Source organism: Malania oleifera, chromosome 4 (genome assembly GCF_029873635.1).
Source record: "Malania oleifera isolate guangnan ecotype guangnan chromosome 4, ASM2987363v1, whole genome shotgun sequence".
In the NCBI taxonomy this organism is placed as follows: Eukaryota; Viridiplantae; Streptophyta; class Magnoliopsida; order Santalales; family Ximeniaceae; genus Malania; species Malania oleifera.
In genome coordinates, this window is record NC_080420.1 from 45,598,984 (window position 1) to 45,743,162 (window position 144,179).

Genomic DNA, 144,179 nt, shown 5'->3' on the forward strand with positions numbered 1-144,179 from the left:
TAAAAATTTCATCCTCGAAATTGCTATTCATCTGCTTCCCATCCTTAGAGAAAACACTTTCAATTTTATTAATTTCCCTCATTTATGGCAGAAGAATACCATGACTACAAATAGGGTTTTGAGAGATATTTCCTCAGCATGGAAACGTGGAATATGTCATGGATCCTAGATAAGACCGATGACAATGCCAACCTATAGGCAATTGGACCCACTCGTTCAAGAATCTCGAATGGTCCAATATACCTAGGGCTCAGCTTTCCCTTCCTCCCGAACCTCTTAACTCCCTTAAACGGTGCCACCTTTAGGAATACGTGATCTCCTGCGTCAAACTCCAATTCTCATCGACGAGTATTTGCATAACTCTTTTGCCGAATCTGTGCTGTTCTGATCCTGTCTCTGATGAGTGTGACTTTATCCTGAGTCACTGTATCAGCTTTGGCCCCAAGGTATGTCTCTCACTAATCTCTTCCCAATATAACGGGGATCGACACCTCTTGCCATATAATGCCTCAAACGGTGTCATCCCAATGCTGGCCTGACAGCTGTTGTTATACGCAAACTCAACTAGTGGCAAATACTGCATCCAATGACCTCCAAAGTCCAGCATACATGCTCGCAGATAGAATCTGTATCATCCTTTCCGTCTGCCCAACTGTATAAGGATGAAAAGTTGTGCTGAATAACAACTGAGAACCCATGGCCCCTTGCAGACTTCTCAAAAAATGAGATGTGAACCATTGGTCTCTACCTGAAACTATGGACACTGGGACGCCATGGAGCCTAACTATCTCCTAGATATATAACTCAGCCATTCTGTCTATGGAGTAGTTAACTCTGATTGAAAAAATGTGGGCAATCTTCGTCAGTCGATCCACCACTACCTAAATAGCAACTTTTCCACACAACGCCTGCGGTAATCCTATGATGAAATCCATTGCTATATGCTCCCACTTCCACTCAGGAATGTGGAGTGTCTGCAATGATCTCGCTGGTATCTAATGCTAAGCTTTCACCTACTGACACGTCAAACACTGATCCACATATTGGGCTATCTCCCTATTCATGTTGCTCCACCAAAAGGACTCTCAAAAATCCCTGTACATTTTAGTGCTCCCTGGACGTACAGTATACATGGACCGATGTGCTTCCTCCAGAATAACCTTCTTGATCTCAGGGTTGGTAGGAATGCATAACCTGGTACGGAATCTCAAGGCTCCATCATTTGAGATGTTGAACTCTGTCTCTTGACCAACCTATACTTTCTCCATAGGCTCTGCTAGTTCTGCATCATTCCTCTGAGCTACTTTAATTCTCTCTTATAGAGTTGGCTACAAAACCAAGTTAGCAATAAATGCCTCGTGATCGCCCTCTACTAGAGCCACACTGAGCCTTTCTAAATCCATCTAGATTGGATGTTGAATCTCCACTGTAGATACAGATGAATCTACTAATTTTCGACTCAAAGCATCAACGACCACATTAACCTTTCCTGGGTGGTAGCTGACAGTGCAGTCATAATCCTTTATCAGCTTTAGCCATCTCTACTGCCTCATGTTTAACTCCTTTTGCGTGAAGAAGTACTTTAAGCTCTTATGGTCAATAAAAATTTCACACCTACCCCCATATAGATAATGCCTCCAAATTTTCAGCACATAAACAACCGTTGCCAACTCTAGATCACGGGTAGGGTAGTTTTTCTCATGTTCTTTCAGCTATCATAAGGCATAGTCTATCATTCTCCCTCGTTGCATTAACATGCATCCGAGCCCTTTATGGGACACATCACTGTAAATTACGAATCCCTCTTCTCTTAAAGGAATAATCAACACAGGCGCAGTGATGAGTCGCTGCTTCAACTCCTAAAAGTTCTGTTCACATTCGTCAGACCACTCAAACTTCACTCCCTTCTTGGTCAATCTGGTCAATGGGCCAGACAGTTTAGAGAAGCCCTCAACAAATCTGCGGTAGTACCTAGCCAATCATAAAAAGCTCCTGATCTCGTGCACATTCTTTGATTGCACAGTCTACTATCGCCTCAATCTTACCAGGATCAAGAGAAATACCACCCCTAGATATGTAATGACCCGAAAAATAATGGTAATTAAATAATAAAGAGGGAGAGAAATGAAAATAGAAACAGAAGGAGGCAGTAGACGTTCGTTGATGACATCGCACTTTGGAGGTAATAATAATAATTTTAAGAAATTGCCAGGACTTGTCGACGAATACAGGGGTTCGTCAACGAGGGTTCTTTAGGACCTCATTGACGAGGTTCCATCTCATCGACGAGAAGATACCGAGAAGGGTTTTTGGGATAGACTGAAATTCATCGATGAGGGAGGAAGTTCGTCAATGAAATTATTGAAGGACTTATCGATGAGATGACGTGACTCGTCGATGAATCCTGCAGTATAAATAGTGCTTAAACTCATTTTAATCACAAAAATTAGCGCCGCTCTCTTCTCTCTCTCTCTCTCTCTCTCTCTCTCTCTCCTACGGCCTCTTTCTCTTCTCTCTTTGATTTTGGCCCTGTCAGTCGCTGGATTGACGATCTGAGGCCACCACGACGCTCCTGGCGAAGTTCTCTTCAAGTTTGCTGGAGCGGATCGTTGGTAAAGCGAAGTTGAAATTCATCCCAAATTCAAGGTAAGGTCTTTTAGTCAATTTTCGGCCTTCTAACAGTTGTAGGAAACAATGTAGGTAAAGAAATATTGATATTCTATTCTAAAAAATGTTGTTTTCAGGGTGTTGTGTGGGAAGCCCTGCCGGTGTTAGGCCAGTATACCACAGGGGCTTTCTAGTAGTCAGGTAAGAGAAATATGCTATGCTAGGTTATTTAAGTATGATTTCAGTATAAGTTATAAATGTTCTACTAGAGTAATATTCACAGTGGAGATTTATACAATTTATTCAAGTATGATTAATATGTTTTAAAATTACTGTGTGGCTTGAGAATATAGACATAGTACAGAAATATGTTTTACAGTATTTTTCTATGCTATGTTTTGAAGAATATATATATATATATACAGTGGCTATGCTTCATAGTACTTACAAAGTATTATGATTATACAGCTTTACTCATATCAGTATATTACACCTTTATTCAGAACAGTATATACAATGTTTATAGTATGCCATGTTTCCTATTACCATAGCAGACAGAGTATACAGACAGAGTATATAGACAGATATATAGAGATAGCATCGAGATGCTACAGATACAGTATACAGAGATTACAGTATCTACAGTATAGAAAGATAGCGTTATGGTAATTTTGGAAATAAGATGAAAACAGTAAAAGAATATATATGTATATATATAGTATCAGACCCTATTGGACCATACAGTTACAGAGCACGGTACCATAGCTACATACAGTTTACAGAGTGCAACCACTTATTCAGATAATATGTCGTAGTAGGTCGATCATATAGTGTCCTGACGTGGACAGACTCCCCATCAAATATGGGTGGAGGAGGGCAGATTAGACCAAGGGAGTATAGTGGTTTGCCTTGGTTGGCCAGTCAGAGTAGACCCCGCCTACAGGCCACACAATCCTATCATGAGGGGTAAATCATGACACACAGTTATCCACAGGGGAAGTTTTCAGTTATTATTATGTATGTACAGATTTACAGAGACAGAGAATATACTTATGTACATTAGAAGTATTTTGAATTGTAACCTAAGATACAAATGTGTTAAACAACATGGAAATGGTGATGGTTATTATTATTTGTACAATATTTATAGATCCAATTATACATGATTATATGGAAACAGATTTTTATAATATTGTAACTCATTTTCCACACACTAGTAATAGCATATTTCGTCTTACTGAGCGTTGGCTCATCCCAATTACTTTAAAATTTTTCAAGTGATCCAGGTAGGCGAGCAAATCAGGCTCGCAGATAAAGGGGCCTCGGTATTGCCCTGACAGTAGTGTGAGTATTTTTGGGAGTATTTTTGTATAACCTTAGATAGTTGAGGGTATTTTGGAAAACAGACATACATGTATATTTTGGGAAACACTTTAGCACTAGGGTATTGTATATAATTATATATGGTTATGTTTATTTGATTTCCACTTCTTACTGCTTAGGTTGATGGTTGAGTTTAATTCAACTTAGTATCAGAGCATTTTTAAATATTATGGTATAAAAAAATAATATATGGAAATTAAACAGGTCGTTACAGGATATAACGTGAAGGTGACCTGTTCTAGCCAAAGCTCGCACTTCCTGAGCTTTGCATATAGGTTCTTTTCTTTCAACACCTAAAGCACTATCCTCAAATGCTCCTCATGCTTCACTGGGCCCTTCGAATACACCAGTATATCATCAATAAATACTATCACAAACTGGTTCAAATACTCGTGGAAGACCTTGTTTATCAAGTCCATTAACATTGCAAGAGCATTTTTTAAACCAAACGGCATAACCAGAAATTCATAGTGGTCATACCGTGTTCTAAATGTCGTCTTCGGAATATCTTCTGCCCTGACTTTCACCTGATGGTACCCAGAGTATAAGTCTATCTTTGAGAATATCTGTGTCCCTTGTAACTAATCAAACAAATCATCGATACGAGGGAGCGAGTATTTATTCTTGATAGTTACTTTATTTATTTCCCTATAGTCAATGCACAACCTCATTGACCCATCCTTCTTCTTCATAAATAAACCGATGCTCCACAAGGCGACACACTAGGCCGAATAAACCCCTTATCTAACAACTCCTACAACTATTCTTTCAATTCTTTCAGCTCTGCCGGTGTCTTTATGTACGGCGCCTTCAAAATCGGTGTTGTCCTCGAAACTAGATCAATAATAAACTCTACCTTACACTCGGGAGGTAGTCATCAGGAAAATCCCTCACTAATGGGATATCCTCTATCCTCAACTCTTCTTCTGATACCCCCTTTACACAGACTAAATATCTCTGACAGTCTTCTAATAACAATCTACGTGCCTGAATAGCGGATAGTAACTGAGGTGGGGTGTGCACACATGATCCCACGAATCTATACTCCTGTCCTTCTAGAGGTCTGAACACTACCTCTCTCTGATGACAGTTAATGCTGGCATAGTGGGCAGCTAGCTAGTCCATTCCCAAGATTACCTCAAACTCATGCATCTCTAAAACCATCAAATTAGCTAACAAATACCTCCCTTGAATACTCATTAGATAGTCACTGAGTACCTTTCTGCATATCCCTACAACCCCAGACGACATAGTAACACAAAGGCTAATATCTAACTGCTGAGGTTCAAACCCACACAACTTAACATATTCTCGGGCGATAAAAGAATGAGTCGCCCCTGAATCAAACAAGGTAGTAGCTTTAAATGACAGTATTGAAACAGTACCTGTCATCACTTCTCCTGCCACCTCAGCATCTCTCCCAGCGCTAGTGTATAAGCTCGCGCTGGAGCAATATTCCTCTACTGTCTACCTCGAGGTGCCTGATAGCCTCCTCTATATGGTCAAGGAGCAGCTGCTATCGCTGGCAATGCCTGATAGTTTCTTGCGATATGTCCAGGTCAGTGGCACTGATAACAGACAACCTCTCTCACTTGGTACTCTCCTGGGTGCCTCCAGAAACATCTGGGACAAGGAGGGGGCATCTATCTGCCCTGTACTGCTCGTTCTCCTCCTCCCTGTCGTCGTCCCCCTCTGCTATCATGTCTCCTCCACGGCCCTCGACTGAACCCTGCCTGAAAATCGGGAGGCACGGGCCTTTTTCCTTGCCTCTGTCCTCCACTGCCACCTTGTCTTCTCCAAGTCCCCTGACTGGTACCTGCCTGAAATTCAGGAGGCCTAGATCTCTTCCTTTAGTTCAGGTTCATAAACTCTTCCGCCCGGGCATCTCTAATTGAAGAGTGAATGTATTGATCATAGAAAATTTCTTTAAAACGTGTTAGCCTTGGTGTATTCCCAAAAGGGGGGTGAATTGGGTATTTAAAATTTATTCCTAGGTTTAGCTAATCCAATAGCAGTATTTCACAACCTATGGTCTTTCTATATACACATAAACCCAAACGCGCAGATAATATGCGAAAATTAAATCATGCGCGACATTCATAAAATAACATACACATGCAAAAAATAAATTATGAAAAAGTAAAGTGCACACACAATATGTTATTAGGGTTCGACCAACTGTGCCTATGTCCCCGCCTTGGCTACACTAGCACAAAGATTCCACTACGGCTCACTTAACGAGTGGAGCGATACCATTTACAACCAGGTCAAATTCACAGGGCTGACCTTAACCTTTATAAACTCTCCTTGCAGGGTAGAGAAGGCCCTAGGTCAAATTCATAGGGCTGAGCCCAATGTGATCCTTCCGGGTTAGATCAAACCCCCTCAGGCCATGCCTGGAATACAATCAAATTACAATACAAACCGTGTACAATATAATGCTTCTCCGATAAGCAGATATGCACCAATACAAATCAATCAATGCACATCAATAATATAGGTAAATGTAAGCTCAGTGATGTGTATCTCTATGCAAGAAACACTCAACAAAATGTGATAACAAGTATGCTCAAGAGTGTTCTAATCAAGCTATATCATTGAAAAAGTTATATCAAGTCTCAATAACAAATCCGAGTTTCAAAAATGTTAATCAAATATTCAAACTAACTCAAAAGATTTTCCTTCAATGAAATAAGCACAAGAGTAGTTTGAAAATATTATAGCTTGGAAAAATATTTTCACAACAAAATCAAAGCCATAGGAATCTTGCAATGACAATACAAAAATCCCCAAGCTACTAGGTTTTTCCCAACACTAGATTTATCAAATAAAATCTGTGGGAAAATCCTTTGCTCAACCCTCTAATAAAAATCATAAGGAAGAAAGCAAGTGAGGGTTCTTAGCAAATTAGAATGATGAATAAAACACTCACAAAGTAAGATTTCTCAAAGGAATGAAGTATTATGAGTGTATGGGGTTTGAATGAACAAAAAGGGTTTAGGAAATTTGAGAGATTTTTTGGCTAATCCTATTTGCTAATCACCACTAATCTTAACAAATGAACCCCTATATATAGAGAAAGGGTAAATTATGACCATTGTGGGACATATAGGGTATTCTTAAATTTGTTTAAAAATGTTTAGCAAAATTAACCCTGTTTAAATATTTTTAACTCCGGTAAATAATTTGCAACCCGAAAGATTTCGAGTGGTTGAACTTTAGTTCAGTCGGCCGAATAGACTCACCTCAAAAAACCATTTTTAATGGTTTGGGTGCCCGAGTTCAAGTTCGGTTGACTGAACAAAAGTCAGAATGTTTCTGTCCATAGTTCGGGTGCTCGAAGCTAAGTTTGATTAATTGAACTGACAAGTTCGGTCGCCTAAGGCCATTTTGAACATGAAGGTTCAGCAGCCCGAGTTGGTGAAAAGTGCATTGGCACTTGTTCGGTTGCCCATGGACAGTAGGTTCACTTCTGGTTCGGTCGCCCGAAGTCAGGTCAAACCACTGACTTCCCAGCGGTTCGAGCGCTCGAGGTGTTTTGAACTCTTGGGGTTCGATCGCCTAACCTCTCATAAATATGCCAATTATGTTTAATTTTATTTTAAGTTGATCCCCTTATTAAGCAAGTTATTATAGGGACTATTTGTGCATATGTGTAAGGACCTAAGGTCTTTTCTAAGGCCATTTTGAGATAGTCCTAAAAATCTGACGTGGGTCGACTAAATGGTGCCCTAAGGTCCTTTGGCTCCCTATGGTCAGACTACGATCTTGTTGAGCTTACAATTACCTACATGCATGACATGCTGAGATTATTACAGACCAAATTTAAAATATAAATGCATTTACAATAAGAATCTTCTTCTTCTTTCTTCTGCTCTTCAGATTCTCCATGGAGCATGCCAGGAGTATAAAAGTCTTTCGGGCTTCCAACAATCCTTTCTCATATGTGTGTACTGAATTAATGATTTGTTCAAGTACTAGACACACACATTAGTAATATGCAGTTTGTCATAATCAAAACCAAAGATCGGACTCAAAAAGTCAACAAAACGGTTCCATGTCGGGCTTGCTGGTTCTAGCCTTTGTTCTTTAAGTAGTTTTATCGACATCCACCAATACTTGCCCTCCCTAGTTATTTTCAAAACAACATACAAAACTTTCTGCTCATTAGCACAACAAATACTTGCTAATATATCTTCCATCTCTTGGATCCATTCCTTTGCAATGATTTGATCGGCTCTCCCCGTAAAAGTCGGGGGATTCATGTGGATAAATTGCTTGATAGTGCAAACTGGGTCAGCTGGTAGGCAGTCCTGTCCCCTATAGTTCCACACAATCCTAGCCATAATCTGCTAGCCTGCATTACATAGCACCTATTCAAGGTCACTGCCACTTGTGTTGGAAGCCCTCTCGTTACCACTACTTTCAGTATTTACGTTGTTATTCTCGAGGTCTATCCTGAAAAGGGAACAACTAGTCTCAGTATACAATTACTATCACATAACCAATACACTACTATATCTTATAAATTACTCTTCCATGACCCTTTATCTCCACATCCTCAATCCCCATTTAAGATCTAGCCCTATCACTTAGAAACAAGAACCGGTGATATTATCCATGGTTTTCCTGAAATCGTCACCCTAGGAAAAACACAGAAACAACCATGGAACTCCTGCTTCCAGGCCGTAAGATAGAACCCCAAATTCCCAATCTCATCCTCTAAAAATAACTTACTTATATTTCAATCTACCCATCTCCTACTCTTATCAAAATCCTTTCATATACTCTAGTATTGTATTCCGCTGTTTACTAGAGTCTGCAAAACCTAGTAATCTAAGCTCTGATACCAAACTGTAACGACCTGCCTATTTTACCATATTTTTTTTCACATAATAACATAACATCATTCTTAATTACCCTTTTTCCTTGTTATACTAAAATAAACATGGTCCACCCAGACCCATGGGTATCGGGGACAAACCTGCCAAATAACTTTGACACCTAAACAGAAGGAAACGTAATTTGCATACAACCTTCCAATAAATCACAATACTAGAGTTCTATTAAATCCGCTAATTATATATATACAATCATCCACCAAAAGATTGAAAGTATCCTAGGGCCAATTCCCAAAATAAATCTGACCCTAACACGACAATTTACCCTTCTAACAGGGTAGCACAATCCAACTCTACTGTCATAGAGCTCTATCTACTCCTCTACCCGAATTTCCTGAAATGTTTTAATGCTGGGGGTGAGACACCTCTCAGTAAGGGAAATAAACTAGTATTAGTGTGTGGCAATATGAGTATTTTCGTGTTGTACATATAAATAATACATAAAACATAACTGGAAAAGTTTGACTGTACTAAACTAAGTAAAACATGATTTGTCAATTCATAATATAACGTACTGCATACTATACATGAAAGACATCTTATATAACTGTATTATACTAAAATAACACTCAGGATGGATAGTTAGTCGATGTCATGTCTTACGCCCATATGACTGGGTTATGCGGCCCGAAGGCGGGACCTAGCAATGGCTGGCTGACCATGCTAAATCAAACATAAGTTTGAAAGTACGATGGGCTTGCCCCACCTAGTCCCGTTGCCCCACCTAGTCCCGTATTGCCAAGGGAACATCATCACTCTACACTGAAGCCATATCGATTGCCATCTCCCACACTACTGGTTGTGTGGTAGCACTATTATAATTCTGAACATATAGCTACGATACCGTGCTCCTGAAAACTGAACTATACCATACCATCCGTGTTTTGATCACATATAATATGTTTCATATATTGAACATAACTATTTTATGTTTCATAATAATATCTGACATGATAATATTTCATGAATCCTGTAATATCATTCATGAATATGGCATCTGCGCCAACATGAATCACGACATCTGCGCCGGTATAACATAGCATGTAATATCGGCATTTGCACTGGCATATCGTAACATACTGAACATGAATTTCTTGCACTATTTTATGTAGTATACATAAGTTCATGGTTCCTGCATTAATTAGTAATTTTCCTGAAAACTGAAAATGCATAATAATTCTGGGAAAACGTGATATTCCATTAACATAATTTTCACGATAAATAATACTCATGCCACACAAAAATGGGTAATATCCAGAACATAAAACCTGTTCTAAAAGCATATTTTCTGGTAACCCATTAAAATCATATCTCTATTCAACTACGGTATTTTGTAAACATAATTATACAATATACATATTTGCCTGAAATTAAATGCTATGAAACAATGATTAATTTTATGAAAAACAATACAGAATTAGTTTATCCCATTACCTGACTTATTGAGATTCCCACACAGTTCAATCGTGACATTTCCAGCACAAAGTCTACAATTTCCATTTCCCTAGAACATTCAACAGAATTCCAACATAATTTCCATAAAACATTTCTTAGGCTCCCAAAAACCTAAATAAATTATTAAACTCAAAAAATCAAATTACCTTGGTTTTCCTGAACTATGCTCGTAGGGTTTCGAAATTACACCCATGGCGCTTACCCGAGCCCTTAATTCAATGACTCTAATTCAACCTCAGAATGCCTAATATTTAATATTTCTAAATATATACTAGTTAAATAATAATTAGTCCCTTAATAACCCCTTAGCCTAATTTTGAGGTTATGCCTACGACGACTCCATAAGAAATCTGCTCCGCTAGACTAGTAGAGAATCATCTTTAGATTCTCGTGGCGGTGTCCGATCGTCAATTGAGCTTAAGATTTATGAGAAATTGAGGTAAAAGTGAGAATTAAGCTTACCCTAGGAGATATGCCTATGTCGTTCCTATGACAAATCTACTTCGATAGAAATGTCGGTGGCAGAGAATGGAATCTAACGATATTTTTTGATTTTCGATCGGACAAAAATCAGTCGAAAAATTGAAAAAAGTGGGAGAGAGAACAAGGAGAGACGTACCCAGGGGGCGCTGCCCCTGCCTCCTTTTCAATTCATTTGAGTTCCTTCCCGAAGAATCAAGAAGGAATGCATTTTATATATATATATATATTATAATATTATTATATTATATTAAAATATTATTATATTATATTTATTAATTAATAATAATTTAATAAATAAATAAATAAATTTTAATTATTTATTTATTTATTTATTTATTTTTATTTATTTTTTATTTTTTGAAATCACTCCACTAATCTCATATATCCATTTTCAGGGTTATTACAAGTATCCTGCAAGACCCAAAAAACTTCTAACTTCCTAAACATTCCTCGGTCTTGCCCGGTCCACTACCACTTCTATTTTACTCGAATCTACTCATACGGGACACTACATGCCCTAGAAATACAATCTGTTCCAACCAGAACTCGCATTTCTTCAATTTGGCGTATTACCTCTTCTCCCTGAGTATTTGTAGTACTAGTCTCAAATGAACTTCAAGTTCTGCAGCACTCCTAGAATACATTGTGATGTCATCTATAAATACCACGATGAACTGGTCTAAGTATTCGTGAAATACCCTATTCATCAAATCCATAAATGTCACAGGTGCATCTGTCATACTGAATGGCATAACCATAAATTCGTAATGGCCATACCGAGTTCAAAAAGTTGTCTTTGGTACGTCCTCCACTTTCACCTTTAGCTAGTGATACTCAAATCATAGATCTATCTTAAAGAAGATTTGTGTGCCCTGTAGTTGGTCACACAGATCATCAATCCTGGGTAACAAGTATTTGTTCTTTGCCGTCACCTTGTTAAGCTCTCTATAGTCGATGCACATTCTCATTGACCCATCCTTCTTCTTTACAAATAGAACTAGTGCTCCCCAAGGCAAAACATGTTGACCTTATAGGTCAAGCCCGGTTTTGATAATGACAAATACTCCTATATTTAATAAATATCTAGTTCATGTGCAGATCTACATTAGCAGATACATTGACGGCACAAAGAGAAAGAGAAATAGAAGACCAAATCTCTTTTTGTAATGCATTTCATATCTATTTGGTCTGTAATAGTAATTAGGACATTTGATTTGTAATAAGCACACACAACACATGCATGTTTTGTTTTGTGAGCTAAAACCAATCACAATGCAAAATGACCTTAAAGTGACCTTAGGCGTCGACCGATACCGGACTGTTTTGGTGTCTTCAAATTGGGCCCCAAGTGACCCTAAGACACACACATTTACACATATGTTTATTAGGCACTTGAATAAGGCTTGTATGTCTCAAAACGGGACCGAAATGCACACTTGGTGCACTTTCGGTCGACCGAACTAGGCAGTTCATTCTGCCTAAGTCAACCGAACCAGGCCTGGGTCAACAGTTAACCAAGGCCCTAGTCGATCAAAACCCCTTGGGGTCAAAAGTTTGACTATCTGGTCGACCGAGAGAAAAATGAACTACAACTACCTGGTCGACTGAGGGTCCTTCGGAGAAATCCCAGCTGTCTGGTCGACCGAATCAGCCAGTTCAAAATGGCCTGGTCGACCGAACCTCAAAAAATTGAGAAATCGCCCTCTCTTGGTTGACCGAACCCTTAGTTCAAAAGTCCCCTGGTCGACCGAACCATATGAGACTTGGTCAACCGAAACATTTCTGGTCAACCGGACCTCTCGGGTTGCCCTGATTTTTATCGCGGTTAAATATTTTTTAAACAGGGTTAAATTGGTTTAAATGTCATTAAACTTTTCCAATAATTACTAATAAGTCCCCAACAGTCAAAAATCAAAGGGTGTCTATATATACCCCTTCATTTGGGAAAATTAGAATAAGATTAGCACTTAAAATTACAAATATTCTCTCTCAAGCAAAACTCTCACTTCTACTCCTACTATCTCAAAAATCACCTATACTTACTCTCTTCCATTGCCAAAAGCCTTTGTAAGTTGATTGAGTGATTGTGTTGATAAGTTTGCTCTCATTCTTTGAATATTTGAATCTATTTTCTCGAGAGCATTACTTAAGTACTCTTAGGGGGCTTTTCTTATAAGTCTATCCTAAGAAGACTTTGCCAAGCTTCTGAGTATTGCATTTTCGTTGCAATATCTTAAGAAGCTTTGTATTTGCTTTTGGTTTGTAAAAACATTTTTAAACTCACTCAAATATCTTGTGAAATCTTTATTGAACTATTTGTGAAAAGATATTTGTATTTGTTACATTAATCTCTGTGGCAATATTTATTCAAGTATATATTATTTGCTGAAAACAAAGATTATCTTCTTTGCAATCCAAGCATATACATATTCATGTGATTGAGATATTCTACTGATTGATATTCTTGAGACTTGTTTGGTATTCTGTGTGAACACAGTTGATTGAAACATTTTGAAATACACAGACTATTATTGATACTCTCACGTACTCACTACACTGATAGAAAATATCTTTGAGAATTGAACTATCTAGACCACACTGAGCTTACATTTTAAATAATCTGTGGTGCTTGTGATTGTGCACATTTGTGGTACAAATTTACTTTACGTGAAAGCACCCATACATTGTACCTTTTGATTGTATATCTGAGAGATTTCAAGCGTGGCCTAAGGGGGCGGTAATCCAGCCTGGTAAGGATTGGTGTAAAGGTTATAAGTCAGCCTGTGCTAATTGACCTAGTTTGTATAGGTGCCACTCCACTCGTTTAAGTGAGCAGGTTATTGTGATAATCCTTGTGCTGGTTAGCCAAGGCGGGGACGTAGGCAGTTGGTCAAACCTCGATAACATATTTGTGTGTCACCCTTCTATTTACTGCTTTCTAGTGCTTGTGTAATTGATTAAACTGCCTTATTTAATTTCTGATATTACTTGCACTAGATTGACGATAGGATTGTGAACATACTGCTGTTAGGAGAAATATCTAGGGGATAAATTTTAAAAATACCAATTCACTCCCCTCTTGGGATCACAGTAAAGCTAACAAAACACTCGATCGAATATATCATTTATCTAATAGCTCCTGAAGCTACTCCTTCAACTCTCTCAATTTTGTCGGAACAATACGATATGGAGCTTTTGATATTGGTGTTGTACCTGGAATCAACTCTATAACAAACTTCACCTCACGATTTGGAGGTAATCCTGGCAAGTTCTCTAGAAACACATCTGTGAACTCATACACTATAGGAATCTCATCCAGTTTATGTTCTTCTTCCGACGTGTCTTTCACAAACGCTAGGTACCCTTGGCACCCCTCCAGGAGTAACTTCCTAGCCTGCATAGCTGAAAGGATCCGTGGTGCTGAACGCACACATGATCCTAAGAACTTGACTTCCTGTTCCCCTATAGGTCTAAACACCACCTCTCTCTTGTGGCAATCGATACTGGCATAATTAGTAGGTAACCAGTCCATCCCAAGGATGATATTGAAGCTATGCATGTCAAATACAATAAGAATGACTAGTAGTATCCTCTCCTGAATTTCTATTGGAAAGTCACAAATTACTTTACTACATATGACTACCGACCTTGATGGCGTAGCCACTACCAGTTCATAATCTAACTGTTGAATCTCTAATCCATGCAGTTTAACGAATCCCTAAAAGATAAAGGAATGTGTTGTCCCTGAATCGAATAGTATAACAACTTTATTGGAAAGCATGTAAATGATACCTGTGACTACATCTCCAGCGTTCTCTGCGTCGCCCGGAGTTAGGGAATACACCCTTGCCTGGGCTGTACCCCCTTGTTGACCACCACGCTGCCCCTAGGCACCTCCTTTATATGGCAGTTGTGGGGCTCCACTATTCCTCAATAGGCTACAATATTTAATCTGATGCCCCTGCTTACCGAACCGAAAGCAAGCCCCTGTACTCTGCCTACAATCCCCAAAGTGCTTCTTACCACATGTAGGGCAATTAAAAGTGGCTGAGGTACTCTGAAATGCACCACTATTGCTTTTCTTGTTCCAGTTGCCCTGCCTAGCACCCGAAGAAGAGCTGGGAGGCACTGACCTCTTATTCGAGATTTGGACCTTATACTCCTCCAGCAAACTCTCCTTTGCTACAGTGGCTTTGTCTACTAGAGTAGCAAAATTATGCAGCTGCAAAAATCGTTGTCTGCTTACGAATCTCCTTTTTGAAACCTCTTTGAAACTTCCAGGCCTTCATTGCCTCATCTAGAATCATGAATGGAGCAAATCGGGATAGCTCCTAGAATCTAGCAGTGTACTACTGAACTGTCATCTGCCCCTGCGTCAGACTTATAAATTCCTCCATCTTCGTGTTTCTGACCGTGGTTGGAAAGTACCGTTCGAAGAATATATCTCTGAAACGGGCCCACGTCATCACTACTAGAATAGGTCGATGTTCCTCTAGCATCTTTATTGATTCCCACCATCTGTATGCCTCGCCTATCAACTTGAATGTTGCAAAGGCTACTTTTTGTTTTTAAGTGCAGTTCATAACATCCAGGATTTTCTCGATCTCTCAAATCCAATTTTTAGCTCAAATCAAATATGCACTTCCTACAAAAATAGGAGGCTTTTAGTCAGGTGAACTGATCTATAGAACAACCCAACTCAGCCATGGGGCGGTCCTGCCCCCTATTTGTTCGCACCACCTCAACCATAAGCTGTTGTGCGAAATCCTGTAGTACCATTGTAGAGTCACTGCCAGCCTCATGACTGGCACCCTCGCTACTACTGTCTCCTACGTTGGAAGTATTATCCCTGTACTCCATCTTGAAGAAGCAATTGTGAAAATCAATTTGAAGCTTAATAGCCTACTTATCAGTTAATACCACAATACTATAAACTCATTTCCCTAAATCCACATTCCTACTACTGATGTACTCTGATAGTTCAACATTCTCATTCTAACTTAAGTTCCACCCCTCTACTTGGAAACGAAATCGTCAATAGATTGCCATGATTTTTTGAACCCTCGATTGATCTAGAAAAACACAGAAGTTTGTTAATGGATTTCTATCTCCAGGTATACAAAGCTAAACTCAAAATCTTATTCCCATCCTAAACTCTAGTATAGTCTAATCTACAAGACTTAGTAACTTAAGTTCTAAATATTTCCCCTAACCAGCCAGTGAGAATCACGTCACACTTCCAACTGGTTAAGGCTCTGATGCCAACTTGTAATGCCCCGATCCTTTATACGGCCCCGGAGTGCTACTACACTTGTATAATACACATGACTTTGATAAACATACATATATAACCCGCCCTAAAAGGGGCATACGAGTGTTTCATATTGATCTATATTCTCATGCACAACAGAAAACATAAACATTCGTACGGAATCTAATAAACATACCAAAGTTCTAATTGTATCCTTATATACATTCATACGTACTTAAAACATAATCTATTCTCACAATCCCCAAAAATACATTCTGAACTAAGTCTATTACATATACAAAACACTTACGTAAACTACACACAATGCGATGCTCCAAGTCCCTCTAGCAACTAAGACTGACAACCTGCAAAGCCTGAAACAAAGGTTATATGTTAGGGTGAGACACTTCTTAGTAAGGTGGAAAATATTATATCAGTGCGTGACAACATGTGTTTAAACCAATAAGAACCAGTTACATACTTAAAGCATTCTCAATCCTGTAATATAGGAGATATGTATAGATATAATTCCTACAATAGATAGTTTAGCATCATAACAAGCGAGAGTTCCTGAGGTTAGGGTAGGGTACAGGCCCATACACTATACAATCCCTCCGCCTGGTACTCAAACCTGTGACTTTGCCCATTTTAGTTTTTAAATCATGTATATGCATATTTAGAACACCGTCCAGCTTTGAAACAATCAGACTAATGCCAGTACTACCCCGTGGTGCGCGTTGTGCAATCAGAAAGCCCTGAACCAACACTACCTTGCGCAGGCATTATCAGGCATTATACATATTATAGTTCGACTGAATCTAATCCACCTGGTCCATTAATCCACCAGTGGCCACACTTATCCAGCCGACTATCTTGATACCCACACTAAAAAACAGATGTGTGGTTGCACTATATCCAAATTATAACAACAGTACCATGCTTAAGCTTTTTAAGGCCTTCATATAACATTGAGCTTTTTAAGGCTCTCGTAGTAACAAGCTGCGGTCCCAATATCATGTATACAATTTATAATAAGACAAATTAGCTTGTTTTCAATTCATAAATCACCCGTACAGTTCCAGTATTTTCACAAACTCATTCGTTCATACTGTGGTATCAATCGGCACACGCACTCTCAATTTAACATTTTTTCACATATAGAGCTCGGTATCTAATCGACACCTATTTTTCACATTTTCTAATAACAATTTGAAACTTCAGTTCTCATAATTCACATATGTACTAGTCAGTTTATCACACTTCATTTCATATCATATGTCACACTCATTTGATCAAAATATGTTATACACAGTATAAGACTCGAAAATATCATTTAAACGGAAAAACCAGGGTTCCAAGCATCTCCTATGTTAAGTTTAATACAAATAAAATAGTTTTGGAAAGTTTGGAGATCATATGCCAAAACCCGAATTTTTGCCAAAATTGTAAAATCGACATTTTTAACTAGTGAAACTTTGCACATATGCAGTCATATCGTACATATAAACATAAGCTAACTTTTTAGTGGTTTAGTTTTTCAAAAAGACTGATGTAAACAAATTCCATTACCTTTCTCCGAACATTGAAACACGAACTATACGGCTCCAAAATAGCGAACCGAGTTCCCAAAACCTAAAAACCAAAGAACAATACTTCAACACAATCCTATTTACTACAAATCTACCAAACCAAAAAGGAACTTAGACCCTTATCTCTCTTTCAGGTTAAATCCCAAAAATCCTCAAGACGAAGATCTGATCCGCTACAATCGTAGAAGTTTTCCCCCAAATCTACATAGTAATGTCAGATCGTTGATTCGGGTAACAGACAACCTGAGATCCTAGAGAGATAAAGTCTCCTTCGAGTTCTAGAGAGAGCAAGTTTTGAGTTTCTTAACCATGAAGTAATGAATAAGATATTTATAATTTAGTTGACCCAGCTAGACTCGTTGATGAAGTGGAGCGCTTGTCGATGAGCCACATAAGGTTCTTCGTTGACGTACCTCTTCCTTTGTTGGCGAACCCTAATATGATATTCTTTCCTATCAGTCGGGATCTCTTCGTCGACAAGGCTCTGAATTTCGGCAATGAAGCATAGGAGGACCTTCGTTGATAAGAACCTAGACATCATTGACGAAGCCTGCAAAAATTTGCCTTTTTACCTTTTTTTAATTTTTTTTTTATTTTACAGCTTTGGGTCTCTGCAGTAGCCATACTATTGTGAAAGTGTAGGCGGTTTATAGTTGATTTGGCCAGAGAAGAGTAGTGTACCCTCCTGGTATATCGGCTAGCATGGGGTTATACCCTCCCGGTATGCAGGCCAACATGGGGTTGTACCCTCCCGATATACGGGCCTGCATGGGGTAGGTAAATTGTACTTATAGACATATATTACGTTGACTTAATCTGGTGGTAGGCCAGCCATGGTTAAGTCCAGTTTTCAGACCACACAACCTGAACATGTGGGGTTAATATATGATGTTATATGATTGTCCATTTAGGGAGGTTCTTTTATGCATATATGTGAATTTACGTACACAGGGAAATTTATTAAGTTAGAGCATGTTTTTGAGAAGAAAGTAAGTATTTTCAAATATACAGGTGTGAGTACAATTTTACATGATTTCTCAGTTAAATTTAATTTAATTAATGGATGTGTTTTTGTTACACTAAAACTCATGTGGCCACACACTGATAATAATCTATTCCGTCTTACTGAAAAGAGTTTCGCCCCATGATTACATAACATTTTTCTTATGTCATGAGAAGATTAGTCGAAATCAAAGTAGCGCAGCAGAAAGGTGGGTGAGATAGAATGTTTTATTTAGAATAGATATTAAATAAATTATGTTTTGATGAGTCTAGAATTTTAGGGATATTAATTGTGCTACTGGAAAATATTATTGTCATGCTGAGGTAAATTAGTACTCTGGCTACGACTTAAATTGGTGGTGAATCCTACTTCCTATAAGAGCAATAGATAATTGAATTCAATTTTTCTTTTTCTCATTTTTTGCACTATTATAGATACGAAAATAAGGTTCAACTCCAAACTATTCAAGAATAGTGGTGTTGAGTTTCTGATCCCTTTGACTTAGGATTAGTCAATTCTATTTTCTCGACATTTTCATCATTACTAATAAAAGAAAAATACTAAAATAATAAACTAAAATTCACTTTTGCTCCAAGATAATCCCCTAAAAGGGAGAATTTATAGCATAAATCGCTTCTAATGAAATAAAGTCATATAATGTCTATTTATCTTTAATAAATGGGTATTTCCATGAGTTTATTTTGTATCGTGTTCAAGCAATTATATTGATTGATCTTGGGAGAAATAGAAATCCATAGCATAACCATTTCTAAAGAAAAAAAGTCAAACAATGTCTATTTATCCTTAATAATGGGTATTTCCGCGAGTTTACTTTGTTATTGCATTCATACAATCGTATTGAATGATCCTAGTCGGTTACTTTTTGTCCAATAATGCAGACAACTCTACTTCTCAATTGGCCAATTCAATGGCTCGATCACTTAGGGGCTCCTCAACCCTTCCTCCTACATTACGCAGCTACTCCACAATGACTCCTAATTTTTTTATAAAATATTATGCTTGTTGAACTAATGAAACTACCATGAAGCGTGCCATTATAATTGCCAATGCTAAAGTAAGTTCCAACATAATTAGTCTTCTCATTTTCATGTAATTCAATTAATTTCTTCTCATTACTATGTAATTATTGTTTATAAATAGTGAAAATCTTCATTAATTTCCTATTCAAGGTAATGAATTATGGGTTAATACTTTTTTTTTTTCTGGATTACGCATTGAGTTTTCATGTGTCCATTTTACGGTCCACGTGACTAATCCTGCGCCCCTTGAAGTCGATCCCACAACTCCAAAGGGAGGTAAATTTTAGGAATTCAGGGACAAAAATAAACCCGAGAGGTTAAACACCTGATCTTGTGAGAGGTACTCCTACAATGGGTTAATACTTTTTGTTATCTCTTATATTTGAGTGAAGTGTTTGTTAAAATGTTCAATCAAATCTTTGTCTTATTATCTATATTGTTGTTTCTCTATTATTATTTATTTTTCATATGATAAATTATTATTTAATTAAATGATTAATTCTATCCATATAATTTAATTAATTTTTAAATTCTAATAACTAATTTTCTTAAGGACAAAAGACATTGATCTCCCATGAGATTTGACAAAAAGACATGATTTCTCCTAAGGTTTCAAAAATCTCAGGGATCTTTCCTAAGGTTTCAAGAATTTCAGGACCTCCTTCATTTAGGTTTGTAAAAAAAAAAAACACAAATCTCTCATTACATTTTATAAAAAGATAAGTCTTTTGAGGGGATGTTTGTATCATTTTAACAAATTTTAAGAGATGTTTGTGACATTTTTGAAGTTTTAGGGTAAGTTAATGAAATTTTTGAAACTTTAGGGAGGTCCCTGTCTTTTTGCCAAACCTCAACGGAGGTGAAAGTCTTTTGCCCTTTTCTTAATCAATTGATAGTTTTTGACATATGCGGAGGAACTTTCCAAAAGAGTTTTATTCAAAATTTTCATGAGAAAAACTCCAAGCCCATGATTCCACATGCTAAATATGTCTCTGTCAGTTTTTGTTTCTATTTTTAATATCACGAGTTAAACAAACTAAGTTTTGTAATAGAAAATTAACTTGAACTTTGAATCTGAAATTAAAATATGAAATTCATACTTTTAAAAATAACTTTATATAGTGTTTGGAAGCATGAATTTGAAAGTTTGGAATGTTTGAAAGCATACATTTTAGAATTTATATTTGAATTTTTGTGGATTTGAAAGAAATTCATATAATCGTGTACTATATTTTATTAAATTTAAATCTAAGGTTTAAATTCCATGCTCATAAGTAAAGTAAGAATTTGATCTTGAAATTTTATTTGTGTAAGATCAAATGTAATACAAAATTCTAAATTTTGTTGATATTTACCAAAATCTAAAATTCACAATCTCAAACATAATTGCATAAAATTTATAAAGTGAGCCAAATCCAAGTAAAAATTCTCAACTCACCCTTAAAAAAATTCTCTCAAATATATAACAGCCACATTTTATACTATTTTATGCATCAATTGTGTAGTAGAATTAATTGGGATGACCTCTTTAATTCTTTGACATTTTACTTAACTAGAAACTCACTTTCAATTTTTTTGTTTGGAAAATTTTTCCCACATTTCCACGTGGACGCGGACTTGGGGGCGTTGCTGCCCACCAACGCGCCCAAACTTACCAAGGTCCACACCCCAAGTCGCGCCTCCTCTCTGCAGCTTCCTTAGCAAAGAAGAAAATAAAAATAAAAAAATAAAAAAAATAAACTCCATTGAGTTCTGGTTCCCGATCTCATTTCCAGTCGTCACCGCAGGTCCTCTACCCCATCCTCCGCCGCAGCATCAATGGCGGCTTCGGCCTCCTCTCCGGCCACCACCAACATCATGCTCGCCATTTACGAGAAGAAGACCGTGCCGGTCGATCTCTACCGTCCTCTCCGCCAGTACATCTACTTCACCTACTCCGAGCGCGAGGCCCAGTCCCTCGAAGACGACCTCCAATTGGTCAAGCAAATGCGATCCGATCTCGAGCGCCCCGCCGATTCTCCTGCCGCCCGCCGCGACCTCCTTCAGAACTACGACAAAGCCCTCTGCGTCATGGAGACTCGGTTCCCGATCTCCCCTGACAAGGACCACATCAACGGCATTACTTTCTAGTGGCACGACGCCTTCAAGCAGAAGCAGAAGGCGTCGCAGCAGAACATCAACCTGGAGAAGGCCGCCGTGCTGTTCAATCTTGCGGCTGTGCACAGCCAGATTGCGCTCACGTATGATCGGTCCTCCATCGAAGGCCGGTGACAGGCGTCCCACGACTTTATTGCCGCTGCGGGGGCTTTTGCGTTCTTGAGGGATAATGCCGCCATGAAGGCGTCGATCGAAATCTCGACGACGGTGGACTTGTCGGTGGAGTGCGCGGGGATGTTGGAGAGGCTTATGCTTGCGCAGGCGCAGGAGTGTGTGTTTGAGAATATGATTGCTAAGGGGAGCACGCCTGGTGTTTGTGCTAAGATATCCAAGCAGGTTAGTGTTTATCGTTGTTGCCCTTTTATTTATTTTTTAATTGCTGATAAATTTCCAGTTATGCACTGAGATTTCACCAACGATTTAGGTCTAGGCTTTGCAAGTTGTAAATTTTATTGAATTGCTAAAAACGCGTCGTGCCTTTTATGCTAACAATTGTTTAAACAGTGTAAATTTAGCTTAGCTGAGCTGAGCTGAATTGATTAAAGTTTGTTTATAGTGGAGCTTCCAATTATATATTTTGAACTGTTTCTGTTCGCTCACATCAAATGTGCTTGGTTTTATTGATCCTTATTCCTAAGTTATCAATTTCGTGTTGAATTCTGACAGATATTTAGTGGGTAGGGTAATCATGCCGTAGGTATCTTGAAAATGACTTCCTTGTTGGTCTTTGCCTTCTTTGGTAATCCAAATTTGTTCCAAAATGCTTTGGATGTTGCAGGTTGGGCTCTACTATGAAGAAGCTTTTGCAGCGCTTGTTGTTGCACCTCTCAACCAGCATTTTGATAAAACCTGGATGTCTCATGTGCAATTGAAGGCAGCCTTGTTTCATGCAGAAGCTGGCTACAGATATAGTTTAGAACTTCATGAGAAAGAAGATATTGCGGAGGAAATAGCTAGGTTGAAGAGTGGAATTAGTGCTTTATCTGAAGTGAAAAAAGCTTCAAAGGGCGCTGCAGCACAGATTCTAGATGCAATTAATAAGTTGGAGGCAAATCTAAATCGTAACCTGGAGAGGGCTGTAAAAGAGAATGATAGAGTTTATCTCATGAGGGTTCCTTCCCCAAATTCTTTGCCGCCTCTTCCAGCAATTTCCTTGGTGAAATCGATGCCAATGAATGAAGTCTTGGATGCAAGCAAGGAGAAGATGTTTTCGACTCTTGTTCCTGACAGCAGTGCTAAAGCTCTTTCTAGGTACACTGAAATGGTTGATGACATCATCAGAACACAAGCTGAGAAACTGCAAGAAGGGAGTGAGCTAGCCCGAGTAAGGCTCAAGGAAATGGACCTTCCTGATTCTATTCTTGCTTTGGAAGGGAATTTTACTCTTCCCGCAGATCTTAAAGAAGACGTGGAGGCAGTTCAGATCAGTGGGGGACCAGCTGGTTTGGAAGCTGAGTTACAGCAACTTCGGGACCTAAGGAGGGTGAACCCAGGAGTCAGTTTGGAACACGGTGGACGAGGCCCCAGTCCAGTACTCTGACAAAGAACTGGCAGGATAGGTTGAATAGATTTGCAGCAAACTTGAAGCAAGCTGCAGAGAGTGATGCACGAATTGAGCGATCAGTTAGAGATCATTCAGCCCTTATGTCAATTCTTGATCGTCGTCCAGTATGTTCTAATTTTTTGCTTGTCTCCTGTCTGTTTTGATGTTTTAGAAGTTCGTGGTGCAAGGTCCCTAGAGCCACAGTCATGTTGTGTCATGTAGGAATAGTATGCATGTGTCATGTGAACTTGTAAATTTAACCTGCATGTATCAATGCCGGTTATCTGTGTGCAAGTGATTATTTTTATGTGATCTGTGAAGACAACCCTAAGAATGTATATGGCATGTGTAGCCGGTGGACTTTCAAAATAACTTTGTCAATTATTTCTTTATTTTTCTGTTTCAATGGAGCTTCTGTACTCTGGAACTCCCTTGCCAATCCTCTCAGGGATGTTTGTTTTATAAATCATTTTCTATAATAAATGTTTACCTATTGACATGCCGATGGATTTGGTTGGTTTATTTTATTTTCCTCCATGAATCTAAGTGAATTTTTCTTGTATCAGATAGAGTCTGCTCTTCCAACTCTGGCAAGGCCAATAATGTCCTTGGATGCCAATGAAGATGCTATAGTGGGAGCCCTCAAGCAGAGCTTGGTAATTTCTTATCCTAGGACACTACTTTTTTACCTGTCCAAGCTATTTACCTCTTAGTTATTTACGCTTGTTTGCATCTTTTTTTTGGGGTATTGAAATTGTGTGGGCTCTTCTCAATTTCAACATTCGAAAGTAATAAATTATTATTTTGGTTAGTTTTACTATTCTACCAGTTGTTTTCTTATTTTTTAAAATAAAAAAATAGTTGGAGGAGCATTGGCAGAGAAGGGACATATGTGATGCCTGTGCCTAACTTGTTACTTAGTAAATAGTCTACTACTTTTACTCTCAGCATTTTTCTGTTTTTAAAACCAAGGATTTAAAACCTGGACAAGACCGTCCGATTCAACCTGGTTTGACTGGAGCTGGATACGCAGCCACCGGTCACCATTCGAAACCCAGACTTGTGCTAGATGAGTATTAACTTGGTTGACCTGGTCAGCACCAGTGTGAACCAGCCTGGACTGGAGGCACTTGCACCTCCCTCCCATGATCTGCCTGATCACCTCCACCAAAATAAAATACATATAAATAGAATGGCGGCAGGTGGGGCAAAAACCTGGGACACTGCCCCTTCCCACTAGACACAGGGTCAGATGCCAACAACTATCACCTTTGACCAAATATCATTGCTGTCAATAGTTACATAAGAATTACGTATAAAGTATAACCAACCAATAAGGCACATGGATTAAGTATGCTTTTACCTATTTGTTAATTTAATAATAAATAATTAAATCATACTCTGCCTTCTAATATTTGTGTTACCTAATAACATAAAGATAGTAAATTTCAAGAATATTTTAGAAAAATAAAAAGTAATAAATTTTATCTATTTTTTTAATAATTGTTTTCTTGTAATTAACTAATCCACTGGTTCGATCGGTTGGACCAACCCAGTGCCCTTACCGGGTCAATCATTGGTCTAGTTTTTAAAACTATGTTTTGAAACATTCTTTTCTCTAACAAAATATTATCTGTGAAATAGGAAAAACAGGTTAACTCATAGAAGAAAGAATTTTATACATCCTAATTATATTTAACTTCAAATTGTTGTATATTCAAATGCATAATCAAAACAAACACCAAGGGTGTGTGTGTGTGTTCTTTTTTTTTTTTTAAAATTATTATTTATTGCTTTACAATGGATACAAACTACAGAGATCGGGAATACCTGAAAGTAGCCGGTTACTATTTTTGTGCAGCTTCATGAACTCATTTTGCCCTTTTGCCTTACTTCTTGACCTTGCAATTTGTCCAGGAGGTATCCGTTAGGTCCCTTATTGTTGATTAATAAGCAGGTAAGTGGGCTTTGAATGGAAAAAGAGTTCACAGGAAAAAGGATGATACAAGCCTTCTGGTCATTGAGGTTAATTGTATGAGACAATGAACCACAGCTAGACCTCCTTAGTGTCTGCAAGACAAGAATTGCTTGGTTTTGGGCACCGAAAAAAATCACCCAACAGGTTCAACAATGTACAGGTCCATAAAGAATCAGGAGAAATTGTCATCAAGCGAAGAGAGATGACACCATAAAGACTCCGCTTGTCTGCTCAATCAATTCAACAATATTTCCCTTCTAGATGACCAGGACCTGTCAACCTTCCTAGAGTACTGCCATCCACCCTTAGGTGAATCCAGCTGCTGCTATTTTGTCCTCAGACACTGGTAATGAAATTCCTGTCAATAGAATCCAACTTAGTTTCCTGCAGACATCTCACGTCTCCTTTCCAGTCTTTCAAAGAACATTTCACAACAGACCTTTTGGCTTTATCATCAAGGGCCCTGAGATTCCAGTTAATGGGTTTTTTTCCAACAAATGTACCCTGCTGCAGCCAGCTACTTCAGGATCTGGAAAACTCCCATTTCTATCATAGTTAACAGAAAACTCCCGTCATGCCAAACCCCTACTCTTTTCTTTCTTTCTTTACTTTTTTTTTTCCTGCTATAAACATTCCTCCTAAGGTTTTTGTCTGCTTTCCTCTCTTTCTTCTCAGTATCCTCAAATAAGCTCATAGCTTTGTCCTCAAAACCATCAAAAGAGACTCTAAGTCTCCAATGGCCTTTTCACCATATTAACCTTCCGGAGAACCCATTAGACATATGGTCCATAAACGCATCAATCTCACTGTTTGTGCTTCTGAAATCCTCAAAATTTGGTGGTTCTGAGTCTTTTGAGTTTAAGTCCAAGAGTGTTCTTCATTCACTGGGATCAAGGCTAGGTTTGGATTGATTTGCTGCAAGTTGGGGGATGTGAAGCAGTTCTGAACCTCCTGACTGTGGGCTGGACTCTTTGGAGTTGGAGAGGCATCTGAGTTTGTCCCTTCCTTCTCAGAATGTGTTGCTATTTATGAGTTACAGAGGAGTGTTAGGGGAAGAGATTCCAAACTCCTTTGGAGGATCAGTGAGTAGGATGGGCCCTGGGTTAAGAGTGGGGATAGTAGGGAATTCTGGGCCTTTGTTCTTGAAGAAAAAGGCAGAAGGCCTAGGTTTTGGGCTGGAAGGGGGAGGTGAAGCTATTGAGCATGTAGAGTTTCTCACCAGAGCCTTTAAAACAACTGAATACATTGAGTTGTATTGAGTGGAAAGGGAATGGGTGGGATTTATTGAGTAGAAAGGGAGATTTATTGAGTGGAAGATTTCCCTAGTCAATTGAAATGTTAGATGCCAATTTATAACAAAGTCCATATGGGTCTTGGCAAGTCGGTGTCTAAAAACATGGCTCTTCTAGCTAATTGGCTATGGAGTTTCCCTCTAGAAGAATTGCCCCTTTGGCATAGAATAATAAGAAGTAAGATTGGGTTGGATGAGGTCAGGTGGGATGTCAATGCTAGTTTAAGATGCTCTTTGGGGAGTCCATGGAGATCCATTTCTCAGATTTATCTTTCTTTCATCCCTCACACTAAACTTGAGGTGGGAAGGGGTTCTCATAGTCGTTTTTGGAAAGGCCCTTGGCTGGGAAATGCACCATTTTCTACTTCTTTCCCTCATCTATTCATTTTAGTTCTTACCAAAATGAAGCCATTTTTTTTTCTTTGTTGGCAAATTGAGTTGTCGTTTGGTGTCTTGGAATCTTCATTTAAGGAGACCTGTAAATGATATTGAGACGGTGTAATTGTCATCTTTGTTATCTTTATTGAGTGGGAGTAATCTGTCTTTGGGGAGGGACGTTTGTTCTTGGTCTTTGGACTAGTCAGGTGTGTTTTCTTGCAAATCTTTTTTTTTTTTTGAATTTTTTATTTGTTCCAACTCTTCTTTCTTGCTTTACTCCTCTACTTGGAAGGCTAAGGTTCCCCCTAAAATAAAGACTTTTTCTTGGTTGATTGTGCTTAATTAGATAAATACCAATAACTTGTTGCAAATTAGGAGACCTATGAAGTCTGTCTCGCCCGATGTATGTGTACTTTGTTACAAGAACTTTGAGACAGCTTCTCAACTTCTTTTGCAATGTGAATTTGCTTAGAGTATTTGGAATATGCTTTTTGGCGTTTTGTGAGAAAGCTGGGTTTGTCGTTCCTTGGTGGAAGACCTTTTAGAAATATCCTTCTCAGGTTTTGGTAGAAGAAAGGACAAGACAACTTTTTGGAAGTGTAGCTTATTCTCAGTACCATGGGGTGTATGGATGGAATGTAATACCTGGATATTTTCTGGGGAAAAAATTAAATTGGATGTTGGTTTGGGAAAAATAAAATATTTGGCCTCTTTGTGGTGTGTTAGGCGTGGATTTTTTTAAAGAGGCAAACTTTCAGGAGCTGCAAGGAGATTGGAGGAACATGTGACTGGATGATTTTTTTCTTGGGCATTTTTTATGTTTTTGTTTAGTCTTGGAGAGTCTCAGTTTGTCTTGGGAGATTTCTCTTTCTCCCTCTTGTAAATTCTCTTTTATTAATGATATCTTCTTTTGTTATGAAAAAAAAAAAAAACGATAATAATCTATACACGCGCTTACACACACATATTGACACTTATTATATTATTACTGTGCAATTTTGTTAATGTGATATAAACACCCTATTATCTAATAAACGAATTGTAAAATTGGTACAGGTATTATTGATATTTAATAATATAAAAATAACAAAATAAAATAACTGGTTAAGATTTAAAATATACTTGTGCACAAATTAATAAGTAGACAGTGAAGTTATAATTCAATATGAGCTGAATGTTAAATGAATAAAAACAGTTTCATTTTTATTTGTATTATGAAGTACTTTGATAGTTTTATTAGAGAGTGTGGTTTGAGGTATTTTCCTATGGATAATGCTTTATTCTCTTGGTGAAGGGGGAGGGGGGGAGCGGTTGCTAATAGGTTTGGTAGTTACTTGTTTTGTAGTTAGTGGGAAGATAAATTCCCAATCCTTATATAGTTTCTTTGCCTAGGCTGATGTCTGATCATTTTCCTATGTTGTTAGAGTCCAATAAGTTTAAGTGAGGCCCTATTCCATTTCAGTTTGAAACTACGTGGCTTGATCATTAGCCTTCCAGTCAGGTCATGTGGCAGGAACAAGTTATTTGGTGTTTTGGGTGAAAGTTGGGTTTGTCCTGTATTGGTGAGGAATTTGTAGGTTTCAGGAGGAGGAAGGATAGGGGCTGCATTATGGACAAGTGGTAATTGGTATCTTTGCAGTATTGTGGGGGTTATGGCTGGAGTGTAAGGCATGTGTCTTTTTCGGGAAGAAGCTTGCTTGGCTTCTGGTTTGGAAAAGATTCACTATATGGCCTCTTTTTGGTTTGTTAGTTTTGGGTTTTAGGGGAATAAGCTTTCCAGATATTCAGCGAGATTGGAGGAATCTGTTGGCTTAATTTTTCCTTTTCTTTGTTGTTTTTTAGTTTTTTTCTTCTGGTTTGTTCCAGATTTTTATGGGGAGATGTCTTATTCTCCTCCTTGTAAATTCTTCACCTGTTTATGAAATTTCTTCTTTTGATATAAAAAAAAAAAAAATCATTACCATTCTTTCTATTCCTTATGCCAAATTCGTTGTGGGTAATGAATCTTGCATTTGTTTTGGGAAGACATATGGTTGGGTGATTCTCCTTATTTCTTATCCTCGTCTCTCCTTGCTGCATAATGGAGTTCTCTTCTTTTCTGATTTCTAATGGGGATAATTTAAATTGGAATTTCCATATTTTGTAGGTCTCTTAATGATAAGTTGGTGAAGGAGCTTTCTGTGTTGTGTTTAGTGGTGGGCAGTTGTCTTTCCAATAGGAAGGATTTTTGCTCGTGGGTTCTATATTCATCAGGGTCTCTCATGAATCCCTTTTATTTATTTGTTTATTTTATTTTTTTTTGTTTTTGCTTTGTTTTTGGTTTTGTTTTGGGCATATAATTTGTGAAAACACGCCTTTTCCTCTTCATTGTAGTATTTGGAAGGCCAAAGTCTTCTCTAATATTAAGTCTTTTATTTGATTGGTGGTTGTTAATGGAATTAACACCTGTTGCAGAGTAGTACTAGTAGCCCTCCGAAGGCAGTATCTATGGATGTTTGTACTGTGTGTTTTGACACTTCAGGATCTGCATCCCATCTGTTTGTGCGCTTTTTCGTGGGAGAGTTTGGAATAAGTTGTTTGTTTGTTTGTTTGTCATTTTTTTTATAAAGAAAAATGGGTTTGCCCAAAATTATTGAAGGATTTGTTGGCAATATCTTTTATAAATTTGGAGAAGTGCTGATGCCCTGGCTTTATGGAGGTGTGGATATTTTCTTTTTCTTCTTTTTGTTTTGCAGGATTTTTGATTGGTACAGAATGCTCCTATATTTGTAAGGAAGAGATAACTTGTTCTATGCTCTGGGATGGGATTCATTTTTTGACTTCACGTTGGTTTGTTGTGGCTGGTTGTTGTGAAGGGGTGTGTTTTCCGGATTTACAAAGAGACTGGCTGACCCTGTTATTTTGATTGTAACTTTTCTTCTTTTCGTTAAAGGAGGATTTTTTATGCTCCTTTTGGTACATTCTTTCACCTTTAACGAAGCTGATCAAAGAAATTCTTCTCCTTAAATGGAATATCTTCTTTTTTTTCTATCCAAAAAAAAATCAGCGAACTGAAAAATCCAAAAATTACAAGGGCTTTATTTATTTATTGTTCAATAAACAAAGATTTCTACTTAGATAGAGAAGAATGTACATGAGAACATTAGGAAGGGAAAGGAAAGTAAAAAAGAAAAGAAGACAGGGGAACAAGAAATCCTCCCTTTACATCAATAGAAACTAGTTACAAAGAATGCAACCTAAACAGAGAGCCAAACTCAATGTAACAGGGCCAACCAATCCCGCTGCAAGTCTTCCAGAGAAACATGATGGGAAAAACCATTCCATTTTCCGATGTCCACAGCGATGCAAGATATACCACTCAACTCCAAAGAAAATTGTTAGATATAACACACCTTTGAATATTCTAGCATTCCTTTCAACTAAACACACCAAAGTAATAGCCATAACAGTGCAATGCCATAGAGATTTCCTATCCTTTCCTTTGCCAAAACCACTGAATGTAATGGTATGAAAAGCCTTCGAAGTGTACAGACCCAATTTTCACCAAATATACCAAATAACTTATTCAAAATAGCCAACATGAAAGGGCAACGAAGAAACAGATGTGCACAAGTCTCTTCACTCATAAAAAGGACTCAGGGGACAGGGCCTTATTAGGTCTTCTCTTCTGAAGCAAATTTTTGGTATTAATTCTTTCAAATATTGCAGTCCAAATAAAAAGCTTTTATTTTTGAGGGAGCTTTAGCTTTCCAAATCAAAGTGTACAAAGCAAAAGGATCCTAGTAGAGTAACAAGTCAAGTAGGCGAGAAAAGATCTACAAGAGAATTCCCCAGAAGGATCTAAACTCCAAACCCTATTATCACTCCCTAAATGAACAAGAAAAGAATCGAGCAACCCAGTCAAAAGAACCATTTCATTAATCTCTCTCATTTAGATTTCCCCCAAAATGGAAGTTCTAAGAATGCTCATCTTCTTGCAAAAGAAGAAAAGCAGAAATTGGGGTGTCATGAAGATTCGATAAACGAAAAAGACGAAGGAAAGTACTAGCCAAAGGGATCTCCTCTCCCCAATGATTCTCCCAAAAGAAAATACTTTTCCCATTGCTCACTGCATAATAGACTTTAGGAAGGAAATAATCATAAATCTGAGATACAAATTTCCAAGGACTTGAATAAGTAGTGTTAATTCCCACTTTAGCATCCCGTCCATTTTGTAGCATTCCAAATTTACTGCAAATTACCTTATGCCAAAGAGACTTAAGTTCTAAAGGTAAGTGCCTCCCTTCCTTTTAGGCCTACAAATAGTCTACCAACCTACAAGATCATGTTTACCACAAGAAATACGTCATTAATTTCTCAAGCCTCCATGCCAATCTCACAGAGATTCTAAAAAGAGAAAGGTAATGCAAAGGGATGGAAGATAGACAAGTGTGATAAGGGTAGTACAAACACCTAAAGTGAAGAAAGCTCCTTTCCACCTGTCCAGTCTCCTAGCCACTCTCTCAAAAACAGTGTCCTGGGAAGAGTCCGCATTGGGATTACCACCTTGGGGGGACACCTAAATAAGTAGTAGGCCAAGTCAAAACAGCACCAACCAGCTAGGCTAGCAAAAGGATCCACATTAAAACCCAGATCCACCAGACAGCTCTTAGAGAAATTAATTTTCAGCCTGGACACTTTTTCGAACACCTGTAAGATAGTCAACAAATTAGAGAAGCAGCTTATGTTGTCTGATATAATTGTATATTTGTCAAAAATTAGCTGTTCAAACATCACACCTTTAAAACTCTTTCTAAATCAAGAGTTTTATTTAATGAAAGTTTTCGTTTTTTTTTTTCAAAATTTTGTGCTGTACACTCTAAATTTTTGTTAGAATTTTACAAAAATGAGTCTATATTGAGTTTTAGTAGGTGGAGGGTTTTGAATCTCAATTTCAATTTCAAGGAAGTATTGTTCTATAATTTTCAACAAATTTTATTGAGGATTAAAGATTTTGATGGATGTGGGGAAATTTCAAACGAACTTTTTTCATGAGATGGAAACTGGGTTTTTTTTTTTTTAAATAATAAATTTGAGGGTAGTGGAAAGTGGAAATTTGTGACAATTTTAAGGAAATTTAAGACTGGTGTGTATATAGTCTCTCATATTCTTTAATTTTGCATTTTGATGTTGGAACTATCGAGTTGTATATATACATGAAGTTTTTCTTTTCTTTTAGTTTTGTGGTTTGTTTTGTTGTTCTCATTTTCCAGTTTGCATATTTTTAGATTTTTTTATTTTTTATTTTTTTTTGCATATTGATGCTAGAATGCTTGAGTTGTGCATAATCCATGTTTATAATTAGGTGATTACCTAGTTTGGTAAAAATGAGAGACTTGTGGAATGACTGACAAAATATTGTTGTTCTGATGAACGCACTTGCATCTCGTGGAAGTATTAAAAGGCACCAGTAATAGGCATCAACAAGTTGAACAAGTGCAATCATGTGCAATAAAAAATATTTTGAGCAGCTTTGCTTCATAACAGGCTTGCAAGATATTTGTGTGTGTTGAAAAATGTACTAGTAGCCTAGTAAAACAAAAGTATTAAACACAAATAATATCTAGATTTTTTAGCCCTACAAAGTTGTTTGATGGTTCAGATACAGTAAAAAAATTGAAAATAAATAAATAAAATAGTTGGGGTGAGCATGTTGACAAATTACAGAAAATGCTGTACAGTTTTTGAGAAAAGTAAATAAGAAAAATTTATTTCAAAGCAGGAAAGTGGAGTTAATACAAGTCATGGTGAATCATGCTTATTTAGTTTAGTCTTGCAGTATTAGCAAGAGCCTCTAAAATTAATCTTTCCATGGTTTCATCTTCATCTATGCAGAGACAATTGGAGACTCTTGGTGCTCAACGGGCAGGCCTTGAAGATATGCTCAAAGAATGGAAAAGGAAGGTGTGCTTAACATATTAATGATGCCCTTTATTGGTTTGTCTACTTGCCTGCAAAAACATTCGTGCATGGTTGTGCAATTTTGCACATCCACAATGTGATTATTCGCGCACATGCATATCTAGCTGAAACATGGAAGTGTTTATCAAGTAGTTATGCATTTTAGGATAAGTTGCCAACAAAATTGATGCATTAGATATTCAATTATTAAAAATAACTTGAACGTCCAACAATGTGAAACATAAACCAGGATTCCTCTATTAGAGGAGATCATAGTAGTTAAAGGCGTGCCTAGGTGCAAGGCGCACTGAGGCGATGAACTGCTCCTTCCTTATCCTGAAATTTCTGCTCTCCTGCTGCTCAGCCTTCTTCTTCTTCTTCTACTTCTGAACTGCTCTTTTTTGCTGCTTTATTTGGAAACTGAGCTGTTTTTTTCCCTGGAAGCATTTCTTTTTCTTGGCATTTCTGCATCCGCTATCTGGAATTTCTGGCATTTCAGTTAGAGCTGCACTGGTGCTGCTTTTGCTGTTTTTTTTTTATTTTTATTTTATTAGCCTTTTTATTTTCTGTTGCATATTTCTGCTTCTATTTTGTGTTACTTATGGCATGAACATTGCATATTATTGAAAATTTGTGTTAATATTCATTTTTGTGTTCTAGTATAAAGTATTTTGATATTTTAAAACTCGAATAATGCGTTTACCATAAAGTATCCATTATATATGGTATTTTACAGACAATTAGCCTTACCTTAGTGAGGCGCATGCCTTCCTCTCATGCCTTTGTGCCCAGGCTCCAGGTCTCCTTTGTGCCTTGCACCTATGGAGGAGATCATGCAGCTTCATAGAATCCTTGGTTTCCTTTCTTATTTTGCATCTTTGAACATTATATGAACAGGTATTATGGTAGTCTGCGGTGATACGTATATAATTCCTTTGCAAGATTTGTTTCTATATTCTCTTAGCCTGTGTTTGGGAGCTTGGATTTCATTGCTTAGATTTGGATTTGTGTGGGTTTGGACAAAACATTATGTGAAATTGTATTGAGTTTCTACCAAATCCACACAAACCCAAATCCAAAGCCTATTGACTACCTTATAGTAACTTACCATTGTAATTTGAACTGCTTGATGCAGTGAGACGTACATCTCCTTGGTATCTTTTTGGTTTAATAGTAACTGTGGATGAGGTCATGAGGCTTATTGACTATACACTTTGGATTTATAAACCACATGCCTTTTGGCTAGTGAGAATAATTTACCTGGATTTTTATATATCGCCTTCTAGCTATGGCTATTGTGATTTCTTAACGTTCTAAATTATGACCAACACGGTAACACCTTTAATAAAACCATTTATGACACAGAAAACATAGCAAGGCAGAGTGCCAATGATCTTCAGATTAGCCTCCTCTTGGTTTAATATTGTCTCAGTATACCCTTTGCATTCTTGTTCTTAGTCTTATTCTTGTTGCTCCACTTTGTGGAGAAGCAGGGGATTGGATGTGGCTAATGGAGTGTTTTTCAAAGAGGTTCAAAAGTCAATGCTTGTTTTGGGTTATTTTCACTCATTGGTCTACTGGCTTGTTTTGGTCTGTCTACAAAGCTGTGTAGTCATGCGACCAATAGGGTAATGTGGTGTGGGGTGTGGATGCAAACTTACAGCTAAAATTTTCCACTCTGTGAACAAAGTTGTAGAATTGATTTGAAAATAATTTTTAACTGTGGCATTATGTTTGTGCTTGAAGTACAAATGTTCATGTTGAAACTGTTATTGTGATTTTTTAGATAGGAAAGTCTGGTACAATAAAAATAATCTTAAAATTTTGTACTGCTTATAGAAAAAAGCTATTTTGAATGATTATTGCACAGTTTTCAACGTATAATCATTGTTGAAGAGCTTGACTTGCTAAAAAGGGCACCCTTGGGCCATAGGCTCCCTGCTTTGCGAGAGTAAGGAGAGGGTCGTTACAGTGTACGCAGCCTTACCCCTACTTTTATGTAGAGAGGCTGTTTCCTTGGACTCAAACCCTTGACCAACTGGTCACAAAAGAGCTTGACTTGCTAATAGCCCTTAGAAAATATTTTTGCACAATTTCTAAGGCATAGTATCATTCTCGAAGAGCCTGATTAGCTTAGATTTCTTTGGTTGTCTTCTTGCCTTGTAAAATGTAGATGCTCACTTGTGAACCAAAAAATCACGACTGACCCACTGTTGTGGTGTCTCCTATCCAAGGCCAATCTTCATTTCCAAAACCTGTGGATTATAAAAAATTTATGCCCACTTTGGAATAATGAATTTAAGTGAATTTCGTAATGAATAACTTGAAGCATACTACAAAAACTGGATTGCATTAAATATTCATCAAAGACATCTCATTGTAAGCGTTTGGAAGGGTTTCTATGAAAGCACAAGCAGCACGTTAAAAAAACCTGAGTTTTGTGCTTCCTTTTGGATAAGAATAATGTATAAACAGCTATTCAAAAGGGTACAATAGGGGCAGAACAAGATGGGTTTAAAAATTTTTTGTATTCCCTGTAATGGGTGTTACTTGTCGTGTGTTTATCAGTCCACATGCTATCAGGCTGAATCTGTGGGGGAGTATTAAAGCTCAATTTTCGTTGTTGGCCCACAATCTAACAGCTTAAGCTTTTAGATAAGGTGGTAATCTAATATGGTATTGGAGCTAGTTATCAGGAGGTCTTGGGTTCTAGTCTTGTTGCTCAAATTTATTTTGTGATGTTTGAAAATTATTATATTCCCTGTAATGGGTGTTATTTCTCATTTGTTTATCTCTTCATGTGCTGTCGGGCTGCACGTGTGGGAGATATTAAAGCTTGATATATATTGTTGGCCCACAACCTAATAGCTTAAGCTTTTAGGTAAAGTGGTAATCTAACACTCTTGAACCTCAATCTTTCTGAACTAATTGAGAGTTGCATCTTAGATCAAAATAACTTCATAAAATTATAACCATCTCTTGGCATGACTTAATGAATTCATTAGTATTAGAATGACCGACATAGCTTACAAATTATATTTGATTTTCAGTTATATTTATAATTTTCTTAACTTCTTTATTTTTAAAAACTAATGTAATTTATTTACAAAACATTATCTAAAAAGTAATATTTCCAAATGCCTAGTTTCAAATTTCAATGCCTAAGGCTTATACCTTGCCTCACAAGCGCCTCCTAAGGGTTAAAATGCCTCACCTTACTGCTTTGCCTTCCCGAACATTGGGTGGAATGACTAAATCGCCCAGTAGAGATGTTTTAGTTTTTTGTTTTGAAGGAGAAAAGTTTGTTAAGAAATAGGAAGAGAATATGGATGAGAAGAAGAAGTCCTCCAAAGGAAAAGAAAAAAATTACATAGGCACAGTACTGCAGTCTCTCTGCTAGTCATTCAAAGAGATGCTCCTAGAAGTACCAAAATCTGAAGCCCAACTTTGTCCTAAAGCAAACATTTTGATTTGACCTGATCACTAAACAGTCCATCACTGATCATTCCTATGCTTCCACAACACTAAATGAACAACAATGAAACACATTGCTACAATAACGTCCTTTGCTTTTTATGTTGTCAATACTTCAGTTGTATAGTCTCACACATTTTCCAGACAAACCCAAATGTTAGTGATGTCAAAAGAAAAATTAAACAGAAACTCCAAAGCTGCCTAGCTATTTGTCAATGAAGAGAGAGGTGATCACATATCTTGTTAAAAGCTTTACACATCAAACAGATACCTAGCCAAAGGGCCCTGTTCGGAATTCTCACTTGCAATGAATCACACAAATTTATATTTTTAAAAGTGCATATCAAATTTCAGAGTAAAATTAGGATTTATATGAATCCAAAAGCTACTGTCACCCATACTTGTGTGTGCAAATTGAGTAAAGCAGGTGAGACTAGACCTATTGGAGAGTTTTCTTATGAATGTGTATATATTCCACTAAGTCAACAAATTGAATGGTTGAAGATGGAATTTACTTGCCTGAATTCATCAGGTATTTGGTGTCAAGCTGTCTGTTATTTAGGCAGTTGGAGGGCCACAAAGCATTTTCAATCTTTATAAATTGAAAAATGTTTTCTTTGGGGGGGGGGGGGGGTTTGGGGCTTTCTTATTTCCGCTTTTTTTTTTTTTTTTTTATTCCCTGCTATGAGGATCTTTTGTCCTCTGCTTGATTGTAATTCTCTCTCTTCTATATCTTAATATATTTCTTTTGCTATTAAAAAAATGTAGTTGGGGGGGGGGGGGATAGTATATTAGTTAGCCTATGGTTGAAATAATTTTAAGTATTTTCATGTGTCAGTGCGTAGAAAATTTTCATTGACATTTATTTTGTTGAAATTGTAAGTCGACTAGTACGGGTCATTTTGGTATTTAAAATTTATAACTGGAAGTAGTCCCTACTAGATTGTTTTGCATGAGATCCTCTGCTGTATTGGGATATCGATTTGTCTATTTATTGCTCAGCATGTCTTTCTTGTGAGTGATTTCACTACCACTTAAGTGCGGAGCAAGGGCATTTTTGTTTATCAACCTTGTTTTTTGGGAAATATTAATGGTTATTTAGTCTTTTAGCATTATTATTATGTGTTAGAGTTTTGTTAGTAATAAGTGTGAGTTAGTAAGGATATTATGGTCATTACAATTGTACTTACATACATTATAAATAGAGGGAGAGACCTATCATTGAGTTTAGGTCCCATTTTACCCAATTACTCAACATGGTATCAGAGCCTGATCCAAACTAGACCCTAGTCTCCTCAGCTTTCGCCAGAAAACACCGTTCCTGTGGCTGTCCTTCCTAGATTCACCTCGATCCCATATTATTTCACAAAACCAACCATACACCCATAAACAAACCCCTCGAAAACTCACCCCACAGAACCCCATCACTGAAGGGCCTCCCATGTGCCCCCATTCACCATCCAAATGCCGACAGAGCCGACCCCACACGTCGGCGCATGAGTGAATTTCCTGCCACCTCTTTTCTTTTTTCTTTTTTTTTTCCTCTGCCATGCTTTGATCCCTTCTCTAGACTACGTTGTCAGGCTGTTAGGTGAGTTTTTTGCTTAAAAATTCACCTTTTCTAACTATGTACACTCGACATTCCGTTAATGTCATGGTTTTAAATCGCGGTCGTGGATGTTGTAGGATGCGGGAGACACGAGTGTTATGTAACGGGAAGCGGGCGTAACAATCGTGAATTTTTTTCACGCATGCACAACCATTCCAAAATTGAAAAATAAGCATGAAATCCAATAACACTAAAAATGTGTCAATACTCAATATACACATACATGAATTTGAAAAATTATTGGTATCAATAGTTGAATACATGAATACATTATTACAAATTTATAACATAGCACATGTCGCCACCAAAAAGAATGATGTGGAGGGTCTTCATAATCTACATCTCTATCTTGAGATTGGGATTGGGAATTATCTCCCCACCCTTGTGGAAATACATAGTTGAATATACCCTTGTTTACATTATTTCGTTGTTGCTCTTGAAAATCTACCGGTAGTGAAAATCCAACTAATATAGGAGATGCATAATCTTTTCCTTGATCATATCCTGAATAATATCCATAAGTTGGGATTGGGGCTGGCTCTGGGTAGTGTGTAGAAGAAGACTCACCAGATCTCGTCCCACTTGGATAATGATGAGATGCATAATATGGATCTTAGTGTTGAGGTGGTGGATATGGTGGATGAGATCCATATGATTATGATGAGGAATTATCTACACCAAAGTCGTCAAAACTATGGACCACGCTATATGAATCTTCAGCAGAATCATGATCTCGGTGTCAATGACTTCTTCTAGTTTGTGCACCATGACTCCCACTAGGGCCACCACTAGTAGCACTTTTCCTCCTGGGTTGTGTAGATTTGTACTCTGGAGGAATACCCAAGTCATAATTTTCATGTATATCATGTAGTCCATTACGACTAGGAGGATATGCATCCCCTACAAATGATGTCCCTGTGTTATACCCATAATCATATTCTACACTACTACTACCACCACCGCCATCACTCTCACCACCATTACCACCATCATCATCACTTGGTGGGCTCAAGCCAAATATTGTCATCACTTTGTGTATGTTTAGGGCTTGAACTTGGATCATACAAGTTTATTGGTGGTTGATCACCTCCTTCTGCAGTACCACCAACTTTATCATCTATCCAATTTGAGTTGTCCTGACCATTGAGTAATGGCGCCTCTCTCTCCTCTAACCATGGACTAAAAGGATCATCTTCTTCGAAAATATAGTCCAAATTGATAGGGTTGAAACAATCTTCTATTTCCTATTGGCTTCTTCTCAATGTATGTCTTAACTTTAACCTCATGTTGTAATGTACGAAAGCAAGTTTTTGTAGTCTCATCTACTTTAGTCTATTTCTTGTTTTCGTATGAATGAGGCTAAATGTGCTCCAATTACACTCACAGTTCGAAGTTGATGTGATCTGGCCAAGAACTCTAATTGCTATTCTTTGGAGCTCAGGAGCACACATGCCATAATGAATCCACCATTCGACTACATGAATAATTAAAGAGAGTTTTATGTCAGTATAGCATATTTTTCAAAAGTAAAATTTGAATATAAAAATGACAAAATAGATCCATTCATCCTTTATTTAGCTATATTTACCAGGATTTATTTGTTTCACTGCCAATGTCTCCTGCCTATGCCGCGATATACCAACAACTAAAAAATGATGATTGTGAAGTATAATTAATTAATTTGGTATATTAATATATATTCTAGAAAGTATTGCATAACTTTAAAATAAACGAACCGCACTCCTTCGTATATTATACGTCAGGAGTCCATTGATGAGAAAGGAAAGCTCAAACCCAATTCCTACAGTGATGAATATAAGTGCAATTGAAAATCTTGGGAAGTTATCCATTTGGGTATTGATAAGACCATTCACTATTTCTTGAGGCTCGATCTCTTCCCCAGATGAACCATATAGCCAAGAGAAAGCATGAACTAGAATAGAAGAGCTTGCCCCACCCATGAGTCAATATTTCATAGTAGCATCATTAGACTGTACATCTTTCTTGGTATAGCCAGATAATAGTTAGAAGCATAAATTGAAACATTCTGGAGTTACAAAGATAGTTATTAAATTGTTAGCACTGCATAAAAGCATTCCTCCTAGAGTAGCTGTTAATATCAGCGTGTCTACCGATTTCACCATAGCGGCTTTCTCGAAATCATATAGAATCTTTACGGATTACAATTTTAGTACAACATTCAAGACCTTTTTGTAAAGTAAATATTTGTTTTGTATATATATACAAATTTATTTAATATTATATTATTAAATAAAAAAAAGCCAAGATACTTTGTGATGTCTTACACTTCTATTAAAGTGATTTCTTACACTTTTATAAAACTGATCATGGATTGATTTTAATTTTTTATTAGATTAGGATTTTTGCTGTATAGATAATTTGTGTTAGAATTTAGTAAACTAAAGGTTAAAAAACAAATTTCAAACATCATAAATTATTTTCAGCAATCCATTAATTTTGATTAAAGATTTTATAGTGGCTCTTTTGTTCTGTCTAGATAGATATTGAATATATATATTATTATTGTGATAAAATATATATTATTATTGATTTTGGGAACGCCTAGTCCCAAAGTTACTGAATGGGTAAGTCGCGAATCCCTAAAACAGACTATGTAATGTACTTTATCTGCTGGGTTATGGGCGGGCATTTTACCAGAGGTTTCTATTGTATCAATCTACCTTTGTGTGATTCCTATTGAAACATATACTCGAGGGGTGGGTGCAGGGCGGATGATTTCAAAGCGGACTCCCCATTCATTATATAGAGAACCGATTGTATGGGAAATACTTCAGGAAGTTATGCAGGGGTGTTGGGTATTGCTGAATAGAGTACCTACTCTGCATAGATTAGGCATACATGCATTCCAACCCATTTTAGTGGATGAACGTGCTATTTGTTTACATTCTTTAGTTTGTAAGGGATTCACTGCAGATTTTGATGGGGATCAAATGGCTGTTCATGTGCCTTTATCTTTGGAGGTCCAAGCAGAGGTTCGTTTACTTACATTTTCTCCTATGAATCTATTGTCTCTAGCTATTGTTGATCCCATTTTCGTACTAAGCCAAGACATGCTTATCAGACTCTATGTATTAACAAGTGGGAATCGGCGAGGTATTTATGCAAACAGGTATAATCCATCTAATTGCAGAAACTATCAAAATGAAAGAATTTACGATAATAACTATAGGTGTACAAAAGAACCCCTTTTTTGTAATTCCTATGATGCAATCGGAACTTATCAGCAGAAAATAATCAATTTAGATAGTTCTTTGTGGCTTCGGTGGCGACTAGATCAACACGTTATTGCCTCAAGAGAAGCTCCCATTGAAGTTCATTATGAATCTTTGGGTACCTATCATGAGATTTATGGAGACTATCTAATAGTAAAAAGTTTCAAAAAAGAAATTCTTTGTATATATATTCGAACCATGGTTGGTCATGTTTCTCTTTATCAAGAAATCGAAGAGGCTATACAAGGGGTTTGTCAAGCTTGCTCATATGATACATAATCATAGAATTCTATGATACTGGTGGGGATTCGTGTGTTTTTGGTTCAACTAGGATCATAGTTCCTGAATTTCTATGTGAATCAAGATTGAGAAAAAGAAAATTTTCCAATCACTAACTCAATCCCATTTGTTGAATTCTACTTAGAAGAATGTGGAGGTACTTATGGCAGAACGGTCCAATTTGGTCTTTCACAATAAAGTGTTAGATGGAACTGAAATGAAACGACTTATTAGTCAATTAATAGATCACTTCAAAATCAAGTAAAAACTCTGGGTTTCCAACAAGTTACTGCTACATCCATTTCATTAAGAATTGATGATCTTTTAACAATACCCTCTAAAGGATGGCTAGTCCAAGATGCTGAAAAACAAAATTGGATTTTGGAAAAACATCATCATTATGGGAATGTACACGCGGTAGAAAAATTACGTCAATCCATTGAGATATGGTATGCTACAAGTGAATATTTTAGCGATGGTTTCATTAGATATCTTACAACTAGAATCCTTTTTTTTTTCCGATCTAGTTCCTGCACCACCGCGAACCCCAGTTAGATTCAAGCATGATACACTTTTTAGTTATTGGGAGAACCCAAGTACTCTTTTTCGAATCCAGGAAACAACTCTCAGAGATCTTTTTTCCTTTGGAAGATACAGGAGCGAAACAATCAACCTATTGATATTGGAAAACACAAAAGATTCTTCCAATGTATCATTTTTGGGTCCAATGGAATTCATAGGTATAGGAAGAAGCCCTATCAAATAGAGATTTTTTCTTTCGACCATATTTTGATTGTTAATACGATATATAAGGACCGCTACTACAAAGGGTACTACACCCATGATCGTGAAATATCAATTGCTTGTTGAACCTTGTGAATTGCGTGAAAGTAGGATACTCTAAATTTGGGGGTCAAAGAGTTTTATAAAACGTTATTGGTGGAAAAAAAATGTGAATGAAAGATCCCACTGAATTGAATTGGGTCCATGAATCTAAGAAATAGTGAGAATTCTTGATCTCTCTCAATTTGAAAATCCAGGATTTGAATTGATCTCCTTTCATTGATTCCTCCTAAATTGCATTTGATATATCCTAAAGATTTCATTTCAATTGGAATTTGGTTATTCACCATGTACGAGGATCCCTGCTAAGCATCCATGGCTGAATGGTTGAAGCGCCCAACTCATAATTGGCGAATTCGTAGGTTCAATTCCTACTAGATGCACGCCAATCGGACCCTTCAATCCAATAAGTCTATTGGAATTGACTCTGTATCAATGGAATCTCATCATCCATACAAAACGAATTAGTGTGGTATATTCATATCATAACATATGAACTGTAAGAACTAGCATTCTTATTGAGACTTGAATTCATAAGGAAGAAAATTTATGGATGGAATCAAATATGCAGTATTTACAGACATAAGTATTCGGTTATATGCTTCTAATGTCGAATCAGGTGCAACTAGGACATAAATAAAGCATTGGGTCGAATACTAGACAATCTGAAATTTTTTTGAATGATATTCTAGAAATGAGTATTCTAGAAAAATTCATAGAATTAGGGGAACTCTTCTTGTTGGACGAAATGATAAAAGAATATCCGGAGCCACATCTTAAAAAATTTCGTATAGGAATACACAAAGAAACGATTTCATTATTCAATTCAATAGAACCAATAATTGATTAATAGCTCGAATTTGAGTATCTATATCGGGTACAAACTTGGTTATCACTTTTTAACCCCATCAATGACTTCTCGAGCAACTTCAAGAGAGTGTGGGGCACGATAAAGAAATTGGGAGTTAAAAAAATATCTTAAAATTAAATTTACAAACATGTTAATCAATAATAGTGTTTTAATGCAACTATGCATAATTTAAAAGATAAAATAATAAGAAATTGTATTTTATTTACACTTACCAGTAGCATGCAAATTTTGGTGCAATTGGGAACTCCACTGGTTGTCAATAATTTTCGAATAGTCTTTGTAGAACCAGCAATCTTTTTGAATGGCCAACTTCGCCCTATCTATATGAAACCCATGGTTGGTTTTTCATCACCATCAACTAATATAAGAATTTTCACTAAGGGTTCCTATACTTTAATTATATTGGAGGTCTTTTGCCAAAATTCTTTCCCTAAGATAATTTTTTTTGCATCATACGCTAGGCTTGATTTTGCCATCTCAAACTTTGGGTTTTACAAGCATCAGATGTGAACATTTCCCTTAATGCTTGTTTATGCCTAACAATAGTCTCCAAGGCAATAAAGTTGGTGGCAGATTGAGTGATAGCAGGGCGAAACAACTCTTTATTATTTGTGAATTTCTTCATGAAATTCACTATCCTTGTGTGGTTGTAAATAAAAGAGGTTATTGCTCTTGCATCTTTTAAGACCTTCTTAACGTTACTTTTCTTACCAATATCTTCAAGAATAAGGCTGTGCAATGAGCTGCACGTGTTGTCCAGTAGAGATTGGGCCTCTTCTGCATTTATAATTTCCCTTTTGCCTTCATTGTAGCTTCATTATCAGTCACTACTTGGACAATATTCTCCTCTCCAATTTCTTCAACCACCTCATCCATTAATTTGAAATGAAATTATAGATTTAATTATTACTACTACTTAATTAAAAATATACAAGTCCATAATACTATTTATATATACAATCAAGCTTAGAAAATTATCCGAAGTAACATTCAACTGTTCGGCTTGGCACATCAGAGACATCAACTAACTTATGAAACACGGTGCCTCTATTGCAGTAAACTAAAAAGTTTATGATGTGTTTTGTAGTTGATCCTGACCAATTATCACACATAATGGTTATAGCTCTCCCCTTCCAAATGCTAGCAAAATAAAATATATAATATTTCATTTCCCGATACTCTTGCTCCAAATAAATTTGAGATACCTTAGAGGGTGATGGAACTTTCACCCTCTTTCCAACCTCTGCAGCAACATCAAGAATAAGCTACATAAATGCAGAGTTAGCTACATTTGCCGGAATCCAATTATAAGTTAGGAATTTTCCAATTGATTTTTTTAATTTACTTCTTAAACCTTTCAATACCTTAGAGTTTATTTTTGATTGTTTCGCACTCTTGCTTCTTCCTGAAATAGGATCCATTACCCTTAGTTTAGCTTTAGGGGCATTAGGATTGATCCATTATTGTCCACTACCTCCAACTTCTCGAACGCTATAAGATCGAGTTCCACTGAAACCATGGGCACCACCACTGCCAGAGTCACCTCCCTCTTCATAAATATTACCCCCTCCGGTTGTTCTTGATCGAAATCTCTGTCTCTCCTCCCATTGTTGCTGTGACCGTATGCTTTCTTGTCGAGCAAATCTCATTCTTTCTTCTTCCAAGTCTTCTTCATTGCTCAAATTCTCAATATCTCCTTTAATTTGAGCTTCCGCTTCTTGCCTTTTTTGTTCATCTATTTTCTTCTCAGTATATTATTGTAGATGTTTCATCATTTGTTCTCTTATTTGTGTGGCTACATTCAAGTATCCAATCACTTGACCTTTTTTATGTGCCAAGTGTTGTTTCAAGCGTGTAATGCCTCCTTTAATTATCTTTTCACACAACTTAAACATAATACTATGTTTGTTACCGTCCACTGGAGTACCAAAATGCCATCCAATGTCCTCACTAGGTAAGTTCTCATTTTCTTTTTCATGTGGCATCTTGAAAGACTTGATTTGATGATCTCTACACAAAACGTATAGAAAAGATATTTATAGTCCTTACAAAAAAATGAAAATTAGATATAATAGAATTAGTAAGTACTAATTATTTAAATATTTATTACACAAAAATAAAATATAATCTTTGGTTAAAAATAATTAGTAGTATTTATTTTAAATTTTTAAATAATTAAAAATTTAAAATATTAGATATTTCATCTATTAATAAAATAAGAGTCATAAAATAAAAAACTATTAATTATTTATATACAATATATTTATTTTCAGACCATTAAATTTATTTCTCAAATCTTAGCAATTAGGAATTTATGATTTTAGGTAGATCTCATATAATAATATATAAATAAAGTTAAACCTAATATAATATATAAATAATATGATATAAATTAGTAAAGCGATATATAATATATAAATAAATCTAAACTTGATATAACATATAAACAATATAATATATAAATTATATACTAGTTTAAGATTTAAGTAAACAACCAGGAAATTGAGGGGAAAAAAAAAAACAAAAAGGAACCTGAAGAATGAAGAGTCAAGAGAGAGACAGAGGGTGCACTGGAGGAGGAGTCTCGAAGAGTCCACTCCAAGACTTGAACTCTCGAAGATCAGTAGGGAGATGGGGCTGGCGGAGCTGCTGCAGGGCTGGCCGTGACTCGTGGAGATGCTGCAAGCCATGACTTGCGGAGATGCTGCAAGGCTGGCCTGTGACTGCTGAACAGGTTAGGACAAAGCTTCAAGCCTTCGACTGCTTGAGTAGGGGGGGGGGAATCTAATCCTTTGACAGTTCAACTGCTTGAAGGGGGCAGATAACCTTCAAACTTGAAGAAATTAGAGAAATGGAGGAGGCGGAGTGCTGGCCGACTGCAAACAAAATGTCCTTATTCTTCAGCTTCCAACAACAAATCAAAGCTAGGATTTCTTGATTTCAGTCTTTGGAATGGTAGATCTGCCAAGGATGAGTGGTTGGGAGAGGAGGAAAGCAGGGAATTGTGAGAAAGTTGGGTGGATTTGAAGGAGAAAAGTTGAATCGAAGTGGCGGCTGCCGTGATGGTCCGTAACGCAGCGTAACAGACTTAATGGTCTGTAACGGCCATGAACCCCCCCCCCCCCTGGGGGGGCAATATGTTTGTAATTGTTTCGACCTCCCAATTTTCCGTTATTTAAAACCATGGTTAGTGTCTGTTCAAGGCTTGTGAAGGCTTCTTTGTGAGTTTTTTGGAGCTGTGGCAGCATTCATATGTTCAGTTGTGAGGCTGTGGCAGTGCTATCTCCGTCGGTGAGTTGTTCACCTCGTGCGTGGTAGTGCAGCACCCAAGGAATGATTGATGCTTTGTGAAGCTGTTTATGAATTATTATTGAGCTTATTGGATGTGAAACAGTGGGATTTGCTGTGTTTTTTGATTCCCTATTCTAATTCCTTCCATATACCAAAATATCAAGCTGTTGGGCATGTGTTTTTTGCTCCAAGATCCAATCTTTGTTGTGACAATGCACTCATGGTAATTCTTTAGTTGTTGTTCAGTGTTAGTAACGGTCATTGATGACCTTGGGGCAATGGCAGTGCTCATACATCTGAGGTTGTTGGTGATTTGTTCATGGTAGTTTCAATGGTTCACTTCTCCAATTGTTCCAGTGCTGAGTGTTGCCTTCTTGGGGCTGCGTGTGAATTTCTTATGATCATTGGTCTGAGTTTGTGAATGTTGGGATGGCGTTTGCAAATCCCAAAAGTATGATTCCTTCGTTAGTCACTTGTTTGAGTGAACCGCTTACTGTGAGGAGGAGTATTCAAGGTTTCTATTATATCAATTGTCGCAACATGCATCTTATCACATTGCTTCTTTTGCTCATAAAGGTAGTCTTACAATCTACATTTCATCTAGTATCCTTCCTACTAGTCCTCATATTATCAATTTTTCTGCCCATGACCATATAACAGTTGTAACCAACCTCTTTTCTGATCTCCAATATTCTAAAAATCTCCCTCAAGTTACTCTTGTTGATGGGTCCACTATTGCTGTTAGGGGGAGAGCAATAGGAAATCCTACTCCTTCTATCTCTCTTTTTTCTACTTTATATATTCCTAAATCTCCTTTCAATTTTATGTCAGTTAGTAAGCTTACAAAGTCACTAAATTGTTCTGTCACGTTGCTTCCTGATTTTGTGGTTATTCAGGATCTTGAACAATTGGCACAAGATGTGAGGCTCATGGACTTACTACTTTGAGTTGCCTTCTCTAGCCATTTCTTGCATAGTTGCTGCTACACCACTTCAAATACATTGTCATCTTGGTCATCCGTCCTTGGACAAGTTGAAACAGCTAGTTCCTTCATTGAGTTTTGTGTCTAATCTTGAGTGCGAGTCCTGTCAATTGGGCAAGCATCATTGTGTTCCCTTTGCTCCCCAGGTTGACAAATGGGTGGTTAGTCCTTTTATGCTTGTCCATTCTAATATTTCGGGTCCTAGTCGTGTGACATCAAAGTTGGGTTTCAATACTTTGTTACATTTGTTGATGACTACTCTAGGATGACTTGGTTATATTTAATGAAAGATCGTTTCGAGTTGTTTGATATCTTTTGTGCTTTTTGTTCCCAAATAAAGACTTAATTTGATATGTTAGTCAAGATACTTCATAGTGATAATGCTGACTACTTTAGTACCCAATTCAGTACTTATATGACTAACTCTGGTATGATCCATCAGTCCTCTTGTGCCCACACTCCACAATAAAATGGAGTTGCAGAGCGGAAAAACAAATATGTTCTTGAAGTCACTCGTACCCTATTGTATCAAATGAATGTCCCCAAAGTCTTTTGGAGTGATGCCATGCTCACTGTTTACTCCCTCATTAATAAAATGCCATCCTTTGTCATTGGTGGTAAAATCTCATATTTAGTTATCTTTCCTAAGGCTTCTTTGTTCTCTCTTCCTCCTCATATGTTTGGTTGTGTGTCCTTTGTCCATCAGCCATCTCCAGGAATGGATAAGTTGGATTGTTGAGCTTTCAAATGTATTTTTTTGGGCTATTCCTTTACTCAAAAGGGATATCGATGTTATTGTCCTACTTTACATTGAATCTTTGTCCTTGCTGATGTCACCTTTTTTGAGTCTACACCATACTACTTTGATTCTTTGAGTTCTGTTGATCTTGATAAGTCCCATTCTTTTCCCTGCCTTCCAAATCCAGACCTAGTATTTGTGCCTAATCCTCCTAGATTTTCATCCAGTTTGAGTGCTTCTTTTCGTCGTTTGAATCATCCCAATTTGCAGGTATACACATGACGACCCAAGGGGGAAGTGCCTCCTCTAGCTTCTACTACTGTGCCTCTAGTTCCTTCATCGGATGATCTTAGTTCTCATGATGTTGATCCTCCAATAGCTCTTTGAAAAGGTAAACGCACTTGTACCCATTATCTGATCTCTAATTTTGTTGTTATGATTTCTTGTTTCCCTTTTATTACTGCTTTGTTAGTACTCTGTCTTTTGTTGCTCTTCCAAGATCTATTTCTGAAGCCCTATCCCTTTCTGGGTGGAGGACGACAATGGTTGAAGAGATGCATGCATTAATGATAATGATACTTGGGATTTGGTACCACTTCCTCGTGATAAGTGTGTGTTTGGTTGTCGCTGGGTGTACAATGTGAAAGTCAATCCTGATGGTTTTGTGGCTCGTCTGAAGGCCCTTGTTGCTAAGGGAATACTTGGGTGTATGGTTTGGATTATTCGAACACGTTCTCTGTGGTTGCTAAACTTGCCTCAGTACATTTGTTCATTTCTTTAGCCATTACTTGTCATTGGCCTCTACATCAGTTAGATGTGAAGAATGCTTTCCTACATGGTGATCTTCATGAGGAGGTATATATGGAGCAAACCCTTGGGTTTGTTGCTCAGGGGGAGTCAAACTTAGTATGTTGGCTCAAGAAGTCATTGTATGGATTAAAACAATCTCCAAGAGCATGGTTTGGCCGTTTTAGTGCTGTAGTACTTGAGTTTAGCTCGGTGTGTAGTAGATCACTCTGTATTTTATCGTCATACTCTATTGGGCAGTATTTTGCTTATTGTATATGTGGATGACATTGTGATCACTGGTGGTGATGATCTTGGCATCGAGGATCTAAAGCTTTTTCTACGGAGTAAGTTTTAGACCGAAGACTTGGGACCATTGAAGTACCTCTTGGGTATAGAAGTGTCGATATCTTGTACGGGAATTGTCTTGTCACAGAGGAAGTATGTTTTTGATCTTTAGATGAGACGGGCTTGTTGGGATCCAAACTTGTTGATACACCCATGGGTCCCGATAGTAAGTTAATGCCAGATATGAGTGATTTGTTCCCTAACCCAGGTCGGTGGTACTTTAAGACTTTTTGGAAAGTTGAATTATCTCATAGTCACTCGACCAGATCTATCTTTCCCAACAAGTGTTGTGAGTCAGTTTCTCGATTCCCCGAGAACAAGTCAATGGGATGCAGTAATTCGCATTTTGAGATATCTAAAAGGTGCACTAGGGAGCGGTCTCTTATATCAAGATTAGGGTCACACTCGTATTCAGGGATATACAGATGCAGATTGGGCCGGATCACATTCCAATCGAAGATCCACAACGGGTATTGTGTCTTTGTTGGTGGTAATTTGGTGTCTTGGAAAAGTAAGAAACAAACTGTGGTTTTCAGGTCGAGTGTTGAGTCAAAGTATAGGGCTATGGTGCACATGAATGAATGTTTGAAAAGTTATACGTGATTTTCCACAATTCCAAATCGAAGCTTCAATTCCATGTTCTCAAATGTAACATGAATGAATGTTTTTATTCTGTTTTTTCTTTTTCTTAATGAGAATGAGACATGAAATACCTTCATACAGCTGATGGACTCCATTTTTAATTTGACTTGTCTAATGAGCCTTTAAATCTGAATAAATAGATTGTCGCTAGGCATAACAAATCATGACCATACATTTGGAAATTACAATTATAACATTTAAGTTGGACATAAATATACTTGCCTGTTTCTAGAATTGATATATCATTTTATTTGTGAGAAAATAAACATTTTACACAGCTTGAGGGCGAATTGCTTCTTATTATGTATCTTGCCTATGTAGGGCAATTGTATATATTTCTTGACTTGGTGCTTCAGCTGCTTAAAGTTTTTCCTATAAAATTAACAATCTTTAGTTATTGAACTTCATTTCGCTGAACAAGTAGAAAGAGATTTGCCACCGTCTCAATGCTAGTAAAGCACAGCCTCCTCAAGTATTCGTCGAGCTTTGTCTAGTATCTCTTGAAGAGTTGATCAATGATCTTGGGTCCAAAATGTTTGGAAAGGAGTCCTACCATCCCTGGCTTTACATGTAGACTGCAGAGTTGTATATCCTAAGTACTTAGTTTTGGTGGAAAGTGTATTTCCTCCATCCTCTCAATGCTAAAAATGGCCATTGCTTATGACCATTTGTTTCAATTCGGAGGCACTTGGGACGTAAATTGGTAGGTTAAATGAGTCCAGAAGAGCTTCGCTTATCGAACCCTGCATAGCAAATTGTGGTTCAAAACATAATCACTTGAAAGAAATGAAGTTGCAAACCTATAAATCAAAGAGGAACAGTTTGGCCTTACCTCCAGAGCCATGTCTGCAAAGGCATGTCCTAGACATCCAAAGACCTGGACAAGAGTCGAGTCAGAAGGGGGACTTCTCTCTGGTCAACATGGTACGAGAATCGCCATCAACCCATGGCTGTCCATCTCTACTGCTCTTACACTAAGGAAAGCCTCCTTGTCCTTCAAAAATTCGGTAGTGTAGGCCTTTTCCACTTCCTGAGAACTACCCATGTAAGTAATTCTTCCTTTATTCCATGTTAGGGAGTTCACTTCAGTAACTTCGTTTTCTCGTAGCCAATGAAGCGTGAACGAAGAGTGAACAAAATTTGTGAAGGCCTTGGGGAACATACTACCATGGAAAGAGCCAGGGGTAGCTGCAGCCATGTATTGCGTGTCGAAAGGAAGGGATTTGAAAAGAGAGTTGAAATCATTGCTAACTTGATCATTGAAGAGGACAAGGAATTCAGGTTGTTTAACCTCAAGACCATGGTTCTTGGATTTGAGTTTCACTAATTCTACTATGGATTGGATGCAGTTAGTGGTGTTGGAGCCAACTAACGCGTGGGTTGATTGCCTTGGAAGTGTTTTGAATTTGGAGCTTCTCCTGTATGCTATTGCTTAACACGACCTTCACCTGGTGTAATCCCTCTTCCTGTAATCAAAGATATGTATAAAATCAAAGTTCATCTTGGTATCACTGTTGCTACTTAAGAACACCATCATCATCATCATCATCATCATCACTTGAAGTATGCTCGAAAATTGGATGACTGTTGGAATTCAATTACTTGTGTGAAAATCTTAATGCTTTTGTTAAAGTAATTAACAAAATGCAAAGTAAATGTTTGACACAATGCTTCAATTTATTTCCATTGATTCTGAATTTTTCTTCACACCGTATTGTGCCAAAATACAGACTTATATTACATTCAGCATTCCTTAGCCACCACTCTTGAGTTGCAGTCATGCTGTTGTGCTGGTGTGCAGGTAGCAATAATAAATTACTCCTGAGCTGCTGCCATGCTGCTGTGTTGGTGTGCAAGAAGCAATAATAAATCAATCTTGAGTTGCTACCATGTTGTGTTGGTGTGCAGGCAGCAAATACAAGAGCCCATACTGCATGAGCAATAATACATCACAAAAGCCCATATTGCATGTTGGAGTCCTTGACCATGAGTAATAAAATAAATGTTGATGTGCTGGAAGCAATAAGAAAATCCTAAGGAGGCATACATCACTGTGTTTGAGAACTTTTTTTAATAGCCCCCCGCGATTCAATTGGCGCCTGACAGAAGGTGAGGCTTGATCGTAATAGCAAAAATCGAGAAGTGGAAAGTGGTTTTGTGAAAATATCATCTATTTGATCTTTACTGGAAATAAAGGATACTTGAAGAGTTTTGGCAGCTACACGATCTCGCACAAAGTGATAATCGACTTTTACATGTTTAGTGCGAGAGTGATGAATTTGATTAATCGATAGGTAGATAGCCCCCATGTTATCACACCACAATGTTGGAGGTTTAGACAAAAATATTCTAAGCTCTTTTAAGAGGGATTGAATCCATGTAACCTCACAAGTTGTATTGGCAACAATTTAATATTCAGCCTCCGTGGATGATCTAGCAATTGTTGGTTGCTTTTTCGAACCCCATGACACTAGATGCGATCCAAAGTAGACACAAAACCCACCAGTGGATTTCCTATCATCAGAGCAGCCATCCCAATCAGCATAGGAGAAAGCAGAAATGTTGCATAAGGGCGAAGGAGAAAAATGAAGATCAAAGTTGTGAGTTTAAGGTAACGTAGGATTCTTTTGACCGTCTGTCAATGAGGTAGTCGTGGACCATGCATGTATTGACAGACTTTGTTGACAGCAAGAGAAATATCTAGTCAAGTGAATGCTAGGTATTGTAGGCTTCTTACTACACTACGATAGAGATGAGGATCCTCAATCGTGGATCCATCAAGTGTTGCAAGCTTAGTAGAAGTAGACATTGGGGTGGAAGCTAGTTTTGCATTGGACATATGATCTAGGACGAGAATGGTTGACCTATGTCCTACGGTTTCAACCCTCACACAAGCAAGCATATACACTCAATACACTTTAAATTAAGAATTTAATTATCTGAACATAAACACAATAAATCATGCTACAGTTCACATTTTGTTGAATTTTTAAACAGTGTATGATGCCGTCCAGAAAATAAGTCCCAAGATTTATTTCACAAAGGAATTAAGTTAAATGCGAACAGATGCTATTTCAATATTTCAAGAATAAAGTTCTATGTTTAGCGCAACAATATTCCAAGAATTGATTTTAAACTAGCAAGTATCAATATTGAAATCTAATGGTTCAAATGTGTTATTCAAACTTAGAAGTTCAGATTTCAAGCAAAGACTCACTCAAGATTAAGCAAGGCTTCAAGCAATGTGAATTAATAGTGAAAACCAAAGGTTCAGGGTGACTTTAGTCGCCTGACCCTGACCTTAAGGGTCAGTCACCTGATGAATTTAGCAATAGAATTCTGGAGTGGCAGTAGTAGGTTGGTCGACTGACTATTGGGGTCTGTTGCCTGACCCAGGTTAGTCTACTGATCGTCAGGGTTAGTAGTCTGACCTGCTACGAGTTTTGAAGAAATGGTTGGAATTCAAGGGCTATTTCTCAACTAAGGCTTATAGGCTTCAAATAGGAGTTCATAACCAGTTTAAGGTTTAGGAAAAGGACAATCTTACCAAAGTAAATTGTTGAATGATTTAGTTTGATTCACCACGAACTCGGAACATATCAGAGAATTCCTTGATCAAGCTATAGCACAATGAAAGTAGTAAATTACTATAGGTGTGTAATATTTCAAACGAAGGCTAATTTTACCAATCTAAATGATGGATGACTTGACGATATTATATGCAAGTTAGAACTTGTTTGAAGTCCTTCGTGCACCCTTTGAAATATGGATATGTATGCAACAAATGAAATGATGGATTGGTGGGCTTGGGGTGTAACTTGGTGATGGCCGTGTGGGTGATGGAGGGAAGTCATGAAAGTGGGATAGGGATGGAGTCACTGGATAGGATAGTGGTCTCTCACCACTTGATCTCTAGGGAAAACGATGTAGCCTCTCACTACACAATCACAAGGATTGGACAAAGCTTGACAAGCTTCACAAAGGAAAAACCTTTTCAATTCAATATCAATACTTAGATGCTTTTACAGGTCTTATAATGAAAATATATAAAGACAATATATAAAGACTTAGCATGGGGAAAGGGGAAGACAAGACATTGACTAGTTAAACTAGTATAGGGGGACAAGACAATAAATACTACAATTCCCATACAAGCATGGTAGACAAGAAAAATTAACTTTCATAACTTACAAACCTATTAAATAATTTAACTTACTAGACACATTTAATATACTCTTACAAGTTACTAAGCACACCCTTGCAAGCTAAGTTGACTTAGACTTATTACAACTTAAATGTGAACATATGTCAAAGAAGGGGCCCAAATTCGTGTGAGGCTTAATGGAGCCGTGTGAGGCCTACAAGGCCATATGGGACCCACACGAGTCTTGAACTCGGACTTGCTTCGGCATTTCTACTGGAGTCTTTCTCTCACCAAAAAGTCTTCAAGCATCTACAAAATAATCATGAGCTGATGTGGACATTTGGAGGTTGTCCATGTGTCAGCATATCAACGTAGGAAATGTGGACATCGGGAGGCCATCCACGTGTCGCAACATCTGAAAATGACATAGGTAGAGCATGCTAATTCCCATCAACATGTTAGTGCGATATAGTAGATCAATAATGTATTTGGATTGACACGTGAACAACCATGAGAATTTCAGTAAACTTCAATACCTATAAAATAATGAAGCTAACCAAGAATTTTGATCGAAAATGATGCACCAAGAGCAAGTATAAAATCCGAAATAAGAGAAGCACTAGATCCTATAACTAAAATGTTGTCAACATAGATTAACACAAAGACCACATGTGATGAATTAAAAAATATAAATAATGAAGAATCTAATATGGACTCAGTAAAACCTAAAGAAAATAGTTTGGTGCTCAATTTTGAAAACCAGGCTCGAGGGGCCTGTTTAAGGCCCTAAATTGCCTTTTTTTAGTTTGCATACATAAGTGGGGAAGTCAGGATTTACAAAAGCTTATGGTTGTTGCATATACATGGCCTCCTCTAGATCACCCTGTAAAAATGCATTTTGTATGTCTAGTTGATGTAACGACCAGTTTGAGGAAATAGCAAGTGAGAGTACAATCCAAATAGTAACTAGTTTGACAACAGGGGAAAAAGTTTCATTGTAGTTTAGGCCTTCTTGCAAATTAAAACCTTTGGCTACAAGACGAGCCTTGCATTGTTCCAAGGAACCATCAGCCTTCCTTGTTGTTCTTAGGATCCACTTGGGTCCCAAAACATTGAAGGAGGAAGATGGAGGAACTAGATCCCAGGTATGATTATGTAACAAAGCTTGAAATTCAATTTTCATGGCTTCACGCCATCCATGAAATTTGGAAGCTTCGGTGTAAGATTATGGTTCTTCTAGAGTTGGGGAGGTGGTGAGTGCAAGGGAGGGTTTACTAGAGGGCCAAAGGATTGTGTCATCTATGTGAGTGAGAGGACAGTGAGTATTGACCTTAGAACGGGTAACCATGGGGTGATTATTCTACATTGGGATAGCAGAAGGTAAGTGATCGTGGTGGGGCGATGAAGACCCAGGAGAAGAAGTCAAAGACTCTGGAATTTAAGTGGGTGAATGTAACGAGGTGGAAGGAGTTGGGGAGAAGTGGGTAGGTGTAGGTGGGCCAAACTCGAGATGTGAAGGATTGGGAGAAGACATGGCACATGGTATGGGCAATTGAGGGGAGATGGTCCATGTGGATGTGGGCTAGGAGGGACGATGAAGACGTGAAGTGGTAGTTTGTGAAAGGGTAGTTGGCTGTGTTGAAACGAAGAGGAAATGTGCCTCATTGAATTGCATATATCGAGATACATAGACATGGCCCGATGGAACATGAAGGCAATGATAGCCTTTGTGGTCTAGGTTGTAGCCCATAAACACACAAAGTTTGGATCATTGATCCATTTTATGACGGTACTAAGGCCTTAAGTTCGAGCCAAATGAGCGAAGGAACTTGTTATAAGGTGGATGATAGAAGAGAGTTTAAAAAGGTGAGTTATGATTGAGAATTGGAGTGGACATTTGATTAATTAGAAATACAACTATATGAAATGCCTCAGACCAATATTGAGATGGGATTGATGCCTGTGTTAAAAGTGAAAGGCCAGTCTTGATAATATGTCGATGACATCGTTTTACACTTCCATTTTGGGCATGAGAATAAGGACATGTAATACAATAAACAATGCCACATGATTGAAGTAATTTTTGAATAGGGTGAAATTCCCCTCCCCAATCAGATTGCACAATCAAGACATTTGTTAAAAAAGAATTACTAACATAATATAAGAAGGCTAAGGAAAATTTAGACACAGTAGATTTTGATTGTAGTGGAAATAACCATTTGTATTTGGTAAAATCATCTACAATGGATAAGTAGAATCGACACCTAGCGGTTGATAATATGGGGATAGGGTCCCAAACATCAAGAAAAAGGAATTCAAATGGTTGCGTAGATCTAGAAGCTGATAAGGGGTGAGGTAAGGCATGTGTTTTAGATTGCAAACATGCTGCACATGAGTGATCAGTGTTGGGAGTAGTCACAAAGAGTTGAAACCGACAGATTGTGAGAGAGGTGATCTTGTTTGAGGGATGACCAAGGTGCATATGCCATGTTTGAGGGCCTATTCTTTCACCTAGAAAGACTTGAAAAGGAGCAGGGGTTGAGGTCGTGACATCATGTGGCAGGACACACGAGCCATTTTCAACGGTGCCCTGAAGTAGGACCTTCTGGTTGGGTGTAGCATTCACAAAGAAACAATTGGAGTGAAATTCAAAGTAAATAGAATTATCAAGATAGAATTGAAGAATTGAGAGTAAGTTTTTAGAAATTAAAGGAACATGAAGAATATGAGAAAGAAGAAAATTGCCAATTGAGGAGCGAAGATGAGCTAAACCCGTGTGTTGAATTGGTAGTGATAAGCCATCTCTAATACTAACTTGGTCAGATCCTTGATAAGAAGAAGAGTCTAGATTTAGGTTATTGAAGTTTTTTGTGAAGTGATTAGTAGCAGTCGTATCTGGGTTCCAAGCATTGTACTAAGGTGGTGGTGTGGGCACAGACATAAAATTGGCTGTCAAAGAGGATGGAGCTGGTGCTTAATATCTCTAATTAAATCTATGGTAGCAAGAGAGGGTGGTATGCCAAGGTTTGTGGCATACTTGACTCAATGGTATGCTATTTGGTCGATTATAAAAATAACTTGAGGGACCTTTATTTTGACCCCATCCCTGACGAAAGGTTGGACCGCTTCGTCCCCTATGTGATGATTGAAAGGATAGGGGTGTTTTTGTGGTCATAAGGTTGGCTATCAGTGGATTGTCCATTAGAAGAGTTTGGGCTTGATGGTTGAGGCAAGATTCATGGTTTAATAAGTAGTTGTAGATCTAATGGGGAGATAAGGGATCGAGTCTGTTTGTGAGAGGTAACCAAAGAATCGCAGTCGGTGCCAACCAGTAAATACATAGAGAATTCAGATGGAGAGAGAGTTTTACTAGTTGCTCCAAGTGAGGCAACAAGTGTCTTAGCTTTGTGAAAATATTCCGTAATTGATTCAGCCCCTTTCTTAAGTGTAGCAAGCTGGTACTGCGTTTGCCTAACATAAGTCGAAGACTAAGCTGCGAATATATTGTGCAAGGTGGTCCAGACTTCATGGGAGGTGGTGCATTGCAGAACTTGCGCGAGAACATGATTGGACAAGGAAGAATTGATGGTCGAAATGATAAGTTGATCAAGCAAAAGCCATTGGGTGTGTTTTGGGTTGGGAATATTATCAATCGTTGGTCGAGGTATGACGGAAGATCCATCAACACGGTTGTACAATTAGTTGCCTTTAAGGAAGGAAACTATTTGGGTTTTCTAGAGTAAGTAATTTTCAATATTGAGTTTAATAGTAATAAAATGACTAGCTAAGTTTAGAATTGTGGTGTTGATGGGAGGAGGTGTTTGCGATTTGTTGGAGTCTAAAGAGGCCATAGTGGCTGAAGAATAGAGGAGAAAAAAAAAAATGGCGATGGACGTTAGTCCCTTAGTTGGCTCTGGATACCATGTTAAAGTAATTAACAAAATGCAAAGTAAATGCTTGATGCAATGCCTCAAATTATTTCCATTGATCTTGAACTTTTCTTCACACTGTATTGTGCCACAATACAAACTTTTATAACATTCAACATTCCTTAGCCACCACTCCTGAGTTGCAGCCATGCTGTTGTGTTGGTGTGTAGGTAGCAATAATAAATTACTCCTGCCATGTTGCTATGTTGGTGTGTAGGAAGCAATGATAAATCAATCTTGAGTTACTACCATGCTGCTGTGTTGGTGTGCAAAAAGAAAATACAAGAGCCCATACTGCATGAGTAATAATACATCACAAGAGCCCATATTACATGTTGGAGTCCTTGATCATCAGTAATAAAATAAATGTTGATGTGCTAGCAGCAATAAGAAAATCCCAAGGATAGGCATACATCACTTGTAGTGATCCTAAATAAAAAAAAATAAATTAAATTAAAATTAAAAAAATTAAAATTAATTTTTTAAAAAAATAAATAATAAATAAATAAATAATTATTAATTAAATTATATAATAATAATATAATATTATAATTATATATATAACCTTCCTAAAGCTAGAGGCTTCAGGAAGGAAGACCTTCTGAAAACAAAAAAAAAAAACAGCAGTGCTCATCTCCTTGTTCTCTCTCTCCCACTCTCCTCTACCTTGTCTCCGTTAATCGGTCGACCAAAAATCTGAAAATACCATTGGGTTTTGCTCGCGGCCACCAATATTTCTACTGGAGCGGATCTGTTGTGGGAGTGGCGTAGGCATATCTCCTGGGGTAAGGCTAAATCTCAAACTTATCTCAATTTCACTTAAACTATAAGCCCCATTAACGAACGAAAATTGCCAGGAGAGTCGTGGGGAGATTCTCTACAATCTAACTGGAGCGAGTTTTCAAATTGGTGTTCTAGGGTACCAATCCTAAATCGGGGGTAGGTTTGATAATTTAGACTTTTATTGGGCTATTTAGGGTATTCAAAACTTAGGGAAAATTTAGGGAAAATTTTTCTAAGAATTATGACGGATAATATGGTGAAGTTTGAATTTCAGGATTTCAGGGGTTTTTGAACACTTGGGGCCTAGACCGGGGTGTTATCAGATTTTTTTTTTATTGAATTAGGTAAGGGGATTAAGTTAAGTTAGTAATTTTATGAAAATTGAATCAATTAAATTGTTATGTTTATATAAATTTATTTATTCATTTGGGAATTTAAAGACTATTTTGGAAACCAACCATTCAAAATGGATTTTACAAACTTAGGATATATGGCATGGTATTTTTGAATAAAATGAATGGTGGGCAACTTGTTTATTTATATGGATATGTTAGAATGTAGAAAATCGTGTGGCAGATGATTTAATTTGTATGGATTATTGTATATCTGGATTTGGGATTTTGAAATACTGAATTGTCTGTGAAATACTGAATTGGTTGAGAAATACTGGAAATGCTTGTGAAAATACTGGAACTGTTTATGAAATGCAGGAGTTTGAACTAACGGCCAGTGGCCGGGTGTTATTTGATTGGACAAGGGCTAGGATTATTATTTGATGGCCGAGGGCCGAGTTTTAATTGATGGCTATATGCCGGGTTATATTTTGTGGCTGAGGGCCAGGTGTTTGAAATAATAGGAAATATATATGAATTAATATTTAAATGGTTATTTCTATTATCTAAATTGTATGATATGCTTTAGGAACCCTGGGGACCAGTGTATTGTGAGCACGGTACCGTTGCTAGTTAGACCATGTGCACCCACACTGTCTGGATAGAAGTGTAGGGGGTCTAGCCGACTGCTTGCGTGAGGTTGAAGTAAGGGCATCGGACCTGCAACTTTGTTGTGGATGCCTACAGATGTGTTTGTAGAGGATGTTATTTTTGACTTTGTTTGGGCTAATCACCTAGGCTTAGTCCAGCCTTCAGGCCGCACAATCCATGCCATGGGGATGTAAATGGCGTGTTTGTCACAGGGAGTGTCTTATATGTATATCTGTTAATTTATGTGAATACGGTTAATTAATAAGATAATTTTGAGGGCTTCCTGAGAAAGGTGAGTGCCCTAATAGCAGTAATGGTATTAGAGCAGAGGGAAGCTACTTGTATGGGCGGGTAATCTTCCCTATCCTTGGCTAATTGTGTGTGTGAGTGTGAAATAAGAATGTTTTCATAAATGGGTTTATCTGTTTGGTGAACTGGTTATTTTCTGTACACTAAATGCATATTGGCCACACACTAACATTAACTTAGTCTTTCCCTTACTTAGCTGTGCCTCACCCTTACTTTACAAACTATCTTTTCAGGAAATCCTAAAGATCGGGTCTAACAGGCTAGAGGAGCCAGGCTAGGGGTGTAAATTTATGTAGGTAGTGTGTAGATAGAGGTTTTATTTTTGTTTAGTTTTATGGGATGTAATTATGTGAAAATGGGTATATTTGTGTATAAAGATATTTAGAACTCTTGTAATGTAATTTGAGGATTTTATATTTTATTTCCACTGCGTATATGTGTTTTATATTTGATGAATAAGGTATCAGGTACACTGACGTCACTAAAGTAACACTCCGGGCCCACGTGGTGGGTCGGGATCATTACAGGTGGTATCAGAGCCTAGGTTTGCTAGGTTCTGTAGACTTTGAGGATGGATAATTACCAGAGTATAGGTTGAGATAAGATAAGGATAGAAGTGGGTAGGTTAAGATGAGTTTTGGTCTAGAAACTTGGAGGCAAAAATCTATTGATGGACTTCTGTGATTTTCTAAATCAGTCGCGAGTTTCAGAAAACCATGGTAAATCCATCGAGGATTTCATTTCTAGGTTGAGGGGCTTGAACTCAGGAAATTTAGGTTGGAATGTTTGGATGAGTGGGTATGTGTGTGAAGTTAATGTTAAGATGGAGATTTTTTTTACCTTAATTATTTGTGATAGAATTGGAATATGATTATTAAATCAGAACCTGTATATTATATAAATTCCATTATTCCATATTTGCTTTAATTATGTTAAATGTGAAATTTCTAAGTCGGGATATATCCTATTTACACATTGTCAAATAGTTCCATTGTATTATTTGATTTAGGTGCAACCCACTTGTTTGTGTCTCGAGGATTTGTTAGACTATGTGGGTTAGGGACTTAATTGTTAGAGACTGAGTTAGGAGTGGGCACACCGACAGGGTCAGTGTTAATGTGTAGCAGGGAGATTAAAAATTATCAAGTAGAGATTCAGGGGAGAGTGTTTCTTGCTAGTTTGATAGTCCTTGATATGCATGATTTTGACATTATTTTGGGCATGGACTGGCTAGCATCCAGCTACGTGAGCATTGAATGTCGCAGGAAGGAGGTGGTATTTAGACCCTATGGGAAGCAGGAGTTTGTGTTTTTCGGGTCGTGTGTGCGTTCAGCACCACAGATCCTTTCGGTTATCCAGGCGAAGAGGTTACTTTTGGGGGGATGCTGGGGTTACCTAGCAATGGTGAAGGAAGCTCCAAAGGAGGAACTCAAGTTAAAAGATATCCCAATGATAAGGGAGTTCTCTGATGTTTTTCTAGAGGATTTACCAGGGTTGCCTCTTGATTGGGAGGTGGAATTTGCAATTGATTTGATCCTAGGGACAGCACCACTCTCCAAAGTCCCATACAGAATGGCTCCAGCTGAATTAAAGGAGTTAAAGGAGCAACTACAAGAGCTTCTAGACAGGGGGTTTATTAGACCGAGTGTATCGCCCTGGGGTGCATCGATGTTGTTTGTGAAAAAGAAGGACGGATCGATGAGGATGTGCATCGACTACCAAGAGATTAATAAGGTAATGGTGAAGAACAAGTATCCATTATCCCGAATTGACGACCTGTTTTATCAGCTTCAAGGTACGCAGAATTTTTCTAAAATCGATCTGCGATATGGATATCATCAGGTGAAGGTTAGATCAAATGATGTATTGAAGACTGCTTTTCAGACTCGGTATGGCCATTACGAGTTCTTGGTTATGCCGTTCGGGTTGATGAATGCTCTAGCGGTATTTATGGATCTGATGAATAGGGTATTCCAGTACTTAGATCAGTTTGTTATTGTTTTCATAGATGATATTTTGGTCTATTCGAGGAGCCCTGAGGAGCATGAAGCTCATCTGAGACTAGTAATTCAGGTACTCAGGGAAAAGAAATTATTTGCTAAACGTAAGAAGTGTGAATTCTAGCTAGAACGGATTGCATTTTTGGGTCATGTGGTATCCAAGGAAGGGATTTCAGTGGATCTGAGCAAAGTAGAGGTTGTAGTTGATTGGGCGAGGCCTAAGAACGTGCAGGAAGTCAGAAGTTTTCTAGGTCTTGTCGGATACTACCACCAATTTTTCTAGGGGTTCTCCAGATTATCAGGATCTTTGGCACGACTCGCGAGGAAGAATGTGAAGTTTGGCTGGACCAACGAATGTGAGCAAAGCTTCCGGGAATTGAAGCAACATCTAGTTACTGCACCAGCGTTGACCCTTCCATCAGGTGAGTGGGGATTTGTAATTTACTATGACGCATCGCAGAAGGGACTTGGTTGTGTTCTAATGTAGCAGGGGAAAAGTAATTGCATATGCATCTCAGAAGTTGAAAGAGTACGAAAAGAACTATCCTACGCATGACTTGGAGCTAGCAGTAGTTGTGTTTGCATTGAAGATTTGGCGACACTACCTTTATGGCGTAAGGCGCGAGATCTTTTCTGACCAAAAGAGCCTCAAGTACTTCTTCACCCAAAAGGAGTTAAATATGAGGCAACGTAGATGGTTTGAGTTGATAAAGGATTGCGACAGCACCATTAGCTATCACCCAGGAAAGGCGAATATGGTAGTCGATGCATTGAGCCAAAAATCTGGGGGTGCGACAGCCTCAACAGTTATGGCTTCTCATCATATCATGATGGACCTGGAGAGGTTGGGTGTAGAATTGGTAGAAGGGAATCATCAGGCACTCATTTCTAGTCTGGTGGTTCAATCGACTTTACGGGAAAGAATCTAAACAATTCAGTTGAAAGATGCAAAGTTGATAGAGTTTGCAGAGAAGATATAGGATGAGCAGCACACAGACTTTAATGTTGCTGAGGATGGAGTTCTCAGATTTCACACTCGATTATGTGTGCCAGATGGCTTAGAGATAAAGAGGACGATTCTAGAGGAAGCTCACCATTCTCTCTATACTTTTCGCCCAGGTAACACGAAGATGTATAGAGACTTACGAGAATCGTTCTGGTAGAGTAACATGAAGAGGGAAATTGCTAAATTTGTGGGTCAGTGCTTCACATGTTAATAGGTGAAGGCAGAACACCAGAGGCCAGCGGGACAACTGGACATCCCTACATGGAAGTGGGAGCATATCTCAATGGAATTTGTATCGGGGTTGCCTTCAGCGTTGCATGTGCAAAATGTCACATGAGTAGTGGTTGATAGATTTATGAAGATTGTCCATTTCATTCCGGTTAGAACCAGTTATTCCATGGATAAGCTCACAGAACTTTATGTTCAAGAGATAGTCAGAATACATGGCGTGCCCGTGTCCATCGTTTCAGATCGGGATCCATGGTTCACTTTCCGTTTCTGGAAGAGTTTGCAGGGAGCGTTGGGTTCTCAACTCACTTTCAGTATTGCATTTCACCCTCAGACGGATGGACAGTCCGACCGAACCATTCAGATTCTTGGGGATATGCTACGGGCATGTGTATTAGATTTTGGGGGCAGTTGGATCCAATATCTGCTGTTGGTTGAGTTTGCATACAATAACAGTCACCAGGCCAATATTGGAATGGCACCATATGAGGCTTTGTATGGCCGCCGGTGCAGATCTCCATTGTACTGGGATGAAGTAGGCGAACGGCAGATTTTGGGACCAGAACTTGTTCAGCAGGCCTCTACAAAGGTCGAACTTATCAGGGAATGGATCAGGGCAGCCCAGTGTCTGCAGAAGAGTTATGTGGATACTCGCCAACGGGAGCTACAATTTGAAGTAGGTGATATGATATTTTTAAGGATTGCTCCGATGAAGGGAGTGATGAAGTATGGAAGAAGGGAAAACTGAGCCCTAGATACATTGAACCATTCAAAATTCTAGAGAGGATTGGTTCGGCGGCGTACAGGATAGCACCACCCCCAACGCTGTCTAGGATACACGATGTGTTTCACTTGTCCATGTTGAGGAGGTACATTACGGACCCCTCGCATATGATCAGTTATGAATTGTTGGAAATCGGGGATACTTTGGCATACGAGGAGGTACCGGTTCAGATTTTGGATCGAAAAATACAGGAGTTGCGTACCAAGGATATATCGTTAGTGAAGGTACTGTGGCAAAATCATGTAGTTGAGGAGACTTCTTGGGAGTTAGAAACAGAAATATGCCACAAGTACCCACAGCTGTTCAGCGAGGGCTAGTACTAGACAGGTAAGGGTATAGTTGTATGTAGAGTGATTAGAGTAGGTTGTGTGGTTAGTTATGTATAATTTTAATTATGGATAGTCTTTGGGAAACTTTGTTATGGATATTATAATTTTCCAAAGGCAGTATTGTAACCACGGTATTCCTCCGCCATAAGTGAGGGTAGTTAATAAACGTGGGACGAGGCCGCTATGTGGGTGGTTACCCACTCTTCTGTAGACAAGGGTAATGAGTTAAGAATGTGGTTGGTAATAGTTAACAAATTTCGAGGACGAAATTTTCGTAAGGAATGGAGAATGTAGTGATCTTAAAAAAAATAAAATTAAAATTAAAATTGAAAAAATTAAAATTAAAATTATTTTTTAAAATTAATTAATTAATTTATTATTATTAATTAAATTATATAACATAATAATAATAATAATAATAATAATAATATTATTATAATAATATATATATATATATATATATATATATATATATATATATATATAACCTTCTTGAAGCCAAAGGATTCAGGAAGGAAGACCTTCTGAAAACAAAAAAAAAAAAATAGCAGCGCTCGTCTCCTTGTTCTCTCTTTCTCCCACTCTCCTCCACCTTGTCTCCGTTATTCGGCCGATCAAAAATCTGAAAATATCGTTGGGCTCTGCTCGCCGCCATCGACATTTTTACTGGAGCGGATCTATTGTGGGAGCGGCGTAGGCATATCTTCTGGGGTAAGGCCAAATCTCAAACTTATCTCAATTTCACTTAAACTATAAGTCCCATTAACGAACGAAAATTGTCAGGAGACTCATGGGGAGATTCTCTACAATATAGCCGAAGCGAGTTTTCAAATTGGAGTTCCGGGGTACCAATCCTAAATCGGGGGTAGGTTTGATAATTTAGACTTTTGTTGGACTATTTAGGGTATTCAGAACTTAGGAAAATTTTAGGGAAAGTTTTTATAGGAATTATGACAGATAATATGGTGAAATTTGAATTTCAGGATTTCAGGGGTTTTTGAATACCTGGGGCGTAAGCCGGGGTGTTATCGGGTTTTTTTTCAGGAATCAAGTAAGGGGATTAAGTTAAGTCAATAATTTTATGAAAATTGAATCAATTAAATTGTTATGTTTATATAAATTTATTTATTCATTTGGGAATTTAAAGACTATTTTGGAAACCAACCAATCAAAATGGATTTTACAATCTTAGGATATATGGTATGGTATTTTTGAATAAAATGAACGGTGAAAAACTTGTTTATTTATATGGATATGTTAGAATGTAGAAAATCGTGTGGCAGATGATTTAATTTGTATGGATTATTGTATATCTGGAGTTGGGATTTTGAAATACTAAATTGTCTGTGAAATACTGAATTGGTTGAGAAATACTGAAAATGCTTGTGAAAATACTGGAACTGTTTATGAAATGCAGGAGTTTGAACTAACGACCAATGGCTGGGTGTTATTTGATTGGACAAGGGTTAGGATTATTATTTGATGGCCGAGGACCAAGTTTTAATTAATGGCTATATGCCGGGTTATATTTTGTGGCTGAGGGCCAGGTGTTTGGAATAACAGGAAATATATAGATGAATTAATATTTTAAATGGTGATTTCTATTATCTAAATTGCATGATATGCTTTAGGAACCCTGGGGACCAGTGTATTGTGAGCACGATACCGTTGCTAGTTAGACCATGTGCACCCACACTGTTTGGATGAAAGTGTAGGTGGTTCCAGCTGACTGCTTGCGTGAGGTTGAAGTAAGGGCATCAGACCTGCAGCTTTGTTGTGGATTCCTGCAGATGTTTTTGTAAAGGATGCTGTTTTTGACTTTGTTTGGGCTAATCACCTAGGCTTAGTCCAGCCTTCAGGCTGCACAACCCGTGCCATAGGGATGTAAATGGCGTGTTTGTCACAGGGAGTGTCTTATATGCATATCTGTTAATTTATGTGAATACGGTTAATTAATAAGATAATTTCGAGAGCTTACGTAGAAAGGTGAGTGCCCTGGTAGCAGTAATGGTACTAGAGCAGAGGGAAACTACTTGTATGGGAGAGTAATCTTCTCTATCCTCGGCTAATTGTGTGTGTGAGTGTGAAATAAGAATGTTTTCATAAATGGGTTTATCTGCTTGGTGAACTGGTTATTTTCTGTACACTAAATCCATATTGGCCACACACTGACATTAACTCAGTCTTTCCCTTACTGAGCTGTGCTTCACCCCTACTTTACAAACTATCTTTCCAGTAAATCCTAGAGATCGAGTCTAGCGGGCTAGGGGAGCTGGGATAGAAGTGTAAATTTACGTAGGTAGTGTGTAGATAGAGATTTTATTTTTATTTAGTTTTATGGGATGTAATTATATGAAAATGGGTATATTTGTGTATAAAAATAGTTAGAACTTTGGTAATCTAATTTGAGGATTTTATATTTTATTTCCACTGCGTATATGTGTTTTATATTTGATGAATAAGGTATCCGGTACACTGACATCACTAAAGTAACACTCCGGACCCACGTGGTGGGTCGGGGTCGTTACATCACTGTTTTTGAGAATTTTCTTTAACAACTTTGATCAAGAATTTCTTTGTTGGAAGTCATAGGATTAAAGGTTGGGATGGGATGTAGGATGGACTGGTCCTAGTTGTATAGCTAGGGGCAGAAAAACATTTTCCCATGGGGTTGCCAACACCAAGCTTTATGAAAATTGTAGTTCCACACCTATGATTTAATAAAATTCAGTAGGTCTTTTGACTTATGGACCCCCAAACTTTGTGAAAAATATAATTCTACTTCTACAATTTATTATAACTTGACAGAAGTTTATTATAATTAGTTAATCTCCCCTGCAACTACTATCAAATCCTCGAGTTGTTTTACAATCAATGAGTACATACAACTGAATAAATTAATGCATGTATGTTACCTCCATAGAATAATTTTCTAGAATGTTATACATTTAGCAACTTGGTATGTGGCTACTTAAGACTATGACCTATATGATTATGCACGCAAAAAATAGTACAATAGAAAGTATTAAGAAATATGTCCACACAAAAAACTCAATAAGCAACTTCCTTGTGGTTTTAACCCCCAACAAATATGAATAGCCTAAGGTGAAATTTTCAAAATATCCTTATCTCGTGTTTCAGACCCATTTGAAACATGCAAAACATTAAGAAAAGGAAAGGAAAAATCTAAAGAGTTAATGTTTTTATGTTTGATTATGAAGGAAAGTGAGAAAGAAAATAAAAAATATACTAGAATCATGAACAAAAATTTGATTTCACACATCATTAACATGTGATTTTTCTTAATTTGTAATCATATGAGAATAATTCTTTTTCATGTTAAAATCAATATTGAGAAAATATAGTGAAAAATAAGTCTTTTTTTTGTTTCGAACAAAATCTTTGATCCAAATGACTCCAAGTGAAGTCTTTATAACCACAAATCAATAGTGAACCATTGGGCTTAGCAAAAAAAAAAAAAAAAAAAGGGAAAGAGGAGAATGTAAAGATATGTCCCACATGAATGTTGAGATATATGTCCCATATGATAAGCGTAATGAATGGTCAAGTTTATGGATTAACTAAAGAGAATGGCTTTTAAAATACTGTGAAATTTAATGATTTGAAGTTGAAGAGTTTTCCTATATGACTGCTATTATGGGGAGTAGCCGAATGGTAATAAAATAATATAGATATAGGAATTGTCCTATCTCTACATGTGCTCTCTTTTCATCAGCCTTTCTCCTATATAATCTGGTGAAGTATAGAAAGAAATCGGGGTAAAGCGAGAGAAACGATTTCTACGAGTGTTCTTCTCAATTGAATTTACTTCATGAATGATCCCGATATGTCAATTTATGGTTTCCTTTTATTTTTTGAAGAAAGGTAATATATGTGAAAATCATGATAATTAAACATCCTATTGCATCAAATAACAACAGAATATTAGAATAAAATCTTACATGTGGTATCAGAGCGGAAGGTTGAAATTATCATGATTTTCCTTTCAATATAAAGATTGTTTCCGTTAACAGCTTTCGATCTCGTTATTGTTTCACATATAAAGTTTGTGTTCATGATATTTTTCCGTTTGATTCTGAAAAATTCATATGATATTTTCTAGATTTATTGGGATTTTATTGGTTTGGAATATCATGGTTCTGAAGTCGTGACCTCGCTGCCCGAACAAAACGGTCAACGATTTTTCCTGAAACCGTCAAAGGTTTCCCTAGGACGTTAATTCTGAATTAAGCCATCAAATGTAATGTAGGCAAACCATTTTATTGTTTGATTAAGTTTGAGACACTCACATATTTTATAATATTAAATTGATAATGGTGGCAATCTTATGGACCCATTTGTATTGGGTGAGCAATTGTATTTCTGCATGCATGGGCTGCTGGATTTTACATAAAAGTAAGCTAGTAAAGTTCTCATTGTGGGAAATTAATTATCTTCTTTGAACTTGGACAATTTTTTGCTGAGTGAGTTATCAATCAATTTTTACATTATGGTTAGCATGTTGTCACCAAAGTGATCTTGTTAGGAAAAGTTATAAATATTGAATTGAATTATGATTTTGCAAAATTATTACGGAATGATTATATAATTATTATGGTTGACCCAAAGGTGCACTAACTTTCAAGTAATCATTAAATTAATCAGGATAATTGATAGAATGATAGTGAGATTGGAATGGATGCCCAAAGGTGACAAACCAATCAAACTTTAAAAAGTTATCAATTATGTCTAGGTGGGTGAAAATCACCATTAAATGTGAATATCAGTATATTGCATAAATTAATCCAAATATTGAACGCAATTTACTAACAGAAATGTTTTTTATCAAAGCATTAATGTCGTGATCATTTTATTGCAGTGTCGGTTCCTGTTTCACTTCATTCGCTAGCTTCTTCTGTTCCAATCATTAATGGAACTAATTTCTCTGACTGGAAAGAACATATTCAGTTTCACCTTGGTGTTCTGGATCTTGACTTAGCACTGTGAATTGATAAACTAGTTGCTATTACTGAAACAAGCAGTTTGGAGCGGAAGCTTTGTCTAAGTCATGGGAAAGATCGAACAAATTAAGCATTATGTTTATGCAAATGTGTATTGCAAACAATATTAAGTCAACGCTTTCTCAAATTGAAAATTATTGACCTTATAGGTCACACCTGGTTTTGATAATGACAAATACTTAGGTATTTGATGGCTTTCAAGTGTATGTGCAGGTTCATTTTAGTAGATCAAGTAATGACACATGAAAGCAAAGCATGGAGATCTTGAAGATTAGTTTAATGTTGTAAATTCATTTGATGTAATATGGGTCTGTAATAGTAAGTAAGATATAAGGTCTGTAATAATTACCTGCATGTCATGCATATATGATATACTGTAAGCTCAGTAAGACCCTAGTAAGACCTTAGGTCCCAACACTCATGCACAAATATCATTCATAATCAGGTGTGTAAAATGGAATTAAATTGAACATAATAAGCATGAAATGAGTGAGGTCGGGCGACCAAACCCCAGGAGTTCAAAACTCCTTGGGCTCCCGAACTGTTGGAAAGTCAGCAATTTGACTTGGGTTCGAGCTATCGAATAAAGAATGAATGCATCGCCCTCGGGCAACCGAACCCTTAGAAAGGGACTTCTCACCTACTTGGGCTACCGAACCTCTTAGTTCAAATCACGCCTCAGGCGACCGAATTGGTTTTTTTGGTTAACCGAATGTATTGTCGGGCACCTGAACCGCGCACTAATGTTTCTGACTTTTTTCAGCTAACTGAATCCAAACTCAGGCACCCGAATAGCTTAAAATAATTTTTCAGCTGAGTCTATTCGAGCGACCGAACTTAAGTTCAGCCACCCAAATCTTCTCGGGTTACTTATGTTTTTATCGAGGTTAAAAAGCTTAAAGTAGGGTTAATTTTTCTAAAACACTTTAAACCTTTTCTAATAATACTCTATAGGTCCTAAACGTTTATATTTTTGCCTTAGTCTATAAATATGAGTTTATTTAGGTGGATTAAAAGAGATTAGAAAAAATCATTAAGTGTAAAATCCTCTCTACTTCCAAAAGTTCATATTGCCCAAATACTCTCAAAATTCATTCCCTTGATACATCCTGATATTGTGAAAGTTTATTGAGTGTGCTTGTGATTACTAGATATTACTAATACTCCCACTGTTCTTTTTTGATTGTTTGAGTTATTCTTGGGGAGTTTTAGTTAAGTTTATCGCACAAATTTCACTATTATAAAATTTATGTTGGGATAAAGTAACAAGCTTTAGGATATTTGCATTGTTATTGCAAATGTCATATAGCTTTGTTTTTGCTGTGCAAAAATATTTCTTACAAGTTGAAATATTTTCAAACTACTCTTATGCATATTTCATTGAAGGAAATCTTTTGAGTTAGCTTGAGTATTTGATTTGCATCTTTGAAACTTTGATTCGTTATTGAGATTTAATATAACTTGTTTCAAAGATATAGCTTGTTTAGAACACTCTTGAACATTCTGGTGATAATATCTTATTGAGTGTTGTTTGCACAAATATTCACATCACTGGGCTTACATATTCTATACTGTTGATGTGCTTGTGATTGATTATGTTTGGTACACATCTGCTTTACTAAGGAGCATAATCACTGCACTTTGTCATATTGTGAAAATACTATTGTATTCTAAGCGTGGCCTGAGGGGGTGGTAATCCAGCCCAATAAGGATTATTTGTAAAGGTTGAGGTCAGCCCTGTGCTTATTGAACTGATTGTTTAGGTGCCGCTCCACCTGTTAAGTGAGTCTTATAGTGGTAATCCTTGTGCTTGTTAGCCAAGACAAGGACGTAGGCAGTTTGCTGAACCTCGATAACATTTCTGGGTGTTATCTCTTATTTACCGCTTTCAAGTGCATGCTTAATTAATTTTATTGTGCAATTTAATATCCCCTGCATATTTAAATTGATTTAATTTATCTGAATTAGATTGACCATAAGGTTGTGTAATACTGCTGTTAGGGGATTTACCTAGGGCATTAATTTTTGAAAATACCAATTCACTCCCCCTTTTGGGTTCATGGTAAAGCTAACAAAAATGCAAAGGAACATTTTAACGCTGTGGAAGATCGGTTTCATTTAGCGGACAAGTCCCTTGCAGGGAGATTAATGGCTAAACTTACCACCATGAAGTTTGATGGTAGCCGAGGAATAAATGAACATGTCCTTGATATAACCAATCTAAATGCCAAGCTCAAATCTTTGAGTATGAATGTTGATGAAAGTTTCCTTGTTCAGTTTATTTTGAATTCTTTGCCTCCTCATTATGGGCCATTTCAAATTCATTATAACACTATTAAAAAAAAGTGGAATGTGAATGAATTGGAAAGTATGTTAATTCAAGAAGAGGCAAGGCTTAGCCAATAAGGACAACATTCAGTTAATGTTATGAGCCATGGAGTTGGAAGTAAAGGAAAGAAAACAAAAAAGAGTTGCAAGAAAGATCCATTGAAGGTTATGGGACCTTCTCATGGCAATGAGGCTCGCAAGAGGGAACATAATGGACCGAAATGTTATTTCTGTCATGGCTATGGGCATTTAAAGAAACATTTTCTGAAATGTAGAGCTTGGTTCGAAAAGAAAGGTAAGCTATTAGCTTATGTGTGTTTCGAATCAAATATGACAAAGTTCCTTCTAATACAGTGTGGATTGACTCTGGTTCTACTATTCATGTTTCAAATTCGATGTAAGGATACCTTTCAATCCATAACATAAAGGAAAATTCCTAAAAGAGCATGGTATTTGTGCACAATACACAATGTTTGGTACACCTTAACAAAATGGTGTGGTTGAAAGGCGTAATCATACTATTAAGGAAATGGCTAGGAGTATGTTAAGTAACTCCTCAATACCCATTTCATTGGGGATGGAGGCCCTTAAGACAACCGTTTATGTGCTTAATCGGGTTCGTAGTAAGGTGGTTCAAAAAACTCCTTTTGAATTGTGGACGGGAAGCAAACCGAGTTTAAGACACTTTCATATTTGAGGTTGTCCAATAGAGGCTAGGATATATAATCCACATGAAAAGAAGTTGGATTCTAGAACTGTAAATGAACTTACAATAAACCTATATGCATGATATGCAGAGATTATTAAAGACCTTTTTCCTATAATTACTATTACAGACTCGAAATGAATAATAATATAAATTACAACATAAAATGATCTTTAGGGTCTTCAGACTTTACTTCATGTTCCATCAGTGTATTCGTTAATATAAACCTGCATACAAACTAGATAGCCATCAAATACTTGAGTATTTGTCATTATCAAAACTGGGTATGACCTATGAGGTCAACATTCTCCCCCTTTTTGATGATGACAAATACACCATGCAAATAGCGAGTATAGCCTTGAAAAGGCTCCCCCTGACAATATGCATAATGTTAAAAAGATTTTTCAAGTTATTCAAGTAACCATTTCCCACTGTATTTGCTAATATAAACATGCACACAAACTAGATAACCATCAAATACTTGAGTATTTGTCATTATCAAAATAGGGTATGACCTATGAGGTCAACAAAGGGGATAAGTTTTCAAACATCTTGGTTTTATAAACATTTTCATACTTGGTCCCATTTGTGTCAAAATGAGCTTCATGTCCTGAAGTGTTAGGAAAGTCAAGAATATTTTATAAAGGACATATTAAGCATATAAGATATCAAAACAAGTTTTCAAATGTGTTTTTATTATCAAGATATCTTATATTTAAAGGAAAACTCTTCTGGACAAGTATTAAACTTTATTAGACTTAATACATTTCATATACTTTTATCGAAGAATGTTTTAAGTCATTAAAAGGCTTTTTGACAAGGAAAAACAAAGCAATCGTCAACTGACGTAGTGCAGTCTTCAGTCCTGAATACCCTTCGGTATTTGGGGTATAACTTTTGCTATAAAAGTTCAAAAATGACGATCTTGGTGTCCCTAGAAAGCTAAGAAAAAATCCCATAACTTTTGTGTTGATGGCTTTTACTGATTTAGGATAATCCTCGACATATGCAAGAAACCATTGACGATTTCAGAGAGCCCAGAAAAACCGTCGACGGTTTGGGACGGTGACAGAGCACCAATGGGCGAAAAATGGCTAGTTTTCAAAATAGTTTTTTAAGAAAACCCCCGCAATGTCCATAAAACGGCTAGTAGCCCATTTTTTCCTATAAATACAAGTTCTTAGACTTGTTTAAAAAGGATTTTGATTATTGTTGATCATATTTGTAAAAAATATCTTTGAATCCAAAACTTAGCATTTTGCCCTTGCATTTTAGTTATTCAGTCACAAAGTGCTCAATCCTCTCTTGCTCGTTGATCTTGTGTGAATCATTCCTTGAGAGATAAGAGTGAGGATTTGATTATATTTCATATCAGCTCATTTGAGGAGCGTTTCTTTGTATATCATCTTCGTTGTAATAGGTTCTTTATGAACTGCTCGGTGAAGGTTCTATGTGAACCGAAGTAAAAGCTCTTTGTGAGCATGTAGGGATTTGTTCCCGAGTGTAGGGTTGTGTACCCGAGTTGTAAGGCTTTCTTTGCTGAAGAAGGAGCGTTTATAGTGGATTGTGGAATCCTTGGCTTAGTGTTAAGGTGTGGACATAGGCTTGGTGCCAAACCACGTAAAAAACCCGGTGTTAAGCTTTTCTCTCCCTACTCTTAATTTACTTGTCTTGTGCACATTATATATTTTATTTATTGTGATATAATTTCTTGCTTCTTTCCAAGACATTTATTTTGCACAGAAATTTTAAATACGTGAAAAGAGTCATTCACTCCCCTCCCTTTGACTCTATATTGTATATTCGTTGCGGGGCTCACGTATATACTCCACGGGCTATGCTAGTTTAACAAGTGGTATTAAAGCAAGGTGCTTGAATTTATTGGAGTAAAATCCAAAGCGTAAACAATCGAAATGGTGTATTCGATAAACACCTCCACTTCCTTTGGATGATCCATTTTTGCCCCACCATTGCTTGAAGGTACAAACTACCACGCATGGAAAAATCAAATGGTCATCTTCATTCAAGCATACGACTTGGATTTGTGGGAGATCATCTCCAAAAGAGATGTCTTAATCACAAAGAAAAATGAGGATATTCCAAAGGCTTTATTGGAACAATCACTAAGTGAAAAAAGGTTAGTTGAACTAAACTTTAAAGCAAAGCATATTATTTTTTTTGATTTAAATGATGATGTACATAGTCTTATTTGCAAATGTCAAACCAAAAAATAAATGTGGGATGTACTTGAAAACATCTATGGAAAAACATTCACTAAATGAACAATCAAGAATATGCATGCTAATTATAGAATATGAGATGTTGAAATTAAATGAAGATGAAGAAATTTCATCCATGCTCACTCGATTCACACACCCTCATAAACAATTTAAAGGCACATGGTAGATTTTTTTCATTGGAAGATTATATTCAAAAATCTCCAATCTTTACCCAAGTCATCAATGACCATTGAAGAAGCTAGAAATCTAGAAAAACCTAAGATAGGAAATGGTTTTGCCTTAGATACACTTTGTGCTAATCACCAAAAAATAGGTGAGGATGATATTGCATTCTTCACAATAAAACTTAAGAAAATCTTAAGCAAAAGAATGCAACAAAAAGAAAAAGAAGAGTCATGCATTGAATGCCATTTTTGCAATAACTCTAGGCATGATATGAAAAATTGCCCCATAAATCAAAATGAAGAAAATTTTCTAAATGGGGATCATAATGCCATAAATGGTGCTACTTGGGATCAAATCGATGGATTAACCACCGATGATGAAAATGTGAAATAAGCACATCCTTATTTCATGGCAAACGAACAAGAAGAGGAAGTAAATTCGGACGATGATAATAAATACATTCCTTCTTATGATGAAGTTGTAAAAAAATTGTGCTAAATTGTATGATAAACTTGTTTTAGCAAAAAGAAGGAACAAAAATGTTGAGAAAGAACTTGTTTTGTTAAAACAAAAAGAATTCTCCTTGAACAAAGAAATTGAATCCCTAAAAGGGGAAAATGAAGAGCACAAAACTTTAGAAGTAAAAATAAAGAGCCTCGAAGATAAATTTCTAAAATGCAAAGGAAAAGAACCTTGTCTTTGTCCTACCTTAAAAGAGGAAAATGTTTTCCTTAAAAAGGAGAATGAGAAGCTTATAGAAAAGGCTCAAAAAGACCATGGATCTTTTCAAGTTGAGGTGAAAATTTTGAAAAATCAAAATGAAAATGTTTTGAAGGAAAATTCTATCTTGAAAAAGAAATATGAAGATCATGGCAAAGTCATAAGAGGAAAAGAAAACTCCAAGAAATCTTTGGGAGTTAAGAAAAATAATGTTTCCAAAAAAAATTCAAAATCCTCTTATAAATCACAAGGTTATGCCTCAACAAGCAAAAATAGTGCAAATAAGGCAAGACCCTCAAACGAAAACAAAACTTGTTTATATTGTGAAAGGTAGGGTCACATACGATATTTTTGCCCTTATAAAGGAGTAGAGGCAAAGAAAAGATGCTTGAATAGTAGTCAAGAAAACCAACCCATTGGGACCCAAGGAAGAATGGAAAAGAATCACATAAATCTTGAATTGCTTCCTTAGAACTTAGGATTAGGAAATAGGAGTAAGGTAGATTTAACAAACCTAGGTAAAATGGAATAAGTGTTGATTAAGAGAATTTATAATGCTAAATTAGAAACACTTATTTTCGTAGAGCTCAGAGTGTAAAAATCTCAGTTTTTCATGATAATTGTTTGATTTCTATGCTGATAATTTTTTTAGATTATACCAATATTAATGAATCATAAAACCAAATTTTTGCTTTAATTGTGTATATGTCATTATCAATTGGTTTCTTTTTGAAAATTTTTGCTATTGTTTATGGGATAAAATAGCATGCAAAGCTTGTTAGTTAGAAGTAAGTTTTTATGGGTGATAAATGAAAAAACCTTGTTTTCTCATGTGAATTACCGAGGTTTTGAATTGTTATTCAAAAGCATGCTATGATTTTTTTTGATGATATATGCTAAGCATTGCATATCATATCCCATTCATGGAATTGAGCTTTGGTGAAAGCTAATCATAACAACATTTTGAAAATTTGCATTGAATGATTGATCTACATTGTTAGCTTTGGTGTAATCCCAAGAGGGGGGGTGAATTGGTATTTAAAAATTATGACCTAGGTCAATCAGTCTAGTAGCATTATTACACAACCTAGGGGCAGTTTAAGTATATATGAAATTGTAGATATGAAATATTTACCAATATTTAAAGCATACAACGTAATTTTAGTATTTCTCAACTCAATGTAATTATGTGTCTATTAGATACGCAATATATTCAGTAAGGAAATTAAATCAAGCACACAGCAAAAGCACACAGCAAAATATAATGCAGGAAATATAAAAGTGACACCGAATATGATATTAAAGTTCGGCCAATCCTGCCTACGTCCCCGTCTTGGCACACCCGCACAAGGATTTCACTAAGGCTCACTTAACGAGTGGAGCGGCACCTAAACAACTAGGTCAATTAGCACAGGGCTGATCTCAACCTTTACAAAGAATCCTTACCAGGCTAGAGTACCGCCCCCTTAGGCCACGCCTAGAATACAACAGTATTTTCACAATATAACCGGTATAGTAATTATGCTTTCATGTAAAGCGGATATGTACCAAAATACAACACAAACAAATATGCACTCACAGATTATATGGATTTAATGCTCAGGTAAGATCCAATATGTAAACTCTCTAAGATGTGTGAGTGTATGTATATGTGAGAGTTCAACCTTTGATTCAAGATAAAATATTCAACACACAAATGATCAAAGGAAATTTAACACAATCCAAATCAAATATCTTAAGGATATTCTAAATGTAAAGCACAATAGATATTTTGGATTGAAGCTGGTAAAAACAATATCAAATATAATAGGCAAGCTTGTGTAAAATAATATTTTTGTAAATCAAAATCCACAAGTTTGATGAGTCTTGCATTCAAGATGCAAAGACTCACTAGTTATAATGGTATTCCCATTCAAGGATTTATTGTTTAAACCGGGGGAAAAACCCTAGCTAAGAACTCTCAATGAAAATAATCAATCAACAAGCAAGGAGAGTTTTAACAATGTAAAACACTCAATAACACTCTTGGGAACTTGATCTATCAAGGGAATAGAAAAATAGAGAGTGTATGGAAGTAGTATGGGCTAAATGAGATTTGAAAATTTGAGAGAGTTTTTCCTTAATGATCTTGCTAATCAACCCTTAATTTTGAAAATGAGAAGATATATATAGACAAGGGGAAAATTATGATCGTTGGGGACTCAATGGGCATTATTAAAAAGATTTTAAATGAGTTTAACATTTTAACCCTGTTTAACCCCTTTAATTTTTCAGTAAAAATTAACTTACCCTGTGAGCTTCGGGTGCCCGGTCTGAGGTTCAGGTGCTTAAATATACACACTCAAAAAATCACTTTTTAAAGGTTCGGGTGCCCGAAGTAAGGGTCTGTTGGTTGAACAAAAGACCTAAATGTTTCTGTTCGCAGTTTGGGTGCCCGAACTTGCCAATTCGGTCGCCCGGGGCATATTTGAATGTGGGATTCGGGCGCCCGAGTTGATGAAAAGGTGTCAGTTCAGGGATTCGATCGTCCATGGAAGATGCAGTCGAATATTTTCGGCCGCCCGAATCCAAGTCAACATGTTAAGTTGTTCAGTCACCCAAGCCATTTTACACGGCTTAGGTTCGGTCATCTGAACCCTATCAACCTTTTCAATTTAAGTCCATTTTCTCTCAATTTCGATCCCCTAATTGTGAATGATAATGAGGACTTATTAGTGCATATGTGTTGGGACCTAAGGTCTTTTCAAGAATGCCCAAAAACCTGGCATCGATCAACCTGGCATAAGGTCATTTGGTCCCTATGGTCTTGTTGAGCATTAAATCCTATCATGCATGAAGATGCATTATTACAGACCATATAAGTTATTACAGACCAATTAAAAATGAATGCAAATACAATAGAGAATACATCTTCATTCTTTATATTCTTCAGAAGCCATAAATGAAGCTTTATCTTCATAGTCCGTATGGTTTGCTTAACTTCTTACCAATAGTGCATGCTAAGGATAAACCTGTTCAAGAAGCTCAGTGCACAGGTGAGAAACATTGGTTTTGTTATAATCAAAATGGGATCAGACTCATAGAGTCAACATTCTCCCCCTTTTTAATGATGACAAATATAATTTGCAAAAGTGGGCAAAACCAACAGGCTCCCCCTAAGTATATGCATAGAATTTAAATTTGAAGTACAGACATATGACAAATGAAGACCAACTAACACAAATTTTGCATTCAATTTTAATTGTTAATAAAGCTCAATTCTGATATGTATTTAGATGTATTTAGCTTTTCCCAATTTTTCATTAGACATTTCTCCCCCTAAGTATATGCATAGAATTTAAATTTGAAGTACAGACATATGACAAATGAAGACCAACTAACACAAATTTTGCATTCAATTTTAATTGTTAATAAAGCTCAATTCTGATATGTATTTAGATGTATTTAGCTTTTCCGAATTTTTCATTGGACATTCCTCCCCCTTTTTGACATCAGCAAGAAGGGGTAAAGTAGGAAAGTAAACACAAGATATAGTCAATTAAGTGAATGATTTTATTTTGGGAAGAACATTTTTAGAAAATTCGGCAGTATGCCATTTGAAAATAGAGTGTTTCCTAAAAATTAAACCAAAGACCTGATTGATTCCAAGTATGCACATCATTCAAATCAATCATGCAAGATATCTGTATAGTCCAAAATAGTGCATGCTATGATTCAAATAAATCCAACATTCATGATTAATATGAAGAACATAACTCAATATATATTAAGAACATGAATGTAAGTGTTAGAATTGTTAAGAAATTTCAGAGTTGAAGAATTTTAAGTTAAGTTGCTCCCCCTAACAATTTGAAGATATGGCTTAATTGAAACAAGTTGCTTACACAAATCAAGATTCATTTCATATTTCCTACAGTATAAGCCATTCATTTTAAATCCTTTAACCCAACGATACTGATGATTTATCAACTATATTATGATTAGTATGGTCATCCCTATAGGCCACAGATGCATCTTAGAAAATATATTAAGGCATGAACAAATACTCATAATCTAGAACAATCCATAACTATTCATAGACCTTTAAGCACTGGATATGATGTTCAAGGTTCTTCTGAAAAGCCTCAATATTCAAGAATGTGAATTAATGCATGTGAGTCCTTTATGATCTTTCCATAGGGATAGAGCTTAGCTTCTCTAAGTATGTGATGATTATGCAAGGATGAAAGTGCAATATTTCCATTTAAGTTTTCACTCATCATTTAAAAAACATTTTAATATTTTTATCATCATAATCATCTTTGTGCAAAGTTTTATTTTGGGAAAATCTACCGAAATTTCGGTAGCATTCTGTCTATAATTTCGGCAGCATTCCCAAAAACTTGGCGTTGGTCGACTTGCCCCAAGGTCATTCGGTCCCTGTGGTATTTTTGAGTATTAAATCCTATCATGCATATAGATGCATTATTACAGACCATATAAATTATTATAGACCAATTAAAAAGGATTGCTAATACAATAGAGAATAGGTCTTCATTCTTTTGATTCTTCAGATGTCATAAATGAAGCTTGATCTGCATAGTCCGTATGACTTGCTTAACTTCTTACCAACAGTGCATGCTAAGGATAAACATGTTCAAGAAACTCAGTGCACAGGTGAGAAACATTGGTTTTTCCATAATCAAAACGGGATCAGACTCGTAGAGTTAACATACATCAAATGGCATTTTCTTAAAAATCATAACTCATGTATTTACAAGAAAGCCCTTCTAGGCTTTCCAATGTTATGGTTTAGCAAATATTTTGGTATATGTGTCTAGCACAAACTCACCTCACCACCATGGAATCTTATATTTAGGGGGAGAAATCTTTTTTTTTTTGGTAAAATGAATTGTACCTCTCTTTTTTTTATGATGATCAAGGGTGGGGGGGAGATTTTTGGTGTCTTCTTTGTTAGGAAAATGTTGTGTGGTGTTATGTGAGGGGGAGAAGTAAATGCATGGAAAATGCATATGGGGTAGAATGCATATGGTTGCATGAAAGTTCATTTTTCATGTTTTATTTTGAATGAACTTCCTATCTTGTGCATTGTAGGTCAAAGTTTCATAGATATGAAAAAATATAGTTAAACCTTATATGCATAAAGTAAAGGGGAGCAAATTATTGATATGCATATAGTAAGGGGGAGCATATATTAGTCCCATTCTAGAATATGCATAAATTAAGAGGGAGCTTTAAATTTTACCCTATAGGAGAACACCAATGGTTTGTCATCATAAAAAAGGGGGAGAATGTTAACCTTAGAGGCTATGTGAGTTTAATTGCATTGTTTTGATGATAACAACCCATTACTGGTTCTAGGTTAGCTTATCTTTGCATATCAAGCCGTGGTTAGTATAAATACGAATGCAAAGATTAAGTAAATTAGTAATAGGTTAGTCGTCATTAAAAATGGGGAGAATGTTAGCCTTGGCGGCTACACCATCATTCTTTAATGTGTTTTGATGATATTAACATATATGTTGTTCCTAGTATTTTCCTATCTTTGCAGATCATGTTTAGTACATGTACTCGTACATGAAGTGCTGGATCGAAGGCAAAGATTGGATTGAGTAGACGTCAATAAGGAAAGATCAAATGAACACGTACTCAGAAGGACCTAAGCACAACCAAAGCAAGATTATTGTTGACTTATTTGTAATAAGGGTTGTGTGTGGTAGTTCGTGTTATAACTCTTATGTTTTGTTTCTTGTGGGATTTCTAAGTAAGAGTTGAGCAATGCATGCATACTAGGACACACGAGTTTATAGGATTTCGCCTAAAGTCGCAAACTCACGTTCATAGTTTTCAAAGTTAAACTAAAGAGTTTGTCAAAAGAATCCTAAACTCAAAATACGTTTCCAAATGGACAAGTTTTCAAACATCTTGGCTATATAAACATTTTCATACTTGGTCCCATTTGTGTCAAAATGAGCTTTATGTCCTAAAGTGTTAAGAAAGTCCAGAATATTTTATAAAGGACATATTAAGCATATAAGATATCAAAACAGTTTTCAAATGTGTTTTTATTATCAAGATATCTTATATTTAAAGGAAAACTCTTTTGGACGAGTATTAAACTTTATTAGACTTAATATATTTCATATAATTTTTTCCAAGAATATTTTAAGTCTTTAAAAGGCTTTTTGACAAGGAAAAACAGAGCAATTGTCAACTGACGTAGTGCAGTCTCGAGTCTTGAATACCCTTTAGTATTTGGGACATATCTTTTGCTAGAAAAGTCCAAAAAGGACGATCTTGGTGTTCCTGAAAAGTTAAGAAAAAATACCACAACTTTCATGTTAATGAATTATTTGATTTGGGGTAATCATAGACGTATGTAGGAAACCGTCGACAGTTTCAGAGAGCCCAAAAAAACCATCGATGATTTGGGACGGTGACAAAACACCAATGAGCGAAAAACGGCTAGTTTTCAAAATAGTTTTTTAATAAAACCCCCAATGGACACAAAACGGCTAGTAGCCCATTTTTGCCTATAAATACAAGTTCTTAAACTTGTTTAAGAAGATTTTTGATTATTTTTTATCATATTTGTGAAAAATATCTTTGAATCCAAAACCTAACACTTTGCACTTGCATTTTAGTTATTCATTCACAAAGTGCTCAATCCTCTCTTGCTCATTGATCTTGTGTGAATTATTCCTTGAGAGATATGAGTGAGGGTTTGATTGTATTTCATATCAGCTCATTTGATGAGCTTTTCTTTGTATATCATCTTCGTTGTAATAGGTTCTTTGTGAACTGCTTGGTGAAGGTTCTGTGTGAACTGAAGTGGCTCTTTGTGAGCGTGTAGGGATTTGTTCCCGAGTGTAGGGTTGTGTACTCAAGTTATAAGGCTTGCTCCGCCGAGGAAGGAGCTTTTATAGTGGATTGTGGAATCCCTGGCTTGGTGTTAAGGCATGGACGTAGGCCTAGTGCCGAACCACGTTAAAACCCGGTGTTAAGCTTTTCTCTCCCTACTCTTTATTTACTTGTCTTGTGCACATTTTATATTTTATCTATTGTGATACAATTGCTTGCTTCTTGCCAAGACATTCATTTTTTAGATAAATTTTAAAAACGCAAAAAGAGCCATTCACCCCCCCCCCCCCCCCTTCTAACTCTATATTGTATATCCGCTGTGGGGCTCACGTATATACTCCACGGGTTACAACCGTTTAAAAGAAATTATATCCTAACACTAGTAAAGCATTAAATCAGTTAGAATATGCTAGAGTTATTGGTTGTTTGATGTATGCTATGACTTCTACTAGACTTGATATTGCATTTGTTGTAGATAAACTTAGTAGATATACTAGTAATCCTAGTGATATTCATTGGCATGTTATATATAGAGTGTTAAAGTATTTGAAAAATACTATGAATTATGACATACATTATGAAGGATATCCTACAATTTTAGAAGGATTTAGAGATGCCAGTTGGATCACTGATCGCAATGATCATACATTAACCAGTGGGTGGATATTCACCCTTGGTGGAGGAGCTATCTCCTAGGGTCCAAAGAAGCAAAGCCTTATAATAGATTCCACTATGACATCAAAATTTATGAATTTAAATTCTTTTAGCAAAGATGCAGGATAACTTAGGAATTTGCTATTAGAAATTCCATTTTGGCCAAAGCCTATGCCACCTACATCTTTGCGTTGTGACAGTGAGGCAACTTTGTCACAGGCATATAGTTTTATATATAATGGTAAATCCAAAAATATTGGCCTAAGGCATAATTATGTGAGGCAGTTAATTACTGATGGTGTAATTACCATAGATTTTGTGAGATCAAGCCAAAATTTGGATGATCCATTAACGAAAGGACTTGCAAGAGACATGGTCTGGAAAACATCAAAGGGGACAGGACTTAAATCCATAAACCATAGTCACCAATGATGGAAACTCGACTCAACACTTGAAAATTTTAAGCTCTTGAGTTCAATAAGCAAAGTACATCATTTGTAGTGACTGGAAGCACTAAAATGTATATGCGTTACATAGTCCTTCCTAGGGAAAATAGTGTTTTGTACCTGTAATGTGAAAAAGGCGAAGGTTGAGCTTAAGCTCTTAATAAGATTATAACAGGTTCTGTGAGGTATTTTAATTACAAGGGCACCTTTGATAAACCTACATATATGAGTGTTGGAAGTGGTGTTGCTTCCTATGAGAAATGGATTTATCTCTAGAGCACTTATTAAACTGGGATATAGACGCAAGGCCAATCCATGCGTCGACTTTTGGTAACACTCAAAGATCTGATAATTTGTGTGTGATATGTATCCAGTTAATCAAAAAAGGATTTCTAGTTCAAAGTTCGAATACTATGTAATCCTGACTAACTTTGATATGTATTCACTAAGTGAAGGTTCAAGTTCTAAAAATACCTTCATTTATGCATAAATTTTCTCGTCTGAATAAATTGTTTTTCGTCTATATTTTGAAAATGGTGGGATATTGTTGAATTATTTTTTAAAATAATCGATTTTATGAATTTTCAAAGACTTCCATTTATGTATTCTCTAAAGCATTTATGAGGAGCATTTAATGTTATGTGGGTTTGACCCACATTAGAAAGAGTGAAAAAGAAAAAGTCATTAATAAATGATAAGGTGGAATATTTTCTTAAAGTTGGTTAAGAGATAGTACTAGTGTGTGTTGTAGTGCACCCTAGGACGGTGCTTCACACCGTACGCACGCGCACGTGGGTTGTAGGGCGCTAGTGGCGCATTTAGTTGGCACACGAGATCGTGATCGTTGATCATGATCGGATGACTTAAAATTAATCTTATATTTTTTATAATATCAAGTGATATGATCTGAACCATCTAAATAATCTAAAGGTCATATTTTAATTTAACAAGTGACAGTTAATAAATAGTTATTTAACTGATTGTTTAAATTTGAATAAATGTAACTGTTTATTCAAATAAGCACCTTTGTAACTATTGGGAATAGGCATAATTCTGTCTATTTAAAGACGGAATCAACTCCAAGAATCCTATAGAAATATTCAATTATTCTCTCCTTCTCTTTCTCTCATAAGGCTTTCACAAATTATATCTTCTTTAAATCTGAGTTTTGTTTTCTATAGAAATAAAATTTCAAAAATTTGTTTAGATTCTTCTAAGAGTGTTTGTGATCAATTTTTCGTTTGTATATAGCGCAAACTGATATTATGTTATATTTTGGATTTCATTATATCCTAAAAACGTATTTGCCGACTCAATACATACCGATCTGGTGGGGGCAAATAACGTTTTAAGGAAAACGACATTGTAACGTGCCTTGAAACATTTTCTGTTTTGCAGCATTTTCTCTATTTGTTTATTTAGACAGTGAACTTAGTAAATTAATCGTGTCAATAAAAATTGGACTTTGTTTTCTTTTAAGTGTCAATTCATTTTCAATTGGGGTTAAACAATTACGTTAATAATGTTTTCAATGAAATAAAATTTGGTTGTAGTTTTCGATGAAGGAAAGAAGAAAGTATTAGAACTCATCTCGCATTCTAATTGCCTTATGCACGTACGCATTTGTGAAGATGCAAAAATATGAAATTGAATATTGAGCTGACAATTTCATTTCAAATGATTTACTCAACATTTCAGTATATCAACAGGGTTGACTATGATGGCACTTACAACTCATATATGCATTTACTAATTCATATCTTCCATAAATAAATGAATCGGGATACATCCATATCATATGCGCCTATTATATAAATATGACTGATCACCAATACCCACTCAACTCTAACAGACACAAACAAGTATTCCCCCTTCTACAACATTATATTTGCAGCATTTTGTAGAAAACGTTTCAAGTTGTCATTTAGTATTGGCCTTTAAGAAGCAAAATGTTTTTCTCAGTGATTACTTTTTAAGTGTTGCCACTTTTCTATATTGACAGCATCTAAATTTTGTAGATGTTGCAAGGGAGTACGTTTTCTTTAGCACCATTTTTAAGTTTTTGCAATGACAAACATTGTAAGAGGAATTCACCACAGGTGAATTGTTTTTGGAGAGGGGAAACCTCACTCCTGGCTTACATATGCCCTAGAAGAAGGAAAAACAAAGTTGATCAGTGTGTCATAAATTGCAAGAAGATAATTACCCTAAATCACCATCATTCTATCCAATCGATTCATCGTTTATTTGTCAGGCGGCTCCCCTAATGCTTGATTTCTTCTTCTTTATGTGCTCATAAAATTGTTTTTTTTTTAGCATAGTTGCTATTTCAATTTTCAAACACATACCAATTTTTTATGGGCATTTGCAAAGACATGGACTGGATGATCACAAAGGGCATATTTGGCCATCAAGGTAACCTCTCGCGAGGCCCCTGGCCTTCCCCCGATAATATGAAATTTCTTTTACAATTTGATGTCTGTCACTGCAGATAGGACTCTCACGGTAATGTTCATGAGATAGAAGTGTGCAACCCCAATTCATTCAACAAAGGCCGACACAGATGGCTCCTATATTTTGTTATAAATCAATTTAGAACAGCAGCGGAAGGAATGCTGCAGAAATTTTGAATCCATCGCTCACAAAATAATGAATTTCTTGGCTCTTCAGCCAGAGAAATCCTTACCTCCAATTGGTTTTTAGCTCAGCCAAATTTCACCATCTTCTTCAAGGTGATGAAGGTGGAAAGAGAGCAAGGGACCTGGTCATTGTGAAAATATTGGCAATCCATGGCCATAAAGGAAGGTACGTCAATCACATGATGAAAATGTCAACTAGGCAGCTTTGAAACACTACTACACAATGGCATTTCATATGGTAGATGAAGACAGAAGAATTCAGCCATACAAAAACAGATGTAGCTCCAGAACACGTGTTTTAACAAAATCAAACAAATGCATGCTCCAAAAAGCAGGATCTTCTGTTCTCCATGAGTAGTAATTGTTTTGCGGAAAACTATGATATCATTTTCTTTTCCCTTTCATCCTTGAATCTATTTACAAATCATGCAGCTTACAAATCATGCGGAGGATCACCCAAACCCCAATTTTTCAGTAGATAAATTCACAAACATTCTGATTGAAACAATAGAAGAGGTATCATGCTTTATGTTGTGCAAAGATTGAGGTACGAACTGCTTGTAGAGGAGATGGAGCTTTTCCATTTACAAGCACTTGTTCCAAGAAATCCACACGAATTGTTTTGAACTGGTAACACTGCTTCAGTTAACCCAAAACAGAACAGAATATGGCCATCAGAACATCATGATGGAGAGTTACAAAAGCAGTGAGCAAATTACAATGCTAATTTGTAAGGTCAAATGGGTCAACACAAAACATAGTAAGTAATATTCTAGTTGCCCTTTATCTTAAACCGGAAGATCAATAAAGCCATCCAAAACATGTGAAAAGACATACCTTCCCCTTCCAAGTAAAATCAACATAACGATAATATGGTTCCAATAGTGTAAGCTGATCTCCTTCTTTAATCTGTGAAGGGACGAGGCCAGTAAGTTCATCAATACAACTTGAGCTGATAAAAGATTAGCAGACTGCTGCGGCTATTTGATTATTTTAAGCATTGGTTGCACCCACTATTCATTTATCTTTGGTTCAGTTCATTCTCTGCCATCCAACAATTTTTTTTACAGCAGGGGTGTCCATTGTAGAAACTGGGTAGTGAAGAACACAAGTCAAGGGTAAAATGCTGAACCACCAGACCAGACTTAGTGTATGGATACAAGAAAGTACAACACACACACACACAGTCTCTGGAACATTAGTTTGAAATAGTGCAATTTTTTTCAGATCAGGAAAGGAAAAAATTCAGTGAAAATGCTGAGAAGAACAAAAAAAAATTAAATTTTGATCACAAACAGAGGTTACCCCAGCAATAAAAGATTATCTAGTATGCTAACTTTCTTGGAGCTCGTGGGAAATTAAGCAATTAAATGTGGCAAACAAACATATGAGAAGATCAATCAAATGGACATGCCAACCAGTATCTTTGGCAGATACAGACAAGTGACAACCTATAGGAGTTTTCTGCGGAATTCCCCACAGAAATGTCTTAATTTTAATTTGTCCAGTGACATTAATACAGTGGAGAGGAAAGAATTCATTTACTTCTAACATAATCTATACCTCCATAGTTTTTCCAAATATCTTTTTTCCTGTTTTTGATTTTTTTTCTTGTGGGGGTGGTAATCCGAAATTTCTTTAAAACTTGCCTTTTCTTTATATATTATTAGATTTCTAACTTGGATATACTTAGATGCTGGTTCTTTGAATAAAATAAGGATCAAATAATAAAAGAATCTAGTAGCTGGTTCATTTAAGCTTTACATAGAATCAAATAATGAAGGAACTAATTCTTACCGAATCATTACGCATGCCATATACTGAAAGCATGCAGCATATTTGACTTGAATCACATACCAAATAGTACCTGCAAAACCATAAAGAAGTTTGGATGCAATTACACCCTCGATGATAAAGTTAGAAGAACGAGAAGCTCAATAGAGAAACATGAAAACAGGTTTCAAGCACAAACACAGAGAGAGAGAGAGAGAGAGAGAGAGAGAGAGAGAGAGAGAGTAAACAACCATTCAATACTCAACACTTCAAATTACAAATTTTATGGTAAAAAATTAAGAGAGAATTAATAGAGTTCTCACTGTTACTTACAATGGAGCAGCATCCCCATGATTAATGAAGAAAAGTACTTCTCCAAAAATGGCAACTTTTTTGTTGAGACCTTCTGAAAGAAGATCCATGGTGGTTTTTTTGTAGGATGAATTCACTTGCAAGCCAAATGCAGACCAAAATAATCAGTATATTCCTATAAATGTATGTAAAATAATAGTGTGCTCACTTGAAAACAATGATAGTTAGAACATACGGAGAAGTCAGGTAGCTTACATTTAATGGTGTTCAAAGATGATGTCAAAGAACCAAGTCTTTTAGCTCTAGGTTGCCCCTGTAAAACAAAATTTATAACTGTAGCATGATTAAAAGAAAAAAGTCATATTTAAGTAGATTATTTTAGATGGCCCCTAAAAAGGGCAGAAAATCTTAAACATAATACAAATGAATGCTATGCAACCAAAAAGCACATAAAACTATGTTAGTGTGTCACATGGGGCTCAGATGGGGAAAATGGGAAGAGACGATATAACAATCCGGAAAGGCCACTGCATTGCATAGGACTAATTGATTTGCCCCTCAAATCTTTCCTCATATATTTCACTTGTTAAGGAATAGAAACAATACAACACATTTGCCTCAATCATCCTTTTTGTTGCATTACAACTTTCTCTGCAATTTTAGGGCCCAAGACTGATTAATTTATGACCTCTCTATTTTGGATTTGCTAAAGGACATGCATCTTTCTCCTCCTTTCCAAGATTCTAAGTGTTGGATCCTCATGCCTGACAGTAAAAATCTGGCAAGTATTTCTTTAATCCTCAACTTCCATGTGAGCAAGTTGAGGGCCAAGATAGAAGGAAATCAATAATTTATTCCTCCATTATCAGGTAACCTACTCAACATGGCAGAGGCTTACTGGTTGTCCAATATAATTCTTAGGCAGCCCAGTAATTTCTGAGTGATTGGGAGAGGGAAAACCCATTTAGTTTGTGATTTAGCTCACTCTGATAGAGACATCTTAAGGATTTTTCAGAGCAGCATTCACGACATTTGGTACATAATTTAGTTCTAGGCACCCATATGACCATATGGATTTTGGTGACAAAAATGTTTCATAAGCATTCTATTTTTCCCTTATTGCAAGGGCTTAGAAGGCTCTTTGTTCACATGGACCAAAACATGGTATCATTTCTCAAAGTTGGAGGTCAACACCTAATGATAAAATATTCTGTTTTCATGTGTGAGTTTTCATGGGGAGCAAATGGTAATTGAAGGTATGTTAAGCATACTCATACAGCATGGATGGAGATTCATTGGGTACAGCTGCACAAGAAATCTGTGGGATTGTCATTTGGCTATGTTTGGGATTTGTTGGGTGGCAGCGGATTCTGTTTTGGTGGGTTGTGGGCTCGTCGAAGTATTCATAAAGACAAGGGGTGGGGTTTGGGATTTGGGATTTTTTTTTTTTTTTAATGGAGGGAAAGAAAAATAATAGCACATTCGAAGGTTTTGATAATTACCTCAACAGTGTAAAGAATAAGTGGCCGCGAACACTGTTTTCAGTTTAGTAGGCAGCATCTTGTCAATGATCGGCTGCCATTGATTTTGCTGATGTTATCTTCCTGTAAATTCCTTTCTTATCTTTGCGTTGCTTGCATCCCTTTTGGTTCTCCGAAGCACTGCAAGCATGGGGTGCGATACTCAAAGCCAGCATTGGAGCTTTCACATGAGCCTTACACTTGATAGGATGCAAAACTGCAAATGCGAACTGAGAGATTCTTTGATGGTTGTTCTTGGTGGAATGGATCTCAAAATGGTGTTGGTTTTATTGGCAATTTGGCATTATATGAGACTCTCTGCTCGTTTCACAAATCATTTACAAGTTCAATTTCAATGGTTTACCAGGGCAGTGATGGAGTAATGCCCAGGCAGTGACCTTACTACACCACGTCCTTCCAGCCATACTCGTCCAAATACATGGAAACACTCATGAATCCAACTGGTAGTTAAGTTTTACAGCATAACAGCCCTTGTTCCAGCTAAAGAGGTCACCAAAGAACCATGACTTGAACAGTAAGGGTGTTGAAATCACATTGGAATTGCCAAGCTGTCGATGGCAAATTTTGTCCCGGGGGGGGGGAACACGAGATTGTACAGCACTCCCAAACAAGAAAAAAGAAATAGCAAAGTTGCCACCTTATTTCTTGAGAAAAGGGGAGGGGAAAGAGTACCCTAGATGTTTTACAAAGACAGAGAAAGTGTTCAGGAGTACATCGTAAATACAAAAGGTGATTTGACTAACTATTTTAGAGATAACTAGTCAACCAATACCCCTGTCATTACTTGTTCTAAGAACGATTACTACAATCATGTGTCTATGCCTAAAAGAAGAAAAATGAAGAAAACATCCCCATCATGTGTCTATGCCTAAAAGAAAATAAATGAAGAAAACATCCCCTTTTGGTCCTTTGGTAAAGTTATTACCATCAAAGAGTATTAGCCTTGATATCCTTTTTTATAGATAAAAAAATGAAGTGGATGATGTTGGAAAGAATGATTTTGCTAAAAAATATTGGGTTGGATACTGTTTTGAAAACACATGAACGGTGTTTTAGAGATAATCCCATGTTTGTATCATCAACTAAAGAAAACATGTTAGAAAAATGTGTTTTGATAAAGGCACTGGGCTTGTATTATCAACTGAAAATGCAACCAAGAGGCTGTGATTAGAAAAGGCAGGTTTGTTTACCAAAACATGGCAAGAGCTTGAATGACAACGTAGGATATCACCCTCAGCTAATTTAAAACCAAAATAATAATAATAATAATAATAATAATAATAATAAATAACAAACTAAATGGAATCTTATAAATCTATAATGTTCTTTTGATTTAGTCTTGTTAGTTGAGGCATCAACCTCTCTCGATCATCAGGAATTGAAGCCCCGTACCTTGCCTAGGGATAAGGCAAAGAAAACACTATCCAGGTCTTCCCCTTATCACATCATCAGCCAAGATAAGGCCTTCATAAGATAAAAAAAAAAAATTATAGAGATTATCATTTTTAAAATTTTGAATTTTCTTTATTTTTATGGTATTTTTATTCATTTTTTTATGAATTATCTCTAATTTTTCTTTATTATTCGTTCAATTTATTTTTTTATCTTTTGTTGTATTATGCATCATAATTTTTATTAACTTTTTGTTTTATTGCTTTTCTATATTTTACATTCTTGGTCATATTTGAAAAACTTCCTATATAGGTCAACAAAATGAGTTTGAATTTTTATGTGCCTAAATTTCCTTTGAACCTATTATCAATTAGTCAATCAACTAAATCACATAATTTTTCTGTGACCTTTCCTTCTCATTGTGTTATTCAAGATCTCTAGACAAAAGAGGACTGGTAGATGGCCTGAGAAGGATGGTTTGTACTATTTTGATGGTGAGGGCTGTAGATCCGGTACAACTTTAATTTCTACCATTGGCATTTCTCTAGATCAATGGCATGCTTGATTGGCTCATCCATCACCTCAAAAATTGCAACAAGTTTTTCCTATGTTCAAGTCAATTTCTCATTTTGCATGTTTTACGTGTCAATTAGGAAACCATACTAGGACATCTTTTCCATCTAGAGTTGATTCTCGTACTAAATCATTATTTTCTCTTATTTATTCAGATATTTGGGGTCCATGTAGAGTCAAGAATTTGATTGATCATCAATATTTTGTGTCTTTTGTGGATGATTTTTCATGTATGACCTAGAACTATTTGTTAAAAGACAGGCATGAATTTCTTCATGCATTTACTCAGTTCTGAGAGGAAGTAAAAACCCAGTTTGGCATTAGTATTCAAATTTTTCGATTTGATAATGCACTTGAATTTGTTCAAAATGAGTTTCAAGCATTTTTCTTGGCCAAAGGAATTATTCATCAAACATCAAGTGTACATACCCCTCAACAAAATAGAGTCGCTGATCAGAAAAACAGACATTTACTTGACATAGCACAGTCTCTACTCTTTCATATGCATGTTCCTAAAATCCTTTGGATTGATGCTTTTCTTACAGCTTCATTTTTTCTTGATAGAATGCCTTCCAGTGTTCTAGGAGGACAAATTTTCTTTTCTGTCATGTATCCAAATACATCCATACTCACTATTGTGCCTCGTGTCTTCGTGTGCACATGTTTTGTTCATGTCCCACATACGGATCAGGACAAATTTTCTACTTGTGCTGTTAATGTGTCCTTGTTGGCTACTCGAGAACTCAAGAAGGATATAGATGTTATGATTCCCACAGTCGCAAGAAATATGTTAGTGCAGATGTTGCCTTTTTTTAAGGAACACTGTATTTCTTTAGTGTTGGGTCCTCATTGAATGAATACATTTTGAGTCCGTTAGTGATTTTTGGCTTCCCCTCATGCTTTGTTCCCCCGATCCCTACCCTTATACCTCTAGAGAAAAATCTTGATCCTCCTCCATATCCATTAGTTATAGACCCAAAGAAACAATTGAGGGTTTGTGAATGACAAACATCGCTACCACCATACAACCGCCTTTTCAGCCCTCCATTGTTTTCGACTTCAAGTTCTAGAGATCCATTCTAGGGTGATTTGTATTTGTTAATTGCCCACCAAAAAGGTACTCGAACATGTCCTCAGCAGTCATTAATTGCTTATCCTATTGCTCATTTTGTTTCAGTTTAACACCTTCCTACTCCTATATGTTCTTTTCCCTTGTCAATGACCTTTCTCTCCATCCCTTCTTCACATGTTGAAGCACTTGGTAACCTTGGGCAGAAGCATGCCATGGATGTAGAAATTGATGCCTTCACCACTTGAGGAACATGACCTATGGTGGATCTTCCTCCGGGTAAGAAGTTGGTCGTTGGATCTACACTGTCAAATATCTTTCTAACGACTCTATTGAACAGCTTAAGGTTCAATTGGCTGCCAAGGGGCACTCAAACATAGAGTATTGATTACATCAAGACCTTCTCACCTATTGCTAGACTCACCTATGTTCGTGTATTGATCCCGTTGGTAGTTAATTTTGATTGGCCCTTATACCAACTGGATGTAAAGAATACCTTCTTGTATGGAGGTCTGCAGGAAGAAGTATACATGGACCAACCTTTTGGGTATGTTACTAAGGGGGAGGATGGTAAGGTATGTAGGTTGCGTAAGTTCATTTATGGTCTTACGCAGTCTCCTCGAGCCTGGTTTGACAAATTTAGTCAGGTGGTCTCCACATTTGATTTCATTCAGTGTTACTGCGATCAGTCACTCTTTGTTAGCCAAAACGAGCCAAGTGTGGTGCTTCTAGCAGTTTATGTTGATGACATTACTAGCAATGACCAAAGTGGGATTGCAGATGTCAAGCAGTGGCTTCAAGAAAAATTTCAAATCAAGGACTCGCGTACTCAGCGTTACTTTCTTGGAATTGAGATTGTACATTGTAACAAAAGATTGAATCTATCTTAATGAAAATATACCTTGGACTTGCAAAGTGAGACTAGTATGTTAGGAGCTAAACCAGTTGATACTCCTATGGATCCCAATGTTAAGCTGTCTAGGAATGTTGGACCAAACTTTGAAGATAAATGTCGATATAGGCAGTTAGTTGGCAAGTTGATCTACCTAACTATCAGTAGACTAACATATCCTCTGGCTGTGGGGATGGTGAGTTAGTTTATGGAAAATCCCAAACCACCACCAAGGATGTTGTTTGTAGGATTCTAAGGTATCTCACTCTCCTAGTAGAGGCTTGATGTGTAGATGTAATAGAAACTATGAGATCATGGGATACTCTAATGCAAATTGGGCTGGCTCAGTTGATTATCGAAGGTCTAAAATTAGATATTGTACATTTGTGGGAGGAAATCTTGTTACCAGGTGTAGCAAGAAACAAACTACTATAGCTAGATCTAGTGTTGAAGCAAAATACCGAGCTATGGCTCATACTGCGAGTGAGCTTATATGGTTGAAATCTCTTATGTCAAAGATGTGATTCTTGGTTAAGAAGCCCTTAGATATTTTTTTTGACAATCAAGCTTCCATTTAAATTGCTAGCAACCCAGTGTTTCATGAGGACAAAGCACATTGAAGTTGACTCTTATTTTGTGAGGGATGCTGTGTTGAAGAAGGTTATAAGGACTCAATTAGTGAGATTTATGGATCACTAAGGAAATGTCTTCACGAAGGCTTTAAGCCAGCCTTGTCTAGTGGTTGTAACAAGTTGGGGTTAGGTGATATTTATACACCTCCAACTTGACGGGGTAGTGTTAGAAGAGAGTCTATTTTAGTAATTATGTAGTGTAAGTAGGGGTATTTCTGTCTTTCTAGCTTTTTATTATTAATATAAAAAAGGGGCAGACCTGGAGCTTAATGTAACTCCAGGAAACTGCTGCCTCCACCTCTCTTTCTTTTTCTTTTCTTTTTTTTCATATCTTCTTCTCTTCTTTTCTTCCTCTTGCCTCCATCTCTAACTTTAAAACATTAATTTTTCCTATATTCTGTTATAAATTATAATTTTCTAATTACTAAAAATACTTTACCGTTTTTTCTGGTTTTTTTTTTTTTTTTTTATGATTCATTTAGAATTTTTAAAGGATTTTATATGATTGTTCTAAAAAAATAAAGGAATATATATTTTTTTGGGTTGGGGAGAGGGATGACGCACAGCTATGCATCCCCTCCCAAACACATGCAAATGAAGGGAGAAATACGAGGGCACAAACGCCAAGGATTATTCTCATCCACTAAAACAAAATGCTCCTCGTGTAAGCAAACTTACCATTGACCACCCATAGACTGGAGCCAAGGGGGTGACACAATACAGTATTTGAGACAGACATACAAAGGATTAACATCCCCTGACAGTTCAATTGGGTGTAAGAAAACATAATGCAGGAGTATACCTGAAGGCCAACATGGGTGCATATCTCAACCTCCAAGTCGAGAGTGATGCGTAACCTCATTCTCCAATAAGTTGTCCATGGGGTTCCCAGTCCCACATAAAAGCTCAAGCTCACCCCTGAGCGGTCCTTGGAAGGCTCAGTTAGTGCTTGGTAGGAGGTGACATTCGCCTCGTGTTTCCCCTTAGAAAATAACCTTTCCGCCACATTCTCACTTTGGCCTAAGAATGCCACCTTGACAATCGTCCAAATCCACCACCCCATCATAGTGGCATTCAAAGTTGACATCTCCATAATCAAATCCATATTCACATTAGTTCCTTTCAAGACCTGCTAACCTAACACTATGCCCTTTCAAGGCTGACCACACAGCCCTCTTGTATGTGTCACAAATACGTAGGACTGTGACATCCTCCTCTACTCCATGTCTCCATCTTATCAACATCCTAGTTGATTAAAAAACACTCCTGTCCTTTTTGCTAGTACTTCCACAAACACCAAGCAAGAGCTCTTGTAACAACTTGGTTCTCCAAACCAATCTCTCAATGATACAGTATAATCACCGATTCCAAGGTAGACCTGAACCCAATTCTCATTAGAAGACTAGTGGACGAGGAAGAAATTCCCAAACACAAAGTCATCTTCAAAACTAACATTCTGATCTCAAATTCCTTAATAAAGTGTTGCATGCAACATCCAAGAACATTGATTCAACTCATTTGCCATCAGCAATAATTAATACAAGAAGTTGCAACTATAGAAAACATTCGTCCAACATATCTCTATCTCACAATCCTTGATATAGATTTGTATTTCTTCCTTGCACCTCAATACCTCAAAACTCCCTCACAAATCAAATAGAGGACAAATCCTTTGATCCACCAATACCAATACCTTCCTTATGTCATATCGCAAATCCCAAAGTCAATTGAGACTCAAAGAAACTTCATTCACAATGTCATTCCAGTTGTCATTCACTGCTCACGACTTAGCTCGGCGTTCCTTACCTGATACCATCATTGGAGCATGGTTTTAAATAATGGTCGTGACCGTTACATAACGCCGTTACATAATGGCTTTTTGGGTTCCTGGTATCGTTACACACTGCGAAATCGGTGGAAAGAAAAATCACGGCCGTAGCGGCCGTTACAAACCACAACTATTACACAAGGCCTGCTATGGCCATTATGTAACCACTACAATTTGATATTTATGCTCTATATTTTTCAAACTTCAACCGTCTTTCTTTTCTAGTTATAGTATATTGGTATTATTCGTATGTCTTATGTGTCTAATAGATTAATGAAGTGTATAATGTATTTTGCTTTATTAATTAAGTTAGCACACATAAGAATTTATCACGCATAAGAATGATGAGAAGTATAAATATGCACACACGTAAGTTTTCTGTCAATGGTGGTTTAAAACAAATGTAAACTTCTTGCCCTTACCAAACAATGTAGTTGAACTAAAGGATCCAAAATACACTAAAACTCTTTCTAAGAAGGGTTAAAAGCTTAAAACATGCAAATACACTAATATGCACAAGGTTGTGCATGCTTGAAAAAAATTCATGGTCATTACACCTACTTCCCATTATATAACATCCGATGCTCCCGCTTCCTATTACACTCATTACCGTTATGTTATGCTACCCGCTACTGCAATTTAAAACTATGCATTGGAGGTTGTTGCCATTTTTCTTCATCTACACAAAAAATTATTTTGAATTCCCCTTTTCCCCGAAGGACTCATATCGAAGGCTCATCTATTCTCTTACCACGATGTTGCCTCTAGTAGACAAGACTTCCACCATGTATGACATCAAGGCTCATTCCAACATTCAACCCCAAAACAAAATTCACCTCTCCAAATTCCTTAATGAGCACCCAATCCTTTCATAAATCATTTGAACATCGATCATCAAATTCACATATGTACCGTCTTAATAGTGAAATGTACCACTTCCAAAATCTTTTCTTGAATTCAACATTCAAATCCCAAAGCTCATGGTTAAAAGTTCGTCCAAAACACCAACATCCAACACTGGATAACTCATCAATTTGATCTCTAACATACCAACATCAAATACAGGTATTTGCTACCAATTATGTAACTGTTGTCCTTCGACATCCCAACCCAAACCCAATTTGTCGTGGTTGACTTTATGATTAAATTTCCCACTGGCTTTCCCATCTCAAACTCAAGTATTCCTAGCAACTTAGAAAAATCCACCCTTTGGCCTAGCTGCACTGGAAGTGACCTACACAAAAACACAAAAGGCCCTCCAGCCAACATAGTACGTGTCCCTCACCAAACATGGCTTAAGTGCCATTTGGCAATCAAATCCAATTGCCCTTTAACAAAGGGGTAAATAAGGTTCCCTAGCCAATGGTGCCAAGTAATTGTCAATTCCACAGTTATGATCTCCAACCGCATTCCCGCGGAAACTTACATCATAGGGACCGCTTAGGTTCTAACAAAGTCCTTTGAGCAATATTTGCAATTCCCTTTGAGTCTACACCCAATTGGGTTTTTGTCACCGCTAAGACCAACACAAAGCTACATTCATGGGGCTTTGCACAAAGGCTTCCGCCACTCTTTCCTTTCCTATAGATCCAAGCATCTCACCTCTCTTTAGGGAAGGCAAGCCTTTTGAGTAAAAGAAACCTTTGGCGAAACTCCCACACTTGTCTATTTCCATAGATCTAAGAATATTACCTATGGTTACAGAATGAGGACACCGCAAAAATCTTTGTAGATCGCCATTCGAACTCTAGTGCCAACCATATAGTGTGGACTCAATACCCACCTCAAAGGTACAATGTATTCTCAACCATCTTAGTTCCAACAAAACAAACCCATATCTCTTGCACCTAAGATCCCCGCACCTAGGGTATAGGGTAATCTCAAGCATCTTCATTTCACGTAACAGGATATCAAAGATCAACTTCATCCAAACCACACAACATGTTACACCACTAAAAGGGAGAGAGTGACCAACACACACCCAAGGGACCATCTCGAGTTTCAGGAAAAAGAGTTGAAGCCACCAATATCAATCCAATTTCAATTCTCAAAAAGAAACCGGCTCTAATATCAACTATCATGTGGCAAGAGATTTCCAAGGCCACAAGAATCATCCTTGCTTTAATCTACATATCATGCGACAAAGTCTAGGGCAGAGAATAATTTGATCAAAACCGAATTAACTATATATTAATATGTATAATGTTTATTAATAATATATATATAATATATATATATTAATAATTTAATGTATATATCAATAATTATACATAATGTATATTAATAAAAATATCTAAATAAATTAAAATCAGTTAACCAATTTAATTGAAGTACTCATCGGTTGGTTAATGATTAGGTCAAAAGGCTAATTCAATTCGATTAGCTCAATTTCTTAAATCGAAAATTTTCAGTTAATTCGGTTAATTAACCAAATTGATTGTACCAACCGAATGCTCCCTAATAGAGTCACACCTATGCACCGAAAGGACTGCACTAGGTCCTAGGTCCTATCCAACCATACTCCAAATACATGGGAACAATCATGGATCCAACTCAGTGGTCAAGTCTCACAACATGACAACCCTTGTCTCAATTATGGAGGACAATGAAGAACCTTGACTCAAATTGTAGGGGTGTTGAACTCACATTCCACAACACCGAGATTTCTCATCCACACAACATGATCCCCATGAAAATGAACCTGCGACTAACCACCCATAAGATGGAGCTAAGGGAAGTGAAATCATACACTACTCAAGATAGACGTACTGATTGGTAGTCCAATCGGATGTAAGATGGCAGAACTCAATAGTATACACAAGGTCCACCACAGGTGGATGTCTCAAATTTCGATCAAAAGTGAAGCGTTACTTCTTTCTCCAAAGGATCGTCCATAAGGCTTCTAACCCCACAAGGAATCTCGAGACAACCCTCGAGGATGTCAAGAGCCTGCCCTCAAGTGCTCATTGGAGTTCTCACTAAATGCCCAAAAGGACACCAAGGATGGTAGGGCATTCACCTGGTATTCCCCCAAGAATATAATCTATTTGCCATGTTCTCGTTTTAACATGAGTAATCATCAGGATATAAAGAATCATACATCGCTGACTCAAGAATGCCACCTCGACAACTACCATTATCCACCACAACATCATAGTGGCAATCACAGTACATCCTATGACATTTGCATAATCTAATCAATGTTCACATTAGTTCCTTCCAAGACCCATCTAACCAACACCAAGCCCTTCCTAGGTTGGTCACATGACACTCTTGCATGTGTTGCAAACGTAAGAATGTAGGATCGTGAAATTTGGCTTTTTCCTTCCATGATCTATTGAAATCCCAATAATGTTTTCCAACCCTTCTTTCTATGATGCCCTACATCAAAGGAACATTCACTCCTTTATCCAAATGCTTGTACATACCCTTTTTTTCCCATTAATTACCTTCACTTGACTTCTAAAGCCATCTTTCTCCAAAGAAAAATTAACATACCTATCTATGAACTTCATATAGCCATTGCTTACACTAACATTGTTTTTTCATGATTTTTGTACCAATCGGCATGCTATAAGAATTATAATATCTTCCAAAATATGTGACAGGTGTATTATTTTGAATCAAGTACATTATCCAACGCCTTATCATGTGAAAAGAACCTCCTGCCCAAAATTTCAACATGTCTAGAAGCTTAATACTATACAAATATTCTCTAAGTGGACTTTTATCAAACACATGGCATTCCAACTAGAGCAAATAGGTTAGTAATGAGTAATGACCAATAAAGTGGAACTTACATGAGGTGCTTGATGCATCCTCTCCCCCCAACCCCACCCCCACCCCGCTCGGGTTTTTTTTTTTGTAAAGACTTGAATTTCAATACAACCATATCCTTTATGGTTTCAGACAGGCCAAAAGAGCAATGCATGCCCTCTTTTTGAATGGCTACTAACCAGAAAGCAAAGAACTTACTTCCATGCCATAGTCACCAAGGTGTATACCATCAAGAGCAAAGCTAGGATTTTTACAGGATGGGTGCTAATATGATTAGGGAAGGATAAGTTGGTCAAACACTATAACCTTTAAAGGTAAGTTTGAATTTCTTACCATTCTGTTGATATTGATTATTTTATTTAAAAAAATAAAGGAGAGAAATTTCTACTCTTTCAATACATGTTTCGCCCATAGATGACGTAGATAGGTGGGAAATCCCAATATTCAAGAATTTATCACGATAAACATTGCAAATTGGGGAGAATTCCAATATCTAGAAGTGCCATCTTCAAGACTACCATCTAGTATGTTCGAAAGGTAAAGGTTGCCTTCAAGTATCTCCATTTGGGTTCCAACATGACCTCTACACAAGTTTTGCACTTGTTGCATGAGTTCATTGCTCTAATAATATTTTGCATCTCTAACATTGTGGGGCTTGCTTCAACCAAGGAGTTGTGCATGTGTGCATGTGTACACAAGTGTACATAGTTATCTCTATGCTATGCATGTGCAAGTGCAGGCAACTCAATCACTAATTTTATATCAAAATAATAACATTGCCATATAATTTTGGAAAGGAAAGACAAACTGTTGGAACTAAGGAAATTTTTATACTTCTATTCTAGACTATCTAGAGTTTGTCCTTAAAACTAGATATTATTAAGGAAATGGAAAATATAATAACATAAGTTTCCCAAAGTATATCCTTCACATGAATTTAATTTATTTGATTACAACTTTGAATAAACATAAAAAATTAGAACAATATATTAGTAAGTATAAGTAAGACTACACTGTCCTATCACAGCATGAAGTATTAGAAATGCCATAATGTCATGGGACAACTACATGTGGGGTAAGAGGCATGAATGCTGAATTCAATTTCAAGAAGTGATGTCTGTGTCCTTCTGACCTTCTGACTGTCACAAATTTATTTTCAAATTTTAATATTTAAACCCATGCATACCCCATACATTGATGAATGTTATTGGTTCCTTTTGAGTGGCCATATTGACTTCTTTTTGTTAAAAGAAAATAATCTATGCCACAAATCTATTTAGAAGGTGTGCATTGGCTTTCCTCTGAGATTCTTAAAATGATGCAATCCATTAAATTAAGATTCTTAGCTAAAAAATCATGCTTCTAACCTATGGAGGATACTGCAAGGTTATAGCAACTGTTTGGGCTAGGTTACAAAATAACTACATTGCCTATATAGATAAAAAAAATTCATTACCCTCAACAAATTATCCAACTTGTCAAGAAGATTAACCATCTTGTGGACCTCCTCGGAAGCATTGAGACCAGGATCCTTCAAAGCAGCAGCTTCAAATCCACTAAGAGCCCTCTCATAGTTTTCCAAATATTTGTTTACCTAAAAAGGGGGAATTTACAGTACGTATATGTAAGCATATACATGGTTAGAAGTATTGCATAGAAAGGTAGCGAAAAGATAAGTTCAATTAATCAATTAATGATTGGTAAAAGAAAACTTTTAACCACATTTGGTGAATTGCCCATAAGAAAAGAAAGCAACAAAATGGAGCCAAAACATATTAGCCATCAATCCTAAAGCCAGTAAAAAGGATGCCATATTTTGCTGATCTTGAAACTATGACAGGAAATAACTCTCTAACTTAATGAGACACAAAATTGCCAAATCATTTGTCCCCACCACAAGGGTTTAATACTTATTTCCTATCCAAATGCCTATGAAGTGGAAAAGTTTTTTTTATAAATAAAGAAATTTTATTAGAGAGTGCAGAATGTACAAAAAGGAAAACAAAAGAGAAAAAGCCAGGAGAATTAAATCTTCCCTTTGCATCAAAAGTATAAGTACTACTCTCACAGCCTAAGCCCAAAAACCAAGCTCAATGCAATAGAGCCAATCAGTCCTGCAGCATGTCTTACAAAGAGATCTGGTGAAGGAACCATTTGCTGACACCCACAAAGATGAAAGATAAATCACTCTACCCCAAAGAGTTATTAGAAATAGCCGCTCCTTTGAATATTCTAGCATTCCTTTCCAGCCAAACACACCAAATAATAGCCATAATAAAGCATTGCCATAAATCTTTCCTATCCTTTCCTTTACCAAAACCTCTAAACGTGATGGTATAAAATGCCTTCAATGTGTGCGGGCAAACTCAGCTCGTGCCAAATACACCAGATAATTTTATACCAATAGCCATCTTGTAAGGACAATGAAGAAACAAATGTGCACATCTCTCCACTCCTTAAAAAAGGGACACAAATATCCGGTGACAAGGCTTTAGCGGGTCTTCTCTTCTGAGGCAAGTCATTGGTATTAATTCTTTCAAGTAAAGCAGTTCAAATGAAAGCTTTTATTTTCAAGGGAGCTTTGGCTTTCCAAATCAATGGATAAAAAGCAAAATTACCCACAATAGGGTCACGGGTCAAATAAAAGAGAAAGGATTTACAAGAGAATTCCCCAAAAGTTCCTAAGCTCCAAACCCTTTTGTCACTCCCCAAATGAGTATGAAAAGAATCAAATGATCAAAGATCCTTTTCTTGAGAACAATCATCCGTCCGAGGAAGTTAGACACAAATCAAATGATCAAGGATCCTCCTGAAAATTTCTTCTTCTCTATCCAAGAAAATTTGGTATTTTGCGTCCAAAATTCTCACAATTATTCCTGGATCCATTGGACCTCATTATCTAGCAATACAAAGTGAGAGAACTTATTCCCGGCATGCTCCAGAATCCTAAGAGCTCATGTTGAAGGAATCCATTCAAATGAGAAGGTTTTCTATCTCTGACAGAAGATGACATGGTGAAATTCTGGTTAACAGGGTAAATGGAGAAGGGTATAGGCTTCAATGAGTGTTTAGAGGATCAATATTGGGTGCTTCAGGATTTGGCGATTGTGCTCGTGGAAGACGAAGGATTCCAGGTGAGCTAAATGGAATGCAAGGGGAACTAGAAGCCAAACAGCAGATGTGTTGGTATTCCTTCAGTTTTCAAATAAAGGGTGTTTCTGGGCTTTGCAAGGATGTTATTTATGTTCACGAGGAGTTTCTGTTGTTTGGAAGGATGATTTGCTGGAGGGCGAGTCTTCTGCAAATTATGAACGCGATTCTGCAAGTTTCAAATGTTGTTTGGCAGGATGCATTGATGGAGGACGAGTGTTCTGCAAGTTACAGATGAGGCTCTACAAGTTTCGAACAGATACAACGACCTCGAATCTTCCACACAAGGTTATGAGTCGACCTCTATGACAAGATGATGGTGCAACAGTGTAACGTAAGGAAGAGGTAAGGGGGTAAGGTTTTGAAAGAGGAGAGGGGAGGGGATCCCCATGTTTTCAGTCTTGAAGAGAGAGGATGCTGGGAACATAGCATCATCAGCAAGAACATCTTCAGAATTAATTAATTATAATTTGAAATAAAACAAATCACATGTCCTATTATAATCCTGTTCTGAAGAAAGTTCATGCCATTTCTTCAAATCCATTACTACGAAATCCAATCAAGATGAGATTCTCACATCCTTTGGATAACTGAGATGAGTAGCAAACCTTTGAGAGTAGAACCTTAATTTTTGTGATCAATCATATAATAATAACCTCAGAAAGTTCAACATTCTTTCAGCAAACTTTATGCAACCACCCTTGTCTTCTTCAGTTGCTCTTTTATCTAAATCTTTGATTGTTCGCTGAGGTACTTATCAAGTTTCACCTAAGTTATCAAGCAAAGATGTGCAAAACAGAACCTACAAAGAAAATGAAGTCTCTGTTCATGTTTACCTTCCATCCAACTTCCTCTCATACATCTGCTTTTATGAGTTCAAGGACAACTCTACAAAGCATTCGTCCCACCGATTTAGGGGAAATAGACGAATTCTACTTTGCCATTCTGCTACATCCATGGACATACTTTTATAACACAATCCATCAGGATTCCATCATTCCCTCAGCTCCAAATTTCTCTCGGATTTCCGCCCTAAGTCCCTAACCACTACCTTCCACTTGAACCATACAACTCTTTCTCACTAATGCGCCATCAATACACTCATTCCATGTACAAAAACAGGAGTGGGAGGTCCTTACTTGAGGAACTACCCAATCATAACCAAATCTCTTGTTTACTCAAGTCCTAATTTTACTGTAATCCATATATCTTGTATAAATCCTTAAATATTTTAATACATATGACAGACTAATAAGTTAAGCTATATTACTTGCTTCAAGTCAACTGTCCAGTAATAACATAAATAGCAAAAGTCCCATGACTGAGGAAGAAATACTACAAATGTAACTGTTTTGAGGGAATTTTCAATTCTGGCATCATATCATATAGTATGAATACCAAAACTTCTTCACAATCTCCCTTCTTATAGATACTATGTAGAAATAAGTAGAAGGATGTATGAAAATAAAGGGCAAGTTAACTTACAGTAGCACAGTTGAAATATAAATCTGGATTAGACTTCATTCTTTCATCTTTCTCCTGATACAATCATATAAACTACACATTGTTAGGATATAGTCCAAAATTCTAGGCCGGGTCCACATAGGGCCAAAAAACTAATAAATAACTATGAAATACCAGATAAAAGTTATAATATGTAGTAAGTGGTCAATAATTGCGAGACATGCAACAGGGGTCAGAAAATGGATCCTTAGGGAAAGTTTCTTACTCCACACACTTACAGCATTTTGGTATGCTTTTAAGGACTGCAGAAGCTTGTTGTGATCCCATGCTCCAGTCACAAAAAAACTTGTAAGGCATGCATTTCCAAGGTTGTCTGTCAAAAATATGAAAATATATTACAGAAAATGAAGATATGAATGCATGCACCTACCTACATGAATATGCATGTAATTATTTCCACAGGCCATGTTAAGAAAAGTTAGAATTATTGAAAAGCATTAGAAGAACATTTGTCCGCAAGAATGGACACTTAATATAAGACCAATATTCTAGCCTATACATAAGTGTAGGATGCACTACAACATATGACAAGTAATTATATTTAGAGACCAAGAAAGTTGAATGGAAAATTATGCTATAACAAAATACAATTATCTTACACCAAGAATTTCCGTCCTGTACATCCAAAGTAATAGCTTCCTTAGCATGTTGAATGCTTTCGTCAACAATTTCTGCCTGATTGTCCGTTCCTACAAAGATGAAAGGCAGGTAAGCATAACGATGCAACAATAATAAAGGTCAAGCTCAAGCTCAAGCTCAAGCTCAAGCTATAGCTATGACCTTTACCTTAAAATTAAACATGGCCAGTGCAGAAATATCAGGAGAGGGAGGAGTTTTTTTTTCTTTTTTTTTTCTTTTTTTTTTGTGTAGTGTTAGAGTACCACTTTACCTAAAAGCTTAAGCTGTTAGGTTATGGCCAACAATGTATATCAAGTCCTAACACTCCCCCGCACATGCAGCTCGACAGCGCATGGAGAGATAAATACACGATAATATCAACCATTATAGGGAATACAATAATTTTTTAAATACAATACAGTAAATGCGGGCAACAAGACTAGAAACCAGGACCTCCTGGTAACCAGCTCTAATACCATGCTAGAGTATCACTTTACCTAAAAACTTAAGCTGTTAGGTTGTGGGTCAATAATATATATCAAGCTTTAATAGATAGAAAATTAATTTTATGCTCAAGTATGTAATTCTGAACACTTTTTGCCTTTAAAATTTTAGAATAGCCATAAACCAATAAATTATTTCTTGTTCAACTTACCCTCACAAGGACACAACTATGTGATTCCTCCTTATTGGTTGTGCTGTCATGTCACGACACTGCCACATGGCCTTGTCTGACACAACAGGCATATGCTACATAGGGGCAACAAAAACCCCAAGTCCTCACTCTAAAGAGGAATTTGCATATCAAACGTGTAAACAATGTTATTGCTCAAGCCCCAACACTTCTATACATGCAGCCTCATCACACACGGAGATGAAAAAAAAAAATCATTGAATAACACCTATTAGGAGGAATTAAAAATTTACCAAACAACAGATAAATGCAAGCAACGAGAATTGAACTCAAGACCTCACAGCAACCACGGCTCTGGTACAATGTTCTTAAATCACCACTTGAACAAAAATGAGGATACAAGAAGAATACATAAGCTATAAGTTAAGTTGTTCCCTGTATGACATCCACAGCCTCTCAGACCAAAAGATTTGGAGTCTTAGATGCCCAGTTTCTTACAAATAAATTTCAGTATAAGGAAAAGCAATGGTCATTTCTCCATGCTTTTAAGCCCAAGGGACTTGAGAATGAGGGGGCATGTTGGATGACTAAATCCATTCATGGAACCTCATCTAACAACTTAAACTCTTGGGCCAAGTGGTGACTCACTATCAAAACCAAAGAAAAACTAATCAAAATGAGGATTTATGTGTACAAGTTATTGTCTTCAATTTTTTGATTAAAAGAACCATGAAATTTCTTCTTATATATATGCACTATCTTTTCTAACATGGATAATTAGTTGAAAGGGATGAAACCTGGGATTAAGGATCAAAAGTTGACAGGGTGTAAACAGATTGAGAATTGACACTCAATCATATATATATATATATATATATATATATATATATAGATAATAAAGGAAGGTATATTAGATTGAGAAAGAAAAGTTACAACCTAAGGAGACCAAAGGAAAAAAAAATAGAAATAAAACAAAAAATAATAAAGATGAAAATAAAAAATTAAAAAATTAAAAATAAAAAGTAATAGAAAGGTACAACAAACCACGAAAACCCCTTTACATCCCTTTCCGTCATAATTCACCGAGCACTTTAAATTTGCAAGCTCCTCTTACCCTTCTTCGCCCTGTAATTACCCCCATCAAAGCACACTTCAATTCCACTAGCATCACACATTTTTAAATCCAATTTATCCATTATATCTTGGGCTTCTAAGTCCTTCCTAGAAATCACCTCCACTGGTGTAGGTAAAATTCCATCATTGCACTGGATTTTATTATCCAACCCATCATTCTCAAAAATAGGAACCCCTTCCAATCCTTCCATAGGGGAAGGATGTAGATTTGATAGATCCCTGAGAACATCACAGGAATCAGAAACATATCCATATTGTTCCCAAATCTCATCCAACAGAAAACCACCACCACAGTTAAACTTGCCGATGTCATCACTATCGTTATCTGAAAGATCTAAGTATTTCTTAGCTTCCTTTCCTTTGCTTACTCCATCACTTGTTATATCCTTCATCTTAGCAAGTATATCTTCCACAATGCTCAACTCTCCTTCAGAATCTCTCCTTATAATCTTTGGCTTTATGTCACGGGACTGCTCTCTTTCTGCTTCAAATAATTTCTTCATTTCTGCACCCATCATTGCAGCCTTATGATGAGTGCACACCTTAGGACCCTTTGATTTTTCAGAATTAAATCCTGAAACACCAGATCTCATTCCCAATCCAGCTTCTTTTTTATTGACATCGACCTCTAATCCCTCCGCAAAGCCAGAATCAACATCCAATCTGACACTATTATATTAGATTAATACTATGGTGAGAATTTTATTTTACAAATTACAATAATAAAAGAAGGCTTATTAATTATGGTTGTGGGTCACTGGATTCTGATTCTTGCAATAGTGTTTTTGCAGGTCTGAAAAAATTAATAATAAAAAAAAAAAAAGCTTGGAGTTTTTCATCCTTGTAATCCTGTAGTCATTGACTTCGTGTTTCCCTAATAATTTAGATAAACACTTTTTGTTGACAAAAACAATAAAAAGAACTCATTTGCAAATTTCCCAGGCTCTAACATCTCTTGAACATTGGCCAGACCAAAAGCCAAATGTCTTGGTTGAAAATTAAATCTGAGACATCCTCACAGCTGCCTTACTTTGAAACATGGGTGTTTAATTTATGATCTTAAGGAGACTAACGCACCTCCCTAATCATTTGTCCTGTTTCTTACAAAACAAAGAATACCTCTTTAATTTCTATGCAAGGCTTACCTTCTCTCACACATGGCTGAAAAACAAAATTTTTCTAAACTATCCCATTAGGCAAATGCTATCGTACATTTTCTCTGTCCTTTTTCTATGTCATTCTAGAGACAAAGTATAGCATAATTGACAAACCTATCTCAACAAATTCACTTCTGTTTCAACGGACGGACAGCTGGTGAGGGAAGTAAGGCCTTTCACAATTACTTTAACAAGTGCAATCATATCCAGGCCTACAACCACTGATACAGAAAAGGTTCCAGATTAGATAAAAAACAACAGTCAAAATTAGAAATGATGACTGCACGAATAAAGAATCAGCACCCCAAAAAATTCAAAAAAAATCTGGACAAAAAGATCGATGTATGGTTCAAGGATGGAGTCAATAAGAAGCTGAATGGCATGAAGCTCAACAAGTCTTCTACTTCAACATAAAGACAATGACCTTCATCTGGTTTATGAATAAAGATGGAATTCATATCCTGGTTTGTTATTCTTAAGGGAGAGAGAGTTTTGCAAGGTGTTGAATAAATTGTTTTAGTGCTAATGGCCAGTCAGTTACTCTTATCAACGGCATGATAACAGAACAGAAGGAAAGGGGATGAATCCTCACCTTGGGCCATTTTTCTTTTGAGCATTGATAATTGACAAAGTATCTTTTTGTTTGGACCCTGCACTAGACATGAGGACTATCTATCAGTAACCAACACCCACAGACATCTACGATCCTTTTACTTCAAAAAACAACGTAAAACTGATTCTAGAAATGAGGGAACAACCTTGCTTAGTGCAAGTGTGAAGCAGTTCTTGGCTGAAGGCAGATCTCCTTTCTTCCAAATGCAGTTACCTAAACATAGCCAAGCATCTGCAAGAGATGGATTCAATTTAACCTGGAGAATAAAATAGTCAATTCAAAGCATGTCCCTCAGATTTGCACTTAAGAAGTACAAATTACTAAACTTCTAAGAGAACAATTTGTTTCTCACTTACAGCCTTTGACAGATGATCCTCTGCTTCTTTCCTATAATCAGGAAATACGTCCAGTATCTTACCCCTCAAATATTCATATGCTGCCCGTTGCATAGGGGATTTCCTTTCTTCTGCACAAAAGCATATAATTTCCAATCAGTACGACATAAATCAGCAAATACCCAAAAGTACAAAAAATGGGCACCTTAAGCACAAAAATTAAACAAGAAAATTCGATTTTCATCTGAAGATTGCCACATACAAACAGTGGTTCCATCCTCTGTATTCCTTGTGATTATCAAATAGTAAATGCCATCTATTTCCGCTTATCAATCGTATGCCTTAAACCCAGTCAAAATGACATAATGTACAGGGCATTACATTGTACTTTCCCACATTCACATGATTAATAAAGGGCCAGTTTTCCATATTCATGAGTGCATTTAATTAAAGAATATGAGTTACTCGACAAGATCTTAGTTGAGGGCAAGTTTTACATATTATTGGGGCACATCTAATTAAGTAGATCAACTAGTCAATAGGATCTAAGTTGAGGAAATAAATCCTTTCAGAGGTTAGGGACATGAAACTGGTCTGCACACTCATGTATCCAGATAGACCAGCTTCTGTTATGTCTGCCAGTTGAAAAATGGCCAGTCGCAAGCCATTAGAGTATGAGCAGCCTCTAAAACACCTAAATGGAGTCATAAATACCTTTCAATTTGGTGTTTTATATTATAGTTACTTATATAGTCTTTAGACAAGATACATCATAGTTATTTTATGTTTGAGATTAAATATTTTGATAAATGCATGTATGCTTATCCTCTAATGAAGAGGATTGAACATTGACAAATTGGATATAGTATTCTCATGCATGAAGATAAGCAAACGTAAACTTGGGATCCTTTGTTTTCAGCAAAGCATGAGAATGTCCTGTCTCACCCACTTTGAAGTGGATGAGAGGGAAGAAAAGTCACACACCACCTAGGAAACCCTGGGGGCTTGCATGAGGAAGAATGACACTTCCTCTACTCACCCACAAAATTCAACAGAGCCCAAATTTTCTTTAATCACCCTGTATCATAGGGAACAACCTTGCAAGGGGAACCTCCACAACCATTAACCAATTAGGGAGAATTTTTAAAATGTAAATAATATCCAAAAAATGAAGAAATTTTCAATAATTAGTATAGTTGAATTCAAGCCATATATTTGGAAGCTTAAAAAATTAAATAATTTTGCATTAGGGGCATTTTTAAGAAATGGCTTATTTTTAATTCTATTATAGCCATCATAGAAAAATACTAAACATTTGGAAAAAATTGAAATTGCAATTTTGATAATCACTTTATGTTACCAGTCAAAGCAATAATCGCTTTCCAACGGCAAATCCACTCCTACCTTGATTTCATTATGTCAATAGTTATTTTTTGACCAAACAAATCTTAACCATTAAAATTCAAGACAAAAAATTGTTGGAGATGTGGCTTATATTTGAGTGGAACACATGCACTGGGGAAAGCATAGTGATGCAAAGAAAAAGGAGGCTAGTTGCAGGATCAAACCATCAACGGTTTCAGTCGGCAGCAGGAACAGCTCTCAGCTTCAAACCGTCAACGGTTTCATTCAATGCAAGCACGGATTTTTGAATTGGAGACCAGTAGATTGGGGGGTTTTGGAGGATTTTCTTCCAAGGATTACTACAGAAGTGTTTTAGTTATAGTATAAGTCTTTTGTACGCATATTAATCAATATTTTGTAACCCGTGATGATAAGCTTGATATAAGCTTCACATGTGATAGTGAAAAACAGCCGCTTGCTCCCGTGGACGTAGGCAAATTGCCAAACCACGTAAATTCTTGTGTAATGTTTGATTTATTGCTTTCCTTTATTCATTGTGGTTGATTGTTAATTTCTGTATATTCATCGTTGAGTGCTTGCATTATTTGTTCCGGATTGTTTCGAGTTTGTGAGGTCTTCCACTGCGCACTTGCATCAACAATTGGTATCAGAGCCAATTTTCAACAACTGGTATCAGAGCGCCAATTTTTAACAAAAATAAAGGAAAAATAGATTTTCACCACATGGCGGTCGGCCGGCCACTTATGGACGGTTGACCTATTTCCCTCTTCCCCATTTTTTCGCGCATGCACGAAGGACTTTTGGTGCCAACTAGAGGTGGTCAACCAGTCTCCCAGAGCGGTCAACTAGCATAATTGAAATTTGAATTTTGAATTCCTTTATTTTCATTGGTTGGTCATTTTGGTAGTATTACATGCTTTGATTGTTGTCATGTGTTAGGCAACGAATGAGAATGGTGGTAGTTGGTTGTTGGTGGTTTTTTAAGTTTGAATTTTGAATTTTTAATATTCAAAATTCAAAGTTGTTTCCCTCCATTTTACATGGTCTATTAGACCATGCAAGGGTCATTTTGTAGCACGCCTACAAAGGGAAACGAGAGAAGAATTACAAAGACTTTTGTGCATGTTTGGAGGAGGTCTCTCATTCTTGAATTTCTATAATTTTTTCCCATTTCTTCCATTCTTCCATTCATTCAATCCTTTCATATTTCTTTCGAGTGAGAGTTCTCCCCCTCTGATCTACATTGGAAAGCAATCTTCTAATCAACATATTTGAATTCATTAGCATGTTGTTTTTGCTTTATGGCAAATTTGATAACATGAGTTGGCATGATTTATTTTGCATGATTCCTACGTATGCATGTTGATTTTGAGTGATAGCATGTCATCTAGGATCAATTTAGTATCGGATTGCAATATGGATCATTAAAAAATTGCACAAAAATTTGTATATAGTAGAGCATGCATGCAGGCGATCAATCGATCTTCATGGGATGGTCAACCAGTCTACCCAAAATTTGAGATGTTGAAATGTTGGGATGTTTGTAAGTTATGCGATGAGATTGGTTGAGTCTTCTGGTAATGATTCAGGTCAATTTTATGGTTTTTCTCTTCATAAAGTCAAAAATCATCATTTTCAAGTATAATGGCTTTTCTACTCCAAAAAGCCAAAAATTGCTTTTAAAGAATTTATCTTTTTAATGTAACTATCCATTATATGACTGTTGGATAAATAAAAAGCCTCTTTTTTAGAAAAGTAAAAATTCGGGATTTCAAGTTGGGTTTGATGGTTTTCCTTCCAAAGAAGCCAAACTTTTCATTTTAGAAAATTTACCTTTTTAATAGACTATCCATGATGTAGTTGTTGGATTGATTAAAAAACCTATTTTCAAAAAAAAAAGGCAAAACTTAGGGATTTCAAGTTGGGTTTTATAGTTTTCCTTTCAAAGAAACCAAAGCATTCAAAGTTCAAGGATTTTTCTCAAATAAACTCAAAAATGTCTTTGAATTAAAATTTGAAAAATGTTTTTGATGAACTGGAGATGACTTAATTCCTCTCAGACGATATGCAGGCAATCTACATGTGTAGAATCAATTATACTAAAAAAAAAAACCAAAAATATTTTTTTATTTCTTTCTTTCTTCATTATCTTTTTCTTTTACGCATGAATGTATGTTAATTTTCGGAAGGGCACAAAGTAGTGGGGTTTTCATGAGGTTAAGTCCTCTACATGGACCCTACGAAAGCCTTTCCAAAAGGGGGGCGGGTTTGGGTTTAAGGAATTTTTTGCAAAAAAATAATATGGGATGGAGGGTTGCAGCAGGTGATCGACCAACCATTGCTGCAACCTATATTCCATGTTTCAAAATGACTATTTTTCAAAAAATTGCTTTCCAAAAAGGGAAGCACGCACAAACACATAATGTAAGTACGGTAACCATTTATGTAATGGGTGCTATAGGGTGCTAGTTCTTTGAATTTCCTCAAAAAGAAATTGAAAGAATTACCTTCTTTATTCATAATGGGACTCCCGAACCTAAATCTTTTTTCAAAAAAGGTTTTCCTTTAGTTTGCCTTTTCAAAACTAAAATAAAGTGGTGACTCCATTTTTTAAAACAAAAAAAGGTAAGTTAAAGTAATCAATGGTTTGGTTATCTACACTTATTTGAACTTTAAACAGTCACCAAACTTGTTGGCGACTAAACAGGCCACCCGAACCAATGTCGACACATTCATACGTCAATTCCTTTCGTACTTCGACTCCATTCAATGAACCAAATTGGTTCAAAGGGGGGTTTAAATTTATAGAAATTGAAGTAGTGTCCCAACAGACTCATTCTCAAATGCCACAATTAAATGGTGTATGCAAAAGAAAAAATTGAGCCTTATTGGGCATGGTATGCTCTATCATGAAATATGCCAATTTACTCAGTTTATTTTGGGGTTATGCCCTAGAGACCACATACAACATTTTGAATACTGTACCTTCAAGTCTATCCTCAAAAACCCATATATAAATGTGGCATGGAAGAAACTAGGTTTTAGGCATGCTAAGATTTGGGGTTTTACTGCCAAACTGAGCAAACTAATTGGAAGCTAGATCTAACACATATATATTTATCTATCGAATATATCAAAGAAACACTGGCATATTATTTCTATCTTTTAAATGAACATAAGGTAATTCTTTGAAGAAACAACATTTTTCTTGAAAGAATTTATTGAAGAGAGTGGTGTGGGGAAGAATATAGAGCTTAAAGAAATGTCAAACAAACCTCATGAGAAGAAAACCCTTAAACCTATCCAACGACAACTAGAGAACACCTCTTCACAATTTGGAAGAGTGTCTAAACCGTCATTGAGATATGGATTCCTCCATAGGATTGAAGAATTGTTCCTCTTAGGTGACAATGGTGGTAGATGATCCTTCAAGTTCAAACTATAAAGAGGTGATGTTAGACATTTATCCTAGTATGTGGCAAAGAGCCATGAAATTTGAATGAGACTTGATGTACTCCAACCAAGTCTAGACCTCAATAGATGCTCTGAAACGCATAGTACCCATTGGCTGCAAATGAGCCTTCAAAAGAAAGAAAAAAAAAAAAAAGGTAAAAATGGAAATATGGTGACAAACAAAGCTCGATTGATGTCTACCAAGGCAAGGGATTTACCATGAGAAAACCTTCTTTCCAATTTCCATGCCTATCTATGAGGATTTTACTTTTCACAAATGCCCAAAACGAGCAAAAATATGGCAAAGAGATGTAAAGACTGCTGCCTTTAATAGGTAAGTTAAGGAAGATATTTACCAACAAATTGGACTGCCTTTTTAATATAAAAAAATAGGAGTCACAAAGTCTACATGCTCAAAAGATCAACTAATGGACTAACGCAAGTCTCTATAAGTTGGAACACCCATTTTGATGAGGCCGTTAGAGTTGTGGATTCATTAAAAAAATGCATATGAGCCTTGTGTGCATATAAAAGCTTAGTTGCAGCCCCCACAGGCACAAGCTCGGGTGGTAAGGACGGAGTCTCGAGGGCCACTTGACGGTAGAACGAGGGTTCGATCCCTGCCAGCCGAATGCATAACCGCAATTTACCTCCTGCACGTGTGGAGGGCACTGTGCGTGCAAGTGTGGGATTAGTCTGAGTACCCTGTGACGCCTTCACGATGTGCCCAGTCAACGGGAGTGTCACGTGACTGGAGCTGGGGTAGCCAGGACACCCGACGATATAAAAAAAAAAAAGGTTAGTTGCAGTGTGATCACTTTACTTATCCTCTATGCAAACAACATTCAAAATTTCTAATAACTGAAAATTATATAAACAACATACTCTATAGGACAGGAAGCCATGCTATATGGATCAGAATGTTGAGCAACTATATATATATTCAAAAGGTAAAAGTTGTCGAAATGTGAATGTTAAGGTGGATGAGTGGTATAACATTAAAAGATAAAGCAAGGAACAAAAATATTCACAATAAGTTAGGCATAGCACTAATAGAAGATCAGATAAATGAGCGATGACTTAGATGGTTTGGGCATTTGAAACACATTCCAAGTAGTGCACCAATGAGGATTGAGTGAGTTATTGTTATAGGTATTAGGAGGGGTAGTGGTACACCTTTAATAACATGGAATGAAATAGTGAGGTAGGATTAATAACTCTCAAGCTAGCAGAGGAAAATACCCACAATCGTGTGAATTAACAGAAAAGGATTTATGTGGTGGCCCCATCTAGTGGGACTTGAGGCTTAACATTGTTGTTGTTGTTGTTGTTGCATCTTCAAGTACGTTCAAATTCTATTAAGCATTCTCCATGAAGGATCAAGGAAAGGCATTGGATGTCCTAGGGGTAAAGCTCCATAGAGATAGAACTAGTAGTATGAGAAGATTGTAACAACCTTGGCACATAAAAAAATGTGATAAAAATGTTCAGCATGCATGCTGAGGTCAACTACCTTGCAACTTGCAAGCATGGAATCCCTTTAATTGAATGAGTCCTAAGATAGACCCAAAAAATAATGCATGAAAAGGGTAAATTATGCACCTGCAGTAAGTTGTCTTATGTATGTCATGCTATGTATAAGGCCCTGTCTTAGTCATAATAAGCAAATATCAGGTGAACCCAGACAAGAATATTCACAAATACTTAAGAAGAACTAAGGATATGACCAATGGAGGAAGACAATTACAAGTGAATGACTTCACAGACAGATTCAATTACATGTGGGTGACAAGAACTCAAGATACATATTTTCTAGTAATGGTGGTGCAGTTAGTTGTTATAAAGCTATAAGCAAGAAAATGCAACTGATTCCACCACTAAGGCATAATAATTAACATAGAGTGACATTGGATGCTGCAAAGAAAAATATTTGGATAAAGAAGTTCGTTGAAGAACTTAGAATGGTTCATTCAGCTCAGTCACTTGTACCACTATACTGTGATTACACTGGAGGCAACTCAAGCAAAGGAATTGACGTCTCATTGAAGTCCTCACATGTTAAACAGTAATATCACATCATCGAACTGTAGGAAGAGGTACTGTAAGTCTATAGAAAATTGTATCATTTGAGAATGTTGCACGTGCACTTACTAAGGCCTAGATATTAGATATATTTATGTTATTCAGTTGATATCAGACCTTGCCAGATTAATGCAAGCATTGCATTCAAACAATTTTACAGAGCAAAATGATGATAATATTGGGCAAAAATTATATCAGCTAAATTTATGCTTCCAGTTATTATTTAAATGTTTAATAAAATGGGTTTCTCCATTTTCTCAATCTACTCTCTAAACAGACCCAAACTCAATTCTCGAACTACCTTTTGCAGACAATATTAAAAACGAGAAACAAATGAATGCAGAAATAAATTCCGAAGAAAAGCAAACTGGTTGGAAACAAAACTAGGGGAAAAAAATAAACTAAAAATCGGAATCGCAATCTTTCATCATTTAAAACCCGAGAAATCCAAATCCATGACTCAACTGAGCTGTCTATGCAACTTCCCACTCGAAAACAACATAAACCATACGATTCAAACATATATTCTTAGCCTCAGTTCCAGATGGAGATTGAGAAAGAAACAGGAGAAGTGCAGAAATAACCTGAAGGAATGGAATCAAGGAGTTTGATAGCGAGATCAGATTCCCGCCGGAGTTTGGAGATTTTCTCATCTGGGTCGGCAGGAAAATACGTGTCTCGAACATGGTAGATATCATCCACTGCTCTTGTGATTCTCGCCATTAAATCTTGCACATCCTCGCCTTGGCTGTGACCGCTCATCTCCGCGAGCAAGAGTGAAAACTTGAACAGGTAGGGCAAACGAAAAATTGTAAATTCTTTTAAGACAAATTTCACTGAGGAAATGAGCAGAGCTTCTGTCTGTTTGCTGGAAAATTCTGCAGAAGCAAGAAATATTTTTCAAGATCTTGAAAGAATTTTCAGTTGCTTGTTTGGAGAAAAATTTTAAAATGCTGGAAAAAAAAATCATTATACTATGGTTTTAATCCATAATTACACTAAATTATTTTCTCTTCCTCACATATGCACTATAAGGCCTACGTTGCAAGTGTCCATATCATCTGAGTCGTTCCTGCCTTATCTTATCTTTTATAGGAATTACACGTAACTTATCATAAATATATTCATTCTTTAATTTATCTTTCAATATTATATCACTCATCCATCTAAGCATTCTTATCTCGGTAACTTTTATTTTTTTGATATTATGTTTCTTCGTCGCCCAATATTCCGATCCATATAATATAACTGGTCTTATAATTGTCTTATAAAACTTCTCTTTCAATTTTAAGGGTATTCTATGATCACGTAGCACACTTGAAGCACTTCTTCATTTTACCAAACCTGCTTTAAGTTTATGCATTACATCATCTTCAATTTTTCCTTCAACTTGCATAGCTATTTATTTATTCATCATCAAGTTTAACTTTATCTTCAAAATTCCTCCTATTATTACTAAAATTGCATTTCATATATTCTATTTTATTTTTACTTATCATAAAGCCTCTAAATTCCAAAGTTTCTCTCTATAATTCTAACTCAGTCTCCACTCCATCCCTAATTTCGTCAATTAATACAATATCATCTGCAAATATCATACACCATGGAACCTCTTTTTGAATACTTTTAGTTAATTGATCCATCACTAAAACAAAAAGATAAGGACTCAAAGCAGATCCTTGTTGCACATCTATGATAATTGGAAATTCTCTAGTTTCTCCATCTATATTCCTTACACTAGGCATTACTCCATCGTACATATCTTTAATGACATTGGTATACCTACAACGTACACTCTTTTTTTTTCTAAAACCTATCATAGAACTTCCCTAGGTATCCTATTATATGCTTTCTTAAGGTCAATAAATATCATATGCAAGTCCCTCTTCTTTTCCTTAAATTTTTCTATTAATCTTCTTAAAAGATAAATAGCTTCTGTAATAGATCTCCCAAGCATAAAACCAAATTAATTTTCTGAGATCTTCGTTTATAACATTAATCTTTGTTCAACTACCATTTCCAATAATTTCATCATATGACTCATAAGTTTAATTCCACGATAATTATTACAATTTTGTATATCTCATTTATTTTTGTATATAGTTATTAAAATATTTTTCCTCCATTCATCTGACATTTTCTTAGTTTTTACAATTATATTAAATAAATTAGTTAACCATATAATTCTATTATCACACAAACATTTCCAAACTTCAATTAGGATGTTATCTAGTCCCATAATTTTCCTATTTTTCATCTTTTTTAGTATAAACTTAACTTCGTTAACACTAATTTTGCGAAATCTTATATTTTTAGTCTTTTCCTCATTTGACAATTCTAAATTTAAACCTTCTATTTGGTTTCCGTTAAATGACTTAATAAAGTAACTTCGTCATCTTTCTTTAATATCTTCATCCTTAACCAAGACAATATCATCCTCACTTTTTATGCATTTTACATTTCCTAAGTCCTTGCTCTTCCTTTCTCTAACTTTAACAAGTTTAAATATATCTCTTTCCCCTTCTTTTGTACCTAATCTATCATAAAAACTATTAAATGATCTATATTTAGCTTCACTAATGGCCATTTTTTGCATCTTTTCTTGCCTCCTTATATTTTTCAAAGTTATCTCTGTTTCTACATTTTTGTCACGTTTTATACTAAATTCTTTTTTTCTTTATGATTTTTTGTACATTTTTATCCCACCATCAACTTTCTTTACTATTCAAGAATCTTTCCCTTGATTCACCTAAAATCTCTTTTGCTATCTTTTTAATAGAGCTAGCTAATCTATTCCAAAAAATATTTGTATCGATCCCATTTTTCTAAGGTCCAACCCCCATCTTTGATCATTTTATCTTTAAATTTTATTATATTCTCTTCTTTTAGGTTCCACCATCTAGTTCTCTTACATTGGTTTATTTTATCATTTTTCTTCCATTTTTTAATACAGATATCTAACACTAAGACTCTATGTTGTGTGGTTAGGCTTTCACTTGGAATAACTTTACAATCCTTGCATGATAAATGATCTACCCTTCTAGTTAAATAAAAATCTATGTGACTTCTATTTTGTCCACTTTTAAAGGTTATTAAGTGTTCTTCTCTCTTCTTAAAGTAAGTATTCATTATACTAAAATCATATAACATAGCAAAGTCTAAGAATCGTCTCCCCAGACTCATTTTTGTCTCCATATCCATATCCTCTATCTATCATCTCATAATTTTTATTATCTCTTCCAACGTGTCCATTCAGACTTCCTCCTATAAATATTTTCTTAGTCCCTGATATTTCTTGTGTAATATTATCCATATCTTCTCAAAATTGTCTCTTAAGATTTTCTGTTAAACCAACTTAAGGAGCATAAGTACTAATGATATTTATTATCTCTTGTCCTAATACCATCTTGATTTTTATAATTCTATCCCTTACTCTAGTTACATTCACAACACTATTTTTTAAGTTTTTATTTATAATAATGTTTACTTCATTCTTATGTTTATCTTTTCCGGTGTACCAAAGTTTAAATCCTGATTTAACGATTTCTCTAACTTTCTCCCCCACCCACTTAGTTTCTTGAAGACAAATTATATTAATTCTTCTTATAATCATTGTATCCACAATTTTCATGTTTTTACTCATAAGTGTCCTTATATTCCAAGTTGTTAATCTAATTCTAGTTTCCTGAACTAATGTCTGTACCTATCCACGTCTAGAATGATCTAGGAACCCTCGCATATTTGACACCGTATCCGAGCGCCGACACGGCGTGTCGCTTCGGGGTGACGACCTAGCCCACCCTCGCCCACTTTTCGCTACACTCGAGTGGTTCAAGTGCAACGCATCGCTCGTAGGGGACACCCCAGCAAATATTTGGTAAGGATTCATATCATAGTGATTTGACAAATTTTACACTGGCTATCAGCTGCCTAACGCAACCCTCCTCTTTAACCCGGGTTTGGGACCGGCTGTGTGTGAAAAAAAAATTAGGACATTAAGTGCATCACAGGCGGAGTTGGGTTATTAGTTATTTATTCTATTATTAGTGATTTGGAAATTTCTAAATATTTTTCCATAATTAACATACAACAAAAGTAGCATTCAAAATTTGTAAAATATATATATTGATTACATAGGAACTCCAGCCACCAAAAAACCCTTCGGACCCTCTGGTGCGATGCCAAACCTACGGATTAGTGTCCTCCCCCTAGGTCTCGCTAATCAAGTAAAGTCCAGAATGCGGACATGACTTTCGTGTATCTGTTGGACGTTCTACCAACCTAACCCCCGGGACACATCTCCATTACTATCCATGGTCCCCGTTGACTCATAGAGAACTCTCACCATCCACGGTCCCCACTGACTCACAGAGTGAACTCTCACCATCCACAATCCCCGTTGGCTCACAAAGTAAATTCTCACCATTCACAGGTACCGTTGGTTCCGTGAGTGTATCTACCTAGAATTGAACCCCCAATGTTCCTTCTTACGAGCTGATGCCTTTCCATCGCTCCATGCCTCTCATTGTATCACTTAATATTTTTTTTATATATAAATGGAATCTACTCAAAGCAAAATGTAAATCTCACTTACACAAAATGTGTGTACAAGGTGATCATATGTGATATTCTCATTCCATAAAAACTTTCTTTCTTTCTTTCTTTATGAAGAGGTGATCACAAAATAAGAATTAATGTGTTTTTAGATATTCCACCTCAAATTCATTCAAATTCTTTTGTCTTTCACCGATTCAAATCACGTAACGTTATGATAATTTTAAAGCTTGAACTAATAATTTAGTGAACTAATGAGTTAGCTCGTGACTTACTATTTATTTTATACTTATCTGAATAATTTATAGTTAATTTTCACAAAGGAGTATTCAATCCTTACGCTTTGAAATGTCCACTCAAATAAGAATTGAAAATGGACCCTCCATCCAAAATGGAGAGAGGGTCATTCATCTCTCTCTCTCTCTCTCTCTCTCTCTAAAAAACAAATCAAATTGGCTAGGGCTTTTTTTTTTTTTTTTAACACCAAATCAATATTAATAGAAGTCTTATTTTTTTTATTAATCCCTTTACTTCTTTTCCATTTAATTTGACCTTATCTTTAAAGAAAAATTGAAACAATAAAAACAATGATATTTTATTCAACAGCTGAGTCGTGAACATCAAGTACTTCACAAAGATACAAGCTTGGGTATTTATACACGATTACATGACATAGGAGAAAATAAATGAAAAATTATAAATCTCATGATTTTTGAATTATTGCCATATATTCTCTTTTTTGAATTAATATGCTATGATTTGTTGACATATATGATCTTCAGACAATTGACTTTGGATCTTTGACGCTCCTTAGTCTTTATTGTGATAATTTGTCCCGGATCTTCGTCATTTAAATTTGCGGCAAACAAATGTGATGGTTGATGGTTTGATATAATCATCGACGGTTTGGTATAATCATCGATGGTTTTGCTTCCAAATTACTTTCTGAGTATGACAAGCTGTGATGCATTGTTAATACCTTCCCGCAAACTTTATCGGGGTCGGAGGCAAAGTTTGTTGCAAAAAAAATAATGAAGAGTAACCTTTGAGGGTATGGATATGTTCGGCTATTGTTGTGTGATCTTATTTCCGAATGTAGTTAATCTATTGATGACTTTTGCATTTGTAATTGAGAAATGATGTGACAGATCCGATCCATCCTCGAAGAAGACGATCAGACTTCCATCATGCTAAGATGTAGCATTGAGATGTATGGATAATACAATGGTGAAAATATATATATATATATATATATATATATGGATAATATAGGGGCTGAGATTTTTTTTTTTGACATAGTGTTCACAATAGCTTCGATACCATAAATAAAAAAATGAAATAATAAGAACAATGAAATTTTATTCAATAGTTGAGTTGTGACAACAAAGTACTTTAGAGATGACACAAGCATGAATACTTATATATGATTACATGACATAAGAGACAATAAATGAAAAATTATAAATTATATGATTTGAGATAAAATTTGATTGTTGTCATATATAATCTTTTTTGAATTAATAGGCTCTAATTTATTGACATATATGATCCTCAGACAATTGAATTTGGATGTTTGATGCTTCTTAGTCTTTATTGTGATAATTTATTTCGGATTTTCATCATTGAAATTTGTAGCAGACAAATGTGACCATCGATGATTTGATGTAATCGTCGACGGTTTGATGTAATCGTCGATGATTTTGCTCGAAATTATTTTCTAAGTGTGCCGAATTGTGATACATTGTTAATAATCTTCTAATTCATGATAAAAGCCATTTGATCTACCTTTATCTTTATTTTTATTTTTTAACTTTATTTTAATGCTATAAACAATGTTGCAATTATGTTTTACCATTTTTCCTATGAAATTTCTTGGGTTAAAGCTACAAAAAGCTTTTGAATTTCCATGACAATAACTCTACTAAGTTTGAGTTGATGTACAAAGACCAACTAATTTTTTAAATGTTGGAACTCACTACCAATTTTTACTTAGCTAAAAAAATCAATAATAAAATGTTTCATATACTAGAATGAAACAAAATGAAAGTAGGATGCAATGAAAAATTAATGGCAAATGTGTAAAATTATAAGAATCAATTCAATTCTATTCCATTCCTTCCCCTTCTTACATACAAAACAAAACACTAAATATCTAAAGCCACTAAGTTAACCCATAATTATATCTAATTACAATTAATAAATTTATAAAAAAAATTATTGAATAACTATATATAGATTATATGCTCTATTGAAAATCTATTTTTTACCAATTTTAAATTAAATATGTTTTCCATAATGGAGACTGATTAACTGGATAATGATTTAATTATTGACTTTGGTACGTTGTATTTTACTAATTCTTAATTAAAAAAAAACAACCTTATTTCTTTATTGGTATAGGAAAACTTATTTTAAAAAAAAGTTATGTATAATTTTGACAGGAACGCCCGTACGAGAATGAAATAAAACACGACTTGTAAACTTTCAAGTAGTGGGGGCAAACTAGAAGTCTAGAACTCTAACCGTGTGTTGGTTAGAGAATGTGTTGGCGATGGTTGGGAGTGACGAGTGCTCATAGAACAATTATCAAATCATCTTATTGTTTGAGTTCTTCATACAATAAATTAACCTTGTAAATTAAGATCAAATTTGACCTTGGTTATAAATAAATTTTATGTAGATCAAGCAGAAATTATAGATGACATTAATATGAGGTCTATTGTCCTTTTTTGAAACGCATTTTGTAGGAGAAATTTAAGATATTAAGTTAATGTGTCGTGTTTAGTGTCAACTTAACTATCACCAAAGTTACTTTGGAATGGTTAATTAATTTCTAAATTATTGAAATGCTAATTTTTAATATGAAAACTATTTGTCTAAAATATAAATTTTATCGACAAATAGTTTAAGAATTTTTCATGTAAAATAAAATATCACAAAAAGGTAATAAAAGTTTTTTTTTTTTTTTTTTAAATCTGTGTGTTTTCTATGTGTAAGTTTCTTAGTTTAGGTGTGTGTATGCGGAGCCACCAAATTTCCAAAAAAAAATTTACAATTTATCGTGGGGAAAGAAGAAAAAATCTTTAAAATGTTAGCAAATAGCTTTTGCAAAGCACAATATTACAAGAATCCTTGAAGTTTATATAAAAACATGTTACTAAAAAATAGTACTTTATTTGGAGGATGAATTTAGAGAAATTCGTGAGGCCATCAAAACATACGTTGTACAAAAGAAATTAATATTGTGAAAATTGATTATAATTAATTAACAATCTAATAAAATTAATTAGTGAAATATGTTAATTGGATATATTAGGATACTCGATGTGTTTCTTTATATTAAATTAGAATTGATAGATTGAAAGTCAACAAAAAGAAAAGTTGGTCAATTTTTATGTTCCCAATTCAAATTTTATAGTAATTTAAGATATTTCAGAGCATCGACCTGTTTGGATTCCTCATCCTATTTTATTTTCTAGTTGTAGGACTAGGAATATATTACTCACTCTACAAAATACTAATAGGATGATGGCTAAATTCCATAGTTTGGGCTGCTTAGTCTAATTATATGTTAATTATTATCAATTGCTATAGTGACATTCATATTACACAAAATAGCCCATCATGGTATACTCTTAATGTATGTGTTACAAAAATATAGTACAAATATATAAAAACTTAAATACAAATCAAACACAATGCACGATCCACAATAAGGTTGAGCACAAATATCTCACTCTTTCTAAGGAGATTCAAGCCCTCTGAGATTTTTTTGACTTGGTTTGCGAATCAATACAGCAAAATTTCACTTTAACTTGTCTCCCCTAGGGTACAATAGTCCGATTGGAATCGGTTGACTCTATTTAGTTTTGCACAAATGGCTCTCTAGTCCTATGTCTCTTATCCTTAGGAGCCTCCACTAGAAGATTTTTTTTCGGGAGTTCAAAGCTCCACAAAGAATACCTTTCTTAAGTTGTCAAACTCTCTTTACTTTTGTAAACACCCTATTTTTGCCCTAACCAAATAGAACGAGGGGTTCCCTTTTTATTATTATTATTATTAGTATTTTTATTAGTTTATTTATTCTTACTATTATTATTATTAATTTTCATTAGTCTTATTATTATTACTATTATTATTATTTTATTTATTATTATTATTATTTTTCATTAGTATTATTATTATTACTTTTATTTTTATTTTTACTTCTATTTATATTATTTATTATTATTATTATTATTATTTATTACTTTCATTATTATTAATATTATTTTTAATTTTTATTATTATTAGTATTTCTATTATCTTTATTATTAGTTTTACTATTATTATAATTATTTTTATTATCTTACTTTATTATTATTATTATTATTATTATTATTATTATTATCTTTATCATTATTATGATTATTACTTTACCATTATTAGTATTACTATTATTATTTTTATTCTTATTTATCTATCTATTATTATTATTATTATTTTCTCTATTATTAATATTACTTTTAGATATTATTTTACTATTATTATTGTTTCTATTATTATTTTATTATTATTATTTATTCTCAAATATTATTGTTATTATTATTATATTTAGTTTATTATTATTATTATTATTATTATTATTATTATTATGGAATGTTGGTATTAGGGTTTTAAGTGGGAGAGCCTATTTATAGGCTCTTATTCACACAGCCAAAGGGGGGGGGGGGGGGGGGGGGGGGGGGCGCTGCACAACACGGCCGGGCAGCGCACCGAAAAAAAATATACTCCAGCTCCTTCTTCTTCTTCCTGTTCCAGCCACAGCAAGATCTCCCCGCTCTCCTTGGCTCTCTCGGCCACCCTCCACACTACGGCCAAAACCATCCCAGCAGCAGAATCCAGCCACACCCGAAGAATCCCTGGAGACCCTCTGCAACTCTCCACTCACTGTCGCCGCTGCAAGCACCGCCTCCGTCCAGCAACTCCTCGGCCAGCCCCTGTTCCAGCAACCGGAGCTGTCGCCGACGCCCACCACCACTCTCAGCCCTCACGGCCTGCCCTCTCTTTCCCTTCACACTCACCTAAACACAGCAAGCCCTGCTCCGGCGTCAATCACACGCTCACGCTTCAGCAGTCTGAACCGGCGGCTGAGCACCAGCACTCCAAGCTCCACTCTCCTCCGGCAACGACCCTCTGCTCCGGCCATGACAACATTCGCCTCTGCTACACAGTCGAGCCAACCCCCGGGCAAGCCATCGCCGTCGTCTCCCACGATCACAACAGAACAACTGTGCCCGAGGCCAGCCTCCTGCTGGTTCTGCTGCCATTACTCCCTCTCCGGCCTCTCCGCTCAGACGCTGTGAAGCCCCCTCCAACTCCGGCATTCTCCACCGCCATCCGCTCCCCGCACAGTAAGTCTCCTTTACTGTCACATACATGCACACACACACCTTATGTTTTAAAGTTTAAATTTTTCTTTATTTTATCCTTTACATATATATTAAAATTGTTATTGAAGGTTTTTTTTTTTATGTTGATCATATTGTTATTATTATTTGTATATTGTTATTAGTAAATTGCTTGGATATTATTATTGCCATTATATTAATTGTATTAACGTTATTATATTGATTTTACTTGTGTTGTATTAATTGTTGTATTATTATTATTATAGAATTTTTATTGTAAGAACTTGTTCTAATATTTAAAGTTTAAATTTTTATCATATTTGTTACATATATAATATTGTGGTGAGATCTTTAATGTTATAATAATTTTTCTAACAGCTGATATTCATGTTTATATTGTTTCTTGTTGTATTTATTATTAATAAATTTATTACTGTTATGAAATATTAATCGTCAGAGTTTGTGTTTAAAGGTCATATATTTGTATCCGTTGTACATATTAAATATTTAATATTATTGTATAATTGTTGTTGTATTTGTTTTAATATTAAATATTCATGATTAGGGTTTTTGTTGTTATATTCACGTTGTGGGTTTTTATTATTGTTATGGCAATCTTAAGTGTTTGATTTTCATATTTAGGATTATCTTTTGTCATTATTGTATGTTTAATATTTGTGTAATTAGGGTAGTTTTTTTTTTTTTTTATTGTTGTACTTATTTATTTAACATTGATATTTAATAATTGATATTCATGTTTGTATCTTTTGTAGTATTTATGATTATATTTGTAGAATTTTCTTGTTAAACTTTTACTGTTATAGGATTTTTAATATTTGTTAAGTTGATACCCATGTTTGTATTTTGGCTATATGTATTATTTAATAATCATTGTTGTCATTGCAAAATTGTTATGGTTAAAGTATGTCTTAATATTTAATTTTAAATTTTTGTTGTATCCATTGTAAATGTTAAATGATGTATTATCAAGTTAGGGTTTTTACATGTTTAGTAGTAAGGTAATATTACATATTTAGTAAATTAGGATCTTAAGCTTGGTGTTTTATTGATATTATATGTAAATTAATAATTTTAGTTATATGTATATCACATATTAGCATATTGGTAAATATTACATATTTAGCATTTTTGTATTTTTTTTATATATATTATATATTTAGTGATTTAGGGTTTAATGGATATTATATATTTAGTAAATTAGCGTTTTAATCACATGTTTAACATCAATTATTATTTTTAGTATATTAATATAGTTAGTATTAATTATTAGTATCTTAGTATTTTTAGTATTAACTATTTTTAGTATATTAATATATCTAGTATTACTATCCATTTTTAAATGTTTAGTGTTATATATATTTAGTATATTAATATTTCATTACTTACTATAGTATTTTTCAGCATATATATAGAGTCGTGTATTCTATTAGTAATATTTTTTGCATTACTTATTAAAGTATTAATATTTATCCTTATTTTTATCGTGATTATTATTTTTGTTTATATCATATATTGTGTTATTTTTACTATTATATATTTGTATTAATTTAATATATATATTTTTTATTTATTTTCTTAACTTTATGATTTTTTATCCCTATGATTTTATTGCGGGGGTATGAGCCTTCGGGCTTTACGTACCTTAAGCTCTGAGGGAATATATGTATATATTCATTTATTTATTCATTTTTCATGTGTGTTTATTAATTCATAAAAGGAGGAGTTTAAAGAATTATTAGATTAACTTAGGGATAATTTCAAATTAATTAGGTACCGTTCGTAAGAATGGGCGCGTAGGGGGTGCTCGTACCTTCCCCTCGCGTAACCGAACGCCCGACCCCAACTCTGGTAATGTAGACCGATTCTACCCCTAACGGGATAGTAATCATGTGTTCTAACCGCATTAAAGGTTAGTGGCGACTCCGACATTCCATGTTTTTCCATGAAAATATTAAAATGATTTTAATTTCGCCGCCCGGGGCACACGCGCTCCCGGGACGTCGCGACAGCTTTGATGATAAAATAGTACGATAAGAGTGATATAAAGAGAATTGTATGTACGGATATATCTTAGAGTCAATGCCATAGGGTATTTATAGGTATCCATGACCTAAAAACAAGGTCCAATTAATATATTGAATTTAATAAACAAAAAAAAAAAAAACCTAAATAAACAGATATTTAACTGTAATGTATGCTCTTTCCAAATACTCAAATAAATAAGAATCTTACTTCAAGGTATATGTCATTTCCAAAAACTCTTATTAAGGTCTTAGCTAATGGATCCGTAAGATTCTCAGTAGATTTTGTATAACTTACATTAATGACGTCACTACTTAAATATGATCTCACAGTACTGTGTTTCCTTCTTATGGGTCTAAATTTATCATTATAATAACAGTTATTCCCTTTACTAATTGTGGCAATGTTATCATAATTAATTAGGATAGGTGGTCTTGACTTTTCTCAAAATGGAATTTCACATAACATATCTCTTAACCAACTTGCTTCCTCACTAACTAATGTTAAAATTAGCTCATCTTCCATAGTTGATTTATCTAACAAACAACACCACCACCTAAAGTAAAAATATAACTAGTAGTAGAGAGGGAATCACCTAACAAAGTATTCCAATCGACATCATAAAAACCTTCAAGTACTTCAGATACTCAGTAAAAAACAAACCATAATTTTTTGTACTAACTAAATACTTCATTATACGCTCAAAAGCATTCCAATGTTCTATGCCTGACTTGCTAGAAAATCTACTAAGTACTCTAACTGTGTATGCGAAGTCAGGTTTAGTTAAATCAGTTGCATATCTTAGGCTACCAGTAATGCTACTATATTCCTTTTGATTAATCATTTCATTTTAATTCTCAATTGGAAACAAGTGATTACTTGAATCAAAAGGAGTAGAGGCATGCTTACATTTATCGTAGTCATATTTATTCAAAATTTTCTTAATGTAATGTGACTGATCAAGAAATACGTCATCACATGATCTTGTAATCTTCATGCCTAAAATAACATTAGCCTCACTTAAATCTTTCATTTTAAAATGATTTTTAAGCATATTTTTTGTTTATTTATTACATGCAAATTTGAACCAAAAACTAGCAAGTCATCTACATAGAAGCTAATGATAACATGTGAATCTTGCCAAGATTTATAATAGATACACATGTTAGAATCATTTGTTTTATATCCATTCTCAATCATGTAGGAATCAAAATTTTCATGCAACTATTTTGGAGTTTGTGTTAAGCCATGAAGCGACCTATTTAACTCACACACTTTATTTTCTTCGCCAAGTTCTATAATGTAACGACCCGGAAAATTTAAGTAATAAAAGTAATAAAAGAAAAGAAATGGAAAAGGGAGAAGGGAAGAAAAAGAAAATTTTCAAGAAGTGTCAGCGAGGATTCGTCGACGAACCAACCAGTCTCGTCGACGAACATTCTTCCTTGGCTCGTTGACGAAGACATATGTCTCGTCGATGAAGATTTACTGAAAGGGTTTTAGACATTCCTGAAATTTGTCGATGAACTCACGACTTCGTCAACGAATGTTCTTCTTGGGATCGTAGACGAATCCACGTGTCTCGTCGACGAGTCCCTGAATATCTATAGTGCTTGCTTTCATTTTTCAATGAACAAATATTTTGTTTTTCACTCTCTTTCTCTCTCTCTAAAAATAGTCCCTCTACCTTCTCTCTTCGAATCTGGTCTGGATTCAACCCGATTTGATAATCCAGAACCACCACGAGATTTGTGAGATCGTTCTCTACAAAGCTTCCAGAGCAGATCATTGATTTGAGATTTTTGGGCACCATCCCAAAATCAGGGCAAGTGAGATATTTTAGGGTTTTATTATTATTTAGAAATATATGGAACCTAGGAAGTATTAAATGAATTTTTTTCTGAGATTTGAGTAAGTTGGCGTTTTTGGAATACAGGGCCTTGTTTTCGTTCGGTTTAGGTAGGAACTTGAGGAAACTAGGTAAGGGGAAAACGTTATAGCAATCTTTTAATTAATTTTTGAACTAGTTAAATTCCAATATAAAATTATATATATTTAGGTATAATTTTCTGAATGGTAGACTTTTGGATTAAGGATAGTTTTAATTAAATATATGGTATTTGGGAAAAATCGTGTGGCGTGGAAAATAACTTTCATAATTAAATGGTTACGAGTACTATGAGATTGTGTTTTATTGTGTGCATGTGGTTACTGTTTAGGCTGCAAATTCTATTTGATTGAAAATACTAATCGGTTGTGAATACTGTTTGATTGTGTATACTGTGTAAATGAGTGGATGTGCTTAGTGGTTGGTTTTGTTATTGATTTGTGTTGTGGTTCATGTAAATTTTGATATAGCGTTGGCAATGGTATGAGGAGGTCGTTATATCGTACCTGATCTAAATCGTTGTATAACGTTGGTAGTGGTATGAGGAGGTCGTTATATGGGTATTTTATTAAGGGGGTAAAACATTGGTAATAGCATGAGGAGTTTATTTTACCGATTTATTATGAATGGGATTGTATATGTGTATTAGTAACCTGTGTGGTTGATAGTCCTATGTGGACCGTGTAATCTGTGTGGTTGATAGTCTTGTGTGAACCATGCAATATGTGTGATTTTAGTCCTGTGTGGACCAGTCCTATGTGGATATTGTATTTTGTGTGGATATGAACCCTATGTGGGTGTGAATGAAGACTGCGTAAATGATCCTGTGTGGATGTGAGTCCTATGTGGACTGTATCACTCGTGGGGTTATGGACCCTTTGTGGGTGTGCATGAACTGTGTGTGAATCCTATGTGGATTAGTTGTGGTATGCGTATGTATATGGGTGTTTGTGAAATGATGGCATTGGATGCATGTGACTTTAATTACATAAGTATTTATGGTAAAGTAGGATACTCCACCCGAGAGCTTACTGAGAAAGGCGAGTGTTTTGGTAATATTCTATGGTACCAGAGCAGAGGGAAGCTACCTGTATGAGAGAGTAATCTTCCCTATTCTCGGAGGCTTTACCCGGATACATAACTCTAGGTCTTACTGAGTAAGGTGAGTGCCTTAGCATTAGTGTTAGAGCAGAGGGAAGCTACTTGTATGAGTGGGTAGTCTTCCCTATTCTCTAAAATTATCAGTAAAAATAAATATGACTGTGTGTATAATATCATATGATAGTGTGATTGTTGGTATTATGACATCTCAGCTTCTATGTTATTGATTATCAAATAATTATTTTTGGTATGTATTAAACTCTCCATCACACGCTATTTATAAATTTTTCTTCCTTACTAAGAGGTGTCTCACCCCGTCAAATTATTAATCTTTTCAGATCCTCCAGGTGATGGAGCTTAGGAAGCTTCGGGGTGGGATTAGTTTTTTGTGTAGTTAAAAGAACGGATATGTGTATAGTTCTATGTTAAATAATTTTGTCTTGGTTATGTAATATGGAGAATATGGTTGTACCTTTTTATGGGTTTGCATATGTAAATATGGTACTCTAGTATTTTGTTTGAGGTTGTTTAATTAGTTCTGCTGTGTGAATGGTATCAGAGACAACGGGTTGGTCTCATAACACCCTAGGCCCCATACGGCGGGTACGGGGCATTAAATATAAAGCCTTTAGGTTGGTCCATAAAAATCTCTTCATCTATGTCTCCATGTAAAAAGGCAGTTTTTACATCTATTTGATGAATTTGTAGATTATAGGTTGTAGTAATCGCAACTAATAGTCTAATGGATGTACTCCTGGAAATCAAATGTATTAAAGACATCAAGGTCTTCTTTTTTTAAAGCCTTTTAGCTACAAGGCACGTTTTATACTTTGAAAGTTAATGAGTTGTCCCAAGAGGGGGAGTGAATTGGATTAATAATTTTTTTTTTAATTATTTTTATGAATTCTTTGACCTCTTGTTAATTTATTAAATACATAGCAAAGCTTAGTTAATTATTCAATCCACAAACCAACACTTCAACACAACACAAGTAAACTAAAACTTAAACAAACATCCAACCAATCAACAACTTAAAGTAATCAATCAGACTTTAGCAATTTTCTGCTCAAGATTGTAGCCCTGTGAATATATGCAAGACCTGTGATTGATTTATTTGATTTCTCAATATGATGCTCAATATGAAATCCAACACTCTTTCCAAGAATTTAGACTTTAAATAAACTTTCAGTTAATAAGTCTTGGGTGTTAACCAATCAACGTACTCCTTTACGGTTTCCGCAATTTGTATTGATTAACTAGCGTACTTCCATTCGGTTTCCACAAATCCCAAAATCAAATTAATCTTTAGTTTATTTAATATCCAATCCACGTAGTGTTTATGATCAAAAATTAAAACACAACCACGCAGTTAATATTTGCTAGAATTTAAAGAGAGTAAGGGAAGAGAGTGACACCACGTTTTTTACGAGGTTCGGCTTATCCCCAACCTACGTCCTCACCTTTGGCAAATACAACCAAAAGATTCCACTATACCATTCCTTTTCGGGCAAAACAAACTGTTACAAGTGATACCCCACGCATAAATACTCCTTCGATAGGTTAGAACAACGCCTCTCCAAGCGATACCCCATGCTTGGTCCAACGATCCAAACAACCTTGAATCATCTAAGAGCTACAAAATAAGAACAAGAATTGGTGTACAAAGACACTCTTACAACAGAACTGATTAGTACAAGTTAGAGCACTAATGCACTTCAAATCAAATATCAAATAGACAATATGAAGCTTAAGAATGATTATCACTGGAGGTTCTTTCTTAGGATTTGAGAAAAATCAGTAGTAAATTAAGAACCGTAGGCTTTTGATCAGTAGAAAATTAGTAGTATTCTTCAGTAAGAATTTGAGCAAGAGAGAGCTTTAGAAGAGATTGCAATTTTAGTGCTTGAATGCTGATTGTAATGCTTGGTGTTTTAATTCTTTGGGTTTAGGGAGTATTTATAGAGTTTTAGAATGAGATTCCTTGTTTCCTACATTGCTTAGAATGTCCCCCAAGTTTTTACAATGTTTATATTTGAAAAACTTATTTTTGGAATTTTTTCGTTGGTGTTCAAAATTTAAAAACTCCGTAGGTCAGTCGACTGGGCCTATTCTGTATACGGTCAGTCGACTGAGTCCATTCTCTCTGTCCAAGAATTAACAGAACTAATTGTCAGTCGACTGGGAATTCTGGTTAATCGGCTGGATAGTCAATTTTTTTCTAAATTTCATTTAAAAAAAAAAAAAATTGAACCCTTGATTTTTGAAAAACTCAAATGTGACTTTAAAAATCATTTTCCGGGGTTTTTCAAAAATTGGTCTCTAAGTCTATGTTGTATCCTAAAGAGCTTCATATATCTATATTAATATTGAATGAAGTACTTACATATGACTTCTAAACCATAGACACATTAAGTACTAAGTCTTCAAGCTTTTTCCATCTCTTGAGGACCATCTTGACTTCATGTCCCGATAAGCTTTAAACTTTAGAAATGTTCTAGCATTGAAACCAATCTTCAATATCCATTGCTTCCCAATGCTTCAATATCCGGTAAGCTTTCATTTGATAGACTTTAATTATAAGCTTTCTCCCTTGATAAGGCTTGTGAGCATTTTGAACATTCAATCCTGAAACATTGTCACTTTAACCAATACATGTTAAACTTCCTTGATTTGTTATCATCAAAATAAGATTTCTAAGCCTTGTTAGGCCAACATACTTGTCTGTTGACCCATCTGATTGGAGTTTTCTTCTAAGAACCTATTTGCACCTTATGGTTTTACAACCTAGTGATAAATCTACCACTTTCCATGTTTTATTAGACATAAGAGATTCCATCTCATCATTCACAACCTCTTTCCAAAAAATTGCATCAGGTGATATTAATACACCTTGTAAAGCAATTTGACTTTCCTTTAAAACATAGACAAAATAGTCAAGACCAAAATCTTTTTCAAATCTAACCCTTTTACTCCTTCTAGGCTTGATCTCAAAATCTCTTTTATTTTTTAAACCTAGAGTAGATAAGTTAGGTTCAAAAGCAACATTATCACTAATGTTTTAACTCCCACTATTTTTAGTTTTAAAAGGAATTTTTTTCTCTTCATGCAAAATTGCATCACCTAACTCAAAAATAATATTATTTTCAATATCTAAAATCTATAAGCTAAACTATTAATAGCACAACTAAGGAAAACACAAATAGACACTCTAGCACCTAGTTTAGGTTTGTTGTTTATGGCGTGACTCTTATACTTGGAGTTTCATAAACAAGGGAAAGAAGAAGAACATGGAGGGGCTGCACAATAGGCACTCATCGACGAGTGCCCTGAGCTCGTCGACGAGTAGATACTGAGAGTAAGGATTTCTCATAATTAAAGACTCGTCGACGAGAGTATGGACGCGTCGACGAGTGGTCTTCTTCGTATCGTCGACGAATCCTTGTACTCGTCGATGAGTGTCACCTGGGCCGCGAAGAGAAATTTAAAATTTGAATTTGGACGTTATGGTAGTTGGGTATTTGGAGGGAAACCTATGAGAAACTTCTATTTATGTATTTCAGAATGTATTTTGTAAATAGAGAACTTTGTAAGACTAGTGTATTGTTGTTCTTCACATTATAATGAATATTGAGTGACATTTGCTTAATTATTATGTGATAAATTGTTGTTTCTCATCCATATTGGTTGTGTGTTGTCGAGGCTTGGTGATTTGTTACAAGTTTATATCTTCTGCTATGTGTGTGTGTGTGTGTGTGCGTGTATCCTATACTCGATTCAAATCACAACAAATTGGTATCAGAGCGATAGTTGTTATGGCTTTGGCATCGTCTTCTGCAAGATTTGACGTTGTCAAATTTGATAGAATTGGAAACTTCTGTTTGTGGTAGAGGAGTGTAAAGGATATTCTTGTGCAACAAGGATTGACTAAGGCTCCACTTGGTGTTCAACCGGTTGGAATGGATAAGGCAACATGGAGAGAATTGGAAGCAAAGGCCGTTTCTACAATACACTTGTGTTTGGCCGATGAAGTTCTCTATCATGTGATGGAGAAGGATTCTCCAATGGCTGTGTGGCGAAAGCTTGAAAGCCAGTATATGTCTAAATCCTTGTCGAAGAAACTTTTTCTTAAGCAAAGATTGTATTGGCTTAATATGGTTGAGGGTTCGGATTTGAACCAATATATCAACATTTTTAATCAAATTGTGAGTGATTTGGCACGTGTTTATGTAACTTTCGAAGAGGAAGATAAAGCATTGATGCTATTAAATTCTCTTCCTACGTCTCAAACTTATGAAAATTTGGTTACAACTCTTACATAGGGCAAAGATAATCTGAATTTGGAAGAAGTGACAAGTGCATTGCTTGGTTTTCATCAAAGAATGGTGATTAGCAATGAATATTCACATGGTGAAGGACTTGTTGTAAAAGGTAATCAAGAACATGGGAGACGTAAGTCCCAAGATAAATCTTGGTTGTAGTCCGGGAAGAAGAAGAAGAAGGATGTGAAATGCTTTAAGTACGGTCAGGCATATAAGCCTGGAATGTCCAGAGTGGAAGAAAGAGAATTCTAAAAATCAGTAAGGTTCATCAAAATCTGCGTGTGTAGTGGAAAGAGATTCAGAATGCAATGATGGAGATATGCTATGTATTTCATCGAGTTCGGAGTGCCTTACAAAAGACTTTTGGATTCTAGATATCAAATGCTCTTATCATATGACAGCAAATAGAAAATGATTTGACACCTACGAGTCAGTCAATAGTGGTTGTGTTTTGATGGGAAATAATATTTTATGCAAAATACTTGGTATTGGAGGTATAAAAATAAAAATGTATGATGGTGTTGTAAGAACTATATATGATGTAAGGCATGTGGAGGGTTTAGGAAAGAGTGTTATTTCATTGGGTATTTTAGACTGTAACGAGTATAGTTACGAGTCTAAAAAAGGAGAAATGAAGGTGTGTGAAGGCGATTCGATAGTGATGAAAGGAGAAAAGATAGAGGGAAATATCTATCTACTGCAGGGTGTTACGGTTGTAGGTGGAGATGCAGTCATTGAATCTGAATCAGTTACTTTGTGGTATATGTAGTTGAAGCATATGGGTGACTACATATATTCAGATGTTTGGGAACCAATAATGATAGCATCAAAGGAGAGGCATATGTATTTTGTGAATTTATCACAAAGGATCTTGGTATACTTCATGCAGTGGCTAAGATGGAGAACCAGACCAAGAGAGAAATCCTTATGTTAGACATAGGGTACTGAGTACATTGGTTTCAAGAAGTTTTGTGAGCAGGGCAGGTTATATGCAGGGCTTGTAGGGCACTTCTTGGTGAACTTAGTGAGTATGACGCGTTTCTTGAGTAATCGATCGCAAAAGGTATTGCTGGATGGAAAAGTTGCAAGTGAATTGTGGGCATGTTTTTGCGGTAGACTACTTGGTTGTGAGTGGATGTCCACTAGTGCACTATTCTAATGATGAAGGATCTAGGCTTAGTGTTTTGTCCAGACAGTACCTCTTTCTTTATTTACTAAGAAAGGAGGGTGCAAGTTGGGGGATCCTGCGGCAAACAAAGGGGTGATCGAGGAGATGACTTTTTGTTGATAAAGTCATGGGGCAGCGTACTCAAGTAAAGGAAGAGAAACAGAAATTCTAGAAAACTGTGATAGTAGCAATCATGTTATTCAGGTGGAGTTAGGGACTTAGGGCAGAAATGCGGGGAGTTCTAACTCGGGTTAATAATATCACGGATTAAATGGGCTTGTGATACAGGTGAAACAACAGACTTAGGGCAGAGATAACATTGGTCATATTACAGGGAGTTTCAACTCAGGAGATCTGCGAAATCATGGTAAGCTCATGTACATTATCAGATCACCACTCAGGTGTGTGAGGTGGTGAGGCTTCCAATATGGAAGAGGGTGATACAATGTAGTGGAGTGATATGTTTGTTGTGTATGAATGACATGTTATTGGCTGGAAATGTTTTAATTGAGGCTTTAATCAGTTGGAAATTCTGTTGAAAGGTTTTGACATGAATGTGTTGGGTACGGCTAAGATGGGTCTTGGTTTGTTGATTCACATGGACAAAGCTATAGGGAGATTGGTATTATCTCAGGGTGGTTTTGTGGACGAAACCGTAGGGAGACTTCGTTTGTTGTCTTAACGGGGTTCTATGGAGAATCATTGTGAAATGTCTATTGCTCGGTACCCAAGGACAGGCTTTGATGTACATGATATGTCAAAGGTCCTCCATGATTGTGTAAATGGGGTGTTTCAGCAGGCAATAAAGTGGACCGTGAGTTGTGAGATTTGTTGAAGACTATGTAGGGGGCTTTGGTGATATAAGGCTTGCAGTAGTGTTTGTTTACTATTGTTGGAAGGCTTCGTTGGAAACCTAGGGTGAAGTCTTTGGGTGATGAATCTACAACTGCATCGGGGTTGATGGTAGAAGCTGAAGCTGCCATTGGTAAGTTCAAGCGGTATTGTTTGCATTTGGTATTTGCCTCCAAGTGTTAGAAAGTAGACATAACCCAATCGGGCGATTCAAGTTCAAGGTTGAGCAGTTCATATGTTTTTTAGTATTCTCCTAAAGGGGCGTATAATTGCCAAGGTGGAGATTTTTGTTTATGGTATGGCTCTTATACTTGGAGTTTCATAAACAAGGGAAGGAAGAAGAACATTGAGGGGTTGCACAGCAAGCACTTGTCGATGAGTGCCCTGAGCTCGTCGACGGGTAGATATTGAGAGTCAGGATTTCTCAGAATTAAAGACTCGTCGATGAGAGTATGGACACGTCGACGAGTGGTCTTTTTCGTATCGTCGACGAATCCTTGTACTCGTCGACGAGTGTCGCCTGGGTTGCGAAGAGAAATTTAAAATTTGAATTTGGATGTTATGGTAGTTGGGTATTTGGAGGGAAACCTCCGAGAAACTTCTATTTATGTATTTTTTAATGTATTTTGAAAATAGAGAACTTTGTAAGACTAGTTTATTGTTGTTCTTCACATTATAGTGAATATTGAGTGTCATTTACTTTATTCTTATGTGATAACTTGTTGTTTCTCATCCATATTGGTTGTGTGTTGTTGAGGCTTAGTGATTTGTTGCAAGTTTATATCTTCCGCTGTGTGTGTGTGTATCCTATACTCGATTCAAATCACAACAAGGTATTTTATGGTCTATAAACCTTACAAAAGCTCAACAACCCCAAACTCTGATACAACCTAAATTAGGTTTATGCCCTCTCCAAAGGTACGAAAATATAGTAAAAGTATATAAAAACTTAAATACAAATCAAACACAATGCACGAATACAAACACGATCCACAATAAGGTTGAGGCACAAATATTTTACTATCTTTAAGGAGATTCCTTGAGATTTTTTTGACTTGGCCTGCGAATCGATATAGCAGAATTTCACTTTGACTTGTCTCCCCTAGAATACAAAAGTCCGATTTGAATTGTATGACTTTATTCAATTTTGAACAAATGGCTCTTTAGTCCTATGTCTCTTATCCCTAGGAGGTCTTCCTCCACTAGAAGATTTTTTTTTCGAGAGTCCAAAGCTCCATAAAGAATACTTTTCTTGTAATAACTTGAAAAAATTAGAAGGGTTCTCGTCGACGAACACAGGGGATTCGTCGACAAGGATATAAGAGGAGCTCATCGACGAAGTCAGGTTTCGTCGATGAGAAAATACCGAGAGAGGTTTTTGGGCAGTTTGAAATTCATCGATGAGGGAGTAAGTACTTCACCGCACCGACGAGCAAAGATTCTTATATGCTACGTATAGGCTGGTGGGGGAGGTCGAGAGATGGTGGTTAGCCACCAGACTGTTGGAGGAGCAGAGGGCGATTCCAGTACCGATGACCTGGGCACAATTCAGGGACGTGTTCTTCGATAGATACTATCTTGCCTCAGTTAGAGAGGCTCGAGTAGAGGAGTTTCTGAGTCTATCCCAGGGCTCATTGATTGTCCAGCAGTATGCTGCGAGATTTTTTGAGCTCTCGCGTTTCTGCCCATATATTGTCCTCGATGAAGTAAAGAAGGCCAGAATGTTCGAAAGGAACATATTTATAGGTAGGTGGCAGTACTGAGGATCCAAGATTTCTCAGAGTTAGTTGTTAAGGTTATTATAGCAGAGGAAAGTTTGCTAAGGGAGACTGAGATGTAGAGTCAGAAGAAGAGGATCGCACCATCGGGTTTTTAGGCGAGTCCCAATCGAGGCCCTTGGAGAGGTGGTAGATCTGGCGGAGATCAGAGACATATGGTAGAGCATAGGGGATTTCAGAGTGGACAGTTTCCTGCCATATGTCTTACATGTGGACGGAGATACCCTGGTGAGTGTCGGTTAGGGGAGAATGTTTGTTATCGTTTTGGAAGGCTCGGTCATATGGCTCGATCCTGTCAGATGCCATCGGGTTATGCACCGGCTCACAGATCATTTCAAGGTGGATATCAGGCACCTCGCGGAGGTCAATAGAGGAATACTGCATCAGTAAGGGTTTATGCGTCGACACCAGGAGACGCTAAGATGGCTGGAGACATGATCACATGTACCCTTACTGCTTTACCATATAAAATTGTTGTTGTTTTTTTTTTTTTTTTTTATACAGGTGCCACCCACTCTTTTATATCAGCGGGGTATGTCAGAATAATTGGGATAGAGACGTAGCTATTAGATGTAGAATTATCTGTGGGCACGCCGATGGGATCTGTGGTAAAATGTAGGAAGGTGCTTCGGAGTTTTCTAGTAAGTATTCAGGAGAGAGCATTACCAGCTAATCTTATGGTCCTAGATATGCAAGGGTTTGATATGATATTGGGTATGGATTGGCTAGCAACTCATCACGCTAGTACAGATTGCCACCAGAAGGTAGTGATTTTCAGACCCCCGAGTGAGCTAGAATTCAAATTCGTGGGATCACGAGTGCGTGCCTCACCATAGTTGGTGTTGGCTATTCAAGTGAGGAAATTGCTACAGGGTGCTTGCCAAGGGTATGTCGCATACATAAAAGAATTACCAAAAGAAGAATTAAAACAAGTTAACATACCAGTAGTTAGAGAATTTCCAGACGTTTTTCCAGAGGAATTGCCTAGCTTACCACCAGACCGCGAGATTAAGTTTATTGTAGATTTGTTGCCAGGATCTGCACGAGTATCTAAAGCACCATACTGTATGGCTCCAGTCGAGTTGAAATAATTGAAAGATCAGCTATAGGCATTGTTGGATAAAGGTTTTATCAGACCCAGTGTATCGCCCTGGGGAGCGCCAGTTCTATTCATGAAAAAGAAGGACGGGACCATGAGATTGTGTATCGATTATAGGGAGATAAACAAACTAACAGTCAAGACTAAATATCCTATCCCTAGGATCAATGATTTATTTGATCAACTTCAAGGGACCCAGGTTTATTCTAAAATTGACCTGTGGTCAGGTTACCATCAGGTGAAGGTTAGAGCGGAAGATATATCGAATACCGCATTCCGTACCAGATATGGGCATTATGAGTTTTTAGTGATGCCATTAGGGTTGACTAATGCACCAGCAATATTCATGGACTTAATGAATCAGGTGTTCCATCAATACTTAAATCAGTTCGTGGTTGTATTTATTGATGATATACTAGTTTATTCGAGGAGTTTTAAGGAGCACGAGCATCATTTGAGACTGGTGTTACAGGTATTAAGGGAAAGAAAATTATATGCAAAATTCAATAAATATGAGTTTTGGTTAAGGCAAATTACTTTTCTCAGCCATGTGATCTCTGAAGCGGGAGTATTAGTTGATCCAAGTAAAATAGAAGAAATATTGAATTAGGAAAGGCCAGGAAATGTTCAGGAAGTCAGGAGTTTTTTGGGATTGGTAGGCTATTACCGGCGCTTTGTAGATGGTTTCTCCAGGCTATCAGGTCCATTAACATGACTTACAAGGAAAAATATGAAGTTTGATTGGACCGATGACTATGAGCAGAGTTTTCAAGAGTTAAAGTGGCGGTTAGTTTTAGCTTCAGTACTAGCTATTCCTTCGGGGGAGGACGGATTTGTAATATACAATGATGCGTCCCTGAAGGGACTTGGGTGCGTGTTGATGCAGCATGACAAGGTTATTGCATATGCGTCTAGACAACTTAAAGAGTATGAGAAAAATTATCTTGTCCATGATTTAGAACTAGCTGCAGTGGTGTACACTCTTAAGATCTAGAGGCATTACCTATATCGTAGAAAGTACGAGATTTTTATGGATCATAAAAGCCTGAAATATTTCTTCACCCAGAAAGAGCTGAATATGAGGCAAAGAGGGTGGTTAGAGCTTATTAAAGATTATGATTTCACAATTAGTTACCATCCAGGGAAGGCAAATGTAATGGCAAATGCTCTGAGCAGGAAATCAGAGGGACCCGTACTGGCAGCTATGAAGATTTAGCACTCAATTTTGGTGGATTTGAAGTGGCTTAGCATAGAGTTAATAGAGGAGATTCCTCAGGCAATCATTATCAGTTTAGTGGTTCAGCCTACGCTATACGAGAGGATTAAAACAGCTCAGGGTGATGATGCAAAGTTGGCGGAGGTAATAGCTAGGGTATGAGATGATCAGGGTGATAAATTCAGCATATCAGATGACATAGCCCTGCGGTTCGATACTAGGCTCTTTGTTCATGCAGATACCGAGATCAGGAGAACTATATTGGAGGAGGCTCACAGATCCCTATACACCGTACATCTAGGTAGCACTAAAATGTATCAAGATTTGAGGGAGTACTTTTGGTGGAGTGGAATGAAGAAATAGATAGCTGAATTTGTATAGTAGTGCTTGACGTGCCAGCAGGTTAAAGCTGAGCACCAGAGACCAGCAAGGCAGTTGTAGCCATTGTTTATTCCCAAGTGGAAATGGGATCACGTTTCTATGGATTTCGTTACGGGATTACCACCAGCGTGATAGGGGTTGACTGCGATTTGGGTGGTTGTTGATCGTTTGACGAAGACCGCTCATTTCATCCCTAAAGTTGGTTATTCCATGGAAATATTGACAGAAATATATATATAGGAGATAGTTCGCGTCCATGGGGTACCGGTATCCATAGTCTCCGACCGAGACCCTCGGTTTACTCGTGGTTTTGGAAAAGTTTTCAAGAGGCTATGGGTACACAATTAGCATTTAGCACTACTTTTCACCCCCATATAGATGGACAGACCGAGAGGATGATCCAGACACTAGAAGATATGCTTTGTGCTTATGTGCTTGACTTTGGAGGTTCCTGGACTCAGTTTATGCCGTTAATCGAGTTTGCTTACAATAGCAGCTTTCAGGCTAGCATCGACATGGCACCTTACGAGGCATTGTATGGTAGGAGATGTCGTTCTCCTCTTTTCTGGGATGAGGTAGGTGAGAGGCAAGTTTTGGGTCCAGAGATAGTGCAGCAGGCCTATGATAAAGTTCGACTGATTAGAGAAAGAATTAATACTGCGTAGAGTCGGCAGAAAAGTTATGCAGACACATGTCGCTGGGAATTGGAATTTAAAGTAGGGGACCAGGTATTTTTGAAAGTGGCTCCCTTGAAAGGAGTTATGAGGTTTGGAAAGAAGGGCAAGTTTAGCCCTGGGTATATTGGTCCTTTTGAGATACTGAAGAAAGTAGGGCCAGTTGCTTATAGGCTAGCTTTGCGGCTAGCTCTGACTAGAATTCATGATGTGTTTCATGTTGCTATGTTAAGGAAATACGTCTTAGATTCATCCCACATAATCAGTTATGCAGAGATAGAACTTAAGGATTTGTTAGCTTATGAAGAAGTACCGGTACATATTTTGGATAGAAAAACACAGACACTGGGACAAAGAAATTCCGTTAGTAAAGGTTTTGTGGAAAAATCACACTATAAAGGAAGCTTCTTGGGAACCCAAAGGAGTAGATCAGATAGAGATACCCACAATTGTTCCAAAGGTTAGTGATAGCAGGTAAAATATAAGTAATTAGATAAAGTTTCTTTTGCAGATACATGTAATGATTTAGCTAGTAGGTGGTCTTTTAGTTTTATATGTGTAATCTCCCAGAACATAACCGTAACCGTGGTATTCCTCCGCCATAAGTTAGGGTAAGTAATAAAATAAGTAGACTCTTTACCTTTACGAGATGGTAGAGTGTATAATGGTGTTCAATTTAGATAGTAAATTTCGAAGACAAAATTTTATAAGGAGAGGAGAATGTAATAACCCGAAAAAATTAGAAGGGCTCTTGTCGACGAACACAGGGGATTCGTCGATAAGGATATAAAAGGAGCTCATCGACGAGGTCAGGTTTTGTTGATGAGAAAATATCGAGAGAGGTTTTAGGGCAGTCTGAAATTCGTCGACGAGGGAGAAAGTTTGTCGATGAAATTCCTTAAGGACTTGTTAACGAGATGACGTGTCTCGTCAACGAATTCGGGGCTATAAATAGTGAAAACCCGAATTTTTCAGCAAAAATTAACGTAACTCTTCTTTTCTCTCTCTCTCTCTCTCTCTAAAACGCCTCCCACTCCTTATCTCTTCAATTCCAGGTCCGTCTCTTGCCGGATTAAAGATCTAAGGCCATCGCGACGCTCCTGATAAAGTTCTATGCAAGTCTGCTAGAGCTGATCGTTGGTGGAGTTAGTTTGGAATTCATCCCAAATTCAGGCTAAGGTGTTTTATATAGAATATGTTTTCCCTGCAGTTATAGGAAATGTTGTATGTAGGAAAATACTAATGTTTTGTTCTGGGGGATGTCATTTTCAAGGTGTTGAGTGGAGAACCATGCGGGTGTAGAGCCAGAGTTCAGTGAGGGATTTTCAAAAATTAGGGAAGGAAAATATGCTATGTTAGGAGATTTGAATATATTGATAGAAATTTTACAAACTTGCATATATGGCAGTTTTTATGTAGTTTTTACAGAATATGTGTTTTTAAAGTATGTGTGGTTTGAGTAGATAATAT

General features: G+C 36.3%; 1 protein-coding gene and 1 pseudogene across 4 annotated transcripts; one reads left to right on the forward strand and one right to left on the reverse strand.

Annotated features, from left to right (window-relative positions):
* Nucleotides 1–21,458: 21,458 nt before the first annotated feature.
* LOC131154282 (vacuolar-sorting protein BRO1-like) lies at nucleotides 21,459–60,699 on the forward strand (annotated as a pseudogene).
* A 25,897-nt stretch (nucleotides 60,700–86,596) lies between these two features.
* On the reverse strand, nucleotides 86,597–117,237 carry LOC131154169 (uncharacterized). 4 transcript variants are annotated; one of them, XM_058106747.1, is made up of 13 exons: nucleotides 116,831–117,237; nucleotides 109,368–109,477; nucleotides 109,157–109,267; nucleotides 108,991–109,048; nucleotides 105,455–105,544; nucleotides 105,074–105,168; nucleotides 104,817–104,870; nucleotides 101,638–101,775; nucleotides 88,733–88,790; nucleotides 88,499–88,613; nucleotides 88,190–88,259; nucleotides 87,230–87,301; nucleotides 86,597–87,028 (listed from the first exon to the last, which is right to left on the reverse strand). In XM_058106747.1, the coding sequence occupies exons 1-13, from the start codon at nucleotides 117,006–117,008 to the stop codon at nucleotides 86,912–86,914; spliced, it is 1,266 nt and encodes a 421-aa protein (XP_057962730.1). In that variant the 5' UTR covers nucleotides 117,009–117,237; the 3' UTR covers nucleotides 86,597–86,911. The 4 variants fall into 4 exon arrangements, with proteins under 4 accessions (XP_057962730.1, XP_057962729.1, XP_057962731.1 ...); XM_058106746.1 differs by having other exon boundaries at nucleotides 86,597–87,031; XM_058106748.1 differs by lacking the exon at nucleotides 101,638–101,775 and having other exon boundaries at nucleotides 86,597–87,031; nucleotides 116,831–117,153.
* Between the last annotated feature and the right edge of the window lie 26,942 nt (nucleotides 117,238–144,179).

What these genes read in the sequence shown, in the direction of transcription:
- LOC131154169 (XM_058106746.1), bottom strand. Translation starts at nt 117,008, where the DNA reads ATGAGCGGTCACAGCCAAGGCGAGGATGTGCAAGATTTAATGGCGAGA. An exon ending in TATATTTCAACTGTGCTACT is followed by an intron (nt 101,776 to 104,816) that starts GTAAGTTAACTT and finishes CCCCCTTTTTAG; the next exon opens with GTAAACAAATATTTGGAAAA. An exon ending in ATTTTACTTGGAAGGGGAAG is followed by an intron (nt 87,032 to 87,229) that starts GTATGTCTTTTC and finishes GGTTAACTGAAG; the next exon opens with CAGTGTTACCAGTTCAAAAC.